We start from the raw sequence: 121,896 nt of genomic DNA, 5'->3' as shown, positions 1-121,896 counted from the left end.
ACTATAATTTTAAGCTTTATACATTAAAATTTACAAGGCCTTATAAAATATATTAAATTTTATACCCTTATATCAAAGTTTGGAGTAGTGAATGTTGGAGTAGATGACGTCATCTACAAAAGATAAGATTAGTTAAGCTTAATATAAAAAATTTTATAAACCTTTATATTCTATTTTTTAGAATTGTAACTGTGACTTTTGTTCCATGCATCTTTTTTTTTCACTTTTTTTCAGTGTCTTCGTCTGGAGTGATTTTCTCTGTATTCTCATTTTCCCTAAGAATATTCACTTCCGTTAGTTTCTGTGTATCAGAAATTCCTTCTTCATCATTTTCATCACCTGTTGCATTTCTTTTACCACCAGAATTTTCTTCTTCTTCATTTTCATCATTTGGTGCACCTTTTGTATCATCATAGTTGCATGGACTCTCATAACCGTCTGCCTTCAAAAAATCATGTCATAATAGGTAAAGAAAATAACATGTGAAAATATTTATAAGTGCTTGGTAAAGTTATTTGCTTACCACTCCTAAGACATTCTCGATTACTTCTACTCGTTTATTCAAATCATAAAGCATTTGGATTAACTTATCGAGTTTGGAACCATCTTCATCTTGAAATTTCTCCTTAGCTTTCTCATACGCTTCATCTTTTCTTTTCTCTTTATTCTTCTTATGCTCTTGTTCCTAAACAGTATTATGATGGCTATATAAACATATTCATCATTCAATTTTGAGAACACGATCAGAAAATAACATTTATAAACCATTATAAAGAGAGTTATTTACCTTATTTCCTCTTCTTCATTTCTGCCTTTCAGCTTGCACGGACTCCTCAACTTCTGTATCAGCTTCCATTTTTTCTTCTTATTCTTCCTCAACCCTATTTCCAAGAGAGAAAAAAAACAATAACAAATTTAGGATGGCTTATAATTTTTTTTAAATGATAGTCCAAATTTATAAGGGTTTATATATTAGCTTACTTCATTGATTTTTGATGTTTCTCTTTCTTTATCACCGTCACCGAATTCAGCATCAGCTTCAACTTGTTGTTCTTCTTGATATTGTGTTTGCTCCTATTTCAAACAAAAATAAGAGATTTATAAATGCTTATAATATTAACATAACTTAACAATTTCAAATTTGATAAAGTCTTATAAAACATCAAAAACACAATGACCTTAGAGGTTTTGCTGTACATCTTTGTCTTCTGTCCTGCTTTGTCGACCAATGTCTTCTGTTGTAAGAAAACATCCACAAATCCTTGTTCCCAATCGATTTTCTACACATTGTATCCTTGTTGAACTAGTTGTATAACACTGTCAAAGTCCTTATCATGAGGATGTGTTGGGTTCACCAAATGTTTGAATTCCTCAGAGTATCCAAACACTGTAGTAACCACACCCTGTAACAAAGATAAAACAACGTTTTATAAGTCTCTGTAAATCTCTTATTTATAAACCATTATGAAACAATATAGTTAACTTAGTAATCTCATGTAAATGGCAGGAGCTAATGAGGGCATGACATAAGCAAGGTGTTAAGACAAGTGAAACATGCGAGTTAACACACAAAACACAAGCCAAGAAGAAACAGAGCAACCATTCTCAATAATCTAATGTGAATGTTAAGGGCTAGTGTGTGAATGATGCAAGCAACGTGTTACAGAAAAAGTACAAAATGAAAAATATTCTAAAATGTCTTAAACGCTTCACATTTTTTACCAAGGCGTCTGCTTGTAACCCTTTTTCAAGGAGTATGTTTATAAACCTCTTTCTAAACAATACAGTACAAATATATTTATAAACTTTAGTAAAAACTCACATTATTTTTCTCCTCCACCTCCAACACTTCAGTAATTGTCGAAGCCCTTGTTGAGTCCCTATGTAGACATAACAGATCTGCAGAAGAGGTTTCCTGGTAGAAACCCAGATTTATAAAGGGTTATAATTCCTTATAAATCATTGAGTTGTATTTATCAACAATCTCATGAAACCCAGATTTATAAGGGGTTATAATTCCTTAATATTCAGTTTTTACTATCGGAAATTATCTCTTCCTTAATATGCAGTTTTCACTATCGGAAAATCTCTTTTCTTAGCCGGAACCATTCAGATCAATCTTAATATGATTTCAAAACCAGATTTAAGTTTTCAAATACTCAATGTTTTCACTCTCAACGTTTCACTATCAAATCTGTTTCTCTTAGATCGACCTCTTTAAATGAGATATCTAAGAGAACCTTGTTTGATTTTTCGATAAGAGAAAGCACAAAATCGAATCAAACAAAAATACAGAAATTAGAGACATAAGTTGTGAATCACGTATATGAGTTGACATCTTGGAGATTTTGAATCGATTTCGTCACCGGAAGTCGACGGTGAGAGAGAGATCGATGGTGAGAGAGAGATCGACGGTGAGAGAGACACCAGAACTAGGCGGTGAGAGAGGCGCCGGAAATCGACGGTGAGAGAGAGAGACGACGGTGAGAGAGAGATGACGGTGACTCGAGGACAGGGAGAGAAACCAATAGTGGAGAAGAAGATAAGGTAAGGGTGTTATTGTCTTTTGCTCATTAATGAAAGTGTGTATTTCTGAAAATGTCCTTAGACTGATGGTAAAGTTGAAAAGTGGTATCCAACAAAGTGTAAAAGTAAAATTTTCCCATTCAAAATCATATCAAAAATATATAACTGGATTTGTAAATATAGTAAACACAAATTGTGATATTGTAACATTTTTCTCGATGTCAAAGGATATTCAATCATAGAATTAGCACGGACTTCTCAATTATAACCAATATACTTTATTTTTGTTGATTCTAATTCTCGGCATGATCGTTTGTCAACCACTAAAAGGTTATACTATAAGAATTTTTTTTTAATATATTTACAAATCCTGCTATATATTTTTGATATGATTTTGAATTTTAATTATGTTTATATATATACATATATAATTTTAGGGGAAATTTTACTTATACACTTTACATGATACCACTTTTCACTTATACCACCACTCAAAGGACATTTTCATAAATAGCACATTTATTAATTGGTAAAAGACTAAACTAACCTTATCTTTACTTCAATCTATCGTCTCTTTCTTCTCCACTGTCGTGATCCTTCTTCTCTCTCCTTTCGGATCCACCGTCTCTCTCTCCGTCAGATCCACCGTCTCTCTTTCCGAGATCCATCGTCTCTCTCCCTGTGGAGATCGTTCTTCTCTCTCCGTTGAGATCTGTCGTCATCTCCGACGAGATCCATCGTCGTCTCCGTTGAGTTCCATCATCACTCTCTCTCACGCATCTAGCGATAAGCAATTACGAGAATCACGATTCAAAACCTCAGAGATGTTGGCTCCTCTCCACGATTCACACTGGTATGTTTCTAATTTGTGTATTTTTTTTGTTCGATTCAAGTAATATTTTGGATTTGTTCTTTCTGTTATAAAAAAAAAATCAACGAAGGTTGGTTTACAACAGGTCGATCTAAGAGAAAGAGTTTCGATAGTGAACATTGAGTTTTCAAAAAATTATAAACCTTTATAAATCTGGGTTCAAGTAATTTTAGGATTTTCGTTCCTCTGTTATTCAAAAAACAAATAAGGTTGATTTAGACTTGTCATTTGAATAGTTCTGGTTAGGAGAAATATTTTCGGATAGTGAACATTGTATTTTAAAAAATTATAACCTCTTATAAATCTGGGTTTTAAGATATTGTTGATAGTACAACTCAATGCTTTACAAGGTTTGGTTCTTGTTAGTTTGTGTTTGCCCTTGCGAGTCTTTTCCTTATATGCACTTATGTATCTATGAATAGGAGAGCTTTGTGTTTGGAGCCAGACAAAAACAAACAGTGCAACCTGGCCATCTGCTTGATGCGTATGGGTCGAATCCCAGAAGCTAAATCTCTGATTGATGCTGTGAGATATTCTTCTGCAGAGATTGAGTTCGGAGATGAACCGTTCATGATGTTTATAAATCATTTATGAAAATTTAGAAATCATTTATAAACCTTTATCAATAGTTTATATATATTCCTATAAATGATTTATAAACCTTTATAAAATCACTTATAAGAATATACCAAATATTTATAAGGTTTTATAAAATCATTTATAAATATTTAGAAAGGTAATTTCATTTATAAAGTCTTAAAAATCATTTATATGAATATATAGAAACTTTTATAAGGGTCTATAAATCATTTATAAGAATGTTTAAAATTATTTATAAGGGTTTATAAAATCATTTATGAGGAATTGTAGAATTTCAAAAGGTAATTCTTTTATGAAGTCTTATAAAATTTTATAGAGGCTTATAAATCTGTATATAATAGTTTATAAAAATATTATAAGAGTTAATGTTGCAATGTCACAGACGCTGGACTTGACGTTGTTCGGGATCCATTCCACAAAGTAGGATGAGTTCTTGTTCTGGATGTTCATCATCTGCTCATCAACCTCCTTAGTGCTCAGCTTTCCATGGAACACAGTGGATGCAGTTAAGTAACGTCCGTGACGAGGGTCAGCAGCGCACATCATGTTCTTCGCAACCCACATCTGCTGGGTCAGCTCAGGGACACTGAAGGCACTGTATTGCTGTGATCCTCTCGATGTCAACAGAACAAAACCCACCATGAAGAAGTGGAGCCTTGGGAAAGGGATCAGGTTCACAGCGAGCTTCCTAAGGTCGGAGTTGAGTTGACCAGGGAAACAAAGACAGCATGTAACACCACTCATTGTAGCCGAGATGAGATGGTTCAGATCACCAACTAGCAAATCACACAAAACAAACAAGTCAAGACCCAAATGTTACATTAAGGTTAATATATACAGTCTTTTACTCACAGGAGGGGTTAGAAAGCTTGAGGGTATGGAAGCAGATGTCGTAGAGAGCCTCATTGTCGAGAACCATACACTCGTCAGCGTTTTCAACGAGCTGATGCACAGAGAGCGTTGCATTATATGGCTCAACAACAGTGTCAGAGACCTTAGGAGAAGGAAACAAGAGTTATTTACTAAAAATTAAATTTGTTCCAAATATTTTTTTACACCATTATAAATATAAATCTAGATTTCAAGATATTGTTAAAAGTACAACTCGACGATTTATAAATCTTTATAAAGAAGTATTTAAACAAGAGTTCAATTAATTTTAGGATTTGCTTCTTTCTGTTATCCAAAAAAACAAATAAGGCTTAACTTGTTATTTGAATAGTTCTGGTTAAGATTAAGATTTTCGGATAGTGAACACTACATTTTTACAGAACTATAATTCCTTATAAATCTGAATTTTAGGATATTGTTAAAAGTACAACTGGACGATTTATAAGTCTTTATAAAGAAGTTTTCAAACAAAAGTGGATCGCATATGTCTATAAAAAACATATAAATGTGTGAACTTGGGAAGTCTTTGAGGAATGCTAGGCAAAATGAGTACAAGGAACTCAAAAATGATTTATAAACATTTATAAAAGAACTAAATGCAACAAAAGAAGTAACAAAGAACTCTGCATTAGAAGCATATGCTATTACTTCTTCAGCCTCACCCCTTCGTCTCTTTGTTTCCTCTAATTCTTGTTCATCCAATTCCTTGTAGCCACCACCACGACCTCCCCTATATGGAGAAAATAAATGAATAAGCACAGGTCTTTCAAGAGAACAGTGAACAACAACAGCCTATCAGGCTGAAACATAACGTTTCTTAATGCAAAACTAATTTGGCCAAAACTTTTCAAGTGAGAAAGCACATTTTGATGCATTAGGAGCTTTGTCATATTGAACATATTACCAAAGAAAGCATTCGGTCAAGATAACATTGTTTCCCCTTTTCCAGTTATCTACGAGGCCATGTTTAAAGATGAATAAGCTGACACGAAGACTACTATTATCGAACAAAAATCTTATAAATGTATCCTAAATTCACCGCAAAAGCATCTATAATACCAATCCTCAGCTCGAATACTGTTAAAGAACAATACAAATGAAGGTTGTCATTGACATTGAGTCATACCTCACACCACATTCATTCTGACCAGGTTTATTGGTGTTGCAGACATTACATTTTAAACGCTTAGCCCAGTTGACATTGCCACACCTGATAATTAAAATATTAGAGCAAAAGAAACGGATTGCTCCTGCTTTGAAAACCAAAGTATATGACCACTAAAGACCGGAACGGCGGAACCAAAGCATATATATACCCACAGCACAAGTACACAAAATGCATAATTACCCAATGAAAACATTCTATTAGCTAAACTAGTAGAAAAGTAGTATAAACTTCTATATAACCTAAAATATACACAGATAGAGTTGCAGTTAGTCCTGAAACTACAAGATATTCACCAAATTAACAAACTTTTCCAAATTAACAAGGAATATCAATGGATAAACTGAAGCAAGAGACACATACTAAACTAAGAATTCATAAGCAACCCAAAGATAAAAGCATCTCACACTGAGACAACTACCAAACAAGCTTATATGTCTCATTTAGACTTACAAGTGGATAAAGGAGGGTTCTTTCAGCATTCTTCTGATTACTCTAAGCCGAAACCAAAAACGATATCCAAAAGCTTTAGTGATTGCTTTTACGGAATTTTGGTATAGATTGTAAAACTAAGTTGAATCGAGAAAGTAAGAAGGAGATTGAAACAGTGGAGCTTCCATGGAATTCATAAACACAATCGAAAAAACATGATGGTGGTTAGTCGTCTTCATTCATAAGCACTATGTTCTTGATCGATAAATTTAGAAAGTCTTATAAATTTGAGATTTGAAAACTTCATGAGAAAGACTTCGTCTTCCTTCTCAGAAATTGATCGATTTTGAGAAATCAAAGATTAAACTACAGAAAGAGACGAAAATCACCATATATTATCCTCTCACCTTTGTTACGCATTCGTCATGTTTTGTTCGTTTGAGCTTGTAGTCTTCGCCAAATCTCGTCGGACGTCAGCGTCTTCAAATCTCGCCGGAGTCGTCGAATCTCGCCGGAGAAATCATCATAATCGTAGAATCTTCTCGGAGTCGTGAATCTCGTCGTTCAATTTGGGAACTGTTTGAATCGTGAGAGAAAGAAAATAGGTGTATGTTTGATTAAATAAGGGTATAATGGTACTTTAGCCATTAAAATTTTAATGGTAAAATTGAAAAGTGTAAAGTTGAAAAGTGGTATTAGGAAAGTGGTATTAGTGGCAATTCCCCATAATTTTATAACATAACATCTTTTCTTCCAAAGATTAAATTTTTTAATTTTTTGTTTAAATTTCCAAAGATTAAAATTTAAATTTTCTAAATTTATAAATATGGTGTTGGTAAAATTTTAATTTTTAGTTTTATTATTTTGACTGAAAAAGATATAAAATTATTTATTTTACATGTCATCGTTATTTATCTAGTCTTTTCGCCCAATCATCTCTTTTTGACACTTGATACTTTTATGTCATCAAAATTTTGGCAGGAAAAAAAATTATGGTTTGATATGTTAAAATTTTTACTTTGAAGGTAAGAAGTGTTAATGAAAAAAATTCAAAGTTAAAGTGCGTGTAAATGTGAGTCTGAAGGTTTAAATGTGATTTTCTAAATTTTAAACTCCACCTCCCAAAACTCCATTCTTTGAATGTTACTATCATTAGGGGCATAAGTGTCTTTTATCTTTTTAATAAAATTTATTTTGGTCATTTTGACCCTTTTATGCCAAATTTGTTATGATTTTAAATGTTACTATCACCGGTGTCTATAAATATCTTAATAACAAAATATTCAAAAAAATATTATAGTCTCGTAATGGTGATCAAAAGTTTTAGTGGTTATTTATTTTTATCAACAAATATATGTAAAATGTAACAAATAATATATTATAAAATATTTTTAATTAGATTATGGATAAAATGTATAATATATTATAGTCGTTAAGTAATTTATAAATAATATTTGCAGAATTTTTTTTAATATTTCAGTTTGTAGTATAGGTAGAAAAGGTATAAGAGAATCGATTTGAATACTTTTATCACTAAAGTGCATTTATTTTTTTGGTTAACATCACGAAAGACTCCAGATTTAATCATGTTTTAGCTGAAGTAGTAGAATGATGAATGATATATCAGTGATTCACGATATCGTGCGAATGAGGCCAAAACACGAAAAGCTCATCTGGTGATTACATGGTCACTAGCAAAGATTTCCAGCTTCCAAAAAATTAATGCACTGCCCGTCGCACGGGATGAGGCCCATAGATTGAGTGAGTGGGCATGAGAGGTTCATTAATTGTAGGTGGATGGGGCGTTACGAATAGTGTTAAATCCAAATTTAAACGAGAGAGTAATCATGTGTAGGTTCACACTAACATTGATGACAATATTGGGGTGCAATGAAAACGTTGCATTATGTGGTGACTGTAATATCTTGGTTTGTGGTATATGTTGAAATGCATGTATTTATCTTCTGGATCATACCTTCCAAAAGATTTTCACAATTAAACGTGTTGAGCTAAAATAATATAACGATGAGTGACTTATCAGAAAATAATTCACGATATTGTACGAATGACGGCAGAGAACATAAAATATTCTAAAAGATTAATGCACAGCCTATAGTGCAAGATGAGATTTACTAACCGAGTACGCCGTAGGAGGCTTGGACGGTTGGAACACTACAAAAATATTTTTTTTGGTAAACAAAACAAAACATTTTTGTAGTTACATGTGAGCACTGTTTGATACACAAACAGTACTGCTGTTTGTAAACAAAAATGTTCGCTCGGTAGATAAATGCTGTTGTGGTTGAAGCACTGTTTGATACATAAAATCAAATGTGGGAGCCTTAAGACGACAAAGCAAGACCTGAGCTAAAAAGCCACATGTGGTGTGGTGGTATGGTGTTGTCATGATGCCAGAATAAGATTTACATGAGGAATTCTGATAAGAGTTTTCAATATATTTTATATTTTTATGTTTGGTTGAATTGTTTTTAATGGTTACTGTTTTGAGAAAATTAAATTTCTTAATACATTTGTTTTTATCTATAACATACATTTTGAGCCCAAAAAAAAAACAATCTATAACACACATAATAAACCAGAAGGAGTACTTGGCAGTAATAATACCTACTACAGTATAACTTATACGATAATTTACCCTGTTTAAACAATTTTATGTTTCAAATACTTCGTGTTTGCTATACACAAAAATGGTTCATGGTAAATTTTCTGTTCAATTCATTCCCCATCAAAATTGGAATAGAAATTTTTTCTTCGTAAATTTTTTCATCCTCGAAAAATGAGAGAAATAGAGTAGAACCCATGTGTCACTAATTTGACAAAAAAAATCAACATGATTCATATAAAAATTGAGGAATACGAATGTCACCAATATTCTGTTTGTAGAATATCGTCACCAATTGAAATCATTATTTTTTAATGTTTCTCAAATCTCCATATATTTACCTAAATAAAATGGCCTTTTTCAAAAATAAAATATATTAAAAATTAAAAACCAAGTAAAATAAAATTGGATTTTAAATAAAATGAATTTTAAATAAATAACGTAGTTATTTTTATACGAAATAAAAATAGTATTTTCCAAAGTCAAAAGGCTTAAATTTTTATTGAACATGGAGCATATAGGCTAGCGACTCTGAAGGAGTTCCCAAATCAACCAAAGCCAAGAGTGGATGAGTTTTCCTGAAAATCATCTAGAGATTTGTGTTTTCATCTCTAGGTGATTGTTAGTTAGGCCTAGTGATTGCATCTCTTTTTGATTGTATTGATCTGAGTCTTAGTCTCCGATAATGTTACTCCTGAAAGAAACCGTTGTCGATATATCCTAGGCTAGCGCCTGACCTAGATGCGTTTTTAGATATTTCATATCCCTAGTCACTTTGACTTCCCTTGATCTATATGCAATACGATCCTTTTTGTGGTGCACTGAATCGTGTACCTCTATAATGTGGATATCAAGCTTAAGCTCAAATTTAAACACAATAATAATCCATAACTAAAGTTACGCTGGTTTCATTTAAATATTTGTTAGTTGCTATTTAAGAAATATATACGAAGGCTAACACTTTAAGCAAATGAATGTCTGGACAAATTTTCGTCTACATGCATGCACTTCCCGACAACAATTTTGATTAAGTTAAGGTAGAATAATCTATATTATTTTAATTTATTTAATCATACTATATATTTCTATTACATTGAAATGATTATGTTTTGAAATCATAGAAAATTCGGGGTTGTGTTTATTATTTATAAATTGAATACTATAAATTTTAAAATATATTATCTATTTTTTTGTTCAAAAAATATGTTACCTAAAACTAGTTATGATTTTGCGTGTTACAATCACAAGCGTCAGTAAATGTTTTCAAAAACAAAAATTGTTAAAAAAGTATTATTATATTATCGCAATGGTGATCAAATTTTTTAGTGATTATTATAATTTTTTATCAACAAATATATCTAAAATGTAACAATATTTTAAATTATGAGTATGGGTAAAACGTATAGTATATTTATAGTAGTTAAGTAATTTATAAACTATATTTTCAAAAATATGCTCTGCCTTCAGTAGATAAATGTTCTGGTTCAGCCACTGCTATAAACAAAATCAAATGTGGGAGCCTTAGAAACGACCAAGAAAGACATGGAGCTAAAAAGCCACATGTGGTGGCATGGTGCTATAATGGCGATGGCAGAATAAGATTTACATGAGGAATTCTGAGAAAAATTAATGGGAAATGGACACAATCGATGCTGAATTCTAAAGATAACACTACAATTGAGTAATGCAGAAGATAAATCAAGAGACAAAATAAATACAAGCAATCAACTATGCTTTATTAGAAATCGCCTAAACAATCTATTACAAAACTTGCTTATCAGTTTTTACACGTCAGTGTTAACACCCTAACACACGTTACTGACAGATTCCTAATCTACCCAAACATGTCTCTTTCCCGTCAGTACTTCAGCATCTGCTTCAGCACGACCCAAGAACACCCCTAAGGGATTTTCACCCTTCCTCTATAATAATAGCCAGTGTCTTATGGAATACAAACGACTCCATAGCTCTTTTATAGTGATCTCCACGTTCCTGAAACCCTAATCTCCAAGGAACATGAATATGAACAACTTCCATATCAATAAGTACACTTTCCTTTTATTGAAATGTACTTATTCCTCAAGGCATAAACTTCCTCCCCAAGTTTATCTCTTGCCTTTTCTCCACGGTATAAATTTGCTCCTCAAGTTTATCCCACGCCAGCTCAGCATCTTGCGTCTACATGGTCTCTACCACTCCGTATGCCTCATGGTTCACTCTCTGACACACACTGCCTCAGAAACTACTTCAACGACTACGTCAAGACATAAACCCTCAGTTTATCCTTCTCCATCTCAGCATCTCTTGCATCCACATGGTAACTCACCACTCCACATGCCTTATGTAGTAACGACTAATACCTCCAACATCAGTGATTTTGTCGCCTAATTAGTCACGGAAGACCATTAACATCTACGAGTTCCATTTGCATCTTCACATGCTTTTGTCGTTAATGACGTATTATACTAAGAAATTCTGAGAACAGCTTTGTCTTCTTCTATCATTTTCTTTTTCTAGGTTTAATCTCTTTGAAATCCTTAACACTTATCTGTTTAATGTTCTCTTAATGATAATGAGTCGCATGTCAAAGAGTTGTACGGTTTAAAGAAGGAGACGAGATCTTGAGCGAGTGTAATGAAACATATCTACAACACATAGTCTCCATATATATATATAAGACTCCACGGAGCCATTATTCAGGCTTTTCACAAAAATCTTACAGACAGTTTAAGATAAAAGTGCACGGATCGTTACCATACAGACACACTTATACATAACATACATTCCATTTTTTGCCAGAGAGTGTATTTGAAACTTCTTCAGTTTCTGAAACTGGAGTTTGGTGTAACCAGTGAACTAAGAACCGGGACCAGCTTAAGAGGTACTTTCTTGACGACCGTAAGAGTACCAGCTTCTTCTATATCGATGTCTCTCTCCGTCATCCCATCAGGCAACTTCCAGTCAAAGAAGTAAAGTAAGTTCAAGAGTCCCAATTCAACAGTAGCCATCCCCATTGTTATCCCGGGACACATCCTTCGACCAGAGCCAAATGGTAAGAATTCGAAACTCTGTCCTCTATAACCCACAGGATTATCCATAAACCTGTCCGGATTAAACTCTTCCGGGTTTTTCCAAAGTTTGGGATCTCGAGCTATCGCCCATGCATTGACCAAGATCCGTCTCTTAGGAGGAATATCATAGCCTTGAACCTTGATGTGAGTCATAGTTTCCCTTGGAAGCAGAAGAGGAAGTGCTGGGTGTAACCTGAATGTTTCCATGATCACGAGGTACAAGTAAGGAACCTTACCGATATCTTCTTCGGTGACTCTCTCCTTACTGTTTCCAAGGCGGTCACGGATCTCGCCTTGAACTTTCTTCATCACTTCCATGTTTCTAGCGAGTTCCGTCATTGTCCATATCATGGTGACGGCCCCTGTGTCTATCCCACCAAGAAATATATTCTACCAATAAAGGAAATTAAAACGTTAGATTAAATTTGAATACTAATGTGTTTAAAGAACTCTTAAGATTTACCGTGAGAACCCCCTTCATATGATCTATTGTAAGCTTTAAGGAATCATATTTTTCTTGTTTATGGATCACATGCAACATTGAAACTATAATGTCATCGTGATATTTTGAAGATCTTTCAGGACTCAAATGATCATCGATCATATGTTGAAACATGGCATCGAGCTTGAAGAAAACATTTTTGAGCCTCTTGTGTTGTCCCGACAGCAAGTCAACAAGCCATCCAACTCCCGCATAGGGGAAGAAATCAGAGCAAGTGAAACTAGCTAGGGCAGTCTCGGCTTCGAACACGAGCTCATCTATCTTTTCTTGATCCACAAACTTGCTCTCGTGGAAACTATGTCCAAAAGCAAGTTTAAAGAAAATACTCGCGGTAAGCCAGTAAAGGGTTTTGCTCAAATCGACTGTAGATCGATCAACGGTGGATTCGGACAGTTTCTTGGCCATGAAGTTACACTCTTCCTCTCTGATATATCTTGAAGACTGAACCTTTTTCAAAGAGAAAAGCTCGCGCACCAAAAACTTACGCCGCTCTTTCCACTCTTCACTGTATTGCGAAAACCCGATATCTTTAAAACCCCGAGAGATTAGCCTCGGTCCGACAAGATTAGGCCTCGTGCAACAGTCTTGGTCATGAGTTCTGAGCACTTCTTCAGCTGCTTCTTTTGATGAGACTACCGTTATAGGGGCCATACCTAAGTGAACAAGTATGACATGTCCCGTTCTTTGAGCTAGGCGTTGAAGTGACCTGTGAGGCAACTCTCCAACTTGGTGTAAGTTTCCGATGATCGGAAACTGTGGAGGGCTTGGAGGAAGATTCCATTTAGAGCGTTTCATCTTCTTTCCGACAAAGATTAAGGAGGCAAAGGTGATGATGAAAAGACAGAGCAAAGAGATTGCCATTTTTCTTTGTTTCGAGGCTTACTGAGAAAATGAAATTGATAAATGCTCTTAAGTACTTTAATAGTTCCAAGAGGCAAGAAGAAAACAAAAGTTGACTGGAGTCCCCTGAGATGTGCTTCAAACTCATCTCAAAGTACAGTGAAACTTAGTGTTCAAATAATGTATTTTTTTCTCGTTGCAAAATACTTCGGATAGTGCACAAGCTTACTGAGAAAATGAAATTGATAAATGCTCTTAAGTACTTTAATAGTCCAAGAGGCAAGAAGAAAACAAAAGTTGACTGGAGTCCCCTCAGATGTGCTTCAAACTCATCTCAAAGTACAGTGAAACTTAGTGTTCAAATAATGTATTTTTTTCTCGTTTCAAAATACTTCGGATAGTGCACAATAATTAAGAAATTTTTTTTTTTAAATGATTAAAATATAAATTAAAAATTATTTTAACTAATTACAAAATTGAATACAAAATATCATTGGTCACACAATTTTTGATAAAGTTAAAAATTATATTAAAATATGAAAATCATCTATTTTGAAACATAAAAAACTTTCTTAAATATCATTTATTTTAAAACATAATGAGTATATTATAACGGTGAATAGTGTTTTATTCTTGAAAGCATAGACACTCTGACATAGTTGAAGCCCCCAATGCATACGTGCAGCACAACAACATCAACATATTATTACCTATCTAGTATTGGAGTGGGTGCACATTATTAATTTATTGCAACTTCAACATCCCCTATATATTATTTGAGAAGCATTGCAATATTTTTTTGTAGCCACATGTCATCACTAGAATGATTCTTAGAATCTTTAGAGAAATAGGTTGGTCCATTTAAATATATAATAAGGTTTTTATTAAACCACAATAAATACATTATTAAATGTGTTTCATTATTTCCTTAAATAAGATTACGGAATTGCCTAATGTGACTAAAGTATATATGACAATTAATGATTTTGAATAATAAAGATTTGATAAAAATAAATGTGTATTATAATTATATTTGTTTAATTTTAAGCTATTAAAATAAATTAAACAATCATAGTAACTATATAATAAAAATTTAAAAAATTATTTATATATTATATTTTGAATTTTTAAAAACGAGTATAAATTACTAAAACTGTTAAAAGTTTCACATTCAAATTTTGTGATCTATGATTTAAAATTTTTGTTATGACATGATACAAATAATTAAAAATAATATAAGTTGAAAGTCTCATTTAATAAGTATCAAAAAGAAAAGATATATAAATATATGTATCATTTTTAATTAAACTATATGCCATATAAAAATATATAAATATCTTAATTTTGAAATTTACTTTGAACATTTTTTTGATAAAAAAATTTGAAAAAATATTGACAACTTAATTTTTTATAATATTATAAATTACTTAAACCATTAATCCCACAGTGAAAATTTTGTTATCACTAATTTAGATTTTTTGCTATAATAGATACAAATCATAAAACAAATATGAGCAAAAAGCATCATCTTATAAATATTAATATAAAAATAGACCATATATATGTTACTATCATTTAAATTTAATTATATATCATATCAAATAGAAAAAATATTTTTTCGATTTATAAAATTTATTTATATGTTCGCACCAATTTAATTATATAAATAGTAGATAATGAATTTTTAATTATTTAATATATATTTATTTATTTCATAATATGTTATAAACATATAATATATAAAATAATTTATATATATAACGTTTATTCCGTGCAAGGCGCGGATCTTAACCTAGTCAATGTATTATTAGAGGAGCTCCAACATTACTCGGTTATTTACTCCAAAACTAAAAAAAAATACTAAATAGAGTGATGAACAAAAAAACAAAAATATTATTATATTATTTTTTATTTATTATTTTATTTTTTATTATATTTTTTTAGTTGGAATAAAATATAAAATAGGATTAGAGATACCCTTAGTTACCTCTCTCGTATTGGAGTGGTCACAGACCATTTTGAAAGATCAATGGCCGAGCCAGAATTCTTTTTTTTAACATGGGTCAAAATTTTAATGTTTATCACTTGCCAAAATATTTACTCCGTTCAATGTATTAACATAGTGAATAACTTAATTTTGATACAAATAATTTATTAATGAAAGCATAGACACTGTGAGATTGTTGAAGCCCCTATACATAGGTGCAACACAACAACTTCAACATATTATTACCTATCTAGTATTGGGGTGGCTGCACATTATTAATTTATTACAACTTCAACATATTATTTAGGGGTGGCCAAAAAACCGGAACTAAATTACCCAACCAAACATATCCAAAAAAAACTTGTACCGAATTTATGAGTTATTCAATTGGATACTAAAATTTTATACCTGAAGAATCAGAACCAAATCCGTACCAAACCGAAAACCAAATAATATCCATACCTTAACAGATGAAAAACCCTTATATAATTACCTTATACGTTAATATTTTTATAGTTTATACTTTATTTCAATGGTTATCACGTGTCTGATAATTAACTCATAAAGTAACTCACGCTCTCTTCTTTGTTAACTTTTTCATTTCTAATTTTGTTAGTTACATATTGTAACAGGTACTTATTGGATGCTTGATGGTTTTCTCTGCTGGATTGGTGTTTCTCAACTTTTAAATGTTTTATTTTCAACTCTTCGGGGTTTGCTTGTTTAAAAACCTTGTGCGTTTTGGATGTTTTATTCTCACAATCTGAATTGTGGTTTCTGTGATATAACAAACTAATTACATTGAAGAATTAGATAAAGAGAGTCTATTATATAAAGAGTTGTCCAACTCTGATAGTGCGAGATCTTTTGGGATGAAAAGCAAAAGTAAATCCATGCCACCTTGCCTAAGGCCCAAAGTGGACAATATCGTACTAATCGGATAATATAGAGTTGGACACGGAAAATCTGCAAGAAGACCAAAATACCATTCGAGTAGGAACGGAACCCATCGAATTAGGATTGGGAAGTATGTGTGGCAGAGATCAAGTCAAAAAAATCCTGGAAGTCAGTTGTGGGACATGAGATGAATGTGATCCTTAGTTTGAAGGGAAGAATGTGATATAACAAACTTAGTTTCACATTGGAGAATTAGACAAAGAGAGTCTAATATATAAAGAGCTGTCCAACTCTGATAGTACGAGACCTTTTGGGATGAAAACCAAAAGTAAATCCATGCGGGCTTGCCTAAGGCCCAAAGTGCATAATATCATTCTAATCGGATAATATAGAGTTGGACATGGGCTTTAACAATCCCAACAGTTTCTGAATGAAAAAAATCGTTCGAATACTATTTTGGTATTGGTTTTGATTCACTTATTTGCAAGTACATCGAATTAATTTGGGTAAAGTAAGCATTAAGAACCGAACCCAATTGGAACTGTTTTATTCTGGTTTTAATATGGTTATCAAACTTCAAGAACCGAAGGAACCGACCCGATCTGACCCAAAATTTTAACGGTTCTCTAATAGTTACCAAACTACAAGAACCAAAAGAACCGAGAACCGAACGGAACGCCCACCCCTAATATTATTGCCAGAGCCCGAGGAGCTCTCAAACGGTGGCTTTCCAAGAAGACAACGGTGGAGTGTCTGAGTTCTTAAAGGTGGGTACCATGGCAGTGTATCTTTCTCCTTTCACAGACTCTGGCTGTCCGATGGTCTTGAGCTCAGACATCTCTTCTGGAGTGATTTCCACTGATAAAGCTCCAATGTTCTGATTGAGGTTCTTGATCTTAGTGGTTCCTGGAATGGGGCAAACATCATCTCCCTGGTGGTGAACCCATGCGAGGGCTAGTTGTGCAGGAGTGCATCCTTTCTTCTCCGACATTGCACAAACCTTGTCGTATAGAATCTTGTTGTGGTCTAAGTTTTCCTGTTGGAATCTTGGTAGAGTCTGCAACAAGAAACAGATTCTGAGCATATGTACAGTCAGTGTAATTCATCATCAATCAAGTCTTTCAAAGCAGATAGGAGTAGTTGCCTTTCTGAAGTCATCATTATCCAGCTTCTCAACAAGCTTTGGTCCTGATGCGAAGAAGCCTCTTCCCAGAGGACTGTAGGAAACAATCCCTATCCCAAGTTCCCTAAAGAAGGAAAGTGAACATCAATATTGATGAATATCGCACAATGAAACAACGACGTAATCAATATACCTGCATGTCGGGACAATATCTTCTTCCACGTCCCTCGTCCACAAAGACCACTCTAGCTGCACTGCAGTAACTGGGTGAACAGCATGTGCCCTTCTGATAGTTGAGGCAGAGGCTTCAGACAAACCAATGTACTTTATCTTACCTTCTTCAACTAGCTTCTTCAGTTCTCCCATCTTGGAATTTATAGAGAAAGAAACTCAGGAGTGTAATTGAAGAAACCCCCTCAGACAATAACCCAGCAGTATCACAAATGGGGAGTCATGTAGGGCCGATTCTAAGATTTGGGAGGCTATAGACAATTTATTAACGGTTCCTAGATTTTTTTTCTAGAGATTTGGGGGTTTATATATGTAAATTTGTTCTTAAATTTTGGGGTTTTCACTAACCTATGTTCAATGCTTCACTAACCTATGTTCGGGACCGGTTCTGAATCATGAGACACAAGCGAAAACATGTTCTTACACCCTATTTGTTCAATTATATAAACTAAAGATAGACCTACTTTTTTAGCAAAAAAAAAAAAAAAATAGATCTACTTGGAAACTCTGAAAGAGCATGTCATGGAGGATGACACTGTTAGAGAAGGCTTACAGTGATTTCGATAGGGAGACGAGTATCAACCCGATGCTGATAATAGAGATCAATGCAGGCAACATCAAGCCGTTTTAAACTTGCTTCACAAGCAACCCTCACGTAGGCAGGATCTCCTCTCACCTCTCTCTTCCCCTCTGCATAAGTGGCGCCAAACTTGGTCGCAAGCTCCACTCTCCCTCTCACCCCATCATACTTCAGAGCCTGACGGAGGATTCAAACATATCAACAAATGACAAATCATTTCTACAAACAAAACAATAACGGAGGATCAAATCACGATCCGAACCTTCCCGAGGAGCAACTCGTTGGTCTCAGGACCGTAGACGTCGGAGGTATCGAAGAACGTAACACCGGAATCAATGGCGTGGTGGAGAAGAGCGATGGCGTCAGCTTCCGGCTTAGAAGGGCCGTAGAAAGAGGAAATGCCCATGCAACCGAGGCCCTGCGCCGAGACCTCAAGGCCTTGGCTTCCCAGCTTCATCCTCCTCACCTCGCAAGGTTTCGCCATGGTTCTCTCTCTCTCTCTCTCTCTGCGTCGTGTCTAACCTCTGAAGCTCGGTTATTGCTGGACACTTGTAGTTTTGTTGGTGAATGAAGAATATGTGTCCAAATTTGAAATTGACCTTTATAACCCTAATGTAGTAATTCACGGTTTACAAAACCGGTCTACTATCCAATTTGATAGATCTACTACATATCCGATCCGAGATTGTCGACCCTATAATTAGTAACCAAACCGGTTGGTTTGATCTTTTTAACCTTGATGTAGTAATTCGCGGTTTACAATTTGGTTTACCATCCAATTTGATAAATTTAACAAATCAGATCCGACGACGACTATAAATAGTAAACAAACCGATTGGTTAGGGATTTAATGATTCTTCAAAACCATTGGATCGGTTATATTTCCGGTTTTGTGTTCTATTTTGTTACACATTTCATAGGCACTGCTTGTTTATGGATCAATTTTATATAAATACATATATATTTTCATCAGAAACTTTATTGAAAATTTACTCATAAGAATTTATTGAATCGGCATAAACCCTATAAAACTTAGCGCCGCTCCTCATATGCATTCTTAAAACCAGTCACCAAACGGATGAAAAACTTGTGCAAACCAAATATGGTTAAGCTGCTTTCCAAGAAGACAATGGTGGAGTTTCAGAGTTCTTGTAAGTAGCCATTATGTTCCAATGTCGTTCCCCTTTCACTACATCCGGTCTGGCAATGGCTTCAAGCTCAGCCATCTCATCAGTAGTGAGTTTCACAGATAAAGCTCCAATGTTCTGGTTCAGATTTTCGATCTTGGAAGTTCCTGGAATGGGACAGACATCATCTCCTTGGTGGTGAACCCATGCAAGAGCTAGTTGTGCAGGAGTGCATCTTTTCTTTCTTGCTATCTCTTGGACTTTCTCGAAGACAATCTTGTTGTGGTCTAGGTTCTCCTGTTGGAATCTCGGTAGAATCTGTGAACAGTAAAAATAGTAACAAACAGAACATAACTAAGATGACTCCAAAACTTGAAGAGAGAACTGAATCAACCGTGTACTTGCTTTTCGTATATCATCATGCTCCAAATTCTCAGCAAGTTTGGGTCCTGATGCAAAGAAGCCTCTTCCTAGAGGGCTATAAGCTACAATTCCAATCCCAAGCTCCCTTAAGATGTTACAAGAGATAAGATATTAAACATTTAAACGAAGAGAAAAATGTAATGGCTGATTCTGATTCTGACTCCTCACACACCTGCAGGTAGGAATGATATCTTCTTCCACCTCTCTCGACCATAAAGACCATTCTATCTGCACAGCGGTTAGTGGGTGAACAGCATGTGCTCTTCTAATAGTTGAGGCAGAGGCTTCAGATAGCCCGATGTATTTCATTTTACCTTCTTCAACAAGCTTCTTCAGTTCTCCCATCTTTGAAAACAAAGTCACCAAAACAATAAGTTTAACAAGAAAAATTTATAAACAAAAAATTAGCTCAAGGACCATAATAATAGATTACTCAATCATCACATTAAAATGCATATCTCAAACTCCAAGTTGTTCTCATAAACCTTATTATTACTACTAATCAGAGTTTTGGTTGCTCTGTGAGATTATCAGTAACTTGGAACACAAGTTTAGAGTAAAACTGAAACCAAGAAGGCATTACCGTGACTTCGATGGGGACAGTGGTATCAATCCGATGCTGGTAATAAAGATCAATGGAGGTAACACCAAGACGCCTTAAGCTAGCCTCACAAGCAGACCTCACATACTGTGGATCTCCCCTGAAACCAAATTTTCCATTTTCAGAAGCAGTGATCCCAAACTTTGTCGCTAATTCCACTTTCTCCCTCAAACCATCTTCCAAAGCCTGTCAACAAAGAGAAATAACACAAACAGATCCACAGATCAAGTGTTTGATGATTGGCATGCAGCTTAAACCTTAAACTCTAATTCACAGGCTAAAACCCTAATCCCAGGTCATATCACCAGCTTGTTACCTTGCCGAGGAGCAGCTCGTTTGTCTCGGGGCCGTAGAAGTCGGAGGTGTCAAGGAATGTGATTCCAGCTTTAATGGCGTGACGGAGGAGAGCGACGGCGTTGGTCTCAGGTGTCGGAGCGCCGTAGAAAGCGGAGAGACCCATGCAACCAAGACCCTGAGCCGAAACCTCAAGCCCTTGGCTCCCCAGCTTCATCCTACGAACTCCCAAAGCTTCTTCCGTCATTGATGGAGCAAACTTTTGATGATTAAGCAAAAAGATGCAGCGAAAATGGGCTAACACACAGAAAAGAAAAGGGTTTTTTGAGCATTTGGAAGCAGTAGAAGCGAGTGGTGTTTATAACACTGGAGTCAGCGGCCAGATTTTAAGGTTCAAAGTTAAAACTGAAAATTAAGAGGACAAAACAAATTTGTAGTCTTTCTAGGATTTTCTATTCGGACATTTGACTGTATTATTGTTTAGTTTTAAAGTAAAAATAGTCTTTAAACTTTGATGTCACTGCTGACTTCGGCCTTGAAAAATAGATTTCTTTCTTTCTTTTGTCAACAAAGATAGATTTATTTCTAAAAGCTTAGAAAACTATTTCTTAAAGAAAAGCTACCCAGTTGATGATAAAGGTAAAAATTTTAAGTTTATCTGTTCTTTCCAATATAAAAATTTATTATTTAAAATATTTTTACTGTGAAAACACAAACAAAATATATAAAATTAAACAAATAGCAACTACTCAAATCATTAAGGGTTGATAAATATATTTTGTTTAACATCGATGGCCTAATACAGAATATGAAAATAACTCATAACAATAGAATTATTTCCCAAGCTTATAAAAAAATGACTTAAACATACAACATTTAAATACTTAAAATCATGAAATAAATATAGTTTTTACCAACATAACCCAAAATTTAAGTTTGAAGGAAAATATAAGCATCTTATTCAATCAAATGTAAATGTAATTTTAATGTAAATGAAATTAAACTATAACCTTACGACCAAATAGAAAATTTTGAGAATTTTAGACAATATAACGAATTTAATTTTATTTGTAAGATTTTAAAATTTATTTTCAAGGAAATAAATTGAAATCATGTAAATATAATAATTATGAAAATTAAAATTTAATAAAATTGAATAATTAAGAAGTAGATGAAAGAAAAATATTGTAAATCATGTTTACCAATAATCTTCTATATAAACAAGGTCAAAACTCTAAAAAAAAAAAGCAATTCATGTGAGAAATGTGCAGCTAAAACTAAGATTTTAATACTCTACACGCTATACTCCTATTTTAAAATCAATAAAAACGATGACTTTGATTTTCTTGATCTCTTGATTCTAGCATAGTATCACCAAAACCATCATTTATTTGATCCTAACTTGTATAATCTATTTTTTTTTAAAAGTAGATTTAACAAAACCGCGTTGATTCAAGTGGTAAAGAAGTTCTTGCTGTAATTTCCGTCATGGGGGTTCGATTTGCATGGGTTACCTAGCTCACTGTTCAGTACGCAGAAAGTTTTTTTGCCGGAATACTGGTGAAGGAAAATAACATTGGAAGCACCATTCATTCTCAATTTGAAGTGTTAACTGGAGAAAGTAAATCTATGATTACGTTCCAGCAAACATAATTTTTTTTTTCTTTTTGCAATAGTGTGGGAGTTGGTGAAGCTGATATCTGAACCATATTGATAGCATACTTTCTCAATTTATGAGGAATTCCAAAAGTATATAATATTTCTCAACAGGTTCACAAACTCATTTATCTATATGTAGACAACATAAAAGCGCATACAAGTTAATACAGTGCTCATGTAAACGCTAAGTCACCAGTTTGGATCTCCAAATGGTTTTAAGTTCATATTGACAAACAAAAAAATTCAATTGGTCATTTTATAACTTGCTTGTTTTGAAAGATCAATGTAAGCCATTTGTGCTTGTAAAGAGACACAATTGACATTAAAAAAACACACACACACACACACAATTGACGTTGCATTCTAAAATCTTAGTTTATTTTGATATAAAACATACCAAATCTCTATAATCGGTTCCTAAAACGAAGTTAAACCTCCCAAACAAATCAAATTTATAGTTTACCAAGAACAAATTTTAGCAAATTCCCACCACAACCAATAATTCTGAAACCAAAAATATAATTCCTTTTATTAGCGAGATGAACTTAATTAGAAAAATTTCCCACGATAACTTATTTCCACTTTTTTTTTTAAAGAACAACTTAAAAGAAAATATGGCGGGCTGCAACAAACCCCAGCTCTACCTGACGACCATCGTCCTTACCGTGGTCTTCCTGACGGCGAACCAAGCGGTGGAAGGGCGTCGCAAGGGCCTCTGCGCCCGAACTGCATACCCAAAGTTGTGTCGACCGCTGGTTAAAGGGTCAAACCCAAGACTAGCCACACTCAGCACCATTTGTGCCCTCGAGACTAAGACAAGACGGGCGATTGCAAACGCAGCAAAGTACAGAAAAGGAAACAAACAGGTTACGATTTGCCACGCGAAACTTAGAGACGCAGCCTTTAACCTTAGGAAGGCGAAGAACAGCCTCAATAGACGACATAGTAAGATGCTGAGAATCTTTTTGACCAGGGCTGTGTCAGATTACGGCGTTTGCGTCAACGCGTTCGTAGACTCGCATCAAGTTAACACCGTTCAGAACGCTGCGGATGAGCTGAGGAAGACAGGAACTAACTGCTTGTTTCTTTCTACTTTGATTAGAAGAAGATCGAACCGCAGGAGAAAACGTAACTAATCCCTCAAAAATCTGACAGAAAATAACATGTTTTCCCTTTGGAAGTTCTTCTTGATCAACATTTAAGCTTGTAATGTAATTATTATAGAACTCTTAGCCATTTTCTTGATTTTCAAATGTAATAACCAAAATAAGATTCAAAAAGGGAATTACATTGTGATGGAGTTTCGTTCTCTCAACTGTAAATCAAAGCTAAGATCAAACCAATTCACAAAAACATGAACAGTCATAGCCTTTTTTTTTATTACCAAAAAGAAACAGAGCAGAGAGAACGCCTGGCTCTTACACGACTAACAATGTCTTGCTTGAAGGGAAATAACAAAAACAAAGGAGAAGAGAGATTGAATAGACCTCACTCATCCTGACATAATTCATCGAGCAGCTTCTCTGTTGCTTTATCAACCTTCACCTTCTCCATCTTCAGACGCTGGCGCATAGCAGGATGGCTCTTTCCAGCTGCTGCATATGTTCTTATCAATGACGCAAAGGTCTCTGCGCCTACATCATCCGTTCCCTTCTTTAAAATCTCAATCAAACTCTCAGCTCCGTTAACATCTTTCTTTTCCTCGAACTGGCTCATCAAAGCTCTGACTGTATCCTCTGACGGTATCCACTTGCCACCATCTCCTTTGCCGATAGAAACCGCCTTAGTCATACATTCGAGTGCTTGAGCCGTTTCACCCCTCTTTACATAGTAATCCATGAAGAGCTCCCACGTTTTCGCATTGAGCTTCCCTCCTCTTCTTGGAGATTTCTCCTTGAGTTCATTAGCTTTTTCGATGAGACCTTCTCTTGCATAAGCTCCAATCATCACATTTACAACCCGGATGTCATAAGTAGAGCAGTTCGCTTGCCACTCCTTGAACAGTGTCTCTGCACCAGGCAAATCTTTCAAGTTCACCAGCACTTGTATCATGTTCAGATAAGCTACATTCGAGGTTTTTGGCATAGCCAGCCTCAACGAACGCCAAATCCTATAAACCTCATTCAGTTTCCCCAGTCGTCCATACAAAGTAACAAGAAACTGATACGCCTTAAAATCCCTCTCCGTGTTTTTCATCTCCAGCTCCTGAAGAGCCTTCTCAGCTTTCTCAGATAGTCCCGCGTCAACGTATATAGACGCCATGTTGCTATACGTAGTCCAATCAGGAGCAACTCTACCATCTCTATTCATCTCTTCAATAACTCTCTCAACCCCAGAAACATCCTCGGTAGCAGCCAAAGCCCTCATCCAGACATTGTAAGTGTAAGAATCCGGCATGACATCCTCGGCCTTCATCTCCTGAATCATCCCCGGAACCCTCTCGGCCTGCCCTGTCTTTGTGTAGAGAGTCATGAGGCTGTTGTACGACATGGAGCTAACGGTAATGTTGAGCTCTTTCATCTTGCTGAGTAGACCTTCGGCTTTCTCAGTCATCAACTCCTTGCAGTAGCAGTTCAAAAGAGACGCGTAGGTGAGCTCGGTCTTAGATGTTTCCGGAAGACCGACAAAGTAAGACTCCCCAGCAGCGATTCCACGAGCTTTGGCAACGAGATCGAGATGGATTGCTTGGTCACTCACCGTCTTGTTCATCCCTCTATGTTCCATAACTTCAGACAGCTACAAAATCCAAAAAAAAAAAAAAAGACACAAACATTTGAATCTCACAATGAAAAATCAAGATCACACCTAGTTCAAGATTAGAGATCCAAAAGTTACTAGCTTGTTCGTAATTAACTCTGAAACCCTAAATCCTAAATCATAAACCGTAAACCCTAACTTGTTCGTAATTAACTCTGAAACCCTAAATCCTAAACCCTAAACCCTAACTTGTTCGTAATTAACTCTGAAACCCTAAATCCTAAATCCTAAACCCTAAATGCTAAACCCTAAACCCTAACTTGTTCGCAATCCCTAAGAATGGAGAAAATGCGATACCTTGAGAGCTGGGTAATAGAGGCCGCGGCTACGGAGCTTCTTGATCGTGTCTCCGACTTCCCATTTGAAGACGTGTTTGGTGCCCTTGAGGAAGTGATTGAGCTGCTGACGGACACTGACCTCAGATCCGCCGTCCTTGAAGAGACGATGGTAAAGGGGTTCGTCGAGGTACTTCTTCGTCGATCTCTTTACGATGTCTCTCGGCCGGCTCAGATGTCGCAGCGCCATTTTCACGTCGATCACAGTAAGCAGCGAGAGAGGCTGAGGTTTCCGGTAAACCCTAGTTGAATGTCACACTCGAGGGAATGGACAAGAACCTTTCCATGGGCTTTTTTTTGCCCATTTATCAATTAAAATTATTGGGCCTTTAAACAAGCTTTTTTTTATAGGAGAAATTGTTTTGATAACTTGGGACCACTTTTTAAAAAATACACTTCATCAAAATACTTCTTATATATTAAAATACAAGTCACAACTTAGACTCATTTGTGATTTTTTAAAAATAAACCTAATGGACATATTTCTATAAAGTCATGTTACATTTAGTCTCTAATCTTATCATTTAAATTTTGGATCTACGAAAAAATTTTATTAGGCTATCCATAATTGGATTTAAACAATAGATGATTCATTAGATTTATAGATAGTTTAAATTAAATAGATAAAATTTAATATTGTAATACTATTCATCGATATGTTAAATATTTAAATATTTGTCGATGTTAACTTTTAAAATTATTAAAAAAAAAATTTAAATAACAAAAATCATATTATCTAACAGTGATTAATCTTTACTACATTAAACCAATGAATTTTTTTTTAAACTATATAGTTTATTTTAAAAATTAAACAAAACTAAATATTTAATTATTTACTTGATAATATAAATCTATGAAGCGAAAAGTTTATTTTTTAAAAAACTTTCTAAATTTGTGAAATGTTACAATATCTTTGAATATGACAATAAATTAAAACAATATTTTACTAATCTTTATATATATAGTTACGATTTTAATAATGAAATAATAATCCAAAAATATATATGTAGAAGAAAATACAAATACATGTGAAAGTTTGAAACAATCTATTCAATAAAAAAATATATCGTAAACTTATTATGTTTTAAAAATTGATAGGTTCACTTTACCAATAATACGTGACATCATAGAACTGTTTATCAGATGTGTCTTTTATTTGAAAAACAAATTTTTTGATGAATATCTTTAAATGAATACATAATTTATTTTGGCTTCATTCCAACTGTGTGTTTTTACATGCAAAATTTATTTGTGGTTCTAAACATCAAATTTTATGACATTGAAAGGGCTGTTGTGTCGTTGAGTTTTGTTGGTCTTTACAGTTATTTGTTGGGTAGCTTAGTTTCTCTCGCAACGGGATAGTTTATTGCCTTGTTCTATGAACCGGCTTTAGTTTCTTCGTTGTCTTTCATCAATGTTTAGGCTTTGCCATGATCAATGTATAGGATTGTACATATATTCTTTTTGCCACATGATCAATAAATTTGAAATTTCATCAAAAAAAAAAGAAAGAATGTTTAGGCTTTGTTGATGGTAGTTGGTTTCAGTTTCTTGTTTTTAGTTTGGTTCACTTTCACAAGTGTCTCTTCCCGGCCTACTTGTCATCTGTGTTCAGTTTGCTTTCGGTTCTTGTCGGAGGGATTAGACCTCCTTGCTCCATGTTTCTTGGTGCTTTCTATCTAGGCGTCAATTGGTCGTGTCCATGTTGTCCGACTTCCATGTTGTCCGACTTCGCTGCATTCCGGAGTTTTGTGAAGATCATCGTCTGGTCTTATCTTGCCGGATTATGAAGCAACGAGTTTTTGTGATAGAGAGGTGGTTTTTCATCATTTTGCGAGTAGGAAGATGTATCTTGGGTTGCTAGCAAGTAAGGATCCTACTTGTTTGGGACAGTTATTGCCGTCTGAGTCGTAGGTGAGACTCATCACAGATTCACAAGAGATGTTGACAAGCAACTCCATTATTCTTGTTTGGTGTCTCACAGTCTCACGACTCTCTCTTGATCCTTGGTTTTAATATTTTCCCACATTTGTATGGGAATATCTTATGATGCCTATTGGTGTTTTTTTTTTAGCCGGTTTGGCTCAGTGTTGTAAGAACAGTTTTTATTCCAAGCATTAAAAAAAAACATCAAATTTTATTTCACCATATAGTTTCATAAAATTAGTTTATTTAAAAATAATGACCATCAAAACAAATTAAAACTACTATTATTTATACAAAACATCATATATTTTTATATAGAAATTATTATAAATGAAAAAATAATCTGCGGATCTGATTCTAGTTTTATTTTAAGATAGCAGACTTGAATTAGGGTTTCAGATATAAAAAAGAGCGAGGAGGATCATGAGGTCAAAGGAAGGAGATGATACAGAGTCTCTTTCTCTTCCTGTGGATTTGATAATAGAGATTCTTACGAAGCTGCCTCCGAGATCTTTGTCAAGGCTCATCTGCGTGTCAAAACTCTGGTTATCTATAATCCACGGTAAATATTTCAACGACTTGTACCTTACTCGATCTTCCACACGGCCACGTCTTCTTCTCCATCGCTACTGCCATGATACGCGGCGTTCTCACTATTCTTCTCTCTCAAGTGAACCGTCTCTTGGTGATAGTATTACTCTTCCAGGGTGTCAAATTTCTCCACCAGTCCGTGGCTTGATCTGTTGTGTAGATCATGACTCCAGTATTGTCGTGATTGGCAATCCTAGCACGGGCCAGTTCCTAACTTTAACTGATGCCATAACTGACATAATCTTTTTTGGATATGATCCGGTTAATGATCTATATAAAGTCCTTTCCATGTATTTCGTTCATGATATAGATGGATCAGTGGTTCTTGAAAAGTCTCAAGTTCTCACTTTAGGAGGAGCTCAAGAATCATGGAGAGTGATCGAATGTAAGTATCCGTATTACCCAGGAACACAAGGTATATGCCATAATGGGGTTGTTTATTATGGAGCGTGGTCTAACCTCACTGACAGAAGATCTGTAGTAGTGGGCTTTGATTTGAGATCTGAAGAGTTCAGTCTTATTACATTACCTGAGGATGTTAAAATCGTATCACGTTTTGAGTCTGATTTGGTGCGCTACAACGGAAATATAGCCTTAGTAAATGTTTCACTGACCCGTAAATTCGACCTATGGGTTCTAATGGATGTCAAAAAACATGAGTGGTCAAAATATTCTGTCGTTGCTCCTACTTGTGACTTCTTCCGTTGCAGGGGTACTATTGAAACCGGAGAGCTAATATTTGAACAATTATATTTTGGTGACCAGTTTTCAATTCTCTATTACGATCCCAAACAAGACAAGGCTAGAAGAGTTGACCTCGAAAGAAGAGGAGATACTACGTCTGGTGGTAGGAAATTATTCGTGGATCACGCAGAGAGTCCTATGTTTCTTCCAAGGAAGTTTATCCATTGATGGCTAGTGGCTGGAGTTTCCTAAATCAATTGCTCTGTTCATCCTCATTAGGAATCATATATAACCCATTGAAATGAAAGTATTGATGACCCATTTGGGGAGCCATTTTTTATTTATTATGATTAGATTTGCAGAAACCCAGATATTTGCGTTGTATTAGTTCTTTTCTAAAAGAAAACATTTGTCCAGTCATTTGATATATTCTTATATTGTTCATCTTCGTATATGAATCACAACTAGCAAGAAACACTGACTAATGACTATTTCGGTTAAAATAGGTAATTCTTGGCTACTGAAGAATCAAGGCTTCCTTTTCAGCCCCATGCTCAACCAAAATACTCTTCAAACTTTCAAATTCTGTTTCAGGACTTTCAACGTATTCAGTGAGCTGACTTGACCTTGTACGCATGGTACTGTCCGTGTCTTAAACTAGCAACATTCCGTTGAAGCCTAAAACCGATAAGAATTTCCAAACATGATAAATGGTCAAAAAAGATTAAAATAACTGACGTAAAATGTGGAGTCAGAAGAATCTTGTATTAGATTATGGTGACTATTGTTTGTGGTTTTTGCTTTAGTTTTTGGTTTTTGTTTTTACAAAAACCATTTTTCATCCAATTAAGTTTTAGTTTTTTTGTTTTGCTTTGGTAAAAACCATTTGATTTGCCAATCAAGATTTTTAATAAATAGATTTCCTAAAATTTAAGAGAAACTAAATTTTGAAAAGTTTAACCAATTTATGAAGAAAAACTAAAAACCAACTTTTGTGAGCTTCTATTAAAAAATGAATTTTGATTTTTTTTCTATAGAAACTACTACGTTTTAATTAATTAATTAATAATATTTTTCATAACTAAATTATCATACAGTGTTTTGTACATTAGATATCATATAAACAATAATGTCAAATAATGTATTTGTGTTTCATATCTGAAAAATAAAGTTATATATTTTATAAATAAAATAAATTAATTTTAAAATTAGTCATTAATTTCTATAGTACAAAAATTGAATATTTTTAATAATTATTAGTCACATTAAAAATAACTAAAATTAGAAAAACATAAATATTCTTTATTAATACAATATATTGTATTAATCTTGAAAAATAAAAATAGCCATTCAAGTTTAAGAAAATATAAATAATTTATAAATTTATAATTAGTTTCACAATTTTACCTATTTTTATTTTTGTATATTTTAGAATATTTATATAAGAACAAATATTGCTATTCAATTATTTACAAAAATATTAAAATTATAAAATATTGGAATTTGATAAAAGGAAATTCGTTTTTACTATTTTCCTATATGTTTTATATTATTTTTCAGTTAAATTTTTGATTAGATATATAATAAATCAATAATATGTAGTAGAATGTATAGTATGTGTTTAAGATTATGTTTTAATGTTCAAAAAAAGAGAAGATTGTTTTTAATATTAAGACTTTCTTAAAACCTCTTTTTAGGAAATCACATTATATATAAAATATAATTTCGTTTTTAAACATTATAATTTTTTTATTTTACTATTATATCTATTATTTAGAATTATAAAGAAAAATAAAATTGAAATTTAATTGGAAGAAATTAATAAACAAAAAGAAAATAAATATTTTAATAATTGTCATTTGATAAAAGGAAATTTGTAATTACTAAAAATATGAAAATTATATAAAATTGGAATTTACATAAAATGAAATTTGTTTTATTATTTTCCTATATGTTTATATCAATTTAAATTTAATAATGTTTATTTTCATTATGTATGATATTTGGAAAAGATAAAAAGGAAGTAAAATTACAAATCTAAATAATAGTAAAATACAAATCAAATAAATAATAAATAATATCAATTAAATATAATATTTTATTTTGTTAAATATATCTCGTTAATTAACCGTACTGAAAATTAACGTGAGCGCGACACGTATGAAACTGATTTCTCAATTAATAGTATATATATACATGCTTATTTTATCTTAAGGTGAATTTTTAACGGTGTAGCCTCTTGTTTAATTTTCTAACAATATGGTAAAATCAGACATGCAATTTTTATTATATAATTAGAAATATTACTAATGAAAAATTAAAAAGATTTTAAGAATGAAAAACACATTTTCATAAATTTGCTTGTCTTGAAAATAAAATTCACATGGAAGAAAAAAATCCACCAATTTATTTTCCACTATCGCACCAAAAGGAAGTAAAGCGCTACAGAGTGTTTGATTTTGTAATGGCTGATTGAAGAAAACACAAGGGGTCAAATGTTGATCCACTCTTCAAATAGAACTTGGATTGACCAGGATTCAAAACTTTGAAACGAGACTCTCTCCATCTCGTTACTTCATTGAATACTTGCACGGAAAATGATATATACAAGGCTTGAATATAGTAATAATTAAAGAACCGATTCGTTCATACTCCCCGTCATATGGCTGGAGGAGTATTATTTCTGCTAGATCTTTGGTTTGTAAAGGACTAATTAAAAGGGTGGGGACAGGTTCATCTATATCAGTATGGAATGACCCTTGGATCCCAGCCACTCGCCCGAGACCAGCAAACAAAAACCTTCAAAACAGTTACCCGGATATCACAGTGGATTCCCTCATCAATCAGGAATCCCGAACATGGAATTTACAGGCAATCAGGACTTTGGTGGATCCTCATGATGTGAAAATTATTGAAAGTATTCCATTAAGTCGGAATCAGATGGAGGATAGAAATGGATGGCATTTTACTAACAATGGAAAATATTCGGTCCAATCAGGTTATCAAGTGGAAAGGGTATATCCTGATAAAGAAAAACCACCAGATTTTTATGGTCCTACAGTGGATGCATTAAAAGCTTTCTGCTGGAAAGTGCGGTGCCCTCCGAAAATGAAACACTTCTTATGGCAACTTCTTTCAGGATGTATAGCGGTACTGAAAAATCTAAAATCAAGAGGGATACAAGGAGATATATGTTGTGCCCGATGTGGAGATCCAGAGGAATCAATAAACCATGTGTTTTTTGAATGTCCTCCAGCACGTCAAGTATGGGCGTTATCTAAAATCCCATCGCATCCCAATATTTTTCCTGTTTGTTCTTTGTTTGCTAATATGGATCATCTTTTTTGGAGAGTCAAACCTCATATGGATGACCACCAATTTGCATGGATATTATGGTATATATGGAAAGGCCGGAATAATAAAGTTTTTAGCAATCTGGATATTGATCCGAGGGAAACACTTAAATTAGCAGAATTGGAGTCATCACTCTGGGCTGAGGCACAAGTAGCAAATGACTCAACAAGGAGACAACCGGTACAAACTACTTCTACGTTAGTGACGTCAGGACGTTGGTGCTTTATAGATGGATCATGGAAAGATAAGGATTTATTTTCAGGGCAAGGCTGGTATAGTACTTTACCGGGTTTCAATGGTTTATTAGGGGCAAGAAATGTAAGAGCATCTCTCTCACCTCTTCATTCGGAGATGGAGGCTTTGATTTGGGCAATGGAATGTATGAAGAATTTAAGACAGATTCAGGTGACGTTTGCAACGGATTGTTCTCAATTGGTGAAGATGGTTTCGGAACCAGAAGAATGGCCTGCATTTGGAAGCTATCTGGAGGACTTTAAGCTTTTGAGAGGAAGTTTCCTTAACTCAGACATCGTTCATGTACCACGGACGGAGAACTCAAGGGCGGATAGCTTAGCACGCAGTGCTAGGAAACAACCGTCTTTTGTCGTTCACATGGATGCGGAGTTACCAAATTGGTTTACAGAGTCAATATGAGTCTGTAGATGTTTCTTTTGCTGTCAAAAAAAAAAAAAAAAATAGTAATAATTAAAAAGGAGTATGTGTAAATTAAATTCAGGGTTAGAGTCACGCGTTTCCTCGGGTTCCTTATTATCATAAAAACCTATTTGAATACTTTTGCTCCATGTGTTCACTCACTCTCACACACATTCTTCATTCTTCAAGGATCACACATACATTCTTCCACAATTTGTTTTAGTCATCAATAGTTTATTTATAACTTCGAAGATCCTTCGCTTGCTCTTCTCTAACAAGTCCCATTTGTAATTTGATTTAACCATCTCGTCACCATTCAAAAAGATAGTACTCATTTAACAAATTGCGAAATATTTACTTCTATAAAGTTATCTACAACATTAATGAAACTATATTCATCGATATATCGTAATTGGCATATCTATAAGGTTATAGTCTCTTTGTTTCAATAATTTATTTGGGTTTATAATGATATAAACCATATTTTAAAAGCATCTCAAATACTTAGGTAATAGGGGAGGCTGATGCTTTGGCTAAGTCTCCCTGCCCTTGCTTTGTTAAACTCTTCCTCCTCCGTTTTTGGAGGGTAAGGACTATCTTAGCTAATGAAGTGTTGTTTGATCAAAACAAAAAAGCATCTCAAATCAAATATATCTTCCTCCAACGTATCAACAGGGTATCCAAATCATTGTTAGATAGGTAGAACAAAGCAAGGGCAGGCAGAACAAAGCAAGGGCCAGAAAACCTTATATTACCTTTTCGATTTGTAATGAACAAACCTACAATTGAATATGATGACTTTAGAGTTGCAAGTTACTGTATGTATAGAGATACCGAAAGATGACATTGTTGATAAATATTATGCAACTTTAACATGTATATATAATCCAAAATAAAGCTAAAAATGAATCTACATACAGTATTTATTATTATGAATGTCATATATCTCTCACATTTAATAAAGATGCAATGTACACTCAATCTCACTACCTCTCGGTTCTTTGAATGTTTTAAACCAGAAAATGAAATTGAAAAAACGAAATTTACAGAAACAAATTTTAACCAAGCAAAAATAACCGAATCGTCACTGATCCGTTTTCTTCAAGTCGCTGTTGACTTGACTACAAGAGACTCTTCTCTAAATCACATGCTTCATTATTCTTTTCACATTCTCTATAGTTACAAACTGATATAAACCCTAGAAACCATCCCTTTTTTAAAACCACTTTCCCTTATATTTCCAAAACATATCCTCTTTCTCTCTAACCTCAAACGACAACAACTTATGGGACTTTCCGGCAAGACCCACCACCAGTTCAACATCGAACTTCACGAAACTTCCGAGAAATGGGCCATTCCTGGAATCTCCTTACGTGAGCCGACGAAGCCGATTAGCCTCCCCTCAAGTACCGTAGCCGACACGGAGAGTGACGTTCATCAAGATCAGTGGCCGACGACTCCAACGGCGCCTTCCTTCAGAATACCGACGGTTTTCCCGTGTCCTCCGCCGCCAAAGAAACGAAAAGTATCGTCGAAGTTTGGCTACAGCGGCGCTAGAGAATTCTTCTCTCCACCGGATCTCGAGACCGTCTTCATACATAAAGCTACAGCCCCTTGATTCTAATGATAATTATCTCCTCTCTTTTTTTTTTATCAACAGAAACAGGCATTACTGAATTTAGAAAAAGGGTTTAACCCATCACAGAGAATTAATTATCTCCTCTCTCTAACCTATTTAGGTTGATAATAAATCTTATATTTATAAAATCAGTTTCTTCATTAGTTTAGTTCGTTACTCTTTAGCGCTTTCTTCGTTAATTTCGATTTATACAAGGAAAACAGTGTTACGAGTTAGAACAGTACTAGCTAAGGTTTTGAAACTCTATGCTCTTGTATAATTTGCTTTTTCAGTAAAACTGATGGTTATATAATTTGTGTCTTTTTACCTTTTCTGCCGTTACATATGTAAAACTCATTTGATTGTTACAATATAAGAAAATGAGTACTTTTTAATAGTGTTTATTATGATAGGGTTAAATCAGTACGATCCTAACTATTGCATGCTCATGCGTATCAAATGACAACATGCATCTGAACTTCCAAAAAACCTTAATTAGCCTGAACATGTATAACCAAAAACGTACAACATCTTTTGCCCCCTATATCTTTTAGTTTCAAGACTTTCAATTAACTGGAGAATGATGAGTTTTCTGTGTTTTGTTTTATTTCTACATTAAGTGTCGGAAAGTAAAAAATATATCCACTTTTCTGTATCCTTCGAGCAGTCTTGAGGTCCACCTTATTGGAGATAAATATTTCATCTTTTAGTTTAACCTAAAATATTTTCAAGCTAGATAATGATGTGAAAGAGTTATGATTTCACAATCGTTATACTTATAATTACTTTCTACAATGTAAGGGTTTTTGGCTTATTAACCCCCCCCCCCCCCCCCCCCCTAATTGTTAATTTGGCATAATTAAGCTCTTTAGGAAACTTTTAAGGATGTCAATAAAAAGGAGTTAAGAAGATTTTCAATAATATTCCATTAATAAACTAGCATAAAATTTACAAACTAATTAAATCAGATAATTGGTTATTATTTTCTTATTGTTTTTAAATTTAGATACATGATAAATATACTTTAAAATATGACTTTTTATATCCAAAAGTGTGATTTTTTTATAAAACTAAAAAATGGTAGCGCCAAAATTTTCTTAAAAAGTTTTGGGTGCTACCTTAAAAACATTGGTTAGTGTGATATAAACTTTTACATGCGTTCTATGGTTTTGTAAGCAGAAGCTATTATAGTTTCATTATAGTTTGGGCAGAGAAAGGGTATCAATTATTTGACGGTAGTTTCAAATCGACTTGACTGAAGTTGTGGCGGTATTAATGGATTCAGAGAAGTGCCCATTTCTTGGATACTGCATGAGATCCGACATTTTCAAAATTTGTTCCCCAGGTGAAAGGATACTCACTCTCCTCGTGAAGGGAATTTATGTGATGAGATCTCTTTCTAAGTTCTGTGTTTCTTTAAATTACCTTTAACGCAAGATTTTGTCTTAAAATATTACTCCCTCCGTTTTTTTATATAAGTCGTTTTATAGCTATGCACGTAGATTAAGAAAACCATTAATTTTTTATATTTTCTAAACAAAAACATCATTAATTATTTACCTAACTACAATTCAACCAATTGAAAAATAAAAGATATATTAACATTGGTCATACAACATTAATTACTAATAAATTTTACATAGAAAACCGAAAACGACATATAATTTGGAACAAAAAAATTTCTCTACAACGACTTATATTAAAAAACGGAGGGAGTACTATATGCTTTGGTTTCAGATCTTAAAATAACCCCAATCCGCAACCTCAGTCATAGAATAAATAGAATCGTAGGTCAATAAATTAAATTGCACATCACAAAACTGTAGTTCCAACTCCAACTAAACCTTTGGAAAAATATTTAGCACCATATTAGATACCAACTTAGCCACTGATATTATCCTTTTTTGGGGATCAAAGCCACTAATATTATCTTTTTTTTTAAATGAGTACGGTGAAACCACTATTGTATCACTCTGTTTCGCAACTTCTTCCTTTGAAAACTTCTCCATTCATCGTAACAACTTAGAACCATAAGCACTCAAACTTAAAAAAATACTTTTGTAGTCTAGGAAAACAGAAATTAAATTTAGTTTGATCTCTATTCTGAAACCATGTGAAATAAGAAAACAGCTTGATTGCCTTTTGCAGATTTGGTTAAGCTCCAACTTATCTCGACTAAATTCATATATATCAACTAAATACATATCATTATCCAGTAAGAAACATTCCTTACAAAACTAGTGGGTTTAAGATAATTCAAACTAACCATGCAATGCCTATACACTAATCCATACCAACCAGTAAACGTGATTTTTCGTGCATTAAGATTGCAGGAATACAAACAATAAAACAAAGGCAAAGGACTTTGGACTACCACTTAGATGCTAGACCGGCCTTTAACAGAGATACATACAAGAGCTGGTTCCATGTGTCCGGCACACCCGGCAAGCACCAGTGACTACAATCTTGGTGGCTCACGGCCTCTCTTCTCTCCTTTTCCGTCTTGTACACCGTCCTATATATAGAAGGGTGACCATCTTTTCTGAAATCCGTTAGCCGGCTTATGTTCATGTAAATCACCGGTGTTTTCATTTTATCACGGAGTATGTAGTCGAGAGCTCTCATCTTAGAAGGATACTTTTTTAAGTAATGCGTGTTATAGATTGGTTCTGTTTCATTATGGCATTGTCCTCCTGAGTTCCATGGCCCTCCTCTATAAAAAGAACATCGGTTCAATACGGCTAATAACAACGTTTTTGAAGAAAATATAAAGTATTTACCTGAAATGTGTTTCGGAATAGCCTCTAAATACAACATGGGTTTGGTTGCGGTCGATGTTCTTGTCGACCCATTTGGCCCAAGTGGTGAGAGCTCGTTTATAAGCTTCGAGAACCTTGAGCCTCGGGTACACTACGTTACCCTCTTGGTAATAGTTTTCTCTGCCAAACAACATCAAAGTCACTGTTAGGCCTGCTAAGAACCGGACCGTACCAAAAAAATTGAAACCGAACCAAATTTCATAAAACTCGAACAGATCCTATATCTCTAGAACCGAAAAACCAAAAAAAAAAATGAACTGCTCATCCCTAGTCACGGTTAAATAAAACAATGTTACAGAATCATATACCCTAGCTTTGTTTTGTCATGAGTCCACCAATGACCAGTGTTGAATATCAGTATATCAGCATCTCGATACATGGACGTCGTCTTGTCCATCATATCCAACCTTAGTGTCTCCAATGTAGTCCCGTTCACGCCTTTGAAACTTGATTCCCTTACAAAGAAGGGCGAGCCAACGAAATCCACCGTGCAGTTATAGTCCTCGAATCTGAAAGCGTAGAAGCCTCTCTTCTTGAACTCTCTTCTCCCTGAGATCTCATAAACTCGTTTCTTGTCCTTGAGGCTGTGTCTAAGAATGCAAACAAGAGATTCCCACATGTTTCTGTTTATCGAGTCCCCAACAAAAACTAGCTTCTTCCCTCTTAGCTTCTCAAGAAAGTCTGTCCCGTTCAACCTTTAAGATTCCAAACACAAACACATTGTAATAATCCAAGAAACAAGAACCAAAAGGTAATAAATAATAACTTACCTGGGAATGTCACACCCGTTAGGCTGCCATTTCCATTTAACGTAACCATCATCAGGTCTTTTGTTAGCGTGACAGTTGAAATCTCTGTCTATATACGGACACGAACCAGGCGGGTAATACGGCATCGTTTCATCGTCAGCTCTCACCCAGTTTCCATCGTAGATATCACAATCCTCGTAAGAGCCTCTGCTTCGATCTGCTTCCACAGTGGCATTCTTCTCATTGCTCGGGTTTGCAGGAACAAACCTACCTCCCAGATCAGATACCAAGCTAGAGCTGTTGCCTACACTTATCGTAGCATTTGCTTCGAGGGTATTTTCGTCATTTCGGACTGAGACTTTTCCATCTTCAGACAAAGTCGAGTTAATCACTGTTTCTCCAGATCTTGGTCCAGATTCAAAGCTTGAGACTTCACCTTCTCCAGACAAACTTGTATTCTTCGAACCAGTATCTCTTGTTTGTCCAGATTCAAAGCTTGGAACTGGAACTACTACTTCAGGCTTCTTATCTTCGACTTGATTGGAAGAAGAAGATGACCCTGAAGAATTGAATTGAGGAGAAACAGAAGAAGAGATGCTGAGATTGGAGTTTCTGAGACCTTGAAGCAGAGGAGAGACGAAGGGGACATTGAAGGAGGAGTTAGTGAGGGAGAGAAGTGTGAGGATAACGAGAGAAGCTGCGATTCCTAGTCCGAATCTGGACAGGATGTTTCTTCTTCTCGCAGAGAAGAACTGGTCGGGGAACAAGAGCTTCTTGGACGAATCCATAATTCTTGGTTCAGTCAAAAATGCAGTTAGAATGAACAGAGCATTAGAGACTTGGAGAAGAAACTGGAAAGTTAATAAAATGGCAATTTCTGGTTTATTTGTGTAAAAGAGAGGGAGACTTTTGTTAGATTTTGATTTAAGGAGAGAACTTGAGTTTGAGGAACACAGCGGTTTCTCTCGAGGATGACGACTTCGTTTTTCAGTTTGATGTTTGAGAAATGTTAAAGGGCAATTGTCAATAATAGCACCTTTTGAAGTTTATGTCTCAAAAATAGCACTAGAAGGAGAAAGTCACAAAAATGACATTCATTAAAGGGTAAAATATCCCTAATACCCTTGGTTTAAAATTAAATAAATAAACAAAAATAAATAAAAAAAAAAAAAAAAAAAATAAAAGAAATTTTTTTTATAGTTTCAGATTATATGTTTTCAGATTCGAAATTTTTATAATTTTTTTTTTGAAATTTTTTTTTTTCAAATTTTCTTTTTATAATTTAAAAATACTTTTTGAAACTGTTTTTAAAATTTTTATTTTTTATTTTAGTATTTATTTTTTATAAAATTTTAAACCCTAATTCCAAAACCCCACCCCCTTAACTCTAAACCCTAAGGTTTGGATTAATTAACCCAAGGGGTATAAATGTATATTTACCTCTTTAATGAAACCTATTTTTGTGACTTTGAGCCTTGAGTGCTACTTTGGGAACAAAAACTTGGTTTGGTGCTATCCTAGTCTTTTTCTCAATGTTAAATTAGTCTCTTTGTTAATGCATAATTTTGGAAGTTTTTTTGTTAAAGTATGTCAATAATTGAGAAATTATGTGTTTTTTTTTCTTTGCCAATTATGTGGGTTTAGACTTTTAAAAATTCAATTATTGCGTTTCATTTATTATATATGATATGAAACTTTTATATATATCATAAAAATATTTTTTTATTAAATATATAATAAAAATTAGAATAATACTTATTATTAAAACTTCCAAACTATAATTAATGTTAAAACCTCATTTTTCGACAAAAAATAATTCAGGTTAAAAAGTACTTTAAATTAAACTATTTTCAACGGAGGTACTAAAATTTTGATAATCTAAAATTTACTGGGCCCAAACTTGAAAATAATTATGCATTTGCTCAATTTATAATTTTAATATTTTCTTTAATAGTTTGAAACTTATAACTGGAAAGTTAGTGGATGATGGTAATGGCCGAAAATACTGAGCTTGCAATTTACTAGATTTAAATCTTGAAAATAATTAAAATTAAAAAAAAATAACCTTTGAAAAGAATTATGTAATTGCTCATTTAGTCATTTCATATTTCTTAATATTTTTTTCCTTAATAAATTTAGTAAATGAATATAATTAGGAAGTTTGTGATAAGAAAAAGAATATAATTAGGAACTTAATGGATCGTGGTAATGACCAAAAAATACGGCAGAGTACCACCGACTGCATCTAAGCAACGTGTCTTAAGAACGACTCACGAGACTTTGGACCGACATCATTCCCTTTAACAGCGTTTGCTTATTGCCGCGTGATCTGACGGCTATTATGTGGTCTCTCAGTTGCAGGTGCACGCTTCTGTCCTCACACCTGATTAGCCTCCACGTTTACGACTCTTCTTGGCTTAAATTCGCTGATGCAGTTGAGAGAATAACGACCATTGTATGTTCATGGCTTTGTCTTGTGGATAGAAATTGCGAGGAAAAAAAGTTGTAATCCTGGATAAAGTCTTGACCGGATACCATCCGGCTCGCTTGAACCACGTCCGGTTTAAGAGTTTGTATGGATATAGTCATATAGAAATTTGTAACCGTTTTCAAGCTCAACCAAAATTCAGTTCTTTTTTTTTGGTTTACGATATTTCCTTTTATGTTTACAAAATTTCAATTTAATTATGCTGGATGACATATGTTCAAGTTTACACAAATGCATGTAAGCATTTCGATGTACATAACTTGCAAGGTTTCAAAAACCAAAAACGTGAAGACTAAATATTCTAAAACCGACTCAGACCAAATTTTGAAATACTACAAATAGAGCTTATTCAAATAGAGTAAATTCAAAATTGTTTACGTTGGCCATGAAGTACCAGATTTTTGGACAACTTGATAGCCAAACTGTTATCACACAATATGATATTACTCTTTATTTGCATCAAACCAAACTCTTTTAAAATTCTTCTCATCCAAAACAAATTGACGACTAGAGTAAACTGATGAAACAAGTTTAGTCTCTTTTATCAAAAGTGTTACCATATGTATTGTTTCTTTTTTTTTGTGCGACACCATATGTATTGTTTCTTTAGTTAAAAAAAAAATGTTTTGTTTCTTAGACATCCAAGCTATTTTTACTCTAAAATAATGATTATTTTTTTTTCTTACATATATGATATTTTTCTCTGATTAGGACATATCTGTTTACACTCATGTTTTTTTTTTTTTGTCAAAAAAAAAATATGAGTGTAAACAGATATGTCCTAATCAGAGAAAAATATCATATTTCTTATATATGAGTGTAAACAGATATGACTCCAAATGTTATTACGTAATATTTTATTTCGAAGCTACTTTTATTTCTTATTCTAAAATATAGATTAATGTTTTCCTATATTTAGAAAAATAAATAATATTTCTTATGGTAGAATCATATATAAGAGATAAATTCGTATTTGTTTATGGTTCTTTTATTAAGAAAAAAAAAACAAAATGGAGATAATTTTAGAGATAAATGATATTTTTTGTATTTAGATAAAATGACTGGCAACAATCGAATTGCCAGTTTCCGTGACACCGTTTGAGTAGAACTGTAGAGAATCGACCTTGGCTGTTTCTTGTAACAAGTAAATCGACACAACAATATGTTGGGCGAGTCCTCTCCAAACCGGAGACAAACTCTATATCACTATGAATCGAAAACGTTACAAGCTTCGCACTAGTTGCGTGTTCTATGCTTTAGAGAGTTTATATGTTTCTGTTACTACAAAGAAGAGATGAGACCTATATTTATACAACCTGATTTGAGCTAGTTCTAGTTGGAGAAGGATTTATCAATCCACCGTCATATGCATCTGATCTTGTTTCCTATTAGAACTTGGACTCCTTATTGCACAAGACTAAGCCCATCTTGTTTTATTTTTCAGGTTCAGTCGAAGCCCATTTAACCAGCCCAGTCCTGGATGGCCCAAGAGGCACCAAAGCCTCACATTCTCCACCTTGACTCTTTGGCCTCACTCATCGACTTCTCCGTCTCTCTCCTTTGGCGACCAGAAGCTTCGACGAGCTCACCGCTTCGTCTTCTCCGACGATCGTCTGTTCCTTGATGCCGTCGTCACCGGAGATGCATGATTCTCTCCGATCCTTGCTCCTCTCTATCTCGCCCTTGCTGTAATCTCTCTCTCCTTCGATTCCCCGTGACCAAGACAAGATCCCGACTTCACCGCCGCTCGTCTTCACCGGCGTTTAGCTATCACCGCTTTCGCCATTGACGTCTCAGGTTCCCTTTGCTCCTCTTTGTCTTCTTCCTTAGACATTGAACAAAGTTTTAACCTTTGATTTCAATTTCTTTTCCAGCTCGTGCCTTGATGAATCTGTTGTAGCTTTGTGATTATCAAATGGCAAAGCCACTTAACTCCTCCTCACGCCACCTTCGGAAAAAAACGAACCAGAACTTTGTCAAAGACCAAAAGGTATCCTCTTTTGTTTTGACTTTCCTTCCTGTATACATACGTGTCTTTTAAGCTCTCCTAGAAACCTGTAACGAAAGATTCTTTTGCTGAATAATTAAACATATCTCCTTGTTTAATGTTACAGTTCATGGTGTTGACGTCTCTTCACCATCGTTACTTCCGTAAGGTAATCAAATTAGAATTATTGCTTCAATTCCTTTAAGAGCTTTGAACTTGTGAATTAATAACTTTTGTTCACAACTGTGTTGCAGGCGTTTCCTTGCTACAACCCTACGTCTTCAGGTAGAGCTTCTGATTCATCTCTTTATAATGTTTTTCCAGCTTCTGTTTGAAGCTTAATCTCTGCATAAAACAATTCTTTGACTAGTATTTCCTGAATAATTTTTTCAGATTCCTTGCATAGACAGCTCCTGTCTACACCCGTCATTATTTAAAGGTAATCTTCTACATTCAAATTCATCTTCTTTCCGAGCTTTATAATAACCCTGTCGAACCATCAGTTTATTTTTCCTGAAACTGATATTTTCTTTTGTGGCCTTTCCGCGAGGTGATCAACTCGACAGCATTGTCACCTGCAGCCACACGAGACCTTCTAAGGCAGAACCTTGAGGATCTCCAAGCATGTCTCGAACTTCTGTCCAGGTACACACTTAGTTAGAAAATCTGCAGGGTTGATAGATGTGTGAATCTTGTGAACCGTAACGTCGCCAGCCTCAATTACGTCTCTCATAAAGTGTAGTCTAGTATCTATATGCTTAGTCCTTTCATGGAATCCTCCATTCTTAGCTAAGTGTATAGCACTCTGTGAATCTGAAAACACTCTCACATCATCTTGCTTGAATCCCAATTCACTAACAAACCCCTTAAGCCATAATGCTTCTTTAAAAGCTTCGGCTAATGCCATGTATTCTGATTCTGTCGTTGATAGTGCGACAATATGTTGGAGACCTGATCTCCAGCTTATTGTGTTGCCTCCGACTTGAAACACATATCCTGTCACGGATCTTCTTCTGTCCAAATCGGTTGCGTAGTCTGCGTCACAGAATCCTCGTACTTTGAAATCTTCTCCTTTAGTAAACAATAGATCTGAATCTAGAGCTCCTTGTAGGTATCTCATCACCCACTTAACAGTTTCCCAGTGTTGTCTTCCTGGCTTGCTCATGTAACGGCTGATCAAGCCCACTGCGAAGCATAAGTCTGGTCTAGATCCCACCATTGCGTACATCAAGCTTCCTACAGCTGATGCGTATGGTATCTCGCTCATGAATCTCGCTTCCACATTTTCCTCTTCTTGTGTCAAACTTTTAAGTTTAAACTGTGGTCCGATAGGAGTAACCACAGCTTTGCTTTCAGTCATGTTGAAAGTTTCCAGCACCTTCTGCAAATACTTTCCTTGTGATAGCTTTAGAGTTCCTTTCTTTCTGTCTCTAATAATATCCATTCCAAGTATTCTTGAAGCTGCTCCAAGGTCTTTCATCTCAAACTCTTTCTTCAAGCTATCTTTGACTCTCTTAATTTCTTTAGAATCTTTAGACGCTATTAGCATGTCATCGACATAGATCAATAGATAAACTATATGAGCTAGGTCTGAACCTTTAATGTAGACACAAGGATCGTATGCACTTCTGTCGAAGCCTTGTTCCTTCATGAAAGTGTCAAATCTCCTATTCCACTGTCTTGGTGACTGTTTCAATCCGTAGAGAGATTTTAATAGGAGACAAACTTGATCTTCTTTTCCTGTCTCAACAAAACCTTCTGGCTGTGCCATATAAATCTCCTCGTCTAACGTTCCGTATAGGAAAGCCGTTTTCACGTCTAGTTGTTCCAAATCAAGATCATAATTTGCAACAAGTGACAGCATAATTCTAATCGACACGTGTTTCACCACTGGTGCAAACACCTCTGTGTAGTCGATCCCTTCAACTTGTGAAAACCCTTTAGCTACTAATCTAGCTTTGTATCTCGGCTTCTCTACTCCAGGAATGCCTTCTTTCAGTTTGAAGACCCACTTGCTGCCAATAATCTTCTTATTCTCTGGTTTATCAACCAGTTTCCAAGTCTGATTTTTCTCCAGTGAATCCATCTCTTCTTGCATTCCTATATTCCATAACTTCCAGCTTTTACTTCTTCTTGCTTCTAAATAGGATTTAGGTTCATCCATATTTATCTCTTCTGCTGTAGCTAGAGCATAAGCCACACAGTCTGAATCATCGAACCTAGAAGGCTTTTTCACCTCTCTTCTGATTCTATCTCTCGCAAGAATGTAATTATCTAGATTTTCCCGTTCAGCTTCCACATCTTCTTCTTCACTTTCTGAGCTTGAGGATTCAGTTACTGAGGTTTCTGATGCTGGAGAAACTCCACCTTGAACTGTATCCTCTGCGTCAATAGATACGTTTGAAGGTCCTTGAATCAGCACCGGGTTGAACGTTACTTTCTTCGGTCTCTTCTTCTTCTCGCTGATTTCCTTGATGTCTTTAAACATCTCTTCTTCATTAAATATCACATTCCTGCTAATTGTACATCTTAACTCTTCTGGTAGCCAAACTCGATAGCCTTTAGTCCCCATTGGATATCCTAAGAAAGTTCCCTTCATTGCTCTTGGACTGGTTTTGGCTTGAGTTACGTGAACATAGGCTGTGCAGCCAAACTTCCTTAGATGGTTTAGGTCAATTTTAGTTCCAGACCACATCTCTTCCGGTAGCTTGAAGTTAATAGCTGAACTTGGAGATCGGTTGATCAAGTAGACAGCCGTAGAAGCCGCTTCCGCCCAGAATTTTTGCTCTAAGCCTGCCTCTGTCAGCATACACCGAACTTTATCCATGATCGTACGGTTCATGCGTTCTGATACTCCGTTTTGTTGAGGAGTATAGACGCATGTTCTGTGTCGTTTGATTCCTGCTTCTTTACACAAAGTGTCCATCTGTGTGTTGCAGAATTCTAATCCGTTATCCGTCCTAAGACACTTCACCTTCTTTCCTGTCTTAGTCTCGACGCTTGTCTTCCATTCCTTGAAGTTCTGAAATACTTCGTCTTTTGATCTTAGGAAATAGATCCAAACTTTCCTAGAAAAGTCATCAATGAACGTAACGAAGTAGTAGCAGCCTCCGAGACTTTCAATCACCGAAGGTGAACCCCATAAGTCTGAATGAATGTATTCTAGGACTTCTTTAGACGTATGCTTGCCCTTTGGGAAGCTTAACTTATGTGCTTTGCCCAAAACGCAGTTCTCGCAAAACTCCAACGTTTTTACGTCTTTCTCGTTTAAGTATCCGTCTTTAACTAGGATATTCATACCCTTTAGACTCATATGTCCAAGTCTAGAATGCCACCTCTTAGTCAGATCGATATCAGGTCTTGCGACTGCAGCTTCACCATTCAATACTGTTCCTTGTAAGTAATATAAGCCATCACAGTATTTTCCAGAAATAACCTTCTTATCTCCTTTGTAAAACTGCACCATGAAGTCCTTGCCTTCATATCTACATCCCATCTTCTCCAATAAACCGTAGGAAATAAGATTTCTGCCCATCGTTGGCATGTAACGCACATCAGTGAGAATCACGCTTGATCCATCATCGTTCATGATCCTGATTTTTCCTATCCCTTTGATCTCGCTGATGGTGTTATTTCCCATCAAAACCTTTCCTCCTTCTATGTCTTCCAGATCAAATAAGACATCTTTATTTGGAGTAATATGGAACGTACAACCAGAATCAAGTACCCACTCGTCCTTAATAGCTTGCTGGCTAGCTACTAACACTAATGGTTCTTCTTTCTTTTCAGCTATGTTGACCGAATTTGATGGCTTTCTCTCCGGACACTGCTTTTTAAAATGTCCCTCTTTGCCACACGTCCAACATTCTTTAGAGAACTTAGGTCTTGATTGTGATCTGTTTTTACTCTTTGATCTAGCTCTCCAAGTCTTGTCGTTTTTCTTTTCGCCCCTGCCTCTGTTGTTGCCAACGTACAGCCCCTCTGAGTTACTCTTGGACTTGTTAAGAAGTCCCTTCTCCCTTAATTCAACTTCCTTAGAATAAGCTGAGCTCGTAACATCACGAACTGTTAAAATTTCTTTGCCGCTGCCGTATTTTAATGCATCAACGAGAGACTCGTATTGCTTGGGCAAGCTGGTTAAGATCTGAATTGCTTGATCTTCTTCACTGATCTTAATGTCCAGACTTGCTAGATCAGCTACAAGTTTCAGAAACACATCCATATTTTCCTCAATGGATTTGTGCTCTTCCATTCTGAAACCTGCATATCTCTGCTTCATGTAGATTCGATTGGGTAATGTCTTGGTCTGATACTCAGCTTCTAGAGCCTTCCACATAGCCAGTGCTGTAGGCTCTTGCATAACCTTGCGCAGAATAAGGTCAGATAGACACAAACTGATCAGATTCTTTGTACGCAATTCCCGGTCTTGCTCCTTAGGATCAGGTTTTTCATCTTTCTGTTCTTCACCTTCAACATCCGTAGAAGGAGTTTTCTCTTTAAGAACAGACCCCAAACCAAAGATCTCTAACTGACACAGCATCTTATATTTCCATAGACCAAAATCACCTTTGCCATCGAATTTTTCCACTTCAAATTTCTTTGAAATTGCTTCCATCTTTCTTATAACCCGTAAACTTATTTTCTTTTGTTTGCAGGTTGCTGTAACACGCCGTAGTCTTCAAGCTTCAATCACCAACGAGCTGAGTCTTCTTCTCCGCACCAGATAAGAATTCTCCTTGCTTGTTTATTGAATCTTGCCCTCGAATCTCTGTAACTAGGATCTCTGTTAACCTGGCTCTGATACCACTTGTAGAGAATCGACCTTGGCTGTTTCTTGTAACAAGTAAATCGACACAACAATATGTTGGGCGAGTCCTCTCCAAACCGGAGACAAACTCTATATCACTATGAATCGAAAACGTTACAAGCTTCGCACTAGTTGCGTGTTCTATGCTTTAGAGAGTTTATATGTTTCTGTTACTACAAAGAAGAGATGAGACCTATATTTATACAACCTGATTTGAGCTAGTTCTAGTTGGAGAAGGATTTATCAATCCACCGTCATATGCATCTGATCTTGTTTCCTATTAGAACTTGGACTCCTTATTGCACAAGACTAAGCCCATCTTGTTTTATTTTTCAGGTTCAGTCGAAGCCCATTTAACCAGCCCAGTCCTGGATGGCCCAAGAGGCACCAAAGCCTCACAAGAACCATGAGTAGAAATATAATTCACTTAGTTTAGAAGAATAAACTGAAGATATTTCTTTATTTATGTTACAGTAGATCTACTATTTTTGTCCTAAAAAGATCTATTTTAGACAAAATATAATACATTGATATGATCTTACAACCTATCTTGCTGTTATCAATTTTCTTGTTTTATCAATGTTGTTGTTGCTTAACTTTCATTTCCACCTTTGTTGGCTTGCATTAAGTGACTGAATAAAAATATAGTCATTTTGGCGTTTTGGGGATAATCTTTTGAATCATAAGATACAAAAATTCATATGCATCCATTATACTTAGTTTTTTTTTTCCTGTTTGCTTTGACGACATGTACAAATGCGAAACATATGTGCACACTTCTACTCTACATACTTTACGCTCTTTAGATAGTGATCTAACTTGGCATCTACTGTGCTAAATGCTTCCTTTTGCTGGTATGAGCACGTCAGGGTGTTCACAAATCAAGCAAAACAATAACCGAACCTAAACGTCAAGAATATGATGACAAATTGATAATCAAAAGTGAAACACACTAAGTAAAAAAGAAAAGAGTACAAAGATACTTGTTGTTTATTATGAATACAAATAAGAAACTTAAGAAAGTGAAACATATAATCCAAGCATAAGTCTCAACACAAACAAGAAGGCGCATTTAAAGTAACAAGATAGAGTAAAGGCTTATGCAGCGGCTGTGATGTACTCAATTGCCTCCTTGCAGATACCTGTCATTGTTGCTTCAGGACCATACACCTTGAAATCAAACAGAGAGATAAAACAGTTAGAATCCAGTAAATGGAAATGTATTGAGTTGGTTTATTGTGTGGTACGTATGTATATACCTCGATGGGGACACCGATTTCATCTCCAAGGGATCTCATTTTAGCAAGTCCCTTTTGGTAGTTTGGTCCTCCTCTCCTCACATATATATGCATCCTTGCTGCTTTCAGCTTTGCTTCCTGTTCATTAACAAACAAAACAAAGAGTTGAAGCTTAAAGACCATTTCAGCAAGTAACTTTGGTATTTATTTACGCTCATTTCTCCCTTACCTTTTCCTTGAGAGCTCGGATAATGCCATTGAAGGTAGCAGCAACATCCGTGAAATTAGCAATTCCACCTCCGATCACCAGTGCTCTGGTTTTTCCATCCGGATTCGCTGTAGCACACTGCGTATTCACAGGAGTTTATAGTCAGAAGTGTCTTAATGTTTGGTTGGTTTTATGTGGAGGGAGGAAACAATAAAAAGCATCTTACATCGATGACGACTCTAGCGTACTGTAAAACCTCGTCTTCTTTGGGTGCTCCACTGTACTCAGCATAGTTTCCAAGCTCAGATGCATACCCCAGATCTCCAACCTGGATAACATTTTAGAAAACATCTCAGAGGCTAATTCTCACTGTTGGCTAAGCAACGTATGGTTTTTCTAATACAGAAACATACCGTATCAGCGTAGATGACACTCGCACCTCCTCCAGCTACCATAGTCCAAATCCTTCCCTTGGGGTTCAGAACAGTGAACTTCAAAGATGCACTTGTCTGCGTATACAAAAGGTTCATAAGAGAATCATACAAAACTGCTGTTTTCCCGAACCACAAAGTTATACACAGAATGGAAATGATACCTTCTCATCTAGACCGTGGATGAAGCTCTCTGTGGGGCTCATCACTCTTCCAAATGGCATAGGGAACTCAATGTCGCCCCACCTGCAAAACGTGAGAGGTTAAGCATATCGCTTAAATAAAGCAACAAGAGTCGTGACTAGGAACAGCTGAGAGTCACACTTACTTCTTAAAGTTTTTGAAAGCAGCGGTGTCATCAAGCTCACCCCTCATATCCAGAGGATAAGGCTTTCCATCAACCAGTGCAAAAGGATTCATTTCCAAGAAAGTGAAATCAAGATCTAGTACCCAATAAGAAAAAAGGCTTCAGTTTTTTATCATTTGTGAATCTGCTTTTAATTGTGAGTACAACCAGTGATCTTAACATACCTTGGAAAAGGGTGAAAATAACTTGAATAAAATCTTCAAGTTCCCCTTTGATCTGTACATGGAAACGTTATAAATCGAAATTGCAAGTCCAATTTTTTTTTACTTGTCATTGTTATTGAGCTTTAATATTACCTCAAGAGGAAGGGTAGCAACAAGAGGTGCGCATATCTCAGGTGTCAAGGAAGAACCAGTGGGCACAGTTATGGTCTTGACCTGTACAAAGCAGAGACCCGACTCAAATTTACAGCTTTTACGGCAAGAAGATTGTGAAACAGACACATTAGAGATCCAAAATGAATACCTTGTCCCAGTTCTCCTCGATGTCAATCCCTCCGCACTCAGAAAAGCTAATGCTGCAGCCAAGTCTATCAGAGACAATGTTGAGATAAAACTCCTCATTGTGTGGGACAAAAGGTTCAACAATGAAGGTTGTGATGGGTCCTTTGCATCCACTCATCTCCACCTGTTGATGTTAGATAGAAAAAAAATCTAAGTACAGATCTCAGATCATTTTTAGCTCAAAAGCCTCAACAAGTTAACTAATAATACCTCTTTGCCCAAGCGGTCTTTGACAAAGGTCGCGACTTCAGCGAAGTCTAGTTTCAAGGCAACCAAACCGCTCTTGCCACGCTTACCAAACAACATGTCGGGTTTGACGACAAGCTTCTCGGAAGAGAGCCAAGGCTCCTTCTCAACTAGCTCATTTAGATCAGTCTCTTGGTTAATCTACACAAACGTTAATGTGATTTTATGACGGAGAAACCAATGCACGTTTAAAAAAAAAAATGGGATCTTTTTTTATATACCTGAACGGATCTGATAGGGAGTTCTTTACCGGAAAGCCTTTTGAAGTGTTCCTTCACGAGTCTCTTTGAGTCGTACTCTCTGATCTTCTTGCGTGCCATTTCTTCAGATCTGAAAACAGAGGAAACGCAAATGTCAGTTAAGTCTCACAGATCCAGCTCTCAGTGAAACACACACACACACACAAGATCACTCTTTTCGGCTAATCGATCATTCGAGGAGATCAAACAGATTAAAACTTTAGGGAAATGTCAAAAACACCATATCGATCACAATGGCACACGAGAGAGAGAAAGAGATGGTTTCTACACAAATTACTCTACGGGATATAGCTAGATTCAGAGGAGGGCATTCACAAATTGGATCAGAGAATGATGAAGAAGGAGAATGGCGGATCTTACCGTTGAGAGAGAGGGAGAGAGAGAGGTAGCTGCTTCTTCTTCGGTAGTTAGCGAACTAAATCGACACCTCTATGAGGTCCCTATTTATATTTGAACATTATCTTCTTCTTTTTTCTTAGTAACTTAATTTAAAATTTATTAATCTGTCCAATTACAGCTTTGAAAGAAAAGGAAAAACATTTGCTACATCTAATTTCTGATGTTATATAATTATAGTTGTTTTGTAACTAATTAAAAAAAAGGGAATTATAATGTATAAATATAGTTGTAGAGTCTTTGGAGTTACTCCTCCTCCATGATAAATAAAGCTGGTGAACGTGTTCCTCCTCCATTAAAGCTACCTAACTTGTAAGCCAACGTTTCATCTCCCAAACCAAACCAAACCATCTGCAGTTTTTAGTATTTTTTTCTATCCTATATTTTAATGCGGAAAATTCCACTATAATTTATTAACTAGACTTTTGATACTTCATTATATTCCTTACAAAACAATTTATCCAAAATCTTACCTTTAAAAAGTATAAAGTCAGATCCCATCAGGCTAAATTCCAAACCAATGTAGATCTCTGCAGTATTGATTCTTAAGTTTTTATTTTCTTAAGGAACCTCTTAACAAGAAAGAGGATTGTAACTTTGGCCACTTTCAACATATGTAGCATCACTTTCACTTCATCTGTTGCCACCAGATTCTTTGCCATAGATATGCAACCATCCAAAAATACATAACCAAAAGTATACATACTCAAGCAAAATCAAAGATCAAGCCTCCGTATTCTAATCTCACTATCAGATTTCAAGATCAAGAAAGTAGAATCTGACACGAGTAAAAGATTGGATCCTTTGACTATATATGAGCAGAACAAACATTGGAACCAATGAGAATAAGGAAAGTAAACATTTTACATTGTACGCATTTTCTTAACCGGAGAGGTGGCTAGAGTTTCAAAGGGAGATCCAGACCGGGACTTCTTAACCGGACGCAGACCAGAGCCAGAAACAGTTTGCTTAACACTAAGAATGTCTCTATACGTATCTTCATTACCATGCTCAGTTTCCAATTCATGCCATTTCTCCCACACCACTTGACTGTCTTCATACTGCGACGCATACCTGTAGATTCCACGAGCTCGATCTATCTCTCCAACGCTTCTCTCCATCTCTGCAAACATGATGCACATCATCTTCACATCGTTCTCAGAAACCACTGATGATTCCACCGCTTCCTTGAATATCTCCCCTGTTTCTTTAACACCAAACAACTCAGCTGCACGAACTATGCAGTTACCTAATATGATTAACATATATATGATAATTAATGACTATAAATAATAAAAATTTGATAACAATTTTTGTATCATTTCGCATTTTTGTTTAATCTTATATTATTAAAAAAATTAAACAATAACATTAACTATATAAAAAAAATAGATTGTTTCTTATATGTTATATTTTAAAAATTTTAAAACGACTTTAAATTACAAAAATGAGGAAACCTTATATGTTAATTTTTTTATATGTTATTTTTTTTTGACTTTTTTAAAACGATTTTAAATTACAAAAATGTAAGTTTTCCTTAAGCATACGACTAAAAACATTAAAAATATATGTATCAATTTGATGGTTGATCTGAAACTTTTCAAAACCATATGGAAGATAAATGTCAAAATAATTCAATTGTGAAAGCAATACTGTTCATTTTTTTTAAGAATGTGTTCGGTGAAAAAAATAAAATCTATTGTGTCATAATTTGTTTAATGTCCAATCCGACCAGCCCATGATATATTAATTATAGTTTATGTTCATAATTTTTAATAAAAATTGACCTGATCTATCGGAGATAAACTATATAATAATAACAAAAACATTGTATATATATAAATAAAATGATCAAATATATTAAAAAATTATCGATAATAGTTTTGATTCAGTGTGACTTGTGGTAAACTGGTAGGTAGGAAAAGGGCAACGGTATGGTACGAAGTTGGAAACGATTGAACACCTTATAGAAATTTAATTAGCCAGTTCAAACCTAAATTAACCGAAACATATTTACCAAATTGGTTCCACTAAAATTTTTATTTCAGATGTTTCGAAGTAAACAAAAACTATAAAATTAATTTTAGGGTTCTTCATATTAATAATAAGGAGAGTATTTCATACAAACAACAAAATTGAACAAAACCGGAACAATGCCAGTAGAGGGGTAAATCAAAAACAATCTCTTTTCAAGAGAGATCAGCGATTACACGTTCACACTTGTCTTCCAGTATCTTCACAGCTTCAGTGAAAATAACATCCGGAGGCAGTGATCCTGTGGACTCAATTTTAACTGACCAAACACAAAGAGCAAACTCACTTAGGTTTTCTTTCGGACATATCAGAGTAAAATGAAGGTTTTTTCTTACATATAAAATGGTTCTTGACACTGCGTAGATCCACCAGGTCAACCAAGTCATGGTCCCTTATGCACTCCTTACACAATGTGCAATTGCGAGGCTGTGCTACCGTTGCCCTTTTCCTACCTGCCAGTTTTACCACAAGTCACTATGAAATCGAAACCATAAGAAGCTTTTGAAGGAAAGTGTGGAATGCTTTGATTTTACCATTGCCCATGTCTTCAATGTCAAAAACATTCTGTGGGCAGACTTTTACGAGTCGTTCAGCTTTCTCATCCTCAACTTCTCCAAGTAGAACCACCTAAGATTAACATCAAGAAAAGCATTACAAGAAAGATTAGGATAAGGCAAAGACTGAAGAAGAATAGAGTTTGAGGTCTAAACAAACTTCTCACACCTCAGGTAGCATTCGATACCAAGCTGTACCTACTGGGGACCATTTTGCATGTGTTTTACCGATGCCCTTAACCGCATGAGCTTCAAGCTCGATTTCCTACAAGGAGGAGATCAAATTAAGACAGGCAAGTGTTTGGTTCATCTCTCATCGCAAGTGAAGTAAGAAGAAGTGTTGAAAACCAGAGTAGTACCTGACCAGGGCTGAGTTTTGCTATCAAGATATCGAGGTAGGTCGGGGTGATAGGGTTATCAGCAAATTCAGGGAGAGAATCTTGGCTACAGCTGAATGAAGTGTAAGTTTTTGGCTTTGAGTTTGAGTTTGAGTTTGAGGTTGAACCTCCGGTTTCTTTCAGAAACTCACTTCCATTTGGTAACCATTGCAACTCGTTCGTTAAAACTACATTCATATGAGCTGACAATAAAAACAAGGAACCCTCTGATGCTAACTTTATAAGAACAGACATTATTTATTACCTTGAAGACGTGGTTGACCTTTGGGACATTTCACATGGAGTTTGAAAACAATGGTGTTCTTCTCATTTGGCTGATCGTTCTCTATAAAACATATATAAAAGAATAAGCTGACAAGACAAAGATTGTTTGCATATGAAGATGGATTGTATTCTTACCGGTTAAATATTCAAAGAGCCTTGGATCTGCGGCAATGGGAATGAGACCAATCCGGTGAGCAAGAACTTCGTCTACAATAAGCGACGTGTTGTATGCTATAAGCACTTTTTCAATCGCCATTGAAGGAACCTGTTGCAATAAACACAACACTTTTAGACCAAAGATTCTAGTCATCAGATATTGTTGCTGGGAGACAGTGGACAGACCTCAGCTATAAGGATCCTTCTGAAAGCATTGGCGAATGCAGCATCGATACCGATCATATCAAACTCCATGTCTGTCTCCGTGCAACTAATCACATCAACTTTGAAATCCTCATAGAAGTTTTCTAGCTTCACACTGTTGTCTACTCCCGAAGAGACATAGCTACCCGAGTAAATGGCATCTGCAGTCTACACAAAATCACAAGAACAGAACAAGATTTAAAGACTACAACTTTCAGACAAGCACCACACTTAACATTTGTATTCAGACAAAAAGATACTAAAGCGACAGTGTAATCTTGTAAGACACTTAAGACCCAACTCTCAAAATCAAAGCTTTCTTTAGTTAGATGAACTTATAAGCATAAAGGGCAGAACAAGATTAAAGACTTCAACTTTCAGACAACTATCATTTAGATTTTGACAATAAGACAGCAAAAGCAGAGTGTAATCTTGTAAAACTCTAAGACCCAACTCACAAAATCACAGCTTTCTTCAGTTAGATGAACTTATAAGCAACAATAGAGAGCATAAGGGACTGTAATATTGGAAGTAAGAACAGAGAAGTTCATACATCAACGGAAGCATCTTTTTTAGAGACGACACGGTTTTGCTTGAGTTTCAGATGCGGAGGAAGGCCGGCGGGGACGTCGGAGAGGTCGTCGATTTTGAAGTTCTTGGCGAATATCTTGTCTTCTTCAGTCACCATCTTTTCTCTGCAGGGAAGCTCGATTGTGAAAACAAAAACAATTAGGGTTTATCAAGTTTCGATAGAATCCTTACAAAAGAATGGTTTTAGAGGAGAAGCAAATAAGCTTGGGAATAGGGATGTTAAAATGGGTGAAATAACCCAGCCCAGCCCAATCCACAAAAAGTCCGACCCAGTTTATACCCAGCCCGCGAAATCTTAAAAACATCATAGTTAAATTAAAATCCATAAAATAATTCAGTAGGGTATAGGTTTACCATGGATACCCAAACTATTTTATTTGTTGTAAAGCGATTATGTAAAATATTTATATCTTTTTGCATACATAATCAAATTATACATTTTATATACTGATAAAAAGATAATTTAAATACCTATGCATAAATATTAAAATCACAGTTATAATAAATTCATATTTGATTCAGATTGAAACAAGTTGTAGCTTGCAACATTTGTAAAGAAGTAGCAAAAGTATTTTTATTCAGATTAAAATAAATTGTAGTTTGCAACATTTGTAGCTTCTTGAATCTTGAATCTCTCTTATACTCCTGAAGAACTTGCAACATTTGTAGCTTTCTCATCGAAATTATCTTCAATATCACCTAGAATATCAAAACAAACAAAGCACCAAAGCATCAGTCACCAAAGTTAGTGGTGAAGAACAACAAATTGTCACCAAAGGCACATCAATATGCTCTTTACTAATGCTTCAACAACACCAGAAACTAGAAATCTTGACCCAAGAATCAAATTCTTACAACTGCAATGACTAATCATGAATGTCCAAAGCCATAAGAAAGACATAACATTACTGTCTCAAACGTTTACAGCCAATGACGAGACACATAGAGGAATATTAAATCGCTGTAGCTAATATCTAAGTCAAAGCATCAAAAACAACGAACAATGAATGCATGAAGCACACACATGGATGCACATACTGTAAAGTTACCTTCAAGTTCTGGATAACCACGCAACCAGTTACGAGTGCAAAGCAATGCTTGCACATTGTCTGGAAGAAGGCGGTTTCTGTATGGGATCAACACACGACCACCGATACTGAAAGCGGACTCTGATGCAACTGTAGTTATTGGGATACTGAGAAGATCCATTGCTAGCGCAGCAAAGTCACCATGGCGATGCCCATTTTCTTTCCAATAGTTCAAAACTTCTATATCTGCAAAAGCTTTTAACTCAAGCCTCGGCTCTTCCAAAAACAATTTCAAACTCGTCTTTGTGTTATCTGAACCATGGTGAATACTCCTTTCAAGTTCAAAAAGATCCTATACTGTAATCAGACAAGAACATCAATATAATCAGACAAGTTCAACTATACTCATCAAGACAAGAAAAGAAGTAAATTAAGTAATCTTACAGCGTTCAAATCATCATCAAGGGGTGATTCATTAAGAAGGTCATCTGGTGTTGATGAATAGTTAGAACTAGAAGACGAACCCGTCACATGCTTGCTCGTATACTCTTCGTACAGATCCTTCAGATTCTGCACTACAACTAGAACTTTTTTCTCGGAAGTAGTTGGATCTAGCCTATCAAAAGTTTTTTTGAGTATCTGAGTCTTGAACCTTGGATCCAACATAGCTCCCATCGCTAAAACTATGCTATAATCATCCCAGTACTTTGCAAATTTGATTTGCATCCTCCTAGCCATTAACCTCAAATCCTCATCATCACAATCTGCATATTTCCTCAATAGCAATTCGATATTCTAAACTTGAATGAAGTATATATTCGCAGTTGGATATTTCATACCTGAGAAGTATATTGTGATGGTACTAAAAGGCTTCAGGAAGTTACAAATTTTCTGCCCACGTTTCCATTCTTCCTCTGAAGGCAGCGTGTTATAACTCCTATCACAAACTTTGTAACTAGCAAACGCCATACAGAACTTAAGAGCCCTTGCGAGCATATCATAGGTTGAATTCCAGCGAGTAGATACATCTAAAGACAATCCTGAGCTACCCATAATCCCCAAACTTTCAACACAAGCAGAAAAAGCATCTTTCCTTGATTGAGAGGCTTTCACAAACCTCACGCTCTCGCGGATATTCTCCAACAGACTATTAGCTAATTCCAATCCTTCCTTCACTATAAAATTTAGGATATGGGCACAACACCTCACGTGTAAGAACTTTCCATTACATGGCAATCTATCCAGCAACCATCTGAAGACGATGTGTAAGAATCTTTTGCATACTAGTGTTACTAGTAGCGTTATCTAAGGTGGAGGAGAATACCTTCTTTTCGAAGCCCCACTCCTTCAAGCAACCCAACACCATTTCATCACCCGTGTGAGGAGGCTTGATTTCACAAAACGCCAAGATCTTGTTGTTTAAGGTCCAACCATCGTCAATATTGTGGGCAGTCAAACAAATCTACCCCATCACCGTGCGAGCTGACCAAAGATCTATTGTAAAACACACTCGACTTTTGAGATTTGCAAAAAGTCTTTTGAGTTTTGCTTTCTCCATCTCATATTTCCTAAAGACATCGGCAGCAGTGGTTGGTCGGCATATATGCACACACTTTGGGTTCAAATATTTATCTCTTTCCCTAACCTTCTCGTACTCCACATACCGAAAAGGAAAATCATGATAGATAATAAGCTCACTAGTCATTTCGCGATCTACTTTGTGATCATACTTCCTTTCAGCATTGCCATCACCTTCAGGCTTCACTGGACAGATTTCTAAATGCCGTTTCAAAGATTATGTTCCATTCTTAACTTCTATTACTAACTCCTTACAACAATAAATGCAACGGCCTCTGTTCTTTCCATCTATCCCTACACCTACCGGTATGTATTCCTTCCAAACATCAGCCTTTAAGCGTTTGTTAGACTGAAATACCATTTTCGTTGGTTGAGTCACTTGAGTTTCACTGTGGGCTCCTTGAAGTTCAGCTTCATTCTCCTCTCTGTCCACATCCAGTTGCTCATTTTCAAGTCCTGCAAGTACTCTCACTGACTGGGAATCCATCTACATATACAAAGAGAAGTTGATGTTTAAGTACATATAGAAAGAGATCAAGCGAACACAGTAACAGACCATAACATTCTACATATACTTTAGCTTCTACACTAAAAGGGTCTTCTTTCAACTCTTAAAAAATGTAAATTTTCCATAATTTTTTCAAATGAACACAAGCTAATTTTCTACAACTATGCTTCAATAACGTATTGCATAGTGTGTTGTGTTGCATAACTTATATGATTTAACGCAAGGACACGGAAAAGTAACATATCACAAGAGAATTGGGCAAAATAGTTTTATAAAAAACAAGAGAGATTCTCTTTGGGACATTTCGACGAACACATTCATGACTATTTTAACAAAGACTAAACCTACCAAACACGAGCCAAGGTCTACAACATAAACCAAACACATACTAAATTCAATAATACCCAAAATTTTCATCAACAACACTAATTTTCCTTCGCTAACAAAAGAAGCTAGAGAAGAGAGTTAGAGAGGAAACCTGATGATGGGTTTGCTACAGAGACAAGCGAACAATCAGAATCAAAACCTGATGATGTTTCTTCCCTGAGACAAGCGAACAATCAGAATCAAAACAAGAGAGAGATAGAGAGAGAGAGAGAGAGAGAGAGAGAGAGAGAGAGAGAGAGAGAGAGAGAGAGAGAGAGAGAGAGAGAGAGAGAGAGAGAGAGAGAGAGAGAGAGAGAGAGGGAGAGGGAGAGAGAGAGGGAGAGGGAGAGAGAGAGGGAGAACCTGAGAGACGGTGAAACTCGACGATTCAGACTTTAGGTTAGAGGGAGAGTCGGAGTCTCAGAGAAGACGACGGAGGTTTCGAAGTCGTAGTCTCAGAGAAGAAAGAGAAGTTTCGACGTCGTCGTTAACTATTTTTTAGGTTTGTGGGTACCCATTCACTCTATTTGGTTTATCCATATAGTGTAAATTCATTTATTTATTTAAGAGTAAAAGCCCACTTTTGAATCCATTTATTTATTGAAAGGCAAAAACACAACCCAATACTTGTGGGTTTGGGTACACCCATGGGTAATTACTCATTTTAACATCCCTACTTGAAAATAATTCAGTTTGTTCTAAAAAGATGTTGCGAGTTTGAAAGCGAGAGAGAGGAGAAGGTGGCTGCAAGGAGCAAACGGCGGTGAAGGGTTGGAAAGTCGTCGTTTTTAACAATTTATTACAGGAATCTTTACAAAGGAACCCTCTGTATAATAATTATTTTACAAATTGACCCTCATCCCGTAAAATATTGAAACAAACCTCTCCAGTATCATCCAATTAAAAACCTGAAAAAGTATGATAGCTTGAGATGATTACAAATAATAAAATGCAAGGAAAGATGAAATTTCTAATTGAGATTTTTGTATAGTGAAATCTCATATTATTCCAAATATCAAATTTTAAAGTTCTAAAATTTCTTTTAAAATAGATAAAACTTCTTTTTGCAGTTACTCCATTATCATGGACATAAGCTTTGATATTGATTCCAATACGTCTACTTTGCTGATTAATCATTTATAATAATGAATGTTGTGTCTACTTTTTAAGATCTTAATGTAAGACATAAGATGTGTTATGACTTCTTCAATCAATTAAGAAATGCCATGCTATATACATTTTGTAGTTTGTACACACTTTGACCATGATCATGTTTTACGTTTCTTGCATATCTACACTAATAATATTATCTTTTGAGTAAAAATAAAAAACTTACGTTGTAATATTTTGCATCATGTTTTTTATTATATATAAATTACACTACATAATTTTTGAGAAATGTTAATTTACTATGTACATATATTATTGTTACATCATTGTAACAAGTAAATAATTCTTTTACTTAATCCGTTAATATCATCCGTTAGTGTTTTCTCCAGTATCACTATAATGGCTTAGAAAATCTACCAAGTGGCATCTACGGTTTATTATATGTTTTTTACTTCACTTGTTTGATACACAAGGTCCATTGTAAATACCTGCATTCTTTCTAAACAATGTTGTAATTAAAAATAGCCAATTATATTTTTTTGAAGCCATATACGAGGTTAATCTCTTGTTATCGTCTAGTTTAGTGCAATACTACATGAAAAACAATATCAGCTTATATGAGAGAGTATGTTATAAATCTTCATCAATCATGTTTTTAGGTAAATAAGATTTATCCATTTTGTAACTAAACTATTTATGCAAAAAGGCAAAATCAATAAATATTTAAGTAAACAAGATTATCCAATTTGTAAGTAAACTATTCCTAAAAAAAAAACTAGGAAACAATTAGAGCAACTCCCCTTTACAACCTCATTTGTGCATCTAGATTCCCTTACTCTAGCCTTGTTCATTTGTATATATTCTCTGTGACCAACCCATACCAATGCAGTATCTCAAAGATTTGGTATATAACCATTTTCTAGAGCATAGCAAAAACAAATAAGCCAAGAGGAGTATTGTTCGATTTGAGAAAATATATAACTGAAAGTATAACGCATTGCAAATCTGTAACATTCCATAACTAACTCTAAAAGATGGAATACCTTAAAGAACATCAGTGAGCCACTCATGCCCAATTACTACTACAACAATTACAGTAACATGACCAACGATAATATGTCTCATAGTCTTAGAAATTTATCAAACAGATAACTTGCCTGAACAAAAGAGACAATGTTAATATGTTATATTAGTGACACTCGGCTAAGAGAAGAAAGAGCTCTTCATCGGCTATGGCTCCCATCTCCATAGCTCTTTCCAATACACTTAATCCTCCACCATCCTCTATCGAAGGACGAGCACCTCTGCATTATCCAAAGAAAGGGAAACAATCATGTCAAGCAAAATGTGCCTCATAAGACAATGAAAAATCAATATGTTTTTTTGGATTATTAGTTACCTTCTCAATAAAACCTTTGCAAATGCATTGTTCCCTGATGCAATACAATGGTGCAACGGAGTTCTTCCATGATAATCTCTCATGTTTATGTCAGCACCAAACTGCAACAACAGTTCAAGCAAAACCGGGTCACCGCTTTGACACGCCACATGCAACAGCGAACATCCTTGAAGACAGTTTCTTGAGTCGTTCGAATCCTTGATTCTCTGACACGCGTTTGGATCGTGCCTCTTCTTCACTTCATCTTCTGCATCAGCAAGGTGATGATACGCATCTATAGCAGTAATATCATCGAACTTGGTATTGATGATATTCGCATCCGCTGTTACAATGAGTCTGTAGATTTCTCGTATGTTCTTACTTTGAACAGCTTCCCATATTTTACTTGAGGCGGTAAGGTTTGTTTCTCTTTCATCTTTGATAACTAGAGCTTTCTCCAGATACTGGCTAGGCATAAAATATTATCAGGTTTTAGTATCATTACCCTTTCTCTATCACAGGCATGATAGGATGAGTCAATAAAACTTTCAGCGCTGAATGTGATACCTTGACATGAATGTATTTCTCCTTTAGAGCAAATGAATCTTTTGACGATGGTTTTGTAACCAATGCAAGCTTATTGGTTGATCCCTTTTCACTGCAAAAAAAAAATGCACCAAGAGGTATGAATGATAGCAAAAATGTTCATCAATCATATGTTGGACACATTTTTGACTTCTTGATTGTGTTATAGATAATCTAATTTTCCTTGAGAGATGATACCAGTCATGGTCAAGCTGAAGTAACCCCTCCCACACTCCATTACAATATGCATTGCCTAAGTTTCGAAATAAGTCCAAGATTGTGGGTTCCCATACTTTCACATCCAATGTGACTGATCTCACCTGCAGAAAATCTTACTGTGTCAAAAGACTCAAAATGCTTATGATTAAGTAAGATCTTAACTTATATAATGACAGTAAAGAAGCACTACTAGACATAATAGATTAACCCAAAAAAGCATGTGTCCAAAAGCTATGGCTACAACATTGTTAAGTTCACCAACAATTATAAACAACCAAAAGAAGCAAATACCTTGGATATATGAACACCAAGGTTCCTGTGAACACCAGAGCATTCAATGCACATCAAAACACCAAGATTCAATGATGCCCAATCAGGGTCAGGTGCATTGCATTCTGCACATTCATCGTTTCCAGGGATTCCTCTGAGTGTTGTAAAGACATCATCCCCCATATTTACTCTTTGATTATAATCTTGTTTTTGATCCAGGGTGAGTTCGTCACCAGCAGGACCAGAACTAGCATAGTTAATTGGTGACTGCAGAAGATAATACAATACCTATTAGCACACAATCTCAACACTCAAAAAAGAAGATAACACTCGTCTTGTGTAAACCTGTTGCAGGAAGTGAGAATTCAAACGTGTTGCTATCGCTGCTGTGATCTTATTCACCCAATCCATCCGATCAGCTCCATTTTCAGCCTAGTTAGCATATAGAAATAAGCTGTGTTAGCCTCCCAATATTGCTCCTTTACGTCCTCCCTATATCTAACTAACAAAAGTACCTGTAATGTGTAAGTCATTTGAGGAGAAATGATTCTGAAACAAAGTCGAAGATCTGTGTCCTCTGCATCCAGTTTTATCAGTGACGTACGGAGATCGATCAAGTTGCAATCTAGGCTTCCTTGTGAAGCTGATCGAATGTGTCTTGAGCGAAATCTCCTAAAGACGCCGCTCCTATGCTCACCTAAACCACTGTAGTAGTGTTGAGATCCCTAAGAAGAAAACATATGTGAGAAAGACTTGTTTGACAGACAAGACAGTAAAAACGACCTTGGAACACATACCGCTGATTTGTTACCGGTGTTTCTGTAATAGTATAGGGATCCATGATTGTCAAGTACAAAGAACCTCCTTTTCCAATCAGCTCTAAGACTTGCTGATCTCTTTAATAAATAGCCTTGTTTAATCACCTGCATTAGTACAAAAGAGAAACTATGTAAGACTCATCAGCAAAGGATTCATCAAAATTCTTAATGTCCAGTTTGCAGTTGATTACTGCATGAGTTTTGGGAGACACTTACTTCCTTGTCCGCTGTTGCTATCGAAGTTGCTTCTACATTTTTATACGGAAGAGTTCTATAAACATGGTTTCCATCAACATTGGAGGGCTCAACTTGTTGGCTATCTAATTCAGATTGAGTTCTGAATTCTTGAATACGTTTTTCAAACCGATCTTGTTCAATCTTAGACTGTTCTTTTGATTGTTGAGCATCGGTCAATACCTGAAAGAAGAAAAGTAGCTTTTAGTGATCTCAAGTTTAAGCATTTTGGCTTAACTTTTATTCGGCATTATTGGAAAGGGTTTGACATTTACATGATGGATATAAGGCTCCAATTGACTCAATAGGTCATATCCCTGAAGCACAAAGAGAGCACATTAAGGAATACAAGATGGCAAAGATGTTTCCCTTAGTTAGTCACACTTGGCGACGTCTCAAAAATGCAAAATAAGAAGAAACCTACAAGCTTAAAATATCTCAAATGGGAATCCATAATGGCACTTATAGATTCCAAGAACTGGTACTTCTTTTTTGCTTCAATAGTCATCAATGAATTTACCTGCATTCCTTAAACCAAAGGGAAAACCAATTAGACACAGTAAGATCAAAAGACAATAGAACTAGTGGCTTCTGTTTGTAGACTTAACATACTAGATTGAAACGACTTTTCTCAAATGCTGACTTGGAGTTCTCTAGATCCTGTAAAACCAGCGTTAGATTTTGCTTGAGTTTTACTCACTGGCCAAACTGAGAAGGAAATAACATATTAAATGTAAGAAATAGAGTGGTAATACCTCTTCCAACTCAGCAACAATCTCTCCTCTGGTATTCTTTTTTAGCGAGACAAACTTTTCGCGTGCCTTCAAAATGAATAAGAAAAATTCAAAGCATAGCTTCAGATCTAGCATTATATTTTTGAAGTCTCATGATCATTGAATATGTGGATTAATTGAAGAAAACATATAGATGACTAAACCTTAAAACTAATACTCATTTTCTTTTATATGACAATGCACTGGCCATTTCGATATTACTGTTACTTTCAGTAAAAATCCGAGTATATATAGTAGTGACCCAATTAAACATACATATTAAGAGATAAACAGGTGTACCTCTCCATGTAAAATATTTAAGTGAAGCAACAGAGTACAATTAGTTACCTGATCATAAGAATGGACAGCTTTATCGAACCGACGTCGAGACTCCTGAAAAGGTAGAAAACAGTAATTAAAAACAATTTACGCCAAGAAAAGGAACATATAGAAAGAATGACAAAACATTTTCAAATAGAACTTGTCAACAATTGGATACAAAATACCAAAAACTAATCTTCTGTTTGTTCATTAGTCTTTTAAGGCTATAACATTTTCACTTTACGTACTGTACATAAAAGTAGAAAATAAGCGGAATTGCAGCGCCAGAAGAAAAAGTAACCTTTGCTTCTTGTAAATCGACAGTCATAAAATTCGTCAGCCTCTCAAGCAATACATGCTCCACCTACAACAGCAAAACAGTTTCACTAATGACAGTGAAGTGAAACTTGAAGTGAAACTTAAAGTCTGGATTTTCAAACTCACACATCATTTTAGATTATTAAGTTTATCACTCTCTCCTCTTTCTAGACACATGTATAGTTGATTATTTAACTCTTAAAATAAGTCTATTCAAACCATTTGTATAAAATAAAAAGCGAATAAACAAGACTATTGTGCCCTAAATAATGTTTAGCTGCCAACCAAATATAAATATTCCATTTCCAATAATGAGGCGTCCTGATATTTATGTGTAAAACTATTTTACAAGATGTGAGAGTTACCTGTGAGCGAAGAAACTCTTTATAAGAGGAGAGCTCTCGAAGTGTATTTACAAATTTAGATATTACTGGACCTGATGGTGTGCCATCCAAAAGTACAACAAAGAATCAGAAACAACAACTTCCAGATTTTATTGGAACTCTTCCATGTTTAATCAGTCATAAAATTAGATCTCATATATTTATCTCGAACGTGAAATTATAAATAAAAAATATATTACAGGAAGGAAGATTTTATCAGCCAATAGAAAGATATGAAACTCCATAAAAGCTGTGTTTCTTAAGTTTTCATTCAACATTTCTAACATATCTAAAAGTTTTTTTCCAATTCTTTCCACTATCAAGTGTGCTAAAATGACTCAGCTTCAAATCTCAGCAAATAAGTGAATGAGAAGTCCAAGAGCAGAAACCGCAAAACCTAAGAGAAGTCTGATAAAAGGAATGCATTAATAGTTGTTTTCACCAACCAAAGATCCCACAATCTAAGGGAAAGCATTACAGTTTTTTTTACTAATCAAAGTAGTTTTATAGGTGGGGAGCTAAAGGAATGCAAAATAGTTGTTTTTTATTAACTAAAGAGCCCACAAGCTTCATAGCACCAAAACTAAGTGATCAACTAATTATAGAGAGAGTGGGCTAAATAAAATGAAAGTGAATCCACAACCTCCAATTGAGACACTGACAGGATCATCATGTCCAGCACCAAACTCTTCCAGAGAATCTGCAAAGGCGCTTACTCCAGTAGATGCATCTCCCAAAACTCCCCTGAAACAAAAAAAAAAATTGGAATTTAAATAAAATGAGGTTACATATCAAACTCCCCTGAAGAGAAGGAGACAGACAATGAAGTTAGAAAGTCTCAGTCTTTAATAAGACAAAGACTATAACAGAGAAAGATGATTAAGACATTACGACAAAAAACGAAAAAAAAAACCAAAAAAGGTAGGTACAATTACACGTACATGAACTTCTTAACACCTTTGTACAGCTTCTGACAACGATCTTTAAGCTCATCAGTTGTTCCTTCTAACGAGAACACCTGATCCAATCAAACCAAAATTAACAAATAAAAATCGATCAATTCCCAAAGAATATATTGGAACCATGATGCGGGGAAAAGTAGTGTTACCTGTTTTTGAAACATTGGTGAATCCTCAAGGTTGATAAAGGCCGCCATTGTTGCGGCTTTAAAGAAGAATCTGAAGAAGCTTTAGACTAAAAGCGTACGAATTGAGTTAAGACAAGACAAGACAAGTAAACCCAAGAATGCTGTCTTTCGATTTCTTCTTCGTTTCGAAATGGATCTCGCTAGATCGAAATGCGTTTTTGAGCTGTTTGATGATGTTTTTGATTTGTTTTGAGAAGAGCCAGATAAAAAACTGGGAATTAATTTTCTTTACAAAGTCATCCTTTCATTTTATTATTCATTACTGACTTGGAGGGAAATAATATCAATGTCAAAATCATCCTTATCTCACATAAAAATCTGAGAATTATCAATATTATTAAAACAGAAACATGACCTATATTGGTCCAACTATTTTAATACAATTATTAAAACTTTTTATTAATCATTTAAGATAAATATTATACAAAAAACATATATATGACTAAAAATACAAATATAAAAGTTTAATTTCAACAAAAATGTAAAACAAAAAATATACCCGTCTTTACAAAACACACACCTTTTGTTTTCTCAAACTTTGTTTTTCGTAAGCGACACGACCGACGTTCAAGAAATATCTAAACAGTAACTATACATTTTGTATCCAAGACCATGGGAGGACCTAGAAGATAATTTAACCTGTGACACAATACATATAATATGTGTAAATATATAAAATATAGTGACTTAATTTATATATACATATATTTTTTAACAAATTCATTAGTCACTAAAAGTTCACATCTTCTAAATTTCAAAATATACTGACAAAAATAATTAAATTTCAGAAAATAAATCATATAAAAAGTGAAAAATATTTTTTATAATTTTAAATCTTCTATTTTGAGTAATAATAATAAATTATATAAAGAACATAGTAGTTTTATTATAACCTGAACTTTTGAACCATTACAGCTAAAAAAATATACTCCCTTTGTTCCACAAAGATAGATTTTTTAGTATTTTCACATATTAAAAAAAACACATTAAACTACCATGATAAATATATCGTTTTCTGTAATTTTTAATTTTCAATAACTTTTAACCAATAGTAATTCATAAAGTCACTTAATTTTCTTGAAATTTACAATTTTTTCATAGAAAACACAAAAAATACATCTTTCTCGAATAAACGTTTTTTCTAAAAGAATTATCATTAATGAATGGAGGGAGTATATTTTTTTTTCTCACAGCAAAGGAAATTTATACTAGTTAGCCACACCCTCCGCCCTTGTCCTGGACTATGCCTAATATCCATGACTTAAGAAGGGCATAAGGATTATTAACTTTTATTTTTCTTTTTGAAAAATATCGTAGTCTAAGAGTTAAGATTTAAGGGTTTTAACATCCAAGTATGAGGTTTGAATTTCAAAAAATGAAATTAAATTTCTTACACATTATATGATGTAAGACTTATTGGAAGTTAGGTCAATCTAAATAATTTGAGGAGAACTTTATTATGGAATGCATGTATTTGATCATCATATCTAATAGAATTACAGATTATATGATAAATTAATTGGTGATTTATCCAATATTAAAAATATTTTATTTTTACATCATATATTTTATATTTACATCATATATTTTATTTTTAAGTTTAGTTATAAAATTATTTTGATGAATTATAAAAAGGCAAATTTCTCAAAGAGAACCTAAAAATGTTTCTATGACCAAAAAAACACACAAGAAAAAAAATTCAAAATAGATTTCATTAAAAAAAGTAAAATACATTTGTACCTCTAATATATATACATATAAAAAATAAAAATCGATTTTTTATTTTCAAAAAAATTTGAAACATTTTTCGAAATTTTTTGTTGTCGACTTTTTGAAAATTCTAAAAGCTTCTTTCTAAAAATTATTAATTCAAATTTTATACCCTAAATCCTAAATTCTAACCATGGTCCCTAAACTCTAATATTCCCCTCACCCCTTTCCAATTCTTAATTAGTTAATCTAGAGGTACAAATATCTTTTACCTATATAATGAAACCACTTTTGGTTATTTTGACCATTGAGAATTATTTTGTGATAAAAAACTTTTTATTGGTATCGCATAGTAAATTTTTATAAAAATTAGATATTTAAATAAAGAATTAGAAAATTTGGGAATTTACATTATTACTTGATTTGACAGATTTAAACCAATTTATAGCAATTTAAACTTATTTAAATGGTCTAGAACAGTTGACAAAAAAAATGGTCTAGAACAATTCAAAACAATATGAAGATAAATCAAATTTTAAGATAATTGTTTCTGCAATCACCAATTCCCCCCTTAAATTTTGTGCTTAAAGTCTTTGTTGAGCTTCGAGTTCATGTAACACAACCTTAATTTTCATGACTCATCTTGTCACTTACTAAAATTTCCCTTACATGCTTTCTCTCGAAAACAGCATGCCCTAATTTTCTCTCCTCTCACTCCTTCTCCAAACAACTCTTCCTACACCGTTTGCAGTCTCGGCCAGCGTCTGGTGGCTCTCGAGCCCCAGCGTTGCGCTTCTTTAATTTTATTTCTTGTCTTTTCGTTTATATGTATTCAATCTTCCCTTCTCTAGGGTTTCACCCTCTTCTCCTTGGAGCTGAGTCGGTTTTTGCCCTCGTGAAGAGCTTTTAGAGACATATTTGTGTAGCCTTGGTCTTTGGTTTGTCTCTAACTCTTTTGTCAATCCTTGTTCTCTTGCTGTTGCAGGCTCTGGTTTTTGTTGTTCTAAGTTCTGTGCCGCCATTTGACCTGGATCTGGTCGGAGTTTTGCGGTCACATAGGTTTGTTGTGTCTGGACACGCTGATGTTTGCTGTGTTTGGCTCAATGGTGGGTGTTCAGTTGTGCTGATGTCATCCTCTTCGTTCTGGTTGATGAACTCTCAATTCTTCGTTGGCCTCTCTGAATGATTGTCTGTTATAGATGCATGAACGTGTATGAGTCTTCGCTCCTTGCCTCTGTTCTGTAGAAGAGAATGGTTGGTATCCTCTATGGATTGTAGCGGACTGACTCTCCTAGTTTTGTTTGTTGTTTCTTGTTTCGTCAATAGAGGTGGACGAGCGTTATTAGATTGAGCACGATCGAGAATTTTTCTCTTCTCAAGCTTATTCTCTAGTTTCTTTAATCCTTGCGGTTCTGGTTAATCTCTTGAGTTTTCTGTTTTGTGTTTATGTCTCAGTTTTGTGTTGATCGGTTTTATATTCCATCACCGAACCCCATCATGTATCCTTCCTAGTTTAGTATAGTGAAGAAAGTTTAATAAACCTTCTTTTGGTCATGTTTTCTCATTAGGTGCTATTTTTGTGATAAAAATTTAAAAATGTTATACCAGAAAATTTCTCATTAATTTTTCCTTTTAAAATATATTTGAGCCCATAGTCTTGCATGCATCAAACGTCAGAGAGGGTTGTAATCACTAATTTCCTCAAAAGGGCCGAAAGTCTTAAATGAAAAATATAAATAAATTCAAAGAAACCTTGTCTTCTCTGAAGTTTCCTCTTTCTCATTACGCGTTGGCGTTATTAGACACCGTAACGGGATGGAATGTTATGGGAATACTAATCTATAAATAAATAATCTTACGAAGTCAGCCAACATATTAAAATGTGGAACTATCCCCACCTGTAAGATAACTCATATCATAAATCTAGCACCAAGATAATCTTTTTTTTTTTTTTTTTTTATTAAAGTACGAAGATAATCCTTTCATGAGTTTACACCTAATCTCCTATCCCCATGACAGATCCTTCTTCATCTTCCTCAACCTCTTGGAGATACGATGTCTTCCCTAGTTTCAGAGGAGAAGACGTCCGTAAAAACTTTCTCAGTCACTTGCTCAAAGAATTTGAAAACAAGGGAATATTGACTTTCAGAGATGACCAGATCGAAAGAAGCCATAGCATCGGTCCTGAGCTAGTAGAAGCCATAAGAGAATCTAAGATCTCTGTGGTTTTGTTCTCGGAGAACTATGCTTCTTCAAGCTGGTGCTTGGACGAGCTGGTTGAGATCTTGAAGTGCAAGGAAGAACAAGGACTCAAAGTGATGCCGATCTTTTATAAAGTGGATCCATCTGAAGTAAGAAAACAAACCGGAAAGTTCGGAATGGGTTTCTTGAAAACATGTCACGGAAAGACGGAGGAGCAACAACAGAGTTGGAGGCAGGCGTTGACCGATGCTGCCAGTATTGTTGGCGACCATCCGCAAGATTGGTGAGTTTCTCTTTTTTTTTGTCCATTTTGCAATATTGGTTATATAAATTCTTAGGACATCTACAATGATATAAATTATAAAAATAAGAGCAGCTCTTATAATAAAATAACTAGATGATAATCCGCGTCCAGCGCGGGATGAGTTTTTTTTAAATGTAATATAATTTATTATTATAAATAATATACATTTTTATCGATAACTTTTATTTACATTTGATTAGAGATGAGCATTCGGGTGCCATTCAGGTTCGGTTTGAGTTTATTCGGGTTTCATGTTTTTAGGGTTACATATTTTAGCCATTTTCGTGTATTTATAAATATCATTTTAGGTTCAGTTCGGATTCTTGCGAGTTAGTTCGGATAACCAATTTAAATTATTTTTAAAAATTTAATATTTATATATACTTTAAATTTTTCAAAATATGAAAATAAAATAATATATAACATACAAATTTTAATAATGTACGAAAAAAATACTTAAACTTAACATAAAATTGGGTTAGCTTACACATTTGGATAGAATATGTAAGCTTACATATTTTATAGATAGCTTTCAGTTTTGAGTGTTCAAATAATATAGTGAACCGTTTAATTGTACCAAAAACCAGTTCATTCAGCTAATCCTCATAAACCGACTCTTATCTGTCGTGAGTTTGCTCTGATGGCGGAAAACTCTTTGACAATCTAAAGAAAGCCGTCTTCCTCCTCAAAACGGAGTCTCTCCCATCTTTGTGGATCCCTTTACTGTTTGTGCATCTATGAACTCCAGAACAATGAGATTTGATTTCTCACCCACGTCGCATTTGATGTGAAACCACAGCTGCTCCTCCGATCAGCAATTCAGTTCTACTCAAAGCCCTAACGGAAGCATCGTCCCTACTCTACAGTCACCACCGAGTTCAACATTGTCAGTGCGGTCATCACTATCCTATCCAAAAAAGAAACCTATAGAGCATAAATAGCATATTAGCTAAAATAATGGTCGATCAAATATCCAACACCAACATTCGAAGTGAAGGTTGCGTTCGAAGTTGATAGTTTATCACTTAAACGTATTTGTCGAGAAAACTAAGAAAAAATACGTAGAGTTCTTTACACTACAAGAAAACATCGGGATACTGAGGGAAAAAATCGTCGGTATGTCGTCGGAATAACGCTATTCCGAGGACATACCGACGAAAAAAATCCTCGGAAATAACTCCTCGGAAATTCATAATTCCTCGGAATTCCGTCGGAATTTTCCGACGGAATTCCGAGGAAACAAAATTCCGAGGATACTCCGAGGACACGAAGTTCGTCGGAAGGTTCCTCGGAAAATACCGAGGGAATTCCGATGGCCCAATCCTCGGAAGTTTCGACGAAATATTCCTCGGAATGTTTATCGGAAAATACCGAGGAACATTCCGAGGAACTCCTCTCCCTCGGAAAATTCCGAGGGAGTGGAGTTTCTCGGAAAATTCCGAGGAACTTTTTCCCTCAGAAAATTCCGAGGAACTTAAAGTTCGTCGGAATTTGCCGAGGGGAGAAAGTTCCTCGGAATTTTCCGAGGAACTCCATTCCCTCGGAATTTTGAAAAAATTTATTTTTTTAAAAAATTTATTTTTTTTTAAAAAATTAATTTTATTTTTAAAAATTAATTTTATTTTTAAAAATTAAAATTTTTAAAATTTAAAATTAAAATTGAATAAAACATAAAATAAAACATAGTAGATAATATTCAAATTTAAATAAAACATTCAGAGTTTTTGGAAAAAAAAAAAACTACGGGTCTTGAATGTTCGGGAACGTCTCGTTCGGGTACATCCTCTTCATCATCTCCATCATCTGCTCGTTCAGCCTCTTCTGGGTCTCATAGCCCGCCTGTTGAGCTGCCATCTGAGTCTCCAACGCAGATATCCGATCATCCTTGTCCTTCAGCTGAGCCGTAAGAACTTCTGGATCAACATACGCATGTGGTGCAGAAGAAGGAGCAGCCGACCGGGAGCGACGACCCAAACCGACCAAACGTCCCTTTTTCTTTGGAACCGACTGAAATATAAATAACCAAGTTTAGATAATTTAAATTGATGATAAAATAAAAATCAAGAAATAATTAAATTGAACTTTTAAAAAAAAAAAACTTACCGATTCAACGATTTCGTTGATTCGAACCCGAGACAAGTTGGTCGAGGCCGTCGAATCGTCATCATCGGTTTGAAGCTGAGACACTTCGTCATACACCTGAGTTTGGACCAGGTCGACCACGTCCCTCACAAGACCATCATCAATCTGGCCGGTCTTCTTGTTGGTATACGCCCTTTTCATAAGGGCGAGATCATCAACTGGGTGGCCTTCATTTTCTTCCGCCTTGAAAAAAAATAAATTAGACAAACATTAGAAATTTGAAAATGCAAAAAAATAAAATTCTGAAACTTAAATAATTGAAGAAAAAGCGGTTGAGCTTACCATGCGATCCGCCAGAGTGGCAATAGATTGAGCACCCAAGTTATGCTTGTAGATGCCCTTTCCTTTACGGTCGCTCCTGCGGTTGTTGGAGTTGGTGGAAGAAGTTTCTTTCGTCTCTTTTTTATCCCAATGCGCACACAACTCCTTCCAGACCGTGTCGTTCATCGACTTTGGGACCTTTTAATTTAAAAAAAAAAAGTTTAATAATTTTAAAAATAGTTTAATAAATTAAAAATTGTTAATAAATTAAAAACTACCTTGTTTACTTCCCACTTCTTCTTCCACTCGTACATCTGCTTCCCATAGTTGTCCATAACTTTATGGACAAAATGGTGATAGATAGAGAGCGTATCATCGGCATTCCAGTTGAATTCTTGCTGAAATAGTTTAAAAATAGTTTTTAAACACAAAAATATAATAGTTTAATAATTACAAAAATCGTCGTTTTAATAAATAAAAAATAGTTTAATAATTAAAAAAATAATTTAATAATTACCAAAATAAGTTTTAATAATATTTAAAATGTCTAATAAATATAGAAATTAGTTTAATAATTACAAAAATAAGTTTTAATAATATTTAAAATGTCTAATAAATATAGAAAATAGTTTAATAATTACAAAAAATAGTTTTAATAATATAAAAAATATAATTTAAAAATTAGAATACTTACCGCAAACTGCTGAAACCACAGATGCTGCTTCTCGACAGGGAAGTGAGTGAAAGTCGGATGTCCGCTGTCGAGGGCCGAGTACATCATACGGTTGATCCATGCGCTGATCCCATTCCCGGATCGGTTGAACCTAATAAAAAAAAAATTATTAATAAAAAAATAGTTTAAATAAAAAATAGTTTAAAAAATAAAAGTTTAAATTACCATGTTTGACCATGTCCATGTGGATACTCAGTGAGATAGGGAAGATGGTCACGACCGGGCTGTCGAACCAACTCCGCAACCCTCATCACTCCCAGAGGACCGGGTGCAGCAGCGGGACCAGGAGCGGGTGCAGCAGCGGGAGCGGGAGCAGCATGAGCGAGTAATGGAGAGGGAGATGTATGGTATGAGCTGTGGGGCGAAACGGAATCCTGAACATGGCTGGAAGAACCCCGAGACTGGCTCCCCATACCACCCCGGCTACGACGCTGGCGAGGCCGGATCTGATCATCATTAGACCTGTAAATTAAAAAAAAACATATTTAAAAATTAGTTCTAATAATTTTAATTAAAAAAAACAGTTTAAATAAAAAAAGTTTTAATAAATAAAAAATAGTTTAAAAATTTTAAAAATAGTTTAAATAAATCCCAAAAACATAATAATTACGAAAAATAGTTTTAAAAATGTTTAAAATGTTAAATAATTACAAAAATAGTTTTCATAATATTAAAAATGTTTAATAAATATAGAAATTTATATTTTACATATAAAATACAAAAAAATGTTTTTAAATATTATATAAATGATTTTTAATCTTAAAAAAAGTTTTATAGATTTTAAAAATGTTTAATAAATATATAAATGAATTTAAAATGCAAAAAATAGATTTTATATACAAAAAACGTTTTCAATATATATATATAATTTCAAATTCGATTTTTATAACCACAAAATTAATAAAAACTCTAAAAAAAAAATTCAAATCAAGTGAAATACATAATCAAACTCGATTTTACACAAATCTACCATTCACCCTAACAAAATCTATAAATCTCATTCCAAAATCATCAAATCTACTTAAAAACCATACAAATCTAACCTAAAAGAGTGGGATAGGGTTCTTACATGATTATGGGGGAGGATTAGGGGAGATTCGCCGGAAAAACGCGAGAGAGAACGGTGGAGTCGCCGGAAATCGCGAGAGGAGAGGCTCAGCGGCGCGGAGAGAAAGAGAGAAATGGGGAAGAAGATCGGGCTCGCCCTAATATTATGAGGCGTCCGACGGAAACTATCCGTCGGAATTTCCTCGGAAATATTTAATATTTCCGTCGGAATTTCCTCGGAATTCTTTGATTCAATTTTCCCGAAATATTTGGCGGCTTGGTTTACCCGGTTAAATGAAAATATTCCGACGAACAACGATTCCTCGGAATACCCTCGGTAATCTCCGAGGAATTTCTGAGGAACCAGGGTTTGGGGTTTTTAAACATCGATTATTTTCGCCGTATTTCATTTCTTATACAATTATAATGCATACCATTGAGGATTCTTTGTATAGATGATCATAAACCATGAAATAACACAATTTCAAAAATAATTGTAAGTATTCCCTTTACCATTTATTAAAGTGTATAAGTGTTTCTCTTATGTTGTGTGGTTTTCGTTCATGCAATCGTAAAAGTGTTTGTTATTGGATAAAACACCAAAGTTCATAGTTCCAAACATCATAATCTGGTTATGACACTTAATGAAGGTTATATACGTGTTATTCAATCCGTAAAACGTTGTTTTCGATTTAAAACCCCCAGTTCCTCGGAATTTCCTCGGAATATACCGAGGAGATTCCGAGGAAATCCTTATGTTCGTCAGCATTTCCTCGGAATATACCGAGGAGATTCCGAGGAAAAAGAATCTATAATCAAATCCCCATCTCCTCGGAATTTCCTCGGAATTTTCCGAGGAAATGCCGACGAACATAAAGAGTTCCTCGGAATTTCCTCGGAATTTTCCGAGGGAATTCCGAGGAACTTGGGGTTTTCAATCGAGAAGATCTATTCCGAGGAAATTCCGAGGAAAACCTATCTGTCCTCGGAATTTTCCTTAAAAAAAAAAAAAAAAAAAAAAAAAAGGTCGACGCTAGTCTGTTTCCGAGTCGTCATCACCAGATGAATCTGAATCTGGATCTTGGTGAAACTCTCCAATCACTGGTTCATCATCTACGTGAACGGCGGCTTCTTCTCCGAAGTCAGTTAAATCGACTACAAGGCCAACTCCACCTAAATCTTCTGCTGCACTTAAGTTGCCGGATGTGCTTGGTTGTAGTGGGTCTTCCAGCTCAGAACTTCCCTGAACTCGGCCTCTCGGGTTGAGTCTTGTAACAGTAACCCATGGATCATCTCTGTTCCTTACCCGGGGGTACTTGATATAACAAACCTGATCGGCCTGAGAAGCAAGAATGAAAGGATCATAATATTGCAGCTTCCGTCTTGAATTTACTGATGTAACACCAAATGCATCTGTTCTCACACCTCGATCTGGAGTGTTGTCGTGCCAGTCACAATAGAAAACAGTACAGCGCAATCCAACCATGCCCAAATACTTGATTTCTAAAATCTCATTTATGTGTCCGTAGTATACATCATCTCCTGATGCAGAACAAACACCAGCATCGTAAGTCGTACTCGAACGTCTCCTCTTCTGAGTTGTGAATGCATATCCTCGAGTACAAAATCTCGGATATGACTTCACAACAAAGTTTGGTCCAACGACCATCTCGCGTATCCAATCGTCAAATGTTTCACCTCTGGCCAAACCATCACTCACATAAGTAAACATCCATCCACCAAATTCTCTCTGCTTCATTTCTTCTAGTTCGTCCTCTGTGGCGTATCTATATTCTAACCGCTTTTCTGCCATGAAAATCCTTTCATATTGAAGAACATCTTCGCAGTTGGTGAGTAAATATGTTTGCAAATGACTGCGCTCCTGATCAGTAAGTCGACGGTCCTTTGGTTTTCCGCTAAGTCGTCCAACGTCTGTGAAAATGTCTGGAACCTTCCAATGATATGTTGCCCGTTCGCCTCTATCATCATGCCGAGCAGGTCTTCTGTTTTTGGTCTGAACTTCTGCTGGAAAGTAGTACTCGGCAAAGTTTGAAGTTTCTTCATTGATCATCTGTGCGACTATAGACCCTTCCACCCTACTTAAATTTTTCACCATCTTCTTCAAATGGAACATATACCGCTCATACAGATACATCCATCTATACTGCACAGGACCACCAAGTTCCAATTCTCTTACCAGGTGAATAACAAGATGCTCCATAACATCAAAAAATGAGGGAGGAAATATCTTCTCAAGGTTGCACTGAATCACAGCTATGTTAGTCTTCAAATTTTCAATACCTTCAAGAGTCACTGATCTTGTGCATAAATCGCGGAAGAAACCACTTATCCCTGCAATTGCTTCATGAACATTTCGTGGTAATAGTTCCTTGAAGGCAAACGGAAGGAGACGCTGCATCATTACATGGCAATCATGGCTTTTCAAGCCAGTAAACTTTCCTTCCTTTCTGTCGATACAGTTACGCAAATTAGATGCGTAACCGTCTGGAAATTCCACATCGTTTGAAATCCAATCAAAGAACGCATCCTTTCCCGCTGCATCAAGTCGGTATATGGGAAAAGGAGCCCTACCACTCTCATCAACATGAAGTTCTGAACGAGCACATATATCGACTAAATCCAGTCTTGACTTCAAATTATCCTTTGTTTTACCTTGAACATTAAGGATCGTGTTCATGAGATTGTCAAAAAAGTTCTTCTCGATATGCATGACATCTAAATTATGCCTTAGTAGATGATCCTCCCAGTATGGCAGATCCCAAAAAATACTTTTTTTGTGCCAGTTATGTAGGTTTCCAACACCATCTACCGGAAAATGCTCATGTCCACCGACGTCTGGCGTCCTTTCTGCACCAAAATCTCTAAGTTGTGTCTTCAAATCTTTCCCACGAATTTCCGGAGGTGGACTGTCAAACACCCTCTTGTTCTTCGTAAACAAATTCCTACTTCTACGATATGGATGATCTGGTGGTAGAAATCTCCTGTGACAGTCAAACCAACACGTTTTCCTTCCGTGTTTTAGTTGGAAAGCATCAGTGTTATCTTGACAATATGGACATGATAGCCTTCCATGCGTTGTCCATCCAGATAACATACCATATGCTGGAAAATCACTTATTGTCCACATTAGTACTGCCCGCATTTGAAAGTTTTCTTTATACGAAACATCGTATGTTTCAGCACCTTGAGTCCATAGTTGTTGCAACTCATATATTAGTGGCTGAAGAAACACATCAAGTGATCTCTTAGGATGCTCTGGTCCGGGAACGAGAATCGAGAGAAACAAAAACTCTCGTCGCAAGCACAAGTTTGGGGGTAGGTTGTATGGTGTAAGAATGACTGGCCATAGAGAATACTGTCTTCCACTCTTGCCAAACGGGCTGAAACCATCAGTACATAATCCAAGGTAGACATTTCTTCTCTCATACGCAAAGTCGGGATACTTTGATTGGAAATGCTTCCACGCTTTTGCATCTGAAGGATGTCTGATCTCACCATCTGTTGAGTGCTCCGCATGCCATCTCATTGGTTGCGCTGTGCGTTCAGACAGATACAGCCTCTGCAACCTTTCCGTCAAAGGCAAATACCACATCCTTTTATATGGTACTGGAACTCTTCCACTCGTATCTTTATAACGAGGCTTCCCACAAAATTTGCATGAAACCCGCTGTTCATCCGCCCTCCAATAAATCATGCAGTTGTCTCTGCATACATCTATTACCTGATACGATAAACCAAGACCAGCTACGAGTTTCTGAACCTCGTAGTATGAGCCAGGAGCTACATTATCTTCGGGTAGAATACCTTTTACATAATCAGCAATCGCATCCACACAGTCTTCAGCCAAATTATAATCCGTCTTAATGCCCATCAATCTTGTAGCAGATGATAAAGCTGAATGACCATCTCTGCAACCTTCGTACAATGGTTGCTTTCCAGCATCCAACATATCATAAAATCTCTTAGCTTCGGCATTGGGTAAATCTTCCCCTCTAAAATGATCATTTACCATCTGCTCAGTACCTACACCGTAATCTACATCCGTTCTAATTGGATCTTCTAATCTAACCGCTGGCTGAGGTTCGCTAGTACTACCAAGTTCATAATCAGTTTCTCCATGATGATACCAAATTTTGTAACTTCGTGTAAACCCACTCAAATATAAATGAGTCCAAACATCCCATTCTTTAATAACTTTTTTATTTTTACAATTAGAGCAAGGACATCTTAACATACCTGTTTTTGCTTCCGGTTGTCGGTGAACTAACCCCATGAATTCGGTTATACCTTGTTGGTATTCTTCCGTAAGCAATCTCGTGTTCGGATCCAAATGAGGTCGATCGATCCAAGAACGAAAATAATTTGAAGAAGACATGTTTTTTATGAATCAAATTCGTGTGTAAAGAAAGTGAGAGGGAGGATGAAGATATGGTGTGAATGAAGAGGAAGAGGGGTGCTTGTATTTATAGTTGAAATCCTGCCGACGGTCCGAGGAAATTCCGACGGAATTCCGATGCAAACGGCTAGTTCGTCGGAATTTCCTCGGAATTTTTAAAATCCCCCCAACGGCTCTCCAACGGCTCTCTAACGTCTATAATATTTCCTCGGAATTCATCGGTTTTTTCCGAGGAATACTAGTTTCCTCGGTATTCCGTCGGAATATTCCGACGAAATGAATTTTCCTCGGAATTCCGTCGGAATATTCCGACGGAATTCCGAGGAAGCAAAATTTTGTGTTTCCTCGGAATTGCCTCGGAAATGCCTCGGTATATTCCGAGGAATTCATTTTCCGTCGGAACGTCCGTCAGAATACCGCTGTTTTCTTGTAGTGTTAAAAGGAATGTATTTATTTGCATTAAATTCATAATTTTCGTGAGAAACGTTCTCTGCGTGACACCTCAGCATTTTGCAAAATAAAAGCTTTTTATGAAACCACGTCACACACTTTGTCAATAACCTTTAAAGAAAGTTTTAAAAGTGCTTCTCCTTTAATATATAGAAGATAAAACTAATGGTTAAAGTAAAAGAAAGGGAGGAAAAAATGGAAAGAGCTGCTTTTCCCTAAGAGACAAAAGAAAATTCTAAGAGTTTTTTTCTAATTGATTTACAGTATAACCTCTATAATTTAATATTTTATAAATTAATAATCTTTATAAATAATAAATTTTTCCGGTTCCAACTTGGACCGGTTCAAAATTTGAAACAAATCGATAAAATAATAAGATAATAACCTTTTAAAAAATTCCATGTAAATATATGGTCTCATTCAAATTATAAATTAATAATTATATGTATACATATTTTAGATAAGTAAAAACCTATTATTATATTGTTTGTTTTATATTCACAATGGAATTATCTTTATATTTTTTTAACACTTAATATATTTTTAATAAGATTTAGTAATATTATATTTAAAAACCACATTTAAGTCCTAAGATATATATTATATACACCAAAAATATAATAAAATTAATATAAATGTCAAATTTCAAAAAATAACAATTAATGTCTATAGACTATAATCAAATATATTTTTATATTAGAATAAATATATCTTAAAATAAAAAATCTAAAAAAAGAAACTTTTGTAAATTAATATCTCTGTAAATTAATAAAATTTCAAAGTCTTAACATTATTAATTTATAGAAGTTTTACTGTAATTCCTTTTATGTTTAAAATTTAAACTTTAAATATTTTATAATTACATAAAAGACTAGAGCACTTGTCTTACCATTGCTACCATTGCTGATGCTCTTAGTTGACTAATTGTTGGAGGTAAGCATAATTTAGATGAAGAACAAGTCCACTGTTCATTGATATGATAACCACTTATTTGATTTGTTGACTATTTTTCTATAATGTTTCCGAAATGATAGATATAGATATAGAACAGTTAGAGCAACATTATTGGTTAGGATCTAAAATGAAGTTTCTAAACAAATTACTATTATTATTTAATACAATTTGATTCTATAATTAAACTTAATTTTTTTTTAAACGTAAAAAATCAATAAGTGGATAATAAGTGAACATATGTGGTATTAAAATTTCTAGTGAATTTCTCATAAGATCACCTCCATCAATAGGATGGATGTGGGTATCAAACAATTATTAAATTAGCAAAAAAAAAAAAAAGAGAAGTGAGGGAGTGATAAGGTTTCGGTACAGAGAGTTCATTGTGACTCTTTTGCATTCTTAATTTACAAGTGGCAACCATTCATTTGTTTAGTTTATTATATAATTTTAAAAAAAAATTTAACTAAAAATATACTAAATAACTATATAAAAATGGATGAGAACCATTGTGTAACCATCAAGGTTGCTCTTATATATATAACCACTGAAGCTGTGATTTCTGCTTTCTCCACTCCCATCATTGTAATTTGTAAGAAAGCTAACTAAAACAGTGAGTAAAGGTTTTATAAGTTTACAAAATGTTGTTAGGGAAACTGGAAAGTGACATGAAGGCAAAATTAGCATAATGGCATAGATGGAAATTTTAAAGGCATGCCAACGTTTATGGTTGTTAGCATCGAATCATAAAAAAATTCTACAAAATATAATACATATTTGTGGATTTCCTAAATAATAAAAATGTAGACAACATTTATGGTTTTTAAAAACATTTATCAAGTTTTTATTATTAAACTTTGTAACTAATTCTACATTAGATAATTAAATTACTCAATGTTTCTTTTGACATTATCAAACAAATGTACAATTTATCAAATTTAGGTTTGATAAATATTTCAAAATGCAATCAAAATTATAATTGCCAATCAATCCAATTACTCTAGTTCCTTAACAATTAACTATTGTCTACATTTTTATTATTTAGGAAATCCACATATACATTATAAGTTCATGCTTTTTAATTCTAATCATCACAGTGCTTTCATCATATAATTTCATGTTCTTATAATTATATTATGCTCCAGATGATACCCTTGATCTTTTAATTTTTTTTTTTTGTAGCCATAAGCGAATGTATCTCTTTTCTATTTAAACACATCACTGTTTTACATGTCAAGCTCATATTAATGTTCACAAAGACCATTTAAGTAGAAATCCTTAATAAAATAAAATATTATCACTAACTGATGTAATTATATATTATTATTTTTAATTTTTTTATTAATCAATATTTTATTTGAAGTACTTCTTGAAATATAAAATATAATGTATCTAAACATCTTAAATCGTGATCATATTATTTATGATTTTTTTTTATTCACACGCATGTACATGATATAAAATTTCTTACACCAATTCATAGATACCCTAATTAAATGGTACCCTTATTTTATTATTATTACCAGGGACAATGAAGCAGACATGATCACAACAATTGCCAAGGATGTATTAAATAAATTAAATGCGACACCATCAAGAGATTTCGAGGACTTAGTTGGAATTGAATCTCACATTGCAAGAATGAAGACTTTGCTATGCCTTGAGTCTCAAGAAGTGAGGTTAGTAGGGATATGGGGTCCTGCAGGCATTGGTAAAACCACTATAGCTAGAGCTTTATATAACCAATTTCATGAGAACTTCAAACTTTCTATCTTTATGGAGAACGTGAGTGAAAGTTATGGTGGAACTAACCTCGATAGCTATGGTTTAAAGCTGGGCTTACAACAAAGGTTTCTGTCAAAACTTCTTGATCAACACGGTTTGAGAATACGCCATTTAGGCGCAATAAAAGAAAGGCTTAAGAACCAGAAAGTCCTAGCCGTTCTTGATGATGTGAACAACATTGAACAACTCCAAGCTTTAGCAAAGGAAACTCAATGGTTTGGTAACAAGAGCAGAATCATAGTGACTACACGAAACAAACAACTTTTGATTTCACACAATATCAGCCATGTTTACAAGGTGCCTTTTCCATCAAGAGAAGAAGCTCTTGCTATATTCTGCCAACACGCCTTCAGAGAATGCTATCCCTCGGATGATTTTAAGGATATTGCAATTGAATTTGCAACTCTTGCTGGTCATCTTCCGCTAGGTCTACGCGTTCTTGGTTCATTTATGAGAGGAAAAAGTAAGGAGGAGTGGGAAGTTTCTCTGCCTACACTAAAAACTAGACTCACTGGAGAGATCGAGAAACTATTAAAAGTCGGGTACGAGGGCTTACACAAAGATGACAAAGCTCTATTTCTTCACATTGCATGTCTTTTTAATGGTCATCATGAAACCTATGTGAAGCAGATGGTGGTAGCTAATAGTGACTTGGATGTTAGCTTTGGACTTAAAGTCTTGGCTGATCGGTCTCTCATACAAATATATGTGGATGGTAAAGTGGTGATGCACTCCTTGCTACGACAGTTGGGCAGAGAAGTTGTTCGCGAGCAATCTGTGGACGAGCCAGGAAAACGTCAATTCTTGATGAGTGCTAGAGAAATTTGTGGCGTTCTTTCGAATAATACTGTAAGTTTAATCCATCTTACTTACATCATTGACCCTCGGAAATTAATATTTATGATGAATGCTTGAAAGATTTTGTAGTCTGCTCAAGTTTTTCTATATAGTATTTTAAAAACTATGTTTTTCTTTTTAACTTGCAGGGCACGGATTCTGTATTAGGTATGTCGGTAGATATGTGTGACCTCAACGAAGATTTTTATATAAATGAGAAAGCATTTGAAAATATGAGGAATCTTTTATATATAAGAATCTACAGAAGTAATGATGCAAATCCAAATAAAATGAAGTTACCAGATGACGGTCTAAGTTATCTGCCACAACTAAGGCTATTGCAATGGGATGCGTATCCACACATGTTCTTGCCTTCTCGTTTCCGAACGGAATGTCTCGTGGAACTCAGCATGTCTCATAGCAAGCTTAAGACGCTATGGGGAGACAATGCTCAGGTAATATAAGCAACTGTTACTAATTTTAATTCCATGGTTTTTTTCTTCATATCTTTTCATTCCAGGTAGTATATATATTTTTTTGCATACACACACATAACATAAACTGAAAACTGAAAACTATCCAAATAGGTCATCAACAAGGGGTGAGTTCTATAATCATCCAGACTAACTTTGTGCGATTTTTAATTAGCCCTAACATTCCTCAATTCCTGCTTTGGAGGGTGAAAAATATTTTTCTACGGAGAGGTGTATGGAGTCCGGGCCAGATCACTTTGATTAACTTAAAAAAAAATTGAAAGCTCTAAAATACTTACTCATAGAAAATAATAACAAATTACTTCAGATTGTTCCTACGGCTATATTTTCGCTTGTTATGTTTTTAAGTGTTAAAAGAGAAGCATATCAAGCTATCTAAAAGTTTTGTAGATTAAGGGTATGTATTACTAATCATATATTATAGTCTAAGATCGATGTATGTGTAAGCTCGTTAAGAGTTTCTCTTTCCATATCGGTGTGTATACCATGTTTTGTTATAAACGAATGAAGTTTTTGGCTTTCCCTAGTAATACTTACTCTTTTAACATATCTGTATAGATTTATGTGATTTGATAGCATTCACCAACATTTTATTGACTTAATCGTTATTTTTGTGTGCAGCCGCTCAGAAATCTCAAGAATATGAATTTAAGCAACTCTCCGAATCTTGAAAGCTTTCCAAATCTTTTGGAAGCAACAAAGCTGGAGAGATTGGATTTGAGTTGGTGTGAGTCTTTGGTGGAGCTTCCTTCTTCTATACAGAACCTTCATAAGCTGAGCTTGCTAGAGATGTCTTGTTGCACAAGTCTAGAGATCTTACCAACCAACATAAACTTAGCTTCTCTATCTCGCCTCCACTTTAGAAATTGCCTTCGACTGAAAACGTTTCCAGAGATTTCAACAAATTTAAATTATCTGAAAATAAAAGGCACCGCGATCACTGAGGTTCCTCCATCAGTCAAGTCCTGGCGTAGAATTGAAGAAATTTGCATGGAAAGTACTGAGGTGAGGATATTAATGAATCTTCCTTATATTTTGGACACTCTATGTTTGAGGGGTAATACTAAACTGGTGGCTATCGCAAACTACCTCATAAGGCTACGTCGCCTGCGCATGATCGACATCTCTTTTTGCGTCAGTCTCGTGTATCTACCGAAGCTTCCGTACTCAGTACGCTATTTAACAGCTTTTAACTGTGAGTCCCTTCAAAGGTTACATGGCCCTTTTCGTAACCCAAGCATCCGCCTCAAGTTCACTAATTGCTTGAAGCTAGATCATAACGCACAAGAAATGATCCACCAATCTGTTTTTGATGTTGTTATCTTACCTGGCGGACAAGTGCCCGCATACTTCACTCACCGATATAATGGTAACAGTGGTTTTTATCATTTCACGTTCGATGGATCTGTCAGCTTCTATAGCTTTAAGGTATGTCTAGTGCTAGCAGCGGGTACGAGATTCGAAAGTTGTCACACATCTTTCTACACAAGCTTTCGTGGCGATCCGATAAAGAAGTATTACACATATATGTTGAATCAGCCCCAGCTTAAAGTGGATCATATATGCATGTTTGAGTGTGTTTTGTCACCTGACTACGATGGTCCGCCGTATTTGGGAACTCGTCCTAGTACGACCAAATTGTTCAAGTTTGACTTCAATTGTAATTATGGCTGCAAAGTTCTGGAGTGTGGTGTACTATTCTTGGAGGCTCGTAAATCTTTGATCGCTGCGAAAAGAGCCGAGTCTAGTTCCACATGTCCAAGGCCTGCTAAAAGATCCAAGGCACAAGTGTGATTGTGTGAAGCTTATAGATTTTGTTCATTTCATATGCTTTTAAGACAGGCACACGTTTACAATATTATAGACAGTCTTACAAGTTTTAATCTGGGTTTTAATACTCTCTTTGTTGTGCTCTACGTAGTAGGTAGTAGGACCGGAGGAAACCATAAATTTTTCTTTTAAGGTAGGTCTGTGCCCTTTAATCTAATTATTATAAAACCGAAAATTTAAAAATTCTTATATGTTATATGGATGATGTTATATTGTTATTCCACTATACAAAGTTATGATTGGTTAGCATTTTAAAGTAACTAACGTAAGTGGAAATTTTATTATTCTCACGTACACAGGTACACTAAATAGTTTTTTTTTAACTAGTACTATTTTTATTTAGGGAATTTACGGTCTATATACACGAAAACTTTCGATATTAGGTGTATAGCCAAAGCCACGTTGTACTTTTTATAGCCAAAGCCACTGTGTACTTTGCCCATTTCGAAAGTTTTTTTGTATATTCACCTAATTAATCCTTTTATTTATTCAGTTACTGTTTAACAAAGAAAACATACACTTTTTATCACTTTAGATTAAATGAAAGTAACTCCATTTCTTTATTTTCTATTTTTTGCACTATTTTTTCTTCTCATTCCAGCTTTTAATATTTTCTCATTTACTCTGGAAATTACAAATCACGACAAAAGATTTATTTTCACAGAATATTAGTGTATGCATTATAGACAGTATAATCAAATATGGGCCACTAATGATGTCAACCGCGGGACAGGCCCGTTAAGGCTTGGGGCGGGGCGGGTTTGGGCCCATGTTTTGATATCCCGCAATGTTGCGGGCCTCGCGGGAAAGGGACTGTGCGGTATGGGCTTTATGCGGGATGGCCCAATCGAACCCGCGGTAACCCTAAAGTCCCTCAACATCTTCTCTTCTCATTTCGTCAGCCACCTTTAGAACATAAGAGAGAGAGAGAGAGAGAGTGACTGATTGAGAGAGAGGAAGACGAGTCGCCACCGTTAGAAATGGAGCTCCGGCGACGGCGATAAGCTCCGGTACTCGTACCTCGGGTTCTAAACTTCACAGATCAAACTCCTGTCTCGGGAGATAAGTTCTTGACTTGAACTCTCCGCGAACTCCTTTTCCACCGTAGACCGGCGATGGTTTCTTCAGCGACGGCGACCGCATGCATGTCACAGGTAAAGAAAGATCTATGTAGTTACTGTATATTTTTTCTTTTTCGGAATTCTAACAGTTTTACTCGTTTTCAGGTGGGTGAAGACGTAAAGTGGGCACTCTGCTTCGATTCACTACCGGTTCGAGTTCCATAAGATGCATGCAAGATCCGAATATATGTAAGACTCTCTAAGACTCCTCCTTCCTCAAGAAAAAGATCGAAGCTCATAGTTGTTGTTTGAAATAGATATTCGCTTTGTTTACTTGTTTGAAATAGAGATTCGCTTTGTTACTTGTTTGAAATAGAAATTCGGTTTGTTACTTGCAACTATATAGTTCTGACTTCTGCGGATCTTCGCCGTGTAGCTAATGAAAAATCATTCAAAAGAGTGAAGACTGATTGTTCGTTGGCTACAGGGCAAGATCCGCATTGAAGTTAAGACAACTTGAAATTATATGGTTGCTTGTTGCATGTTGTTTCAATTGTCTGTCCTGGTTCGCTTGAAGTTTAGTGATTCAGTTTCTGATATCTCTTTTATTTTTGTAGGTGAACAAGGATGAGGCTGGTTATGACGGTGAAAGCTGGTGTAGGCTCAACACGATATAGCTGGTTATGGTGTTGACTTAATATATGTGTTGAGCACACACCTGCTTTCCTGTTATAACCAGCCGCTGTCTTGCTTGTTTAAGAAAACCATATACTACTCAGAACTAAAAGCATTGTAAGTCTTTAGTTTGTACTCATGTTCTTAAATCTTAATCTTACATCAACATCAAGTCTCTGATATGTTTTTTTTTGGTTGGTTGCTTCGATTCACTACCGGTTCGAGTTAGAGTTACAAAGCGACCGTTCGAGTTACAAAGCGACTTCTGAGGGTATGATTCACTTCCCTTCTTCCTCGTTGTTAACTGATAAGTAGTGTTTTCATAGAAGAGATTACTTGTTTTGACTAGTTCAGCGGATTTTAGCTGCGTAGCTAATGAAAAATCATTCAAAGGAATGAAGGGTGATTGTTCATTGGCTACGCTGCTGAATCCGCTGCGAAGTTAAGACAAGACTCTCTATGTGTATCTGATGTTTCTCGTGTTCATAAGTTATGTAATCATGTCTCTGATGTTTAGTTGTCTCTGATCTCTCTTTTGGTTTTGATTGTTTTCTTTGTCGACCTGTTGGAGTCTTGGTGAACAAGGAGGAGGCAGGGCCTCAGGTCATGGACCAGCCTTTCATTCCGTGAAACTATCTTCAGGTCAGTCACTTAGCAATAGGATATTGTAAAAAGAAGCTGATGTAGATTAGAAGTTAGAGCTCGCTAAGTTGATTGGAGAACTCGTTGTCTTGCTTAGGAATAGGAAGAATTGATAGGAATGTTTAAGCTGCTTGTCCTCAAGCAATTTTAAAGTTTCATACTCTAAGTATAAAATTTAATTGCAATATTTGGGGTTTTAAAAAAAAATAAAAAAACCCTAAGACCACTAACCCACGTATCTTTCCTTAGGGCACGAAGCCGTAACTTAGTTAGAAACTTAGAATTATCGGAAAAAAAAACCGTGAGAGCTGAGAGCCTGAGAGACGATATGGGATCAAGAGGCGAATCAGACGATCAGTTGACGTATGATACTAACTACACGCCACCGGCTACGTTGGATTTTGAGACTCAACAACTCATTGCTAGACTTGGTGCAGCTGCTGAGATCGGTAGTCAACCCTGTGATGAAGAAGTTATCGCAAGAGAGAAGCAAAGCAGCAAAAGAAAGCTCATCAGTTTGGTTGATTCGGAAGAGGACTCTGATGTTGAGATCACTCCAACATCTCAAACAACAAAGCCTCGGAGACCAACCACTTTTGGAACTGCTTCGCAGAAACCCATGGTCCAATCCACACTAGAAACTGGTAGTGGCTCATCCAAGCAGGCGTGTAGTCAGAAGAAGTATGTTCCTGTGAAGTCGGTTATCCGTGGAGGGAGAAGAACCAAGGGCGTGTCTAAGGGCTCCGGTAGTCAGTCTCAGAAGAAGAAGAAGAAGAAGATGGAAGAGGAGATACCGGAGCTTGAGGATGAACTGGATGAAGAAGGGCTTGATGAGCTTGAGCTCGGGGAAGAGGAAAGGGAAGAGAGGCAACGATCAGATGTGTGGAAAGATTTTACGGTGGTCCAAAAACCCAATGGAAAGCAGAAAGCTGCTTGCAATCATTGCAAGAGGGAATATGCATGGCAGTCCCACTCGCATGGAACCAGTGGGTTGAGAAGGCATCGTATGAGATGTAAAATGTATCCAAGGAATGGAGGAAGGCAGCAGCAACTCAATGTCGATGGAAGAGTTGTGTCTCGCAAGTATGATCATGCTGTGTTCAGACAACTGGTAGCTAAGACAATAGTCCAGCATGATCTACCGTACTCCTACGTGGAGTATGAAAAGGTGAGAGACACATGGAAGTATTTGAATGCTGATGTCCAAACCATATGTCGAAACACAGCTAGAGCTGATGTGTATCGCTTATATGAAAGTGAGAGAGACACGCTGAAGAGAGAATTGGCTAGTCTTCCTGGACGAGTCTCTTTCACCTCGGACTTGTGGACATCAGTGAAACGGGAAGGATATATGTGTGTGACAGCACATTACTTTGATCGGAATTGGAAGTTGAATAGCAAGATCCTAACGTTTTGTGCTCTACCACCACCACATACTGGTATGAATGTTGCTATTCAGCTCCTTGATTCACTAAAAGAGTGGGGAGTTCATAAGAAGGTGTTCTCGGTGACGTTAGACAATGCCACCAGTAATGACTCGATGCAAGATATTGTGAAGTCACAGCTGAATTTGGATGATGCTTTGCTGTGTGGAGGAGAGTTTTTCCATGTGAGATGTGCAGCGCACATTCTTAACCTCATAGTACAAGATGGGTTGAAGGTAATTGGAGACTCTTTGCACAAAGTAAGAGAGAGTGTTAAGTATGTACTGTCATCGGAAACACGTGATGCAAAGCTAAAGAACTTGCGTGAGAAGCTTAGTATTTTGTTTGAGTCGTATGACAAAAAATCCAAGAATAGCTCACCGTCTACAGAGCCACGAGAGACTGTTTCGCAAAAAGCTTCTGGAGCAGGGACAATGGGACTGTTTGAGAACTACGGTGTGAGTGTTTATTAATTTTTAAACCTTTTGTTCATCTCTCTTTTCATTTCTAATTATTTTCTAAATAACCTTCTTAGGATTTCTTTGCATTTCGCAAAGTCAGTGGGGTTGCGACTGGAAAAACACCTCTAGAAGCTTATCTTGATGAACCACCTCTGGACATTACTAATTTTCAGAGCTTGGACATCCTCGATTGGTGGAAGGATAATGCCCATCGGTATGGGGATTTGCCTGCAATGGCATGTGACCTGCTAAGTATTCCAATCACAACAGTGGCTTCAGAGTCCTCTTTTAGCATTGGATCTAGAGTTCTTAACAAATACATGAGCCGTCTTCTCCCAAAAAATATGCAAGCTTTGATATGCACTAGAAATTGGATCAAGGGATACGAATCTTATGCACATGGTAATTAATTCACATTATTATTTTTTGTAGAGTATCATTATCCGTTAGTCCTAAATAAATGAAATTCCTGATATTTACAGATGAAGAAATCGATGGTGATGGTGAAGAAGAGAAAGTGCCATCATTTCATTCAATTGTCAATGGGGAAGATGAAGATGAGGAAGCTTGAATTGTTATTTTGATTTGGTGTTTTTATTTTTTACAATCTGCTACATCTTGTTTTACTTGCTTGGTTTTGTTTTGACTGCTATTTGGTGTTTTTCTTTATTTAAAATTTGTTAAGACTACACATCTCAGCTTCTACATGCACTATAAGTCGAGCTTGTTTGTATGTACATGACTTCAAGAACTGATATGAATTGAAATTGACTACAAGAACAATATGAAGTTAGATATGTAGTATAAAAGCCTAAATTGTACAGCTTTAACACGTACATGAAGCGTCCTCGTCTCCTGGAGCAGCATGCAGCGTCAATACGTGTTATGGAGCAGCACACAGCGCTTAGAAGTCGATTGGTGCACCTGAAGGTTCGCAGCCCGCGGGACGACCTGAAAAGGCTTGTGCATTTCGGCGGGGCGGGCTTGGGCCGACCTTTTGGAGACCGCATCCCGCGCGGGCCTGACCCGCCTTAACCCGCAAAAGAAAAAACCCGCAACGGTCCGGGCCGGGACGGGACGAAACAACCCGTTTGACATCACTATGGGCCACTAACACAGAAAAACAAAAGTTCATTTCATCTTTTGACAAAATGTCAAATATCTCAACGGTAATTAAAATGTCCTCTCTATTTCTTTCTCTCTCTCTCTGCCTTCCATTATTATTATCATCCACTTGCTGAAGATTCCCCACTAGAAAGAAAGAAGCATACGATTCTCTCCTTACCATCCTGCTTCGATTCTCACCAAACATGGAAGCCCTGATTCACCACTTCACTCTCCTCTCCGACCAAGCCCTTGTCGACAAAACATTCGACCCTGCCACGATCGAAGACCTCATGCGTCTCTTCGAAGTCGATTCCTACAAGGCTTGGGCAGCTCTCGAAGCCGAGCAACAACAAGAGCTCGAAGCCGCTGAAGAATCTATCCGCGAAGCCGAAGCTGAACTCGATCGGTAAGTTTCCATTTTTTAGCTTTTTCAAATATCTCAGATCTGAAATTTTGCGGGTGTGATAATAGGGATATGGAGTGGGGGATGGAGGAGTACAGGCGGACGTTGGAGGAGATGGAGAGGATGGAGGCGGCGGAGCTTAAAGAGCTTGAGGAGAAGGCGGAGACTGCTCGGAGAACGGGGAGTTTATTGGAGAAAGCTGCTACCATCGCCGCGAAAAGGCATATTGCGGCGGCGATGGGATCAGCTGCTGCGTCGATGAGATCTGCGTGGAAGACTGCATCTGGGAACAAAGTTCATCCTTCTTGATCGGAGAATATGTTCGGTGTGTAGTGATTCTGATACATGATAATTATTATCGATAATGATCAATGCATGGGTCCATGTATTAGGAACGTTAGGTGATGGGTTATGTCGATGGTGCCAAAGTGGATTATATTGTATTATATAATTATTTCCTTTAATAAACTTATCGAAAGAGCTCTCTTTTCAATATGAAAAATTAGAGGATGTTACGGAGAGATTGATTTTCATAGTTGATTTTTTTTTTGTTGTTTCCATTTCATATCACCAAAGGTATATATAAGTTCTAGGAAGACCAGTGAGAAACTACCCCAATCCAGGATTTAACAACCAACGCATTACCATCAAAACAAATAACACGGCCACCAATGAAACCAAACCTGGAGCGCCACCAGCCATATAAGACTCTGATATTGATGTTGTTTGGTGACACTTTGAGCAATGAGATCAGCCACTCTATTGATTACGTTGTCCTCTTTCTCTACTCTCCACTCCATTCCATCCCTTGTAATGCTTCCCCAACCTCGGAAGCTAGAAATCTGAACAAGGGCCACCTGGTTTAGGCGAGTGACCACTCTAACAGTACACTCATCATTTAAAACAAAGATTATCCAATTAAGCTTATGAGAGATTACACTCTTCACTGCCCATAAATGCTTGGACCTTGGCTTCATGTTTCGATGTTATCTTTGAGAAAGACTTTACCATCATGGTCCCTTACAACCATGGCCATGCTCCACCTACCACTTTATATAGCGAAGACCACGAATTTCCTATGAATTTCCGACGAACTACCAAGAATTAAAAAAATATTTATTAATTTTTTTGGAAATTCATCTAAAAATATTTCTTTAAATTTGTCGGGATTTGTCAGGAATTTTGAGGATTCTCAACAGATATAACAAAAATAAATATTAGTTTAAATCCATCGTATATTTCCCACGGATTCCCAACATATTATAAAAACTGGATTTTTTAAAATTCATTAAAAACTTTTGGTGAATATTATTTAGTCCTTATTTAGTCGGGAATCCTTCGGAAATTCTAAATGGATATGTCTCCTTTGAATTTTTTTATATTTTAGCTTACAATAATACAATTTCCCACGTACACAGCACATGCCACATTTTGCTTTTGTTAGAATCATGTTTTGGTTTGATTTCATTAATTTTAAACTGATTTGGTTATAAATTGATGTTACAGATGGTTTACTAAGGCAATAAAAAGGAGAGTCCGTGAGCGGGTTATATATTATAGTGAACATTTTCACATGAATGGGTAGTAAGCCAACAGAGAAGAAGGGTACTTATATTTTACTATACAGTCAGTAGATTTTACCTACCTGAGAAGTGATTTCCTTATATATCATCAACATATTCGTTCTTACCAAAAAAAAACATGTCTTACTGTGACATGTAAAATTTTCTTAATAAAGATTCATATTTTTGGCATGATTATTGAAATATGATAATGAATAATAAACTTCTATATCACACTAAAGTAAATTTTAATTATGAAAATTTTTTTTGTTGGCAATATTTTAAAATATGTTAATAACTAATAACTTACATATCACCGTTAAAGTAAATTATGTATCATATTTTGATATATATAAATATCAAACTTAATTGCAAATGTATCTTAAAAAATAAAAAACTAAAATAATAATAATCAAATAATTTTTTATTGATCAGTAAATAATTAAAAATATGAAAAGTCTTATGAAAAGTGTGACATGACATCACTTAGTTGTGACATACTGACATGTATAGTTTTCTTAATAAATACTCATATTATTGGTATGATTTTTGAAATATGGTCATGAATAATAACTTATATATCACACTTAAGTTAATTTTATTTATAAAAATTTATTTTGTTTGAAAGATTTTCAAAATATGTTAATGACTAATTACTTGCATATCCCGTTAAAGTAAAATATATATCATATTCTGGTTATAAATATATATATATATATATATATATACTATCAAAATTAATTGTAAGTGTATCTTAAGAAATACAAAATTAGAATAATAATATTCAAATAATTTTTATTCGTATCTAAATAATTGAAATTTTATTTAAATTTATCATCTCTTTAAGTTAATTACCACACTGAATTTTATTAGTTAAGCGTATTTTCACTAAAAAAAATTAAATTTTATTAGAATTAATTAAATTATTATTTTAATAATATTTAATTTTAATTCTATTGAAGATTAAATAAAATAAAATTAAAATAGTTTCACAAAAAGAAACAAGACTATATACAGTTACATTATGATTTTATTTTCCAAGTTGATGAATTTAAAATATAAAATAATAATATCAAAATATAAAATAAAATTATCTTTTAAAATAAAATAACATCCCTTATATATTAAAGAAAAAAATGTAATAAATGTATTCACAGTATAATAGACACGTGACAGTCTTACAATGATTTGAGAATGAGCACACGTGTCACATTTAGAAAGCTTCTCAGCCGAACTCTACATAAATATGTTCATACTATGTACTTTTAGGTTTAGTTTTTAAATATAAAACTCACATGTAAAGTTTTGATAAAATTCACACTATCCATATTTTTCGATTCGAATCAAAAAGGATAACGAATCGAAAGTCCAATTATACATATATTATTTTTATTATTTACGGATATGATGGGCAAAATATTCTTAAATATTTTAATTGATTCGTTATCTGTTTTGATTCGAACCGAAAAATCCAAATATCCGTAACCCTACGAAGCAAATCAAATACTAAAATACAATATCTGTAAAACGAAGCAAATCACAAATCACAAATACTAATATTTTTAGAAACAGATATCCGATTCAATCCGTTATATGCAAATATATACATATATTTAAAGAATTATTTATATATATATATATATATATATTATAGTTTATATAAAATTTTCAATATTTTTATGTATTAAATTTATTTATATTAGGTATTAGAATTTAAAATTTTAAATAATAATTTACTTTTGTAATGAAATATTATTATTTTATATTATTTTTAGATTCTTCATTTATTTTCAATTTATTTTATTTTATATACGGATCAAATCGGATATCCGTGAAATACTAAAAAATTTTGGATATCCGAGACATCGAATATGCGGGTGGCTACGGATCGCATCCACACTAATACCTCCAAATACCTGGATATTCAATCCGTGCTTACTCTTATTTACGGATACAATTTGATTTTCTTTATATGAAAGAAAATTCACTAATGTCTAAGGGGGAAATTACATGTTTACCACTTTTATGGTACTACTTTTCATTTTTACCACCACAAATAAAACATTTTCAAAAATATCTTCTTCATTAAGTGGCAAAAGACTCTTATGCCCTTGTTATTTATATATATAATAAATCATTATTTAAATAAAATAAAATAAAAAAGAAATAAAAAATGAAAAAAAAATTAAAAATTAAAAATTAAAAAAATTAAAAAATTAAAAAAACTAAAAAAATAGAAAAATGTAATTTTTTTTTTGATTTTTTTTTTTCAAATTTCTCTTAGAAAAACGAAAATTATGTTTGAAACTATTTTTTAAAATTTTTTATTTATTTTTAAGTATTTTTATATTTATTAGAATCATAAATTTCACATTCCAAAAACCCTACCCCACCCTTTAACTCTAAACCCTAAGTCTAGATTAGTTAAACCTAAGAGTATAATTGTATTTTACCCTTCATTAAAAATGAGGCTAAAAGTGGTTAGTGTAAACATGAAAAGTGGTATTATGAATGTGGTATTTGTGGCAATTTCCCATGTCTAAGCTTATTTTATTTTTAATTAATTGTATTTTAATAAATTTATCTTTCACATGTTATTTTGAATAAAAATGTCATTTAATATTGATTAACCATATGTTTATGTATTTACCAACTACTTTTATATAATTTACATACACATACATGCGGATATCGATGTGAGCTCCTATATAACTAAAGATTCACCACAAACTAATTATCTTAGAAGTTGAAATATTATTTATTAATGTTTCTTTTACTATCAACCAAATTGTAATGAAATGATTTGTTTTAATAATTTTATTTTCCTTTTCCTTAACTATTATATGCTTAGAAACTATAATATGAAACCATTGGTTTCACATTAAGACTACATAAAATTCATATAACTTGAAATCAAACAAATTAATTTTTGGTTATCACCGAATTTTAAAGACATCAACAATTTGAACCGAATAAACTAAAATAAATATTGATTTATAATTATACCTATATTTTAGGAGATTAAAAACAAAAAAAAAACAAACTAAAATCAGACCATATCCATATTAAATAGATTTAATGTCTATTTATTAAAAATAACAAAATTAGTAATCATATTCCGCGCATGGCGTATATTATTACCTAGTTATATTTAAATGTGCAGTCTTTTTGACACCATTTGAAACATATATTGAATTGATCTTTCTCAGTTTCAGTGATTGATTAAAACTGTCAGTACATTTGTACATGAGTTAATAAATTGAATGACACGATACTTCCTCTTAAATATTGTTCTTACTATTCCAAGTCTATACGTCAAGATGTAGTCAATATTGATATATGATTTTCTCGGGACAAAATTTTGAATGTAGGCGGGGATAAAATGAGGAACACAATAAAAAAAAAGTCATTCAGAATGAAGCAAAACAATTCACACCACATGAGCTTACAGAGTTACAGTTCGGGGCAAGCATTGATATGCTTTGCCATTGATGTTTTATTTGGAAGCAAAAGAAAGTTGAACACACACATACACACATGTAATCTCCTCACACCCAATGAATACAAAAGCTACACAATTACACTTGGTAATTGTCAAACACGTTCTTTGTAGCAATGACAGTGTTTGTCTGGTCCCTCAATAACTCCTTTACAGACTGCCTTCCTCCCGTATTTGGCTACGCAACAGTGACAGCAATCGTTATTTGAACCTGTGAACGGCTCCGGCCCGCACTCCTCGGAGAATGTAGCATTTTTGCATCCCTGTGGAAGGCATCTGGCCTTGATGTTCATAGCCTCAATTTTTAGGATTTCTACATGTTGACATATTCATCAAGATTATCTAAACAAAGTATTAGAAGACAAATGCAAAGCATAATAGAGAACTTCATCAAACTTATACCGGTTGAAGCCATCAAGAGGACGAGAATTAGAACGGTAAAGGTGATGGAGCTAAGGTTCTTCGCCATTTCTTTTGGTTTTGCTTTGCTCTTTCTTAAACTTGTTTTTGTTTGTCTTGTCAGTAAGCTTAGTTTTTGTGAGACATATCCATGTATGGTGATCTATTTATAGTCAAAATTTCGTTAGTTTGTATAATTGTTTATTATCTCTGCTTTTATGTCTCGGTTACCCAAGTTCATAATGTCGACACAATTGTGCATTGCCCCGTATGTTTTATTTAAGTTTTGTTTTCCAAGTCAATTGTTTTTTTAATCATCCTCTTACCTTAGATAACTAAAAAGAGATATTTAACCAAAGGAAGGTTGTCGTTGTCTTTATCGTTTAAAGTCATTTTATATATCCGTATTTTCTTTATTTTTAAAATAATCATTGTTTAATCTGTTGAAATGATGTAACTTTGATTAAATGCCACTATCTGAATTATATGGATCGTGGTCTCAACAACTGTTGCCATGAAATTCTCTTACAGCTAGTATGAAAGCATCCGGATGTCTTCATCCGTATGTAATTGAACGCTTGATAGTACATGTTGTTTCATGTTTAGTCTATACCCCTTCAAGTTGGCGGTGAAATGTCTCGTATCCACAGCTTGAACTACAAGTAAGTGAAAGTAGAGGAAGTTAACGCCTTGGTTGTTCTTTAGTTAAAATGTGTTAGGTGGTTATGAGCTTGTCGGAACTGTATCTCACACTTGATGACAGTCACTTTCTATATGTTATGTTTTGTTCGCTCGTGAAAAACAGGATTCACCCCAATGTATACGACCGAGTTACTAAAAGAGCTTCATTGACTGAGGATGATGAATACTGAAAGCTCGAAGCAACTGTTTCATCCATTTGAGTTCTCGTAATGTATAAACCATGGAGCGATATTCTGATTCTGCAGAAGAAACATAGACAATATCTTGTTGCTTGGTCTTCCAAGAAACATGAGAATCTCCAAGGATTACTATATAAGCACTAAGTGAACGTCGAGTTAATGGACATCATTGCAAGTCAGAATTACAATAAGCTGTTACTTGAAGAGTAGAGTCTGAGCGAAGGAAAACACCTTGCAAAGGAGAGCCTTTAAGATACCTCACGGATCTTAGAGCAGTATCAAAATGATCTTGTCGTGGTACCTTTATGAACTGTGAAAGAATATGGTTCATGAACAACATATCACAGTTCCGGTCTTGTAAAGTTAAGGTAAATAAGACACCCAACTAGTCTCCGATAGGATACCGGACGGGGAAGTAATTGCCCATTGCAAGTGCGAGTTTGTGGTTGAGTTCTATTGGAACCGTAGAAGGGTTAGAGCCAAGTAAGCCAGTTTCGGTGATAATTCTGAGGGCATACTTGCATTGAGATAAGACTATTTCTTCTCTACTGCTAACTACGTCAATATCCAAAAAGTATTTCAATTTACCGTAGTCGTTCTTTGTATGAAAATATTGGCTGAGATAGTTCTTGAATTTCTGAAGGGTAGAAAGATCAGTACTCGCAATAATGAAGTCGTGGACATACACGATGATATGAAAGTTGATGGAGCCACGAATGTAGGAGAAGTGAGAGTAGTCTACTTGACTTAAGCAACAGAGTAGGATTTCAAAGCATTGTTAAGTTTAGAGTTTTCTTAAGACCATATATAGATTTTCTGAGACGACAGACTTTATTGGATCCTTGAAACTCCGGTGGAAGCTTCATGTATACTTCTTCCTCTAAGTTCCTATGGAGAAAAACATTAAATTTGATGTAATTTTTTTTTTTGACTACACCATTTGATGTACTTCCCCTTGTTTGACAGCAGCAATATCGAGCAGAACACGAACAATATATTATTTAAATAATTATCCTACTATAATGAATGATGTGTTTTATTTGGTTACACACTACAAAATTATTTGAATCACTGCAATTTTCATATTGGGGTTTGTTAGGTACTTTTCCAGATGAAATTTATCAAGGTCGTATCCTTATCAGCCATGACATTTGTCACTGATATGTTACTGGGAAAAATTAGGATTTCTGCAGGAATAGGGTTTCATTAAAAACTGATGTAAATTTCGGTTTAGTTACATACTACAAAATTAGTTTAGTTATACAATTAATGATAATTTGAGATTATGTATATAGCATGTATTTACTGTAATCAGTACAATGACATTCATATAATACCATTTGGACTTAAAAGTGAAAAGCAGTTTTAACCTTAACGAAAACATTAGGAATAGTGACATTTTCCATAAATCGTATGCAAAGATAAAGTTATTTTTATACAGTAAAATCTCTATAAATTTATAATATTAGGACTATGATATTTTATTAATTTATAGAGTTATTAATTTACAAAAAGTCCTTTTTCAGATTTTTGTATTTTAAATATATTTTTCTAAATAAGAAAAATATTTGACTGTTGTATACATACATTAATTAAAAATTTAAAATTTTACATTCATACTGTTTTATTATATTATTTAATGTATATAAATATGTTTTAATAGAATTTAAATGTGGTTTTATATATAATTTACTAATTAAATCTCATCAAAATATACTAAATATAAAGAAAATATAAAGATAATTATGTTTTGAATATTGTACATAATAAAATATAAATTATTAATTTATAATTTTGATGGGACTATATGTTTACATAGGATTATCTAAAAAGTTATTATCTTATTATATATCGATTTGTGTCATATTTTAAACCAGTCTAATTTGGGATCGGAAAATTTATTAATTTACCAAATATTACTTTATAGAGTTTCTACTTTAGTATGTTTATGTTTTAATAAAATAGATTAAGTTTTAATCGTATGGAAATTGAGTAATTAAGTAAACTTGTACAACTAAAATGACTTCCGTAACTAGGGGTGGGCACTTTACCCGATATCCGAAGTGGCACCCGAACCCGATCCGAAAAAACCGAACCGAAATCCGAACCGAAGTAGCAAAATACCCGAACGGGTATTGAATAAGGAGAGATTGGATACCCGAACCCGAACGGATAATACCCGAACCCGAATGGATATCCGAAGATAACCGAACATATGTATAATTAACCTTATGTTTCTAGTTTATATCTCTCATTTTATATAAAATATTTATATTGATACTACACATAATTTAAGTTCATATGATATACATACAATTCCAGAAAAAATGATTTGCTACTCACTTAAAATGCATGTCAAGTTTTTTATTTCAAAAATTAACAAAAAGTTATATCCAAAATTAAAAAAAAAATAACTAAATTAGTGCCTTTTTAGTTTTAAAATGTTATGTCCAAATCTATTAACCATTCAATCTATTAAAAATAAAAAATTAGTTAACTAAAAGTTATATTTTTAAATACAATAAACTTGAGAAATGAAAATTTTAATATTTTTTTTCAAAATCTAAATATCCGAACCCGATCCGAAATAACCGAATCCGAACTAAAAATACCCGAACCCGACCCGAAGTACAGAAATACCCGAACGGGTTCTAGACCTCTATATCGAAATACCCGAAAATCCGAAATACCCGACCCGAACCCGAACGCCCACCCCTATCCGTAACTATCAATACTGTTGGTAAGACGAAAATTCGGGGCTTGTCTTTAAAGTAAGTCAGGTAATTTTGAATTTTGAGATTTTTTTTATAGTAATTTGGATAATTATTAGATATTTTATTAGTTTAAATTTTAAATCTCATATTCATTCTCTCCCTGAACGGCGATGACTGAGGAACACAACCAAAAAGAATCGAATATTCAGAATGAAACAAACTTGCACACAACATGAGCTTACACTTTGAGACCAAAGCAGTGATATGCTTTGCCCTTGATATTTTATTTGGAAACAAAAGAAAGTTGAACATAAACATACAAACATGTAATGTCCTCACACCAAATGAAACACACAAGTTACACACTTACACTTGGTGATTGTATGTGGTTGTTTCAAGCACGTTCTTTGTAGCAATGACAGTGTTTGTCTGGTCCCTCAATAACTCCTTTACAGACTGCGTTCCTCCCGTATCTGGCTATGCAACAATGACAGCAATCGTTATTTGAACCTGTGAACGGCTCTGGCCCGCACTCCTCGGAGAATGTAGCATTTTTGCATCCCTGTGGAAGGCATCTAGCCTTGAATTGATCAGTGTCAGTTTCAGTGATTGATTAAAACTGTCATTACATTTGTACATGAGTTAATAAATTGAAATGACACAATAATTCCTCTTAAAGATTGTTCTTACTATTCCAAGTCTATACCTCACGATGTAGTCAATATTTATATATGATTTTCTCGGGACAAAAATTTGAATGTAAGCGGCGATAAAATGAGGAACACAAACAAAAAACAAGTCAAATATTCAGAATGAAGCAAAAAATTCACACAACATGAGCTTACACTTCGGGGATAGCATTGATATGCTTTGCCCTTGATGTTTTATTTGGAAGCAAAAGAAAGTTGAACATACACATACACACATGTAATGTCCTCACACCAAATGAATACAAAAGTTACACAATTACACTTGGTAGTTGTATGAGGTTATTTCAAACACGTTCTTTGTAGCAATGACAGTGTTTGTCTGGTCCCTCAACAACTCCTTTACAGACTGCCTCCCTCCCGTATTTGGCTACGCAACAGTGACAGCAATCGTTATTTGAACCTGTGAACGGCTCCGGCCCGCACTCCTCGGAGAATGTAGCATTTTTGCATCCCTGTGGAAGGCATCTGGCCTTGATGTTCATAGCCTCAATTTTTAGGATTTCTACATGTGGACATATTCATCAAGATTATCTAAACAAAGTATTTAAAAGACAACTGCAAAGCATAATAGAGAACTTCATCAAAGTTATACCGGTTGAAGCCATCAAGAGGACAAGCAATAGAACGGTAAAGGTGACGGAGCTGAGGTTCTTTGCCATTTCTTTTGGTTTTGCTTTGCTCTTTCTTAAACTTGTTTTTGTTTTTTCTTGCCAGTAAACTTAGTTTTTGTGAAACATATCCATGTATGGTGATCTATTTATAGTCAAAATTTCATTAGTTTGTATAATTGTTTATTCTCTCTGCTTTGATGTCTGGTTTACCCAAGTTCATAATGTCGACACAATTGTGCATTGCCGTTCTATTTATCGATAAATAATCAAAAGAAAGGTTTCCGTTGACTTTAAAAAAAAATTCATTTCATATTTTCCATTTTTTAGTTAATTCATTTTATGAATCCATTTCTTAAGTTTCAAAATGTCCGCACTACTGTGCAATATACGTTTCATCAAATTTATAATTTCCTTCTAAAAGTTTTTTTAATTTTAATCATCCATTTACCTTAGATAATTAACCAAAAGAATGTCAGAATACATCGAATGATGTTACATTGATTAAATGACACCTCTTTATCATCAGGATCATGGTATTAGGTGGAAGCATCGTAATATTTCCATACGAAACAATAAAAACACTAAATCCTGTAGACTGTCATTCACCGCTGTATATGAAAGAAGTTAACCGAAATCTTGTAGAAACTAACATTGTTGGTGAAGCTCTCGCAAAGAAAAATATATTTAATGCAATCTAAAGAATGCTCAAGAACGACAACTTAAGCAGCCTATTGAGGTCGAGAAAAATGGGGAAGCTAGCCACTTGCTAAATTAGATCATATAAGATTATCATCGGACCTATCGGTTAGACCTACCCAAAATATGCAAGTACCTACCTGATTCAACTCGGAGATTCATACATATCTAAATGTAAGAATAGGGAGATCCCTCAAATCCAAATATGAGTATGTTTGGGTAAGCTGTACCGAATACTCTAAAAGCAACCTTATCGGTAGTTTTCTAAATAAAAAAAAACAAATTATTAATATCTCTTTTACTAAAACAGATTATTCTCATGAACCGATTTTTTTTGTAAGTTTTTAAATTAAATTCACACTTCTATTATATAGTTAAATTCACTTTTATAATTATGAAAATAACATTTATACTGCTAAATGTGTTTTCAAACAATACAATAACTAATCATGCATCCAAACAATATAAAATATTAAGTCATACTTTTTTAATAATTTTTTATTTATCTTCTTTTATAAATTATTTGATTTAAAACAACTCAAATAATTTATAAAAAGTTGAAAATAGGTATAATTATTTTGGTGGGTTTAGATACTACAAAAAAGTATTTAATATGAAATTACTATATTATTTTTTTAGTATTTTCATAAATAAAAAAATTGAATTCGTTTAAACTTAATAAATATTAGACTCTTATTCTTAAGTTGTTTTATTCTTAATAACATATAATTATATATGCGATATTATGCTTGGTTTAAGTTGACATCAAATAGTTTTATATAAATAAAATGTTAGCCAATAAATTAACATCAAATAAGTATTATAATTAAAAATTTATTAAATAAGCATATATCAGAAATTTAATCAAACAAATTACATATATCTTATTAAATATTCGTAACGAAATGAGTTAAAATAATTAAAAACAAAATTAACAAATATTAAGATAGTTTTCCCATTTAATATAAATATAAAATAGTATAATTATGTAGTTTTTAAATACAGTAAGATAAAAAATTTTAAACATTACTTATAAAATAATGTTAAAATCTACTGATATTATAAACGGAAATTACCAAAAAAACATATTAAAAAAATATTTATAACCCTAAGGTTAACTAATCTAGAGTGGGCCTGACTGGTGTAACCGCAGCGGTTGCGGTTGCGAGAGTTTGCAGATGCGAGTGGTTGCGGCTTTAAGTGGTTTTAAGAGATTTTTAGGACTGGTACTACGGTTAAAAATTGGTGCGTTTGCAAAATACTTATGACTAGTTAATCACCAAATACAACAGCGGTTAAATAATAAATTAATAATATTTATATTTTATATAATTATAAAATATTAAACATCATAATATTATAATAAATATACAAATATATTTTTAAAAATTATATTTTTAAATTTAAAACAATTATAGAAACTATTTTTATTTTTAAATTTTATAAAACTAAGCACAGGTTGGTCCATGTCATCCAATAGAAAAGGTTGGTCCATGTCATCCAATAGAAATGGTGCTTTTATGTTTCAAGCTTCAGGGTACCATCTCCACGAATCTGAATCATGAACTCCCACCTCCCACCAATTGACAATCTTTTAAAATATTAAACTGTTTATAAACCCTTTATAGACATGATAACCAACCGATGTGGAAATATAGTGTATTTCACGGTTCAAATCATCCTTTTTCATAAGACTATACGTTTTTTTTTGCTAAGTATGTGAATTTCATTAGAAAATGAGAGAGTTTGTTGATACAAAAAGTTTAAGCAGAGGAAGACTACAATTTTGAAGCAATACAAAAGATGATTACTCGTGAGTCAAAAAATGACTCACGAAGTTGCGGAATTTTTTACGGTCCTTCTTTGCGATGATGACATTTCGAACCAGTCTATCAATCTTCTTGAAAGTAACCAAGAGAGGGGCTGAGATAGAGTTGTGTACTCTATTATTACGCTCCCACCATAAGGAGTAGACAGTAGCATGGGCAGCAACCCGACGGAGAGTGGGGGGGGCACACACTGTCTCGAATACCAAGCCAGTTCATAAACGCAGTCCAGGTGTGGAACCGGATGGGAGCGTATCCTAATCGCTTAGTGATTAAGAGCCAAAGTTGTTCGCTGTAACCACATCTCAGGAACAGGTGATCTCTCGTTTCCATGTAAACATTGCAGACACAGCATGTGTCCACCGTGTTTACCGCCCAGATTGCTATAAGTGACCTCGTTGGAAGGCGATCCAGGTGAGCCATCCACATCATAAACGCATGGCTTGGAATTGATCCTTTGAACCAAACATTTTCTGTCCATGACTGAGTGTCTCGCCGGTTTCGGATTGATTCCCAGGTTTGCTTAGTCCCATACGAGGTCAACACTTCATCATCAACTTCATAAGACTATACGTGTTAACTTATCCTTTTTAATTATATTACCCATGCCATTCTATAATTGGAAACCCTAATATTTATCAGATCATCTCATCCTCTTCACGATAACAACCGTTGTCAACACTCTTCTTTCCTCCAAAAGCCAGTTTGACTTCTACTTCCTGTGAACCATCTCTCTCTGCTATCACGTTGTAGCTGCAGCACTCAACAGAAGCATAAGAGACGATATAGGGTGTTTACTCTTCGCGCACGGAACCACCTCTTAGGTTAGGGTTTTGACATGGAAAAATTCGGACTTCCTCTGAGTAGTACATTCTATTCATGGTAAATATTCAAACTTGTGTAGTTTTACTTTTTTACGGAATGTCCAAGAAAGGAATAATCAGTCCATTTAAAAGGAAGACTTTTGCGTATTTACATAAGTAGTAAAAATGGTAATTCAGAACATAACCAATTATGGAAAACTTCTAAATAAAGAATCGAATCAATACTAATAGACTAGTATAAGGAGAGCAAGATGCATGAAAACAATCTATATCTCTGTCTGCATAATTCGTTTTCATTGTTGCAACATCAATATGGGAGGCACAAAACGTAAAATAAAGATTGAGGAGATCGAAAAGAAGACAGTGAAATCGGTTGCTTTCACGAAACGACGTAACGGTCTCTTCCGCAAAGCTGCTGAGCTCTGTCTTCTCTCTTCCTCTGCTCAAATCGCAATCTTAGCGACTCCTCCTTCTACCAATTCTCACGCTGCTTTCTACTCCTTTGGCCACTCCTCTGTCGACCACGTTGTTTCCTCTCTGCTCAACGATAGGTGTCCTCTTCCGACAGAACAAGAGAACAACTCAAGATTAGGGTTTTGGTGGGAAGACGAAGGGTTTAACAGATCGGAGAACATAGATGAATTAAAAGAAGCTACTGACGCGGTTTCTAGGATGTTGAACAATTTAAGGCTACGATTAGATGCTTTGAAGAGTAATCAAAGTGGTGGAGCTTTAGTGATCCATCAAGAGGAAGTTCTTCACATTTGTGACACCGAGACAAACAACAACGAAGAGATGACGAATCAAATTACTAGACTTGAAGGAGCTTCTGGAATTTTGGTAGAGAATGTGGAGGATAGTCTACCTAATGATGGGATTTTTGGTGATGCCAAGATTGATACACTTTAATTAGATAATGTTATTTTGTTCATCATGTCTTGTTTAAGTTTATATCTAATTAACTAGGTGTTTTGTCTGCACATGCGGACATAATCTTTTTATAAATACTTATTAGTTTATGCCTTATTAATCTAAAATCAGCATAATATAAGTTATTATTTATGTTTTCAAAATTTTAAATCAAACATCAAAGTATTTATATATGTCAAATATTTTTCATCAAAAATATACTTATTATTGTGTTAATTTTCTTAAACAGTCATCTCTTAGAAATAGTTTAGAAATATCTTTATATAAATGTTTTTGCTTGAATAATATTTAATTATAAATTATTTTGTATCTTAATTTTTAAAAATTTTATAATAAAAAATATTTTTTCAGATAGCAACACAAGATATACAAAATTTATCCTATTTTTAAAAATGTTTTGATAATTTTATTATATTACTTTATAATCAATTATTTAATATTTAATATAACATATAAATTAAAATTATTAAAATAAAATTCGTTTTTAATTATATATAAAATTTATTAAGGGTATTGTTTAAATTAATAAATTAGTGAATCAGTCATAAACTAATAATAAATCAATAATCTAGCTAAAAGTTTAAAACCTAATAAAATGTGACAGATAAGAAAAAATAACTAAATATTTAATATAACATATAAATTTAATATTATTAAAATGAATTTTTTAATTATTTATAAGATTTAATTATGTTTTTTAAAATTAATAAATTCGTGACTCAGCTAAAAACTAATAATAAATCAATAAATTTAGATAAAACCTAATAAAAACATGAAAAAAAAACAAATATTACCTGAAATTATGGAAACAAATAACAAATCAGCAAATTCCTTATCAAATAATAGTATAGATCTAACATTGTATTTTTTTTACTACTAATTTTTTTGGGGGTTTGGAATTCTGACCAAACATAGATTTTGGTCAGAATTAGTAATGTTGGGTGTCCTGATCTTTGTCCAAAAACAAAAAGGTGTCCTGATCTTTGTCCAAAAACAAAAAGGTGTCCTGATCTATGTTGAAAATCTTTGGGTTTGGAATTCTGACCAAGATCTATTATCTATTAATGGACCAGTATATAAAATTAGTAATGTTAGAATTATAGTATTTTATTAAATTATATAGTTATTAATATATCAGTTTTTTTTATTTTTTAGATTTCAATATCTTAGAAACTAATTTTTGTAAATTACAAAAATAGTATATTTCACTGTTTATATATTCAATAAATTTTGTAAATTTGACTTTATATCGTTTTATTATATTAGTTGATGTATATGAGATATGTATTATACAATTTAAATATGCTTTAATATATTCTTTGATTAAATATCATCAAAATCTTCTTTTTAAAACTTCATTGTAAATACAAAACAAACAATACAATGGTATTATTCGAACTTATATAAATTGTATATATATAAAATTATTATTGTATAATTTTAATGAAACCGTATAGTTACACATGATATTCTAAAATTTATTATTTTATTATCATATGATTTGTATCATATCTTGAACCAATCCAATTTGAAACTAACCAGTTTATTAACATACCATAGTTATTAATTTATCATGTATTAATTTATGGGAAATTGCCACAAATAGCATATTCATAGTACCACTTTTCATGTTTACACTAACCACTTTTACCCTCACTTTTAATGAAGGGTAAAAGACAATTATATCATTAGGGTTAACTAATCTAGACTTAGGGTTTAGAGTTGAGGGTGAGGTATGGTTTTTGGAATGTGAAATTTAGGATTCTAATAAATATATAAATAAATACTTAAAAAATATATAAAAAATTTTAAAAAATAGTTTCAAACATAATTTTCGTTTTTCAAAAAGAAATTTCAAAAAAAATTTCAAAAAATTCGAAAAAAAAAATTTCAAAAAAAGAATTATAAAAAAGTTCGAATTTGAAAAAGTATAATTCGAAAACATAAAAAAAATTTACTTTTATTTTTTTATTTTTTTTTTATTTTTAATTTTTTTAATTTTTTTATATTTTTTTTTCAAATAATAATTTATTATATATATAATAACAAAGGCATAAGAGTCTTTTATCACTTAATGAAGAAGATATTTTTGAAAATGTCTCTTTAGTGGTGGTAAAAATGAAAAGTGGTACCATGAAAGTGGTAAACATGTAATTTCTTCTTAATTTATAGAATAGAATTTTTACTGTATATAGGATTATGGTCAATTACTTGTTGCCATTTAGTTTTAAATTGAAAGTCTAATATAAACCTCAATTTAATATGTTATCAGAATCACCCGTTGAGAAGAAATATTAATCAACTAGGTGATGAGCCGCGCCCTGCGCAGGGTGAATACACTAAAAGAGATTGTAATTTTTAGTCTATAGATATTCAGAAGGTAAAATTTCGGGTCTTATATATTACATGTTATAAAATGACGGATTAGATTAAATTGATTATGTTTATATAAGGTTAATTACTTAAACCATTAAAAACTTGTGTTATTGGTTAGGTATAATCGAAGTTTAGTCTGTGGAAGTAAATACTTATATAAACTTAGTTACGCTATTAAGATAAAAATAAAAATAGACAAACTAATTATTGCTTTCATAAGATTAAACAAAACATATATAATATAATAATAAAATATGAAAAGCAGAACTTATAAGGAAAAGTTTTTAAGACAAATGAAAAAAACAACAACTGATGTGAAAAGTGTCTTCAGATTCTCCGTTTGCAATCCTATAAAAAGCAATAATACAGAATATAAACTTATCAAACTCTAAAGAATTATAAATTGGAACTCATTAAATGAAATGTATTATTTTCTCTGAAAGCATTTATTTCTGGAACATCATTAAGCTCAAACACAACTTTGGAAAACCCATCAATGTTAGTCAAGTTCTTGAAGCGACCTTATTATTATAACCAAAATAATTTGAGAAAAATATGCAAATAATACCAGCTCGACCGTTTAAAAAAATATATATATTAAAGTACATTACCTTTTTTCCAATTAATTTGCCAATACTTTTGTATTGAAAAGGTAAGATGCTGACTGCTGAGTGAAAAAATATGCAAATAATAAAAGAGATTATACCTATAGATTAAAAATAAATTAATCCAGTTTAGGACGATATATATAGTGAATCGGCTATAGGGTTTAGGCGAGGTAAGTCTTGAGACAATCAAATATTCTAACGCCTACAATCAAGCCAAAAAAAATCTCTAATTGTGTCTTGATTATTTTCTTCCACGGCGAGGTATGAATGTATATTCGAAAATGAATATTTTTATGCCTAAAACGAAGTCAAAATAAATCCCTAATTGGTCAACATCCATAATTATTCAAAAATTGAGATCAAATATGGTATCTCCTCTTTGACCATTAAGATTTAAAATCTCAAGTTACATTCATATAGTAAAACAATCAATCAGGGTGAATTTTATCATATAAAATTGGAAAGAAAACATTTGACTTTTCATAATCAGAAATAACACAAATTAACATATTTTGATTATGTTATCTCCATTGCTAGTAAATTCAGATAATATTTTTGATTATGTTATCTTTATGGTCAAATATTTATATTTTTGACATGATCGAATATACATACTTATATTTTGATTATGTTATCTTTATGGTCAAATGTATACGTTCCAAAAACACAAAATATATTTTCGAATAGACAACTTGAATATAGATTATGCATATTCTTGATTATGTTATCTTCACTGCTAGTACATTTAGATTCAAATTTATACATAACCAATAGTTTATGTGGTCAAAAAATCAAGAATATGCAATAAAAGAGATTATAATTTTTCTTCTATAAATTATAATATACAATAAAGAAATCATGCGTTTGGTGTAATTTATCATGGGATATATTCCTTAAGTGAATGGCTTATGTTTCTTTTGTTAACACTAGTAAAAATACACCGTATAGCCACGAAAAGGTCACTAACAAATCGTGGGTACATAAGCCAAAAACCGTGGCTATCTCATTACCAGCCACGATTCTATGTCGAGAAACTACCGTGGCTATAGCTTCGTGACTACGAAAAACCGTGGCTTAGCGTGGCTTATTAGCCACGGTTTCACCACGATTGTTTTGTGGCTTTTATAACCACTGTTCTACCCTGTCTGGAACGTGGCTACGTCTAGCCACGAAGATTGCCACTATCTTTTCGTGGGAAATTTTAGCCACGAATTTGCCACTATGTTTTCGTGGGAAATCTTAGCCACGAATTTGCTACTGAATTTTCGTGGGAAATCTTAGCCACGAATTTGCCACTATGTTTTCGTGGGAAATCTTAGCCACGAATTTTTCTTGTTAGTATCGTGGCTATATGTACCCACGGCTTTGTCGTGGCTAAGGTTAACCGTGTTTTTTTTTTAATTCTGGTTCTAATTCAATTTCTATTTGAATTTCTATTTGAATTTCTATTTCAATTTCAATTTCTAATTTTAACCATAAAACACAATTGAAATTAAACATGAAATTATAATCATAAGAAAGTTGGTTTACAAAAGCTAAACATAAGAAGATTAGATATTAAACAAGTGCATTGAGTCTTAAGAACAAAAGGATAGTACATAAGAGATCAAAAGATGCTACACATGCATCTAAAAGCCAAAAGAGAGTTTTAAGATTAGATAGAAAGATGCTAAACATGCCTCTAAGCCTGAGTCGAAGGGGGTTGTTGCTGAGGGTTAGCTTGGGGTCGAAGTGATTGGATGAGCTCAGCGATTGCAGCCCTTGTTGCTGCGAAGTCCTCCTTCATTGTTGCCACATCCTCCTTCACAGCACCTACATCAGCCTTCACTGCACTTACATCATCAATCACACTTTGGAAGCTTGTCTCTAGTCCACTCACTCGCAACTCCAGCTCCAAGTTGCGGGCCAGAGAAGCAGGGACTCTTGCAGATGGCGCATGTTCCCTATACTGGGCACTGCCAAGTCCGTAGATATGCCCCCTCTTACCTTTAGCATTCTGAGAGCAAACACAAAGCATATACAGTCAAAAACAACTCCACATATAACAAGATGAGTCTATAGAGGAACCAGACTCAGACAACACCTAATTCCAACTCCACAGACAACAAAACTCCTAATTCCAACTCAACAGACAGCAAAAATCATAATTGCAACTCCAACTCCAAAACACATGACAAGAGTCTGAAAACATACCTTCAGATAAGCTTGGTTTAACAAGATGCGAGAAGGAGCTGAGGTTGCTGATGGACTTTGAGGTGATCCATCACTGTTAGTGTTAGAGACCTGAGTAGCTTCCATCTCAGCTTGAGTTACCAGTTCTTCTGCACGATAGTCCACAAACGTCCCATCCTTTTTCGTGTGTGTCCTCCTGACAAGGTCTGTGTAGGATGGAGGTTCACCAGTCTCCACAGTCTGCCAAAAAAAAGGAAAAAAAATTATTTAGGCAAAAGTGTAAGAAATAAAGACAAGGGAAATTACCATGTTGTATTCAATTCTTGCAAAACCAACCGGTCCTGCATTGTGCTTGTATACCCCTTTACCCAGAGGATCAGACTTGCGGCTTTTAGCAGCTTTCTTGCTCTTCTTCTTGGCTGGTTCTGTCGCCCAATACTCCATAAGGGTCGTCCAGTCATTCTCATTGATGTACTTTGGCTGCTTGTTTTTCCTCTTCTTGGTGCTAATCCATTCACCAATCGAAGTCCATGTTTCCTTCTTCCAGAGAGCATAGACCAAGTCATTAAACTGTTGCTCCCAGTAGAAATTTTGCTACAAAAGAAAAACAATACAGTTAGTGTTTTTTTTTTTTTGAAACACAATACAGTTAGTGTTATCAAAGAATAATTTTACAGGTTAATTTAAGTTGGTAAATCACTTACCACAAACGTCTGCCACCATGAATCCCTCCTTTCGTCAGGGACAGACCTCCAACTCTTCCAAGGTCCCATGTAGTATGCTTGCCATGTTGCACGGATGAAAGCATTCACTGATGGGTCAATAGAAAACCTAAAAAGACCACAAACATCAGAGACATCAGAGAGTAGCCTAAACAATCTAATGACAGTTAAACACTAAGAGAGAAAGCTTACCATAACGCTCCATTGATCTTATCAGGATGGAGGTGTGGCTGGGATATCCTAGCAGGAGCATTGAACATGGCATTGAGAGACATTTGCGGATAGCTATTTGAACGGGAGGATGAAGCTTGTCCGGTTGCAGCCACTCCCGTGGCACCAGGAGGCATAGGAGGAGATGTCCCTTGTCCTCTTCTTGAGGCCATCTGCAGTTAACAGAAGAAAAAGTTAAAGAAAGTATAAGTTTAATCAAAAACCCACAGAGACAAAGAGAAATTGAAACAATAAAGACACATAAGAGTGTCCAACAAAATTAAGAGACAGCGACTGAATCAGAGACAACGAACAACTCTATCACAGAAACAAACCTTAATCGCTTAATCGAACAACTCTATCGACAGAGACAAAGCCGAAAGAAACTGAAACTCTAAGAAACAGAGACAATTCTAAGAGAGAGACAATCGAGAGAAAGCAAAACCCTAAGAAACAAATCGACAGTAACAACAGAAAAAAACTGAAACCCTAAATCAGAAACAAAAACCAAACAGAGGGCTACCTTAGATCGAATCAGAAACAAAAACCCTAAATCAGCAACAAGAACATTCAAGTGACAGAGACTGAATCAGAGACGACAACCCTAGATCGAGACGATTCTCGAAGAAGAAATAGAGGGCTACCTTGAGAGTAGAAGGGAACGAGAGACGTCGCGGCTTGGAACGAGAGACGTCGCGGCTTGGAATCAGAGACGACGAGTCTTCGAATCGGAGAGGACACTTGCTTTCGTCGGTGGCGACTCGGGAGAGAGTATATTTTTTTCTAAGTGTTTAGAAGAAAGGGGAAAGGATTAAAACCTTTTCAGCATAGCCACGATCAAACCGTAGTAAACCGTGGCTCGGTTTTAATAGTACCCGCGAATTGTAAAACAATTGGAGGCAAAACCAAAAAATTAGAGCCAAACCGAATGGTTTTGCCAAATTTCGTCATAGCCACGAAAAGCCCACGAAATTACAGTGGCTTTGGTTTAATATCAACCGCGAAATAAAAAACAATTGTGGAGCCGAAACCAAATAAATTGGAGCCAAACCGATTGGATTTATCATAGCCACTGTGTAGCCACGGAAGTTAGCGTGGCCTTGTTTAAATCACTTCGCAAAACACCAAACCTCTAACCCCTAAACTATAACCCCAAAACTCTTACCCATCAACCTCTCCTCCTACAACAACAACATATCTCAACAACATATTCCATAATCTTACAAAAATATTATACAACCTACCAAATTATTTTTCATCCTTACAATATATTTTACAACCTTACAAATTATTTTTCATCCTTACCATATATTTTACAATCTTATAACTTATTTCTCATCCTCACAACTTGTTTTCTTAATACATTCAACCTTACAACATATTTTACACTCTTAGAATATATTTTTGTCTATTCTGAACCATCGTCTGAATCACAGTCTGCTTCTACATCACCATCTGATACATATTCATCGTCTGGAGGATTCACCGGAGTAATATCATAATCGGACACATCATCAACAACATGTGTTTCCACCCGTAACAATGAACTTTCAGCAACCTGATCACGTCTATCATCTTGCCATGCCGTTTGTTGGGGTCAAAAACGGTTACGACGGAATTACCACCCGAAAATCCTCAGAGATCGTATTTCCGAAAGAGTTAGTAAAAGAAGGGATGTAATTTTCGCAAAAATAACCTATACGAGGTTATTTTTACGAAGAAGTATTCTTTGGGATTCAAACCGAACGATCGTCCCGCTCGGTCGCTACGTAGCGACCGAGCTCGGGCCAAAGCTCGGTCGCTACGTAGCGACCGAGTGATCGTCCCGCTCGGTCGCTATGTAGCGACCGAGCTCAGCCAAGCTCGAGCTCGAGCCAAAGCTCGGTCGCTACGTAGCGACCGAGCGATCGTCCCGCTCGGTCGCTACGTAGCGACCGAGCGATCGTCCCGCTCGATCGCTACGTAGCAACCGAGCGATCGTCCCGCTCGGTCGCTACGTAGCGACCGAGCTCAAGCCGAAGCTCGGTCGCTACGTAGCGACCGAGCACTCGTTTCGCTCGGTCGCTACATAGCGACCGGGCTCGAGCCAAAGTTCGGTCGCTGTGTAGCGATTGAACCTTTCCGAACATCGATACGACACCAGTCCTTGCATTCTCGTCAAACTTTCGAATGCTATCTCCCGAAGACCGTAGCAAGCTCAGTCCATGTTTCCCGCTATTCTAATTCATCGATCAAACTTCGCGGATTAGAAACCGCAGAAAACTCGTAGTAAACGTGTCGAGTCGGAAGACGGCCCAAAGGGACCTAAAACACGACTCGAGGCCCATCCTACGATTTTTCTTAACCAAAAGCCCGTGAACCACAGCATGGTTCTCGCTTGGCCCACGAGGAAGGATAAATGTCAAGTTTCCGCGGATAAATACAGAAGTTTTGAAGATAATTGTGAAGATCGGGAAAAATGGAATATCTCCATTTTTATGCTATGACGGCTTAAGGGCAGAAGAGTAAAAGCGTAAACCGACCTTGGAGCTAGTATATAAGGAGTCCTAGGCGAGGAGCAGAAAGAAGAACTTTTTCAGAGTAAACTTAGCACTTAGAGCGATTTAGGCAACTTTCCGTTTTTTGTTATTTCGAGCTGCGACTCAATTAGGTTTAGCCGTCCTAAGGTTGCTAGAACTAGGAATCTCGCCGACAGCTCTCGAGCCCAGGCTTATACCTTGTTGTAACGCTCATACGCAGATTCGGAATAAGATCTACTTTGCTCTCTTTTCGATTTCTTATTTTTATCGTTGTTATTCTCGTGTTCTGATTGCTTGACGTGTGGTAATTAACAGATATCCGGGTCCTCTGGTGAAGGACCCTAAGATCGGCTCACTCGAATGGATCAGATCTGGATATGAACTCCGAATGGAGAACTAGATGGATTGAAGGGTCGCACGAAGGTTGCGGAAAGGCCTTCGATATTCCCGGCTTCAGTTGGTGCTTGATATGACTCACAAGACCACCAAAAGAAGAATCTCGAACCGTTGCTTGATATGACTCACAAGACCAACGAGTTTGAGGGGTGTTTACTTGGATATGACTCACCAAGAAACTAAGAACAAGTTCTACAAAGAACAAAGAGTTTTAACTCAACAAAAGGGGAAAACAATCTGCCTTATTTCGTGGCTCTAAGGCCTTATTTATAGGATTACAAGTTGTAGAGATCCAAAGAAGAATGTGCTAAAAACAAGACATAGAAAAATGATAAAATTGACCAGATCTGGTCAAGGCACGAAATCACACTTTGACTGGCGAAAAACCCTTCAAATTCCGTCCAGGTTCATTGTATCCTGAAGCATGTCCTGCGGACTGGGCCAACACACAAGCGGGACAGTCCAAAGTAGCCAGTTTTGAAGTGTCACGGCCTATCTTGAGTTCCACTCGTCCGAATCCAAATCTGTCTTGACCGTTGCTCTTAAAATGCCAATCAGTACGGGAAATACGAGCTCCAGTTCGGTGAATTCCATCGTCTGGACATGGGTATTGATGAAGCCTCAAACTGGTCGTACGGGCAGTACGTGCGGTACAGTACAGAATTGAGTTGCGATGGACTGGAGAAGAATTGGTGCGTCCGAATGCGATTCCGTCTCGACTGTTCTTCATCAAATGGAAAACAGGACAGTGAAGACAAAGTCCAGTACAGTGAAATCGATCATCTGGCCATGGTTCCAGCCAAAGCTCCCATCCGGATGCATTTGGAACAGTCCGGTCAGTCTGGCCAGTATGGTGAAAATCCTGAACCTCGGTTGAAAACTTCAGAACGTCCTGATCTTCATGCTGGTTCGGCTCCATGTACTGATCTGTGGACCGCGGTCTATCATTCCCTCCTTCTTCAAAAGGATTTGTCCTCAAATCCAAAGTACCTATATCAAAAAGAGATGAATCAAATACAAAGGAATTAAAATTCATGGAAAATTCAGGGAATAAAAAATATGGACAGAAACTTCCTTGGAGTTTTGAAGTCATTTTCATCAAGGAATTCCAAGTGCTTTGGCGTCCATTGGTGCTTGCTCTCCTTAGAAACTGATCATGCTTATCCTGTTTATTCGAAGCAACTAGAGAAACCACATCAAATCTGGTAAAGGAATAATCAAAGGGTTTCTCTATCCTTAAGACACCAAAAACATGATCCAAGCACTTAGGATAATCATCAAGGACGTGGGCAAGCATTAAGCAAGTAAGCTGGTTGCCAAAAATTGATTTATCAATCTCAAAATCAGGCCAAGGTGAGAAACTGTTATGGAAAGAAAGAGACAATGCCAAATTTGAAACATGATCATCATGAACGAAATCAAAAGAATGCTTTGGCCTAAGAAATTTTAGTTCATGCTTTTTCCTACACCAAATCTCTTTCAAAGCACAGCTCAATGAAATCAATTCATGAAAAGGTTTGAGCAAAACGTTTTTCAACCAAGTAAGAATATGTTTTCTTTTTGAAATTCTCGGTTTCAAAACATTTTCATGAAGAGTAGAGGCAATCAACTCATGATCCTTACAGTGCTTTTGGTTTAGACAGGAGAATGACTGAGGAAACACCTTTGGTTCATGGAGGATCGGTTTTGGCTCAGGCCGATTCTTTCTGGGGCATGAATCTCCTTTAGAAATCTGGTACTCGCAGATAGATGGACTGAAGAACCTCCGGTTTGGAAAATTCATAACTTCTTCATCCGTGAAACTTTTCATGCGATTCCAAGCCTCAGTGAATCCTTGATGAGTTGGCTTTCTTGTAAAATTGGATTCAAGACACAAGACCTTCGGGCTGTTGAGATATCCTTCTTGGACTGAACCTCTGTCGCTGGCACCAAGGTAGCCGGTTTGAACAACAAAGCTTCTCCAAATCTGAAGTTGTTGGGCACGGCCAATGCTTTCATTCAGAGGCTGAACCTGTCTTTCCTGGATACTCAAAACAAACACTAAAAGACCAGGATCAAATGTGCAAGAGAGATACTTGTTCAAATCAAAAATTAAGATATCATTTCCAAGAACAAGTAGCACACTTTTCAGCCTGTCAAGATGCAAATCGAAGTAGACATTACAGACAAGAATCTTATCAAGATATGCAACAACATTAATCGTTTCCAAAACGTGCATATCATTATCAACATCTGAACACACAAGCTTAAGTTCAGATTGAGAAACAACTATCAAAGACTCAAGACATTTTTCAAAGAATGTGTTGTAGACCAATATATCATCAACACTCAAATCAACAAAATTCTCACAAGATGATCTCAGAAAATTCCAAGTTTTATCATTTTCAAAACTCAAGAGATCAGGCTGCAAAACAGAATAACAAAAATCAAGTTCACAAAAACCAGTTTCAGTTTCAAGTGAATTCTGTTCCAGCATCTTTTTAATTAAGAAATCGTCCAAGTCTAGAGAAGATGCAAACAAATCATCAGTGATCAGTCTATACCTAGAAGAGTTCAGATCAAAGCTATTTTCTTTGAAAACAAACGAATCAAAAGATTTTGTAGCACAAAAATCAGTTTGTTTCAAATCAAGCTCAAGATACTTTTCAAAATGGTCAAAAACTTTGCTTTGTTCCAGGGACTGATCAAAGCTCAAAATAATTTCAGAACTGATGCCAAGGTTATTTTGAAAACGTTGCTGATCAAGAAATTTATCAGGTTCAAAGATTTTAAAAGAATTAATCATGTTTCCAAAAACAGATTTTGAAAAACAATTTTCTTTTATCTTATCAAGACCAAAACGAATCACATCAAGAGAACTGATCTTATCAAACATGTCAGGCAGAGAAATAACTAATTCAGATTTCTCACAGTGCTCTTGAAGTTCAGGAAGCAAAGGGGCAGGAGTTGTGTCGGGATCAAAGCATAGATAATTCTCCATAGCAATGGATGTGATGCTTGCTGTTTCTTCATCAAAGACTGGACCAGGTTCGTCCTCCTCATCAAAGATAGGACCTAGATCATCATCCAAACATATCCTAGTGTCAAGACATGGGCACTGATGTGGAAAATCCAGTGGCTCTTCCTCAAAAACCTGTGGAGACAAAACAACACTACTCGGAAGCTCCGGTTGCAAAACAGTTAGTTCTACAATAGCTTGTTCATTATCAAGATTAAACTCAGTTTCAAGAGAAGGAAGATCACAATCTTTTTCACAAAACATCAAGCTTTCAATTAGCTCTTCATCAGATTCATCAAAAATGGGTAGAGAATCTGAAAAATCTTTAAGTTCTTCAAAATGGTTTTCAGATTCACCTTGGGCTTTCTTACTGATGAACAAGGATGGCTCAGCTACTGGGGCACGTGTGGATGTGCTCTTCTTTTGGCTCTTGTTGAAGTCCTTAAGGGCTTTGTCCACTCCCTTCACAAGGTTATCACAAATTTGTTGGACATCAATTTGAAAGGGTTGCCTTTTTGGATCAGCCACATCTCTGGTTGTTTTTCTCCTTATAGCTGGCTGTTCCTGCACACTAACAAACTCATCAAAATAATTCAAAGGATATTTAAAAGGAGTTTGAGAGTTAGAATTTCGTTGAGGCTTCTCCTTGTTACTTTTCCTTTGCAAACCAAACATCATAAACCTGAAAAATCTCAACACAAAAGTTAGTAGATAAAAACCTCACACTCTCAAGTGTTTATCCTCACCCACACAAGTGTTTCTCTCAGATTTATAGTGATCACTAAAACAAGTTTCCACTCAATGTTCAAATAAGAACAGATCAAGAAACTCAATGGACAAAATCCAAGCAAACACAAGGGAATTTTAAAAGAGAAAAAGATAAGAGATTTTTGGTTTTGGGAATCCGTTTTAACCACTTCAAAGACTGGATTTCTCCTCAGCCAGCAGGCTTTCTCTTCCACCACCAATCCCCAAATGAAAACTTTTCGAAATTTCTTTCTTTTTTTTTTTTTCGTTTCTGTTTTTTTTTTTTTGATAGATCTTTTTTTTTTTTTTGATAGAGGATGGTATTGAGGGGCCCGGATTCAAGATAGATAGAAGAAGAAGTGTTTATGAAGAAATGGAAGATGAGAAAGATGAAAGATTTAGAAGATACCAAACGAGTGGCTCTGATACCACTTGAAGGACCCTAAGATCGGCTCACTCGAATGGATCAGATCTGGATATGAACTCCGAATGGAGAACTAGATGGATTGAAGGGTCGCACGAAGGTTGCGGAAAGGCCTTCGATATTCCCGGCTTCAGTTGGTGCTTGATATGACTCACAAGACCACCAAAAGAAGAATCTCGAACCGTTGCTTGATATGACTCACAAGACCAACGAGTTTGAGGGGTGTTTACTTGGATATGACTCACCAAGAAACTAAGAACAAGTTCTACAAAGAACAAAGAGTTTTAACTCAACAAAAGGGGAAAACAATCTGCCTTATTTCGTGGCTCTAAGGCCTTATTTATAGGATTACAAGTTGTAGAGATCCAAAGAAGAATGTGCTAAAAACAAGACATAGAAAAATGATAAAATTGACCAGATCTGGTCAAGGCACGAAATCACACTTTGACTGGCGAAAAACCCTTCAAATTCCGTCCAGGTTCATTGTATCCTGAAGCATGTCCTGCGGACTGGGCCAACACACAAGCGGGACAGTCCAAAGTAGCCAGTTTTGAAGTGTCACGGCCTATCTTGAGTTCCACTCGTCCGAATCCAAATCTGTCTTGACCGTTGCTCTTAAAATGCCAATCAGTACGGGAAATACGAGCTCCAGTTCGGTGAATTCCATCGTCTGGACATGGGTATTGATGAAGCCTCAAACTGGTCGTACGGGCAGTACGTGCGGTACAGTACAGAATTGAGTTGCGATGGACTGGAGAAGAATTGGTGCGTTCGAATGCGATTCCGTCTCGACTGTTCTTCATCAAATGGAAAACAGGACAGTGAAGACAAAGTCCAGTACAGTGAAATCGATCATCTGGCCATGGTTCCAGCCAAAGCTCCCATCCGGATGCATTTGGAACAGTCCGGTCAGTCTGGCCAGTATGGTGAAAATCCTGAACCTCGGTTGAAAACTTCAGAACGTCCTGATCTTCATGCTGGTTCGGCTCCATGTACTGAACTGTGGACCGCGGTCTATCATCTGGGAAACTAGGGTTTTCTTAGTTTCCTTATTTAAACGGAAATCGACAGTGCGAATTTCGGTTCCCACAGTTTGGCGCTAGAAGGAGGGGGCCTTACAGATCAATCTAACCCGCAAAAGCCACACACAGTCAGACATGTCAACCAACGACGCGGATAACGTGCAAACTCCCCTTAACAGAGGCAGCGGCACCGATCTCCACACTCCGGTAGCGGACGTATCTGCGGCCAACGCCGCGACTCTCGAGGAGTTTAAAAAGATGTTCGCCACCTATGAAAAAAGGTCGGAAGAACTGGATAAGCTCGTGAATACCTTGACCAAACATGTTGAAACCTTAACGGCAAGGACCCAAGCTATCCGTCCCCGCGGAACCACCAAAATCCGCGGGAAGAGGCTCGATTTCGCCACCCCACTCGATAGAGCAGGAGTCGCGCGGGAACGACCTTCCGGTCAAAACCCCAGCGAGAAGTCTCCCATCGAGAAGGGGAACTCTGAAAGTCTTCCGCTCCCTGCAAAGGACTCGGAGGATAACGAAGCCGAACACATTGACCTGGATCCTAGCGATGTCTCCAACGACACCGACGAGGATGTCGACAGACATCCAAGAAGGACCAGAAGCCGATCCGCTCGGGAAGGCTCCCCGTTCGAAAAACCAATGACGGAAGAAGAAGAAGTCGCCTATTGGAACGAACAAGAGGAGCTGGCCGAAAGGCAAACCGAGCTCACTCGCAGTAAGCGCCGACAGGCTCGGAAATCCACTGACGAGACATCGGATATCCGCGATCTTCGCGACTACATCACCAAGACTGCGGCAGAAGTGAGAGCCGTAAAGTCTCAAATCCATCATGCTACTAGTGCTGCCCCCGAGATCGATCGACTGCTGGAAGGAGCTCGAAAGACCCCCTTTACCAGTCGCATTTCGGACATGAGGGTGTCCGATCCGGGAAAGATCAAAGTACCGAAGTACGATGGTACGGCCGATCCGAAAGCGCACCTTCAGGCTTTCCACATCGCGATGGGAAGAGCAAGACTGAAGGACGGCGAAAAGGATGCCGGCTATTGCCGCCTGTTCGTCGAAAATCTTGAAGGAGCAGCGCTCGAATGGTTCGCACGCCTTCGTCGCAACACCATCGGGAGTTTTCGACAGCTCGCATCGGAATTCCTCAAACAGTACTCTGTATTCATAGACAGGGAAACCTCCGATGTTGATCTCTGGAGTCTCTCCCAGAGGGAAGACGAACCCCTCCGCGAGTTTATCAGTCGGTTCAAACTGATAATGTCCAGGGTCAGCGGGATAAGCGACAAAGTGGCCATCGACGCGCTGAGAAAGACGCTCTGGTACAAGTCGAAATTCAGAAAATGGATAACTCTCGACAAACCGCGAACGATCCAGGACGCCCTCCACAAAGCAACGGACTATATCATAGTGGAGGAAGAAACTAAAGTCTTATCGCAAAAACATAAGCCGACAAGACCATCCTCGAAAGACGCAGATCCGAAGGGGAAAAAGAGGAACTCTCGTAACGACAAGTACGTCCATCACGAGGGGGAAGATCTCCAAGGAGCGCATAACTATGCGATCAATTCGGATCAAGGCCGGACCACGGGCAACACATGGACTCGCAATCAAGGGTATGACGAGAACACCTTCTGCGAGTTCCACCAATCCCGAGGACACTCCACGACTAATTGCAAAGTCTTAGGAGCAAGACTGGCTGCGAAGCTGCTCGCTGGAGAGCTTTCGGAAGTAACTAGCGTCAAGGATCTCATCCTCGATTCTGATCGGCCTCCAAAGACGGACAGAAATCCGCCCGCCGAAAAATCTCCTCAACGAAACCAACCTGGGGATAAACGCGGTAGGAGGCCGGATGACAAAGGGAACGATAACAATCGTCGCAGAGTCAATATGATCATCGGAGGATCTCAATACTGCGGCGATACCGTGTCAGCCATCAAGGCTTACCAACGGAAGGCAGAATCAAGCGCAAATTGGCCTACATGGTCTCCTCCTCGAGAC

At 35.3% G+C, this 121,896-nt stretch overlaps 15 protein-coding genes, 1 long non-coding RNA gene and 1 other non-coding gene across 19 annotated transcripts; 6 read left to right on the top strand and 11 right to left on the bottom strand.

Annotated features, from left to right (window-relative positions):
- Positions 1-222: 222 nt before the first annotated feature.
- Positions 223-3,922, bottom strand: LOC111214683. Of its 2 annotated transcripts, none has more exons than XR_007316256.1 (5): positions 1,179-3,922; positions 982-1,074; positions 788-881; positions 524-685; positions 223-442 (listed from the first exon to the last, which is right to left on the bottom strand). It is a non-coding gene; the product is annotated as an uncharacterized LOC111214683 (long non-coding RNA). The 2 variants fall into 2 exon arrangements; XR_007316257.1 differs by having other exon boundaries at positions 223-438.
- A 77-nt stretch (positions 3,923-3,999) lies between these two features.
- On the bottom strand, positions 4,000-7,469 carry LOC106364283 (tubulin beta-4 chain-like). The gene is made up of 4 exons (XM_048739868.1): positions 6,893-7,469; positions 6,015-6,098; positions 4,850-5,618; positions 4,000-4,773 (listed from the first exon to the last, which is right to left on the bottom strand). Exons 3-4 carry the CDS (start codon positions 4,914-4,916, stop codon positions 4,340-4,342), a joined length of 501 nt encoding a protein of 166 aa, XP_048595825.1. The 5' UTR covers positions 4,917-5,618; positions 6,015-6,098; positions 6,893-7,469; the 3' UTR covers positions 4,000-4,339.
- A 4,283-nt stretch (positions 7,470-11,752) lies between these two features.
- Positions 11,753-13,774, bottom strand: LOC106364284 (cytochrome P450 71B17-like). The gene is made up of 2 exons (XM_013803899.3): positions 12,643-13,774; positions 11,753-12,569 (listed from the first exon to the last, which is right to left on the bottom strand). The coding sequence occupies exons 1-2, from the start codon at positions 13,540-13,542 to the stop codon at positions 11,928-11,930; spliced, it is 1,542 nt and encodes a 513-aa protein (XP_013659353.2). The 5' UTR covers positions 13,543-13,774; the 3' UTR covers positions 11,753-11,927.
- Positions 13,775-16,928: 3,154 nt separating this feature from the next.
- Positions 16,929-18,881, bottom strand: LOC106366571 (probable aldo-keto reductase 3). The gene is made up of 5 exons (XM_013806193.3): positions 18,602-18,881; positions 18,313-18,516; positions 17,722-17,894; positions 17,550-17,652; positions 16,929-17,462 (listed from the first exon to the last, which is right to left on the bottom strand). The coding sequence occupies exons 1-5, from the start codon at positions 18,821-18,823 to the stop codon at positions 17,121-17,123; spliced, it is 1,044 nt and encodes a 347-aa protein (XP_013661647.2). The 5' UTR covers positions 18,824-18,881; the 3' UTR covers positions 16,929-17,120.
- Positions 18,882-19,232: 351 nt separating this feature from the next.
- On the bottom strand, positions 19,233-21,176 carry LOC106366570 (probable aldo-keto reductase 6). Its single transcript, XM_013806191.3, has 5 exons — positions 20,807-21,176; positions 20,473-20,676; positions 20,062-20,234; positions 19,872-19,974; positions 19,233-19,784 (listed from the first exon to the last, which is right to left on the bottom strand). The coding sequence occupies exons 1-5, from the start codon at positions 21,029-21,031 to the stop codon at positions 19,446-19,448; spliced, it is 1,044 nt and encodes a 347-aa protein (XP_013661645.1). The 5' UTR covers positions 21,032-21,176; the 3' UTR covers positions 19,233-19,445.
- Positions 21,177-22,957: 1,781 nt separating this feature from the next.
- On the top strand, positions 22,958-23,789 carry BNAA09G13080D. The gene has a single exon (XM_013802684.3). It carries the CDS (start codon positions 22,983-22,985, stop codon positions 23,577-23,579), a length of 597 nt encoding a protein of 198 aa, XP_013658138.2. The 5' UTR covers positions 22,958-22,982; the 3' UTR covers positions 23,580-23,789.
- Positions 23,790-23,794: 5 nt separating this feature from the next.
- On the bottom strand, positions 23,795-25,815 carry LOC106366572 (pentatricopeptide repeat-containing protein At1g60770). The gene is made up of 2 exons (XM_013806194.3): positions 25,498-25,815; positions 23,795-25,179 (listed from the first exon to the last, which is right to left on the bottom strand). The coding sequence occupies exons 1-2, from the start codon at positions 25,723-25,725 to the stop codon at positions 23,932-23,934; spliced, it is 1,476 nt and encodes a 491-aa protein (XP_013661648.2). The 5' UTR covers positions 25,726-25,815; the 3' UTR covers positions 23,795-23,931.
- Positions 25,816-27,605: 1,790 nt separating this feature from the next.
- On the top strand, positions 27,606-29,993 carry LOC106362849 (F-box/kelch-repeat protein At3g04660). The gene has a single exon (XM_013802685.3). It carries the CDS (start codon positions 27,885-27,887, stop codon positions 28,962-28,964), a length of 1,080 nt encoding a protein of 359 aa, XP_013658139.2. The 5' UTR covers positions 27,606-27,884; the 3' UTR covers positions 28,965-29,993.
- Positions 29,994-34,015: 4,022 nt separating this feature from the next.
- Positions 34,016-35,066, top strand: LOC106366573 (cyclin-dependent protein kinase inhibitor SMR15-like). The gene has a single exon (XM_048739864.1). The coding sequence runs from the start codon at positions 34,030-34,032 to the stop codon at positions 34,360-34,362; it is 333 nt and encodes a 110-aa protein (XP_048595821.1). The 5' UTR covers positions 34,016-34,029; the 3' UTR covers positions 34,363-35,066.
- A 1,482-nt stretch (positions 35,067-36,548) lies between these two features.
- On the bottom strand, positions 36,549-38,943 carry LOC106366574 (protein trichome birefringence-like 2). Its single transcript, XM_013806196.3, has 4 exons — positions 37,952-38,943; positions 37,490-37,876; positions 37,143-37,301; positions 36,549-37,075 (listed from the first exon to the last, which is right to left on the bottom strand). Exons 1-4 carry the CDS (start codon positions 38,716-38,718, stop codon positions 36,733-36,735), a joined length of 1,656 nt encoding a protein of 551 aa, XP_013661650.2. The 5' UTR covers positions 38,719-38,943; the 3' UTR covers positions 36,549-36,732.
- A 9,202-nt stretch (positions 38,944-48,145) lies between these two features.
- LOC106366575 (ATP-citrate synthase alpha chain protein 2) lies at positions 48,146-51,049 on the bottom strand. Its single transcript, XM_013806197.3, has 13 exons — positions 50,826-51,049; positions 50,427-50,535; positions 50,170-50,346; positions 49,922-50,083; positions 49,753-49,833; positions 49,621-49,672; positions 49,418-49,532; positions 49,254-49,335; positions 49,072-49,167; positions 48,885-48,986; positions 48,680-48,796; positions 48,472-48,588; positions 48,146-48,382 (listed from the first exon to the last, which is right to left on the bottom strand). The coding sequence occupies exons 2-13, from the start codon at positions 50,523-50,525 to the stop codon at positions 48,311-48,313; spliced, it is 1,272 nt and encodes a 423-aa protein (XP_013661651.2). The 5' UTR covers positions 50,526-50,535; positions 50,826-51,049; the 3' UTR covers positions 48,146-48,310.
- Positions 51,050-52,933: 1,884 nt separating this feature from the next.
- On the bottom strand, positions 52,934-55,256 carry LOC106366576 (DNA-directed RNA polymerases I and III subunit RPAC1). The gene is made up of 9 exons (XM_048739863.1): positions 55,025-55,256; positions 54,454-54,639; positions 54,247-54,376; positions 54,092-54,172; positions 53,809-54,014; positions 53,619-53,714; positions 53,429-53,522; positions 53,231-53,347; positions 52,934-53,154 (listed from the first exon to the last, which is right to left on the bottom strand). The coding sequence occupies exons 1-9, from the start codon at positions 55,157-55,159 to the stop codon at positions 53,051-53,053; spliced, it is 1,149 nt and encodes a 382-aa protein (XP_048595820.1). The 5' UTR covers positions 55,160-55,256; the 3' UTR covers positions 52,934-53,050.
- Positions 55,257-60,606: 5,350 nt separating this feature from the next.
- On the bottom strand, positions 60,607-66,313 carry LOC106366577 (ADP-ribosylation factor GTPase-activating protein AGD2). 2 transcript variants are annotated; one of them, XM_013806199.3, is made up of 19 exons: positions 66,060-66,313; positions 65,893-65,969; positions 65,595-65,695; positions 64,934-65,004; positions 64,552-64,614; positions 64,278-64,322; positions 63,912-63,977; positions 63,769-63,816; positions 63,581-63,676; positions 63,432-63,473; positions 63,139-63,339; positions 62,902-63,027; positions 62,620-62,829; positions 62,450-62,536; positions 62,126-62,371; positions 61,814-61,935; positions 61,598-61,688; positions 61,052-61,494; positions 60,607-60,956 (listed from the first exon to the last, which is right to left on the bottom strand). In XM_013806199.3, the coding sequence occupies exons 1-19, from the start codon at positions 66,105-66,107 to the stop codon at positions 60,842-60,844; spliced, it is 2,298 nt and encodes a 765-aa protein (XP_013661653.2). In that variant the 5' UTR covers positions 66,108-66,313; the 3' UTR covers positions 60,607-60,841. The 2 variants fall into 2 exon arrangements, with proteins under 2 accessions (XP_013661653.2, XP_022548271.2); XM_022692550.2 differs by lacking the exons at positions 64,934-65,004; positions 65,595-65,695; positions 65,893-65,969; positions 66,060-66,313 and having other exon boundaries at positions 63,581-63,684; positions 64,552-64,616.
- Positions 66,314-66,557: 244 nt separating this feature from the next.
- LOC106364285 (putative disease resistance protein At4g11170) lies at positions 66,558-85,328 on the top strand. Its single transcript, XM_013803900.3, has 4 exons — positions 66,558-70,293; positions 81,842-82,949; positions 83,087-83,392; positions 84,053-85,328. Exons 1-4 carry the CDS (start codon positions 69,821-69,823, stop codon positions 85,223-85,225), a joined length of 3,060 nt encoding a protein of 1,019 aa, XP_013659354.2. The 5' UTR covers positions 66,558-69,820; the 3' UTR covers positions 85,226-85,328.
- Positions 85,329-90,657: 5,329 nt separating this feature from the next.
- LOC106366578 lies at positions 90,658-91,527 on the top strand. Its single transcript, XM_013806200.3, has 2 exons — positions 90,658-91,037; positions 91,103-91,527. Exons 1-2 carry the CDS (start codon positions 90,835-90,837, stop codon positions 91,341-91,343), a joined length of 444 nt encoding a protein of 147 aa, XP_013661654.2. The 5' UTR covers positions 90,658-90,834; the 3' UTR covers positions 91,344-91,527.
- Positions 91,528-100,281: 8,754 nt separating this feature from the next.
- On the bottom strand, positions 100,282-103,198 carry LOC106364288. The gene is made up of 2 exons (XR_007316255.1): positions 101,392-103,198; positions 100,282-101,301 (listed from the first exon to the last, which is right to left on the bottom strand). It is a non-coding gene; the product is annotated as an uncharacterized LOC106364288 (transcript).
- Positions 103,199-103,640: 442 nt separating this feature from the next.
- LOC106365461 (agamous-like MADS-box protein AGL97) lies at positions 103,641-105,923 on the top strand. Its single transcript, XM_048739861.1, has one exon. The coding sequence runs from the start codon at positions 105,012-105,014 to the stop codon at positions 105,663-105,665; it is 654 nt and encodes a 217-aa protein (XP_048595818.1). The 5' UTR covers positions 103,641-105,011; the 3' UTR covers positions 105,666-105,923.
- Positions 105,924-121,896: the final 15,973 nt, after the last annotated feature.

This window comes from Brassica napus, chromosome A9 (assembly GCF_020379485.1).
Source record: "Brassica napus cultivar Da-Ae chromosome A9, Da-Ae, whole genome shotgun sequence".
Taxonomy (NCBI): domain Eukaryota; kingdom Viridiplantae; phylum Streptophyta; class Magnoliopsida; order Brassicales; family Brassicaceae; genus Brassica; species Brassica napus.
This window is presented reverse-complemented; position numbering and strand designations above follow the sequence as displayed.

Bases quoted from the DNA above. Each gene is read 5' to 3' on its own strand.
- LOC106364283 (XM_048739868.1), bottom strand. From the start codon at position 4,916: ATGGTTCTCGACAATGAGGCTCTCTACGACATCTGCTTCCATACCCTC. The intron at 4,774-4,849 runs GTGAGTAAAAGA...GTGATTTGCTAG, and splicing joins CAAGCTTTCTAACCCCTCCT to TTGGTGATCTGAACCATCTC.
- LOC106364284 (XM_013803899.3), bottom strand. From the start codon at position 13,542: ATGGCAATCTCTTTGCTCTGTCTTTTCATCATCACCTTTGCCTCCTTA. The intron at 12,570-12,642 runs GTAAATCTTAAG...CTTTATTGGTAG, and splicing joins ATATGAAGGGGGTTCTCACG to AATATATTTCTTGGTGGGAT.
- LOC106366571 (XM_013806193.3), bottom strand. From the start codon at position 18,823: ATGGCGAAACCTTGCGAGGTGAGGAGGATGAAGCTGGGAAGCCAAGGC. The intron at 17,895-18,312 runs GTAAGCCTTCTC...ATAAATTCCAAG, and splicing joins GTCTCCCTATCGAAATCACT to ATGGGAGAACTGAAGAAGCT. The intron at 17,463-17,549 runs GCAACTACTCCT...TTCTTGTTGCAG, and splicing joins ATAATGATGACTTCAGAAAG to ACTCTACCAAGATTCCAACA.
- LOC106366570 (XM_013806191.3), bottom strand. From the start codon at position 21,031: ATGACGGAAGAAGCTTTGGGAGTTCGTAGGATGAAGCTGGGGAGCCAA. The intron at 20,235-20,472 runs GTAATGCCTTCT...TTGTTTTCAAAG, and splicing joins CTGTCCCCATCGAAGTCACG to ATGGGAGAACTGAAGAAGCT. The intron at 19,975-20,061 runs GTGTGTGAGGAG...TAACATCTTAAG, and splicing joins GATATCATTCCTACCTGCAG to GGAGCTTGGGATTGGAATTG.
- BNAA09G13080D (XM_013802684.3), top strand. From the start codon at position 22,983: ATGAACTTAATTAGAAAAATTTCCCACGATAACTTATTTCCACTTTTT.
- LOC106366572 (XM_013806194.3), bottom strand. From the start codon at position 25,725: ATGGCGCTGCGACATCTGAGCCGGCCGAGAGACATCGTAAAGAGATCG. The intron at 25,180-25,497 runs GTATCGCATTTT...TGGATTTTGTAG, and splicing joins TCTATTACCCAGCTCTCAAG to CTGTCTGAAGTTATGGAACA.
- LOC106362849 (XM_013802685.3), top strand. From the start codon at position 27,885: ATGAGGTCAAAGGAAGGAGATGATACAGAGTCTCTTTCTCTTCCTGTG.
- LOC106366573 (XM_048739864.1), top strand. From the start codon at position 34,030: ATGGGACTTTCCGGCAAGACCCACCACCAGTTCAACATCGAACTTCAC.
- LOC106366574 (XM_013806196.3), bottom strand. From the start codon at position 38,718: ATGGATTCGTCCAAGAAGCTCTTGTTCCCCGACCAGTTCTTCTCTGCG. The intron at 37,302-37,489 runs GTATATGATTCT...GTTGTTTGGCAG, and splicing joins CATGACAAAACAAAGCTAGG to AGAAAACTATTACCAAGAGG. The intron at 37,076-37,142 runs GTAAATACTTTA...TTCTTTTTATAG, and splicing joins TATTCCGAAACACATTTCAG to AGGAGGGCCATGGAACTCAG.
- LOC106366575 (XM_013806197.3), bottom strand. From the start codon at position 50,525: ATGGCACGCAAGAAGATCAGAGAGTACGACTCAAAGAGACTCGTGAAG. The intron at 49,336-49,417 runs GTAAGTGTGACT...CACGTTTTGCAG, and splicing joins GCTTTCAAAAACTTTAAGAA to GTGGGGCGACATTGAGTTCC. The intron at 48,987-49,071 runs GTATGTTTCTGT...AATGTTATCCAG, and splicing joins GTGTCATCTACGCTGATACG to GTTGGAGATCTGGGGTATGC.
- LOC106366576 (XM_048739863.1), bottom strand. From the start codon at position 55,159: ATGGTGACTGAAGAAGACAAGATATTCGCCAAGAACTTCAAAATCGAC. The intron at 53,523-53,618 runs GTGTGAGAAGTT...TGTTAATCTTAG, and splicing joins GGTATCGAATGCTACCTGAG to GTGGTTCTACTTGGAGAAGT. The intron at 53,155-53,230 runs GTAAGAAAAAAC...GTGTTTGGTCAG, and splicing joins TGTCAAGAACCATTTTATAT to TTAAAATTGAGTCCACAGGA.
- LOC106366577 (XM_013806199.3), bottom strand. From the start codon at position 66,107: ATGGCGGCCTTTATCAACCTTGAGGATTCACCAATGTTTCAAAAACAG. The intron at 63,677-63,768 runs GTATGTTAAGTC...TAAGGAATGCAG, and splicing joins AGAAAAGTCGTTTCAATCTA to GTAAATTCATTGATGACTAT. The intron at 62,372-62,449 runs GTTTACACAAGA...TATCTTCTGCAG, and splicing joins ATTCTCACTTCCTGCAACAG to TCACCAATTAACTATGCTAG.
- LOC106364285 (XM_013803900.3), top strand. From the start codon at position 69,821: ATGACAGATCCTTCTTCATCTTCCTCAACCTCTTGGAGATACGATGTC. The intron at 82,950-83,086 runs GTAAGTTTAATC...TTTAACTTGCAG, and splicing joins GCGTTCTTTCGAATAATACT to GGCACGGATTCTGTATTAGG. The intron at 83,393-84,052 runs GTAATATAAGCA...TTTTGTGTGCAG, and splicing joins TATGGGGAGACAATGCTCAG to CCGCTCAGAAATCTCAAGAA.
- LOC106366578 (XM_013806200.3), top strand. From the start codon at position 90,835: ATGGAAGCCCTGATTCACCACTTCACTCTCCTCTCCGACCAAGCCCTT. The intron at 91,038-91,102 runs GTAAGTTTCCAT...GTGTGATAATAG, and splicing joins GCCGAAGCTGAACTCGATCG to GGATATGGAGTGGGGGATGG.
- LOC106365461 (XM_048739861.1), top strand. From the start codon at position 105,012: ATGAAAACAATCTATATCTCTGTCTGCATAATTCGTTTTCATTGTTGC.